Here is a 125,988-nt window from a genome sequence, read left to right as displayed (position 1 = left end):
CCTTTTAGTTGAATCATGCCACCTACATGCCTATACTGTTAATCCTACTGGTTTGGAAAAAAGTATGGTTTTCTTGTGCATAGAAATTTATAATAGCACAAAAGCAGGGACAGAAGGGGTATGTTTGGTCTTGGTTTCCTTTCTTTCTTTTTTTTTTCTGGGGGGGGGTGTGGTTTGTTTGTTTGGAGTTTTTTGCTGTTGATTGGGGATTTTTTGTTTGGTTGGTTGGTTGGTTGGTTGGGTTTTTTTGGTGTGTTTTTTTGAATGAAAAGTTGGATTATAAAAACAAAAGTGCACACAGCTTCTGATGAAAATTTAAACTAGGCTTATATCATAATGATGTCTTTCCAGATCTCTCACTTCACCCCCTCTCTCTTTCTCTGTATCCTCTCATCTCAGCAGCATTGTAGAGTAAACGTAATGACTTAGACACCATGTGGTGTTCTCAGCAGAACTGTGACATGTATGCTAATCCAAAATAACAGCAGGAAAAAAAGCATCCCTATAGACTGAGTTTAAGTTCCTTCCTCTCTTTTTTTTTTTAATCATCAAATCTTGATTGTTTTCATGTAGAGCAGCATTAGCTTTGGTTGGGTTTTTTAAATTTTTTTTTAGTCTCTGCAACAGAAAAATATACATGCAGCCTCTGGTTACCCTGAGAGTTACCCCCAGCAGGGGACTTTTTTTATTGATTGTTGAAGACTTTCAAAAATTTTTCAAGCTGTAGTTTTTCAAACACATCTTCTGCACATTACAGTAAGACACACGGTTCAATAAAGCATTTTCGAGACTGTTGTTCAGTTGATTTTCTTTGGTTTTAATGTATTTTCCTGACAGTTTTGTTCCAGAAATTTCTGCATCTGCCTTTAATTATAACTGTATTTTCCAACACAAAATCAGTTTGTGTACACGTCCTGGGTGCTTTATATATGTATTAAAATCATACGCTTTGGCAGGTGATGAAGTACATAATCCTAAAGTCTTCACAGGTAGGTGAATTGAAGGCTGCATAGACCAAGATGCATCTAAAACAGGCTCTTCTCAGTGTGGTGGTGTTTTGTATTGGTTAAAGCTGGTCTCTTACATTGCCCGAATTCCAGATGCCACCACACTCGCTTGGAAGGGGATGCAAGCTGTGTTTGTTTAGAGACTGAATGCCTGCTGGCTTGGATTTAAATGTGTCCCTGGATGTCATGTAACTTGTACAAATCATTGGTTTGGGAAGCTGTTTGACATTTTTATTTCTATTTTAAGTTTAAAAATGACATGAAATGGCTACTAGGACGGTATTCTGGTAGTCTGTCAAGTCCTATTTGCAAGGAAGTGTTTTTCCCTCTCAGAGTAAGCTTTGCCAAGGTAGCATTTTTGGGGTATTTCCAAAACATTTATTTTCAGGGTGCTGTGGGCTGCAGTGACTGCAGCCTCCATCAGCTTTGGAGGGGAATCCCACAGGGGGGAATATTGCCTTTTCCATGGGAGAGGGGAAAAAAAAATCACAAAACAACAAAAAAACCACCCCACACCACATCCCAGCATTCGATGTGGACAACCGCCTTCCAGGAACAGGAGCCTTAGTGCTCTGCCCTTGCACATTTCCTGGAGTGCAGGGACACCTGTATTGTGACTGGGTGGTCAAAGTCATGTAAAAAAGCACTTTCAAAGGTATCAACAAAAGCAATTTTATAACAAATTTTGAAAGCATGACTAAGTTCTCTGGCAAGAAGCAACTTGTTCTGTTACCACATAGATAAAGCCCACAAAGGAGAACTGGACTAGAATCAATCTGGAGTGACACACAACTGAGACTGGGGATGCAAAAGGGTGAGGACAGAGAATGTAAGGATGCAGAAGGGGAAGGGAGACCCTCCACAGAGTCACAAATTTCACAACGGACCCCTTGCCAAACCTACCCTTGGAATTGCTCAGTCCTTTATGTCTAAAGGATTTGGCAGCACTTAATCATTGACTGATTTAACTGATTCTGTAAGATTTACCATAACCACAACAGTAACTAAATTTTGAATCTAAGATGGCAGCATTGATGCTACACTTGCTATAAAGTGTTGAAGTCAGTTTTCACACCTGCACACAGACACAGGCATGTATACATTCAAATACTCCTCTGTGTGTGTGTGCATATTGCAAAGGCCCTGTTTAAAGCTCCCCCAGAGTTCAGTGAAATGCACACCTGGGATGCCTTTGCATCTCTCAGTGGGCAAAGGCTTCACCCTCGAGGAGGGGGTACCAGTCCAGGCCCATTGTCAGTTTTTGACGAAGCTCCTTTGAGTCCCAAACCTGTGGGTTGATGAGCACCAAGAGGCACATCCTGCTCCAAGGGACATGCTGGCACAGCCCCTGGGGGCATGGGACCTCAAAGGGCCGCCTGTGGGACCCCTGCTCATAGGGTTGTGAGATGTTCGGCTTTAGTCTTCCATCAGATTCCATCCTGGACTCAATCGAGGTCAGTAATTTTCCTCAAAAGTCCAGTAATGATTATTATTTCACTCCAGCTGTGATTCAGACAAAAACAAATTTCCAAGGCTATTCATTAGAAAACAAGTTTGTTGTGCAACGCATTCCAGGAACAGGGAGTGTTACTAATAGGCTGAAGGAGACCTTCATGGTGCATGTGCAGGGGAGGATGTGCCCCACCACAGGCGGGTTCCAGCTGCTGTGCCGGGTATGCTGCTCCCTTTGTGCTCTGTGTGTGCTGCGCTGTCCTGCCAGGCGGCTATCCCCTGCTGGGGGTTGGTATCCCGGGATCACTGATGGTTCTCCCGAGCCCTTTCCTGCGCGGTCAGCGCGGAGAGTGCCAGGTTCCGTTCTGCTGAGCGCTGCCAGAGCGCCGTTGTTAGGGGTGGGGCACTCAGAAAGGCATACAGCCTTCCAGTATTTGTATGTTAAAGTGGTAGGGAAAACGGTGGAACAGTGGAGTTGAAGTCCCTGGAAAGTTTTCAGATATCAGTGTGGTCTGTCTGTAACTTCTGATCCGCATTAATAAGAGGTCTGAGTTGGTTTTTTGGAACCTTTTTAATGTTTTTGTCAAAGACAAAGAAAGGCTCTTGCACATGGTGGTGTGATAAACATGGAAAATGCATCCATCATCCACAATGTTTTACTTGTGACTGCCTTAATTAATTCCCTGGCACTGGTGGTTGGGAGAGTTTCCATCCTCTGCCCTTTGCTCAGGTTGGGTTTCTATCTTGGCACAGAGTTGTGCTCCTGTTAAGTTTACAGTTAATAGTTTGGTGCAGAAACAAAACATCCAGATGTGTGCACAGCTGCAGCTTTGAGACACTTGTCTGCTGTGAGGGCTTAAAGGCCATTTCCTGCTACCAAGAGGCAGAGAGGCTCCACTGCCTCCCAGGCTTCAGACCTAAACCAGGGAGCAGTGTGTGCATATGTACAGTGTGTGAAGGCTTTCCAGTTGCATCACTTAATCTTCTTTTCCCTGGCAGAGCTGACCTTCACTCACTTCCAGTCAGCCTGCTTTGCTGCACGGGTACTTTGCTGTTTTGAGGCTGTTTAATTGTTTTAGCTCCTAAAGAAGATGAAAGAGTCTTGAGACAAGCAATGGGCACAAGGATTTATTTGCAATGTTTATTATACATCATGTGCACCGTATATAGGTGCTCAAAAGTTATTTGTAAACAAATGGAGTAGAAAAGGGGAACTGTGCAGCTTCTGGAGTGTGCTTCCATTACACTTTTCAACTCAGCCCTGGCTGTCACCTCCTGCAACATCTAATGCAACACTAACACCCTTGTGGGTAAAAGTAGGGCCCTGCAGCTGTGGGGTGTGAAGGAGAGCTAACATGGGCAAAGAACCTGCAGAGCTGCATCCTCCCTCCTGGGCCAGCACCTGAGGAGGGGCAGCGTGAAGTGTGGGGCCAGGGGCACAATTCCCCTCATACCATCTGGAGCATAAGTAAGTCATGGCCTTGAAGTTGTCACGGAGCAGAGCAGAGAGCGGGGCATGGAGGCCAGAATGAGGGATACCAATGCACACTGCAAGGGTGGGAGAGCTGGAAAAGGAAAAAGATGCATAGCAAAAGTTAGGAGTGAGGGAAACAAAAGGACAGGGAATGATGATCTGATGTTACAGAGGCAGAAAATGCTAGTTATGCCAAAGATGAGGAGTGACAGGTGGGACTGAGGAGGGCAAAGGACCACAGTGAATCACAAGCAGCTGGAAGTGAGGCTCTGGCAGCTTTCCTGCTTCCACCATTCACTGCCTGTGGTGCAAGAGGAAGCTGGCCAGCACCTCTGGTACTCTCCTGTCCTTCCCAGACAGCAAACACTGCACCCCAGCCTGCCCTCAGCCTCACAAGCTCTCCAGTCACTAAGGCTGGCAGTGCTGCCACGAGAGCACCCTCCCCTTTCTGATCCTGTTCCTTTTACAGAGCAGCCCCTGAAAGGCTGTGCCAGGGTCTCTGCACATCATTCTTAACCGCAGCAGCACACACCATGCTCATGGGCTCAGTATTTCTCACGGGCTGTTGCCTTCTCTTTCACAAAGATCAGGATTTGGTCTGAGACTGACCCAGGTCTCCTTCCCCAGATGCCAGAGCTGTTCATCAGTGCAGGATGGCAGGACAGTTGTTCCTGTCCACAATAGCAGTGTCTCTTTTTCCCACCTTTGGTGGTATCTGTTGTGAATCTTCCATTGGCAAGGGAAAATTTTCTTACTTCGGTCACCGAGCCTTGACCCTTGGAGAAGCAAAGCAGCAGCAGCATGCACCTCAGGTGGGTGTGTCCCAGCAGCAGTGAGGAAGTTGTGCTTTCTGATGCACCCTCCTTTGCAGAGCCCCAGGAAACACAGTTCACAATCAAGTACCAAATAAAGGAGAGACAAGCATTTACATTTTATATAAGCGTTTATTTACAACTTGTTTAACAACTGTACACTCTTCTATCACCTTGGAAGCATCAGTGTATTTGACTGGGAAAAATATTAAACTTTTTGATTCCAATTATCATTAATGAGGTTTTTTTTGTCTATATACAGGTATGTATATTAATATTGCTACCATAACAATCTGGTAGTTACACAATTTGTAGATGAACTGAAATGGGAAATTAATGTTTTGACACTCTAAGAATTCATTCTTTTACAGAAATTATATCACTGGCAACTTCACAAACAGTTATTACTTTGATAATTGATCAACATTTAATTCAGGACTGTCAAACAAGCTGCTATTAAGAAGGTATGAGAGTTTTCTATGCAGCACAAATGAAGTTAGTATATCAGAGACATGCTGGAGATCAGCTCTGAGTTGAGAGCTCACAACCACTTCATGACAGAGATGCCAGGCTAATCTAGTTAAAGTAGCCAGCTCCTTGACTGGCTCCACCTGGCATCTCTCTGTTGCATTAGTAAACTCTAACAACTTTTGTCAAGCTAAACACACTTACATATAAATGTCATCAAGGCTCAAGAACAACTGATACTTAGTCTCTAATCTGCACAGACCACTTGGAGAAATGAGGTACTGCTCGGCATCACTTTGGGACAGCTGTGGAGGCAGGTGCACAAAAAAAAGCAATCCCCTCCTGCCCAGCACAGTGCCCTGATTTCAGGGATCCTGCACCCAGCCTGGCTTGGGGTAGGGTGTGGTCCCAGCCGGAGCAGCACTAGCAAATGAAAAACATATCATGCCTTTAACACCCAACTAAAAGAAGTTTTACTAGTAACGCTTGCCCTGACACATAACAAGGGATCAATGGCTAGGACCTGGAAAGACACAAATCCTTCAGCTCTCTGCTGGACTCAGTCTGATGAAATGCTGCTGCCTCTGCTGCATGAGTACTTGACTCATTATCACTAAACCCCAGGTCCTGGCTGCAGGCCACGTAAGACTTCACTGTCCCTGGCCCTGGTGGACCAGGAAAGACATATATCCCCATCTGAAGCCTTTACGGACAGCTGTCAGCCAGAGCACCTGGTAGCCACAGCACCTGATACAGTATCCAGAAGGGAAAACACCACAGCTCTCACTGGGATCCTAGTTTTATCCTTCACTTTGCTGCTTGGCCTGCTTGGAGTCTGTTCCTACCTGCCCATCTCTTTGCCAGGCAGCACAGACCACCATGCTCTGGTGGGGCACACGTCCGTCCTTTCTCCACGTCATTCCGCACAAGGCCACGGAGTCTGTGGGATCAGGATCCCTGAGGACTGGACACAAGCGGGTGTCTCTGTGCCCGAGGTGTGGCTCTGTCAAAGCCCACCTGACGGGCCAGGGACGAGGCAGGCACTGTGTGTGTGACCAGAAGAGACTGCAGAGACAAGCGGACACAACGCTTCTTCAGCGTGGGCGTGCTCCCACCGCAAGCAGGGTTGGAGGTTCTCCTACTGCCCAAGTAAGTAAAACTATTCCTGGAGGCAGCACAGTTCATATCAGAATTTCTGCCAGGATTAAGATCCAGGTGAGCAAGAACGGGGTTTCTCTTTAACTGGATTTAAATCAAACCTCTTACAGGATGCAGCATTCAGACTTTTCAGTTTTTCCAGCAAATCCTATGGCTTGAAAGCCCCTTTCCCTGTTTGTTATGTACTAACTCCTATACAATAAACCTCTTAACTTACAACACTACAGCACTCCCTTGTCTTCTGAATCTTGCCAGTACTGGATGTCCAATACAAAACAAAGATACAGTAGTACAAATGTGCAGATATTTAGGAATATTAAATAAGCAGCTTTTTAAATTAATATAGGCAGTACAAAGCATTTTGAGTTACACTGTCTACATATGGCAAATCTTATATCTAAACTTGAAAATACAAAGAAACAGCCAAGCTAGTGCAATTGGAAATTAAATATCTAAGACTGTGACAAGAGAAAGAAAAAAAGAAAGGAAAAAAACAGTACAGGTGAAAGATAAATGATCCAAATTATAAACTGGCAAGGACAGTCTGCATAATACTGAAAGTGTAGATGACTTTCATACTTATCTCCATTCATGGTCTTTCCTCAGATTGTTTTAACAATTGTATACAGATTGGAAAAAAATGTTTCCGAAAGAAACCAACAACACAGCTTAAATGTAGAGAGAAAAATACAACAGCCACAAACTACTGTGTATATACATATTAAGGAAGCAGGCAGCGCCTGTGAACAAAATACCACCCGGTAGTTTGCCTGGCTCGGAGATTATCAGATGAAACTTGCCTGGTTTTCTAAGGAAGATGGGATCACCAAGCAGCAATTCATTAGTCATTTCTCCTGGTAAAACACCTCCTTCGCTTTACTTTATTTGTTTAAAGATTCAAAGTGGATCCTTTAAGGGTGCGGGTGCTTTGAAATTTTAACAGTAACCAAAAGGCCTTTTTTAGGAACTCATTAAGACTAGATTTTTATAGTTCAGTATATGAAAATGTTGCAGGAAGTCTGTGTGTTAATACTGTTAATCAGAATTAAATAAAGTGGACAGGCGGAAGTAAGATGGAGAGCTGACACTGCTCTGTCACTTTGCAGAACGCCTCCTGTTGAGTTGTGAATACAGGATTTCCTCTCTTCTAGCCTCATAGGAGACTTTTTGTGAAGAGAAAGAGTAAGTGGAAGTGGGAAATGGGAAAGCCACTCCCCAGGATGGTAAGCTTCTCTGCAAGTAGATCCCCCTTTGAAATCAGATGGCCATGAGTCTTAAGTGTAGAACTGGTTAAGTTTTGGTTATGCAGTCTGGACAGAAAAGCAAGTCATGCACTGAACAGTCCCTGTTATAATAATGCTGCAGGTCATGCAACCACATCACTGCAAATAAAAGAATAAAGAAGAAAGTTAAAAAGCAGATATTACTGTTGAAAAAAAAACCCAAAAACCAAAAAAAACCAAATCAGAGAACAGAACAGGTCTTTTTAAAAGCAATTTAGTAAAGCCACCTCTACTTACGAGTTGTGTAAATTCACAGGGAAAATACTTTGCCAAGCAACTGTTCAAATTAACAGGAAAGTTACAGGCCAATAATTGGAAAAACCAACAAAATAGCCTTGGTCAATATCTAAGTTTAGCTGTAATTAAACTTCACACACTTCTGAGTAAAATTCTTCAGGGCACCATTCTGAACTAATAAAGCTATGGAAAGTAAGTTCACACAGCAATGAGCAAGTCTCAGGCGTTCCTGCTGTCTGTGAGTGCAACTGTTAAAGCAAGATAAAGTGAAAGGTGCCCACCCAATTCTGCATGTGTTTACACGCTAAAAGACAATCAGAGTCACATCAACTGTCTTGAGCTCTGAGCACCACTGAAGGCATTTAAATTTCATCAGAGCTCATCCTGTGCATGAGGCTCAGTGCCCCACTGCACTGGCAAGTTCTATCCCGGGCCTGCAAATACAGGTTTGAATTGCCAGAAAACGACACACCTTCTTGCTAAAGTATGCTGAGTCAGAGTCACTGAGCAGTCAAGAGAGCACACCACAATACTGAGGAAGGGAATCTAAGTTTGGAAGAGAATCGGAGAGGTTGGCACAGTACTCCATGCTCACTGATGTACTTTTTCCTGTGCACATTTCCAGTGCACATTCCACTCCCATAACTGGAATGGGATGCTTTACTGACACAGCTACTTCCCCAGGTAACAGAGATATCCTTACACAGCACTGGCACAGCACTAAATGGGCATTTTTGTTTTCATATTGCAAAAGAGCAAACTGGCTTCACCAAACAGAAATTAGAGCCTGTTTCCCCACTTCTTTCTCCCCTGTATTGCACTAGTCAAAAATTATTCTAAGAATGCTTCTTGTGATGGGACAATCCAGATTAAAGAGATAAAAAAGAATATTTATGCTACAAGTCCTGTAGCTTGTGTATCCCTCTTTTTTCCCTTCTCATTCATCCACTCAGAATACTAACCATAATAGAAAAACAAATAGAAACACAGAGACACATATCAAATGGAATAAAAAAAATTTAACATATTCAACATATTCAAAGACCTTGAGGGGGTGTATTTTGAGCAATCATTGTCTTTTAAGTTTGCTTGGCACTGCTTGGTGCATAAAGTTACACAGTTCAAGATTAATATGAAGATCACTGCAGTTGTTCTACAAAAAATTAAAAGTTCAAGCTACATAAGCATGTACCTATTCTATTGTGTATAAATGAATATAATCTATCCCTTTAGTCTCTCCTCTGGCTATTATTTAGCTCAAACTTACTATTTAGTAGCACTTCAAGTGTCCTCCAAGTGCATTTTGCACATACACAGAAGTGACACTTCAGGCTTCTCTTTGAATCAACAGTACTTTTGAGAGGTCTTGTAAACTCGGGACACTGTACTAACTTTCAAGAATGTAAAAATTCATCTGTCAGTGCCCTTTCCTGACTAGAAATTCTTACCATGTTCTAAAAATAGTTGTCTGCCAATTTCTCTATTTTAAAGCCACCTGTTGAGGTAGCAAGACATAGAAGAAAACAGAAATGCAAGATGTGAGGGTAAATTCACTGAGCATAACCTGTCACTGCATCTGCAGCATCTTAGAGAGTGACACAGAGAATACAAAGCAGATTATAAATTTTAAAAATTGTGACCTTAATTTAATGCTTATAATAATTCTGAGACTTTACTGATAACTGCCAAACAAAAGCTTCAAAATCGCTCTCAAAACCACTGATGCCTCCAGGAAATAAGTTTACTCTCCAGCTTACTAACCTTTTGTGGCTGTGAACAATAACCTCTGCTTTACAATATTTTAAATTATATAGCTGATTTTACATTCAAATCCAAGTCAAAAGTCTGATGGTCTCATTACAACTATTTTATAACCCCATAAATATTACACCACTGGGGATTTTTTCTTAAAATTCCATCCACTTTCACGATCAGGTTAACAACATGAGCATGCTAGCAACTGGACTTTTATGTTAGCCCTTTTCTCTTCAAGTTATGTATAATCATTAGGAATTCAATTTCCATTTCTAGAATAAACTACTCTATATCTCTATACTGTAATCTATACCAAGTGGAAATACTTGCTTTTGTAATTTCAGATTTGTGCCATGCTACAGTAGTTAGCAGTTCTTCAGTGCTGACAAATGTCTGCTTTTTTAACAATTAAAACAACCACTGTTCCTCTTTCTGAAATCACCTCATCTGATTGTGAAGGACCTCTCTAATGCAAAGCAATTAATAAAGTCAGCACCGGAAAGGAAAGGCTGCCCAACTGACCTGTATCTCCCTCTACTAGCAGTATTTTTCACGTTTTATGGATCAGTCTCTGAGATCCATAGCAGCAAGACCGCCACAAGAACTTTTATCTGACAAATGGAATCTGTTTTCAGTCTGGAAATGACACCATATGCAAAGGAGACAGAAAGATATGCAATTTTCCAAACAACTTTACATGCACAGGAAACAGCAACAGAGCAAACTTCCGATTTGCCACCAAAGCCAACTAATGCAGAAATATCCTTCAGGGTAGTCCTGCACGACCTTGGCAAGGCCCAAAGCTGAAGATGGAATCTGGATCACAGTGAAGCTGACAGCAATACCATCCTCCAGCAGATGAGGACTCTACTTACAGCAGTCAGCACGAGCTCCTATTGATCCACTGACTACCATCTGACACCAGGACAATTTGTCTGGGAAGCTGTGTTGGCTACACCGTCAGGTGCTGTCTCAGTGCCCCACTGGACAGTGTGATTTGTCAAGTTTCCTAGAGCCCTCCAATCAACATTCAGTCACTGCCTAATTCAATGAGCTGACACATTTTAAAAATGAACTTTATATCCCAGTATCTTTATGAATACAAAAATAATCAAAGAAAAACAGGATGAAACCAGCTAAGTCCTCACTGTCTCCAAACAGTTCAATGGATCTGGTAGCAGAGTAAATCTTTACAGGGTTTCACTGTACCAGATGCAAGAAGTCTGAGGTTGTGGTGACTGATAATGACAGCTTCTGCCTTATAGATGGGTAAAATCTCTAACAGTTACTCAATTAAGATTAAAATTGAATTAAAAAGATAAAAATCTTCTTTCTAGCTCAAAAAGCTCAGGTTCTTCATCATTCATTTTGAAATGAAAACCAAATGCAAGATGCTGAAAGAATGCTCTTCTCATTTTTGTACTGACTAGTTGCTTGCATCTGTTTCCTCCACTTTCAAAGATCAAAGATCTCACACCTTATTGTTAGTCATAGCCTGCAGGATCACTGACAAACTTCTGCTACTTTTCCAGACTTCCAGAGGGAAGGAGGACCACAGGAGTAAGGAAATCCAATCAGCCATGACAGGATATGTTCTTGATTCCTCAAGAGTGACAAACTGGAGGCATGGCTAGGATCCTACCCAGAATATGACATTTGCTCCAAAAACCCTCACCACCTGGAAGTATATCCTGATAGATCCTTTTAGCTATTTATTTATGCAATGCCAGGTGAGGGAAATGCCTGCTAAATTTGGTTAGGAGATACTGAAGTTTATCAGTACAATCTTACTGCAAAACACAGAGTCCACATTCTACCTAAAGCACATGTGCAAAACCCCATAAGAAGTCAGTATTGCATAGCTGACTGAGTGCAAAAATACCTCCCTCATCAATCCTTGCAAAAAGTCAATATGTTGGGCAAGAACAAAAAAAATCTCTATCTAGTAAGTAAAACTGAAATACTGTTTTGCTTCATAAGAAAAAAGAAAGTTATCCACATTCAGGGTAGTCTCCCTCCAGATCACTAAGAAGAAGAAAATCAAGTGGTGACATTAAAATATCTTACAACTACCAAATCACAGAAAATGTCAACACATCGGAAAAATTAAACCCACTCAAAATCATTCAGGAAGCTGTTAACTGTATAGTCTCATATATTAGGGAACACAGGAAAAGCAAAAGCTATTTGCACAAGTCAAAATACCAAGGACTTTAAAATTGCAAAAAACCTTTTAAATTTTCTTGACAGCTTACACATACTACTTACTATTTGAGATCATAATAAAGCAGTAATAGGAATATTCACTGTTAATTCTTTCATACACATATAAAAGTGCCAGTGCTCCTTACAGAACAGAGAGCCACAAAAAACTTGTGGCTGTAGAAGCATTACTGCTAACACGAGTGACACTTCAACAGGACAACATTGCCATTTGATTATTTCAAAGCAAAATAAAAGGCATCATGTAGCCATTATATATTTCCTTCATTTTATATATGCAAAGTTGTATGTTCCAGATGTGTGTTTACCTTTTTTTGGGGGTTGGGTTTCTTTCTTTTTTTTTTTACTTATGGGATTTTTTCCCAGTAAGTTGCTAAGAAACTAACTACTGGGTACTTATGAATACTTAGGGGATGGGTACTTAACAAAGACAAAAGAAAGTGGCTGAAGTCGGGAGAGGAGTGTAGCATCTGGCTGCATTTCTTTTTTCTCGGGGAGTTGCACTGTGGATGGAACACACAACCTTTAAATTAAATTACTTCAGTTTTCACAGCACTTAGAAAATGCACGTTATGATCCAGGTGGTTATGTGTTGCTGTCAAGAAAAGAAGGAATTTGAATATTTTTTTCTCTAATGTCTGACTGGATATGCTAAAAACTCAACTCTCCACAGAAGTACATGAACTGGACTGCATATCTGAACCCATCATCCTTTTAGGTCAGGAACTAAGCTTCAGCTCTAAAAAGTGAAAATATTTATCCTAAAAAAAACACCATTTATCTGCTATCTTTTATTGTCATTTATTAAAATCTGTAAGAAAGATTATTCTGGGCAGATCCTCAGCACAGTGCCCAGAGAAGTACTCTCATGAACTCCTCAGCTGTTTTACCTCTGATCTGGAGAACCTTTTCTCTTTAAGCTCAGTTGTGGGGTCTTCTTTCTGTGGTGTGTCAGGACAGGATACAGCATTGGCTTAGTAATTACCACTACAATTTTGATGTAAATAGTCTTTCTCGCCTCAGGGGAAGAAAGTATTCCTAAAAACTTCTCAGAACTATCTAATGTACTGAAAGAATTCTGCTCCATAGGCTGGGGCTGGGGCTTTTGCTTATATTCTTTAATTACTCAAGGTAAGACAAATAGGGAACATACACTGGTAGCTCCCCTGTGTATGTATTTGACTCCCTGGAGTCACAGTCTGAGCTCCTTCTTTTTCTTAATACACACTGATTACAAAGATACATAACAAGCGAGCAAAATAATGAAGCTGAACCCTTTGAATAAAGAAGCTGTTCTTGTGAAAGAGAAGGTTTTATGATGTTCACCACCTGCATTCATCCACACACAAAGACTAAGAAGGGATGTATGCAGCAAATTAAAGAAGTAAAGCACTGAAGAAAAAAGGATTGAACTCCTCTTAACTACTACTAGAAGACATAACAAATGACTTACTAGAACCAGACAGCAACTGATATTTCTTAAAGAGTGCAGTACATTTTTAGGCTTTTATATTCAGCATGAATTCTGGGAAATACCAGAATTTCTGCATGTTTGTAAATTCTCAAAGACAAAATTATTATTCATTTGCCTAACAATTACTACGGGCAAAAATAAAGCTCAGATGCAATATGAGTTTTGTGTTGATCTTTGATGCTATATAATGATGCTATCTATTTTTGAAGAGAACCACAGAAAACACTTCAGTGTCTTATCTTCAAGGGAAAAGGAAAGACAGAATCACAAAGAGGAGAAAAGCCAACAACCACCAAGAAGCAAAAGAAGCTGTGAGAGACTGGAAAGTAAAAGCCTAAGACAAGGTTTCTAACTAGCATCCGCTCATCTCCTAACTCTCAGTGGCATTAACCTGCCATCAAAACTTTGGAGGCAAAACAGTGAAAAAAAAATTAACATAATAATTATAAAAGCAATTACTTTTATTCTAGTGTGCTGATTGTGTTCAAGTTCTTTTAGATCTGCACTTAAATAATAGCAATAAGTAATTAGATTACCAGACAAAATTGAGAGAAAAAACTTCCCATTAAGGTTCCATCCCTTTCTTTCACTAACAGCCCTTGGCAGTTTTGTAACAGAAAAATTAGCTAGATTAAAATTAAAAAATTAAAATAGAGCTTTAGGTATTCTTAGGTTCTTGCTCTGGGTGATATAAAATGCTGTAACCTCAAGCAGGCACATCAAATTCCCCTAGAGGACTTGTCTTGCTCCTGTTCACATACAGCATGTAGTAAAGAGTTCTTCAAGTTATTAAAATTGATTGCACAACAAAATCAGTATCGCACATCAACTGTAATAATCTAGATGAGTACAGAAAGCATTTTGTATAAAGAGCATTTTGTATCTCAGTAAGAGACAGCAGATTGAGCATATCACCTCACTGAACTACAGAAATTATCTGCAACTTCCTTTGCATTGTTATCTTCCTGCACACAAGAAACTTGCCAAGTCTCATCTCATTTTTGCAAGCCCATACCAGTTATATACTGCATAAGTACAGAAAAGTTTTAGAAAACCATTTTTTCCTAAATGCGAGGAATAAAATTTAAAACTATATGTAGAATTCAGCATCTGTTTTCTGGGTGGAGTGTGTGGGGGTGTGTATGGGGGCATAACTGGAACTGAAAATATCTTTCAAACACATACTAAATGCATTTCTCAGACCAGATTAAAACAGATGATGCACTTGAGGATAAACCAATAGTACCTAAAAATGTCATTCTTTTTATTACCTTTTAATCTAGGAGTGCTTGTTTTAATTATCCGTTGCTCATTCTACCCAAGTTTGAATTAAAACAGACAATCAGATGATTGATAAATGCTAGTATCTTTTCTCTAAAGGGATTTATGCAAAAAGAAACGTCTCAACTTAGAAGGGCATTAAAATCAGGTGAAAGAATAAATTTATAAACGGACTGCCCGTGCATTAGAGTCCAAAGAGTCTCTAAATAAAAACCTAAATTTAAAACCAGTCTCTAAATTTAAAACTGAATCACAACAAGATGTATAAATATGAAACTTCCAGCCAATGCTCATGTTCTCTGTGTCCATCAATTCTTTGACAAAAATGATAGGGAATGCACAGAATTGGTCAGGAAAAAAAGCACAACTTTGTAGGAACAGAACCTAAATAGGAGGAGCCTCCATCCATTGATCAACATGAAGGTGTTACAACAATTAATCAGCTATGCACTAAAAAGGCAGTACAACAAATCACAGCCAGTTTCCAACAAAGTCAGCAATAAACTCACCTGAAGGCACTGGTACCATTAGTAAGGCAACTGATACAATTATACCCTGAATCAATATATTAAAAGCAAGTCTTTTAGTAGGGGATGACAACTGGAATACATTAACAATATTAACTGGGGCCTTGATCCATTACATATTGTTCATCCATAATCATAAAATTTTAAAACAAATGTCCTTTTTAAATGGATGATGGAGTAGCAGATTAGCACATCCTAAGTATTTCTCCACCTTTTTAGAATATGTATTTAAACATATGCTCGACAAAGAGTGGAATAAACCATTTGAAAATATTCATCTCTACCAGCAAAAGAGGTAACACCAGTTGATAAAGAAAAACCTGGAAAAAATCATCCTGCTTCCCTAAACGCCAAGAATAAGAGCAAATTTTGAACTTCAGACATGAGAAAAATCCCCAATCTTTCTTTTTTGCATTGGTGAATTTTTAGCATGAAATATATTTCACAATATTATAATCCAACTTTGCATTTCTGTAATGCGATTTCAGCATTTTTCTGAAGCAACAGAATAGGAGATGAAATAAAAAGCAAATTCCGTTTGAACAAAAACAGTCTTATAAAGCATAACAACCCTTATAGGCACAGAAGTACCAACTGTGATAAGAAATCTACATTGTCATATGGTCCACATAAGTTTTTTGTAAGAGACCAGGCTTCATACAAATAAGACTGTTATTATACAGCACTCCTCTAGATGTTTTCAAAATTTTGGCACATTCAGAAAATGCAGAGAGAAATGAACTCCAAAAATTATAAGCAAGGGGCATAACAGAGCAATGAGAAAGCCTAATATAACCCTTTCCTGAATGGTAAATAATAGCAGTAACAAGGGAGAAAGAGAAAGGATGCTGGTTTATTTTCCTTGAATGTTGTCACTTGCAATAGAAGTGGCCTGGATCACAGGGCAGTTTTCTTTCTAAGGGCAAGGCTTCTCTACCTTGCTGTTGCTGGCTGGACATGACCAGGGTAAGATCTCCTTGTGCTCGTGGCTTGCCTTTGTCTAGCCAGGAAGGACTGTCCTGAGCCTGTACTAGCCAGTCTGTCTTCTGCTGCTTTTTTATGCAGAGTCATCCCCTATGGACAAAGAGAATTTCACAGTGAATACCAATACAAAACATCTTTATTAATTTACATTTTGTTCATTACTTGTCTTCACACTGACTAAACTAGTTTGAATTCCATACACAAAGCATCTTATTTTCAAGGACAAAGGTAAGATATTCTTCTTAATACTTTGGGTGGAACTCTTCTCCTTCCCTGCTGTCATTCTCCAGGTTTAGAGTAACCACCTAAGAACACAATATATGCTTCTCATGGCAACTGAACAATTTCAAATGGACTTTCCCCAATTCCTGGCTCCTTTCAGGATGTTGACCTAGAAAAGTACTTTTCTTCTGAAAAAAGTTTAGGTATTTTAATCATCTGTGGAAACACCAACTCCTATGTCAGAAGCACATCTTGGAAGAGAGTATGTTCTCATCAGGCAAAAACGCAATGAGGAAATTGAGAAAGCTGTGGTGGGTTGTGCAGCTGTGCATAAAAGCAGAGGCTAATGAAAGAATAATACAGACAAAGCTATCAGTGACCATCTTAGCGTTCATGACAGATCACTGAACTGTGAGTCTTACCTCAGGCTTGTCTTCTACTGGTCAGGAGAACTAATATTATAAAATTGGTCAAGGACAGTGGTCATTTGAAAGTACCTTCAATATGTAAACCATTCAAACATCTGCCTGAGTTTAGATTTGCTATTCATGAAGACAAGAAGGATGTAGAACAGCAAGAAGAAAACTCTTCCAAAGGAATACAGAGAGGAGGAATTTGAATTCTATGATTGAGCAGAATGAAACATTAAAGTTATAGATGTCTAGAGCAGATGTCAAGTTACAGATGAAGAACAGTTTCAATGCAACCAACCAGTCTGCCAAAGGGAAGTCTTGAACACATCTGATGTGGGTGACAACTCTCCTAGCACACAGGCCCAGCAAAAGCTGTATGGTTGCACAGACCCCATCTTCTATCCAAACTTTTCCTTGAATAATTTAAGTGAGGGTCTTGCTGATGTCCTCACTCTTTATATGGGGCTAAATTTGCACTCAAGTTAAAGGGGTCATTTCTCTGAGCACTCCAACTGAATTGCAAGTAAGATGAATTGCTTTGATTGTGCCCCTTCATTAGAAACAACTGGAAGACTGGAAGGTGGTGAATCAAAGTAAATTTGAGGACTATAATTTGTATAAGTGAAGGGCTGGGATTACAAAATAGTGACCTGAGCCATTTCCGATTTTCAAATTCTGAAAATTATGAACTTCTTTTTTTTATTTTCCAGAAGGTTATTATAGGAACAGACTCTTACATAGAGATAACTTAAGATTACTAAAAATTGCTTCTGTGTATGTATTGGAAAATGCTTATCAAACAAAAATACTGTTATAAACATGCCAGAAACAAATAGTATTAATAGTTTCTTTTTTTTATATTTTCAATTAAAAGGTTTGTGAGATTCTTACCATGTTGTACCAGGCACTAACAATATATTTCTCCTCCATTTCTCTTTGACTTTTTGTTTTCTCATACTCTTTCTATAAAACAAAAAAATCCATATATTTAAAGCCAAAGTATAATAGATGTATTAGTCTCTAACTAAAAACAATGAGTTTTTACCACAAAACCACAACAATTACTACCTCCAGCGAATGAAGCATTCTGTCCCGCTCCTGCAACTGATTTTTCAGTGCCTGAATCTCAGGAGCAGCACCCTGGTTCTGTTTAGGATCTAATGTGCGGATGACCTGTTAGAGAAAACCAGTTTGATTTTTATTAAATCCTGGAAAAGCAATCTTGTTAAGGAATTAAAACCTTTTAAGTCAGGTTAAAAAATAAAAAAAAAGTAACAAAATATGTCTACCTCTCTCATCAACTGTGACATATTAGAGCATCTAAACCTTCTTTTACAGGACTGGGAAACAAAACTACTGACAAGAAAAAGTGATAGGTAAAAGGTTTAGTATCCCAGACTCACATTTGCAGTTCCTAACTCCAGGCTACATTTCCTTGGGGCCATAGTGACACAAACAACTTCTATAAGGTTTCTCTTTTCATAGCTATGATTTTCCTGCCTGTCAATTTCTTCTGCTTGAAGAAGGACTGCTTCTGTCCTTATGGATATTTGCCATGCTTCACCTACCTGGGGTACCAGGTGCTGTAACTTCTAGTAGCTCTGTTAAGCCAAGCACTCTGTGGTACATGCATAATTGCTATGCTACTAAAAAGATGAAGGGACACATGCAGTTGTATGTGTCATCCAAGAGTGCTAGCAAACAGAACTAAACCAAGAACAAACCCAGCAAATTGCCTGAATTATTAAATCTTTAATAGAAAATTACTTGAAACCCTTTAGCAACCTCTGGCTATACAGAAACAGACTTCTCTTTTTTATCTTTCTACCTCTTTCAGAGTTGTGTCCAGATGCTGAAATAAAAGAATGCTTTAAATTTAAATGAGATATTTTTACTGTATGGTAAACATATAAATCCTATGAGGAGTGGGCTGAGGGAACTGGAGGTGTTTAGCCTGGAGAATAGATAACTCTGGGAGCCCTTACACTCTCTACTTGAAAGGAGGTTGTAGCCAGGTGGGAGCTGTGGCCTCTTCTCCCAAGCAACCAGTGACAGAATGAGACAACATGGCCATAAGTTTTGCCAGGGAAGGTTTAGGTTGAATTGTTAAACACAGGAATGGGTTGCCTAGGGAGGTAGTGTACACATCCTTGGAGATGTTCATGGAATTGGATGTGGCACCTAATGCCATGGTCTAGTTAACACAGTTATGATCAATCAAAAGCTGACTTGATGATCTTGGAGATCTTTTCCAACCTAAATGATTCTGTTTCTCTTCTATAAAAGCATGTTATTTTTCTAAGAAAATACTCATTAGGCCTGGATATACCTTCCATAGTGGAAGACTATATTGATTCTACAAAAAACCCCGTGCACCAAAACCCATCAATAACTACAAAAAGAAACAAAAAACCCCAGCCAACCCAAACACAAATAAAATGAAAGCTGATAAGAAGATTACAAAAAGTTAACCTAAGTAATTAATACTACTGTCCTATAAAACACTGTTTAGTAAAACTGTGCATACAAATATACAAATCTTACTGAAAAGGGAAATGCTGTCTTTCAGTGGAATGTACTCTAAGACAACAACAACCAATATAAAATGCAGGGGGGATTGAGGAGAAATTTTTTTAAGACTTTCTGAGACATTTCACAAGAAATCATTCAGGAAACTCCAAAGAAGTAAAGTAAAAAAGCATACAGTTTTGGCAAATTAGGAACCTACTTACAGATTCCAATGTAATGGAATGCATTTAAAGTCACTGATATACTTTTAAGATACTCAAAATAACAAAGTATAGTAAGAGAAGAAATCGGACTAGGAGTAAGACCACAGTATTGCCATTTCAAAGCTAGTAGTATACCCCTATCCCCAAAACTTAAATATTAGTCATCCTTCTTCACAGAAGCATATATTAAGCAATAAAGGCAAAAGAGAATGCTTAACATCATTAGAGAAATCTAACAACTACTGAAGGCAATTCAGTCAAAAAGATGACTTTACTGCAAAAAAGCATCAATAAAAGAGTCTCAAAAATGGGGTAATCTTTTGCAGAATTTATCCATATTAAATACTAAAACAATGACAATCAATGGAGCTTCCTTCTCTTTAACTTATTAGTGTGTATACAGATAACTCCTTCATTTTTATTCCCACTCAGTGGACACATAATACAGTCTCTGTCAGACAGGTGTGGAACACATCAACTTACACTTTTGGCCTTTTCCAAATACTTTTTGTATCGTTCTTCCATTTGTTTCATTTCCTCCTCCTTTTTCCGTAGAGCTTCTTGCAATTCCTCAATTTTAAGTGCTTTATGTCAGGAGATGCACACATTGGAAAATAACATCAGTTTATTATGCATATTTTTATATTTTACAACAGACACTTAAGACACAGCTAAAACATATTTCAGTTAAGAAAAGCTGACAAGAAATCTGATGTGGCAGGTATCATAGATTTAATTACTGTATAGCTCAAACACACTAAAAATATGTACTCCTATAAAATCTCATAAAATGGATTTTTTGGGATATAATTTTGCTTTCAAAAACTCTGACAAAAAGAAAAATGGAATCATAAAGCAATCACATCACTGAACACATTTAGAAAATGGGTTTACTGATGACTTACAGCTACTATAATATCTTAGCATGTATTACAGGCAAATATGATTTTTTTTTGTTTTATGGAAGCGGAATAATTCCTAAGAGGCACAACTCCTGCTTAAATCTACTAAACTGTAACATGGATATACTAAATTAAATTTTCTCCTCACATTTTCTTAAGCAGCAGTTGAGACCACTAGGACAATTTAATTGCACAGATTTTTTCTGTGTTGGTATAAGAATATGTCAAGCCACTATTACTTCTACATCTTCTATACAACTTCTCAGATCTCAGAAAACAACACAATATTTTTCTGTTTTTTGCTCCATCTCATTATGAATAAATTTTTTTGAACAAATAATGAATAAATAATTTTACCACAAACCAGAAAAGCTGCCATTGGTTACAATCTTTTGCCTTATTCAAGAATAACTAGTCTTTTGAAAAACCCAGACTACCTCCCTCATTACTGTTCTGAAAAAACATAGTAATAATGTGCTAAAAACCAGCTAGATGCTGGGTTCTGAATACCCTCTGAGCAATATGATACATATCTTACATTTCTTTGACCAGTAATGGAAAATTTGCTCTAATTACAACACATTTTTGAAAACACATTGGAGGAATATACATTGGAAGTAAAAGTCAGTCAGTGACAACAGCAAGGATCTTCTAAATTAGAGTCTTATGAGACATGACAATTCTGGACAGCTGGTATTTCTATGGCCAATGCCACTGGGGTTCGGGACTAGATGATCTTTAAGGTTCACTCTAACCTCTTTGAGGTTCATTCTAACCTCATTCTACAATTCTATGATTTCTTACTATAAGTGTTTCTAAAATGTGATTCCCATGCATTTCAAGTGTTAAAAGCATCTTTTTGGTCACCCTAGTTTCCAGAGAAATTTAACATGCCACCTCCATTAAAAACATACATTTTGCTTACCTGACACCTGCTTTAGGCATTATAATTAAAGATGTTGCACCTGAAATAATTTACAAAGAAAAGAAATGGACTGCACAGGTAACTCACAACTGTTGTTGCATCTTGGTTCCAAATCTTCAATGATAGCTCGTTTCTTCTGTAGCTCGTTGTTAGCTTCGTGGAGCTTCTCTCTGTTACAAACCACAGAAGCACATATTGTTTCCCCAGCAGTATTACTGTGCTTGAAATGAGCGCTAAGCAGAACAGAAAATCCTCAGCGAGAGATTATTTCTATGGACATGATTGATTTGGTTTTTCTACAGAGCATGAGGACAAGTGACAATATCACTGTAGAAATACTTGTTAGGATGAAAAACATTGTTCTGTATGGATAGCTGCAACAGCAAACAATTTCTTTGTCAATAAGTGTACTTAATATAGAACTTAGAGTTAATTGTACAATGAGGGCCTAAAATGAATACTCATAACTGATATTACATTGAGGCAAGAATGGCTAAACCCAAAAGAAACAGAAACTTCTTTTCGCAAGACCGTCAAAAAGCAAATATTCTTTTAGGGAAGTAAAAGATGTGCAAAAATAGCAATAAAATGGCAGCACTTCCTAAAGTATTACTTCTATGCCATATTGTATAATAAATAGTAAACAAACTAATTTTGTTCATATTAACATGCTTCCCTCAGAAAAAAATTACTTTGTTCTCTTGAGCACAGATTTGCACAATGTTAAGCAAAGTTTTCTACCCAACACAAAATGATGGTTCCCTTATTGCTCTTAATTTCGCAATGGTTTTCTATGGGAAAAATTAGAATCTGAACAGCAGATTCCCAAATATTCCCGTGTTACCTAATCTCTCTTAGCTGCATATTTTCCAGATCCATCACAAATGACTGTCTGCCTTCCTCACTATATAGAAAAACACATAATTTCAAACTGTAAACAAAATAGGGAAACAAAAATACTTACAGATGTTCTTCAAGTTTCTTTTTCAGAAGAACTGACTAAAATAGAAAGTTAAATGTTTTATTTTAATACACGGTGAAGCTTTAATATATTTTTAAAATTATTTTAAAACATGCAATTTTGACATTCCAACCAAAATCCAACTTTTTACTTCAGTTTTACTGAATCACAACTGTAAAGCATCTGTGGTACCTTTCTCTCCACAGCTGTGTGACTTTAGTAAAATTAGAACTCTTCAGAACTTTACAAGTATTTTCCCAGGAACTAGATCAATAAAAGTAAGATCCATAAATGACAGAATTCTAAGGCAGTTGTTATAATTTGTTCAGTACTTTGTATTGCAAAGTGCAGCAAAATTTGCAAGGAAAGCTGTTCTACCAATATTGCATTGCAACTTGCATGAAGTCATGTAGCAAATTAGTTGAAGTAAATTCCCATCCCCACAGAAACTAGAAGGAGTAGAGTATTTCTAACTGCAGTGTAGCAAAAATGTCACCTTTTTTTGTGTTTCTTATCTTTATTGATTACAGACACATAAAAATCACCATACAACTTACAGTGTTCCACCTCCCGGTTAAATCACATTTAGATAAGCTCCTTGAATAAAAACTTTGGAAATAACTTTTAAATTTTAAACTCACTTCATACATAGTAAGTATTTTTCAAAAGGAAATAAAAAAAAAACAAACTCATTAAATGTCTATGAACTGAAAGTAGTGTTAAGTAAATAGAAAGCCATACTCACAATAGCCTTGAGCAGAAGCCCATGCCAAGAAACAGAGATGACATTAGTATAAAGCAAAACAGCAGCCAACAGAAGAAACTATTTAGAAAGTCATGAACAGAAAAAGTTAAAGCTATGCATTTTTCACGCATGTGCAATTTCTTCCTCTGTTCTCATGAGTAATTTTCATCTTGTAACATTTTCTAAAACATGTCACTAAACCCAAAAATATAAAAAGAATAAAGAAGCATATTTACAAATCATTGTGTTTAAATCAGAATTCCAAAGGAAAGCAACTTCTATTTAGGAAAGTAATTTTAAAACAAAAATCATATAACTAAGAAAACCAAGGAAAATAGCCAGTCTGTTGGGCTACAACTAGAATTAAGAGATGGCGGGTGTTTTTGTGGTGTGATGCTGAATTGTGTTATTGCCACACTGATTGAATACAAAGCAAATGTAGAATATTTAAATCTGCAACTGCCTTTTTAATTTGTGTTTATACACTATTAATCACATAGGAGGGTTAGGACATGACTGATGGTCCACAACACCATCAAAATACAAGATAAAATAATCAACAAAATTACTTCATTGTTTTTTCTCCAATGTTCTTTCTACAAATATTTAGTGACCTTGCTAACAGAAAAAATTACTATGTGCACTCAAAAAACTTTTTACTTTGGTTATACTTCAAAATATTGTCTTTGATCACATTCCTGGGGCACGTTTTTACATTATTACAAAAGAGATTTTCTTATTGCATGACAAGAAAGGTGGGGAGCCATAAAAACAAGTCAACACAGCTCTACTGATCTCACAGTCAGAAATTTGCAGCAGCTAAGGATCTGCAGGTTTCGACCATTGCCTTCTTTCTTTTTTGCAGTCCTCTGAACAGCTGCAGCAACACTACCCTTTATGTAATCAAAAATATTTGTATGCTTCTTTATCAGTCACAAATAATTTGAACTGTCCCCATCACTTGTACCTGATCATTTAGGGGACTACCGGCTGACTGGGAAGGGGAAAAACCTGGAAGCAGTGCCCATTTCCCTAAGATAACAAAATCAAAATTGAACTCAGCTTTTTTTTTTTGCATCCTTTTATTGCACTTGGGTTTATCTTGAAACAGACACAACTAGTACTCAACACTGATTCCACTGGTGTATTATTTACCTAGTATCTGCACTGTTGAGGGGGTAACCTCTCTCCCAGCTAGACAGATCATATTTTCATACTCAAGAAACTAATTGTGATAAACAGTCTAAACAATTAAAAGAAGTAGAAATGAGTTTACCCACATTAACTGACCCAAGACACATGATTAAGAAAGAGACTAAAACACTCAATGTGCCATTCTAGGTACCCAAAGATCCTGTATATACTTGGCAGATAAAGTCATAGATCATTCTAAAAATGGGCAAAGACTACTTCTGGGATTTTTGCAGTATCAAAAGTAAGCTTTAAAGACTGATAAAAATCTAAAGGATAATTGCTATAATTGTTGCTCTCTCCTAGGAAGACAAGTCTCCTAAACACTACAGAAAGAAAAGTCTTTTTGCTTGAAGTTCCCTTAATGTTTAAACAAACCAAAGGAACAAGTCTGTCCTATTTTTCAGGGCAAAATTTGGTTTAATTTTAGATGTTAAAGTTAGGGGCAGATGGTTAGGTTCTGGCCTGAGGTTAAGCTTAGCAGGGTGTGGGTCATCATGTCAGAAGACTACTGGATGAGATCAGTAACACTATGAGGTGATGAAAGTCACAAAACAACACCATGATGGATGGTCAGATTTTCAAGAATGCTGAGAGTAATGACAGAATGGTTTGGGTTGGAATGGACTTTTAAGGGCCACACAGTCCAACCCCTTCAACAAGCAGGGACTCCTTCAACTAGATCAGGTTGCTCAATGCCCTGTCCAACCTCGCCTTGAATATTCCATGGATGGGGCATACACAGCTTCCCTGGGTAACTTGTTACAGTGTCTCACCAAATGAAAAAGTGACTGAACTTCATGGCTAACTGAAGAGGTAACAGAATTCTGGGGACCTTTTAGGGAGGTGGTAATCAGTAACAGCATGTAAGGCCAAGACTGCATATGTTACATCATAAAAAACATTAGGTGTGGGACGGATTTAACAAGTGGTTCAGAAGTAACTAAAGGCAGGGTGTGTATATAGGAAGGGATTAGGGCAGAGAACAGGAGAACGAGGATGATAAAAGACAGTGATAAGACATGCAAATTACGTAGTCAAAGCTGTTGAGATAACTGTTGAGTAGCCCCATATGACTACTGCATTCTGGGGGACAATAAATCAAACCTATTCTGAGCACACCAGACACATCTGAGTTGATTCTATAGTCTAAAAGATGGGCGTAAGGAGGCCTTTGCCTGGCTGGCAGGGTAACATAACACTCCAAATGAACTAATCATGCATCCCAACAGAATGTGCCAGCGCCCATTACTGTGCAGGCTCAATGGCACACAGCTGCCTTCCACTGCACTTCAGTACAAAATCAAAGCTGTCTGCCCTTGTGGACCTTGGCACAGAGCATGTAACACTACAAGGACACTTGCCTAGGTTACGACACTACTTCTACCCCTTCTTGGGCATGCCTAAAAATAACTTCAGCTTTAAAATAAAACAAAACTTAAAAAAACCAAACCAAATCAACCAATCAACCAAACAAAAAAACCCAACAAAACTGAGCTCTCACCATACATTTCAGGACTGAATTAAAAAGAATTTTCTGGATTGAGCACATTTCCAGTATAAGTACATAAAAATATGAACCTCAGTGCAATTTTGCATAAAAATAGCAAAAAACAGAGGAAATGAGCTGAAAATTATGTACTGGTAAATTGTATGCTATGTCTCTCCTATTGCTTTTTCTTATTTTTCTGAAGAATCATTCTTTTTGTATGGCTATCCTACAGATAACTCAGGTAGTCTCAGCCCAAATTCAACCCACTTGAGCAGCTGGGTTTAACTTCTGAGGTTTGCTCTGCTTTACAAGGGAGATTGCATGAGGAGACCACAATGGTTCTTGCATCTTCAATATTTCCCTGAGTCTACACTTACTCTTTTACTTCCTTAAGAGTAAAATAAATTCTACAGATTTAACTCAGCAAAACAGGCCATGGGATCAGTGCCTATAAACTACCACTGCTATGGTCAGAAGACATGAGTGCAGACACACCCTAAATTACTGACCCAACCAGAGCCTCAAAAGGGACACAATTGAAATTGCAGCAAATAAAGCTGAATACAATTTGACAGAGAACATTTACAAAACTCAGTATCTGAGAATAATTCTTTCATATTCTTGTTCACCCTGAAAAGACTGTGGCCAATAATCAAGACAACAAAGAACACCTCAGAATAGACCTATTTTAATTTGCATTCTAAAACACATTGTAAGTTACTCAGGAAAATAATCTTGATGTAAATCAACTAGGTTTGATTTTTAGCATTCATATAGTTTATTCTGAAAATTTAAAGGGTAAACTAAATTTAATATACTCTTAAATTTAAATTTACATAAGCATCTAATAAAAAAAAACTTTCACTATTTTATATAAATTAGTTAAAACAAACTCACAAAAACAGAAAACAGCACATTACAGTTTGTTGCCAGTTAGCAACATGATACACTGAGATTGTGAGCATACCCTATGCATGTACAGTCTAACAAATCACTGCTTTCAATAAAGTTCTAGAGCTTCTTTTTTGAAATACAGGAGATAAACAACTTTTTAGTGGAAGACTGAAAGTTGTTTTCCACGCTAATTCAGCTACAATGTGTATTCTTACATTTAAAATAAAGTTAATCCTGTATACAGAAACAGGAAAAACTGCATTGTGTTGAGGGCCTAATTATTTGACTTCTTTTTTAGTTTTGGACTTCCTGGCTTTCTTCATTCTGAGATTACATTTACATGAAAAATTACAGACCTTTCAGTGGCTGGAAAGGCCTTTCATTAAGAAAACTAAATCCAAAACAACTTCAGATGCTTTATTCATGGAGAATCAACATTTTCTCAATTCCCTGCAAAGCTCTCTATTCTAATTAAATAATTTAAATGCTGAGTTTTCTATTGCAACAGACACAATTATTCAAATTAAACATGTATGACACCTTCTCTACATAGGATTTTTTTTATTCTAGACAATTGTCTTACATCCTAGTTAGAGAAGCACAATTTATTGGTAAGACCATGCAAGTAAATATGCAAAACTACTAGAAATCTCAGTTTGTATAATTCTTTTACTTTTTTTTTTTTACAAAAAGGTGAGAGTTTCAAATATGGTAACTAATCGAATGTAAGTTTGATGTACATTTCTACTTACATCTTCAGCTTTTGAACCTTGATCCTGTAAAGATTTTTGTAGTTCTTCAACCTGGGACTGTACTTCCAGAAGCCTCTGATTTACCAATCTAGGAAAGAGACAATTTCTTTTTCAGAAAAAAAACCAAACTGTAAGAGGCAGTCTCAGATTTCTATCAATTTTTAGTGTCCAGTTTTTCTAGATCATCTACACAAAAAAATGCAATACTATAAATTACTCACAAGAAAATTACAGCAGTAGTTAAGAGCTTACAGCAGTTCCAGAGATTATAACATCCAGATGTTCATCCAGAACATTCTCATATTCCTCAAGGACAACATAAATGCGTGCAGAAATCAGTTCTATATACATGAAAGAAGACCTTTAAACAGTCAGTTTTATACTGTGAGAGAGTTACTAGCTTATGCTTCTACACGGTCAAAGAACCCTATAAACCTGTAGGTTGGAAGATATGTCCACAGGTTGCCTAGATCCAACCTCCTCCTTAAAACAGGTGCATTTACAGCAGATTGCTGGGAATCATATCCAGTACCAGGTTCGGGCACTTGTAAGGACAGAGGTCAAACAGTCTCTCTGGGCTTCTCTACTAGAGCTTGGACCCATACTCTGTATTTTGTCTGTTGCCTCTTGTCCTCCCACTAATAATCTCTTGAGAATAGACCAAATCTGTCTTCTTTCTACCTTCCTATCAGGCAGATGCAGTGCACAGTACTCTCATCTATGTCACCTTTCCTTTGGCCTGGACAAACCCAGTTCTCAGTTTTATCCCACCTATCACACATTACAGTATCTCTCACCTTACCAGTATTCTGCTGCACTTCTATACATCCACATCTCTCTGGTACTGTGGAATCCAAAACTACATGCTCTGTCCAGATGTGATAAGTACTGATCATCATTGTAAGTACTGATGAGGTGAACAATCATTTTCACAGATTGACGGCCTGCGCCTCAGTGAGGACTGTCCAGATCACAGTCAACTGCAAGGTGCTCAGATAACACATCCTCCTTTGCCACTCACTAGGACCCCAGGGCTTTTGCAGCAGAGCTGCTCCACTGCCAGGGACAGGGGTCTCATCAGTTCATTTCTCTAGACTGTTGAGCTCCTCTGAATAACAGTTTTCCCTTTCAAAACAACATCCCAAAGTGGTATCATTCTCAAACTTGTAAGAGTACCCCTTTCATCAGTGAAGTTATCAATAAAAGTAACGAACAGTGCTGGTACTGATGACTGAGGAACTGGTTACCAGCTGGGTTTCATTTCACTGACAATACTACTTTAGGCTCAGCTGTCTGTTCACTGTCCAATCAATTTTTTTTTGCTCACCATTTAACTGTCCACTTATTTAGTTTATATCCAGGCATTCTGAACATAAGGATAACATGGGACATTTTATCAAAGGCTTTGCTAAAGCTAAGTATTGTCCTCTCACCCTTCTTCACATATGCAGTCATTTCATTGTCAAGGATTAGTTAGGCATGATTTGCTCTGAATAAATTCATGTTGACATTTGCTAATTACTTTCCTGTCCCTCATGCAGCTGAAAATAAATTCCAGATGGACTTGCTTTGCAGAATTTCCAGAAAGCGAGCTGTGGCTGACCAATCTCAATAGCTCCTCATGCTCTTTTTCTTGTTCTTCTTGAAGGTGAGTGCAGTATTTACCTTTTCTCAGGCTTCAGGCACCTCCCCCAGTTGAAGGGGAAGATTGGGGAAGATTAGATAAGTAACAGATTCAGATTCAAAGCTTAGATACAAAGCAGCTTCACATCATTATCAGCCAAATACTGTGGCATCCTCTGATGCACTCTGGTCTCACAGATGTCTCTATGCTGATTGGTCCAATCAGCAGGGTCAGCTAGACAAGGCTGCCAAAGGAACATGTCCTGTTGAGTTTTAAATATCTGCAAGGATGGAGACAACCTCTCTGGGCAACATACTCCAGTGTTCAGCAGCCCTCACAGCAAAAAAGGTATATTCTCACATTCAGATGACATATAATGTGTTTTAAGCTCTGCTCACACCCTCTTGCCATGTTACTGAGTATTACTGACAAGAGTCTATCTCCACCTTCTTTAGACCTTCCCATCATACACTTTGATAAGATACATTGGTAAGATGTAACCTAAGCTTTCTCTTTTCCAGGCTACATAGTCTCTATCCCTCAGATTTTACTCAAACAAAAGACTCTACAGTCCTATGATAACATCCTTGGGGCCTTTCACAGGACTGATTCCATTAAATCCATGTCTTTCTTCTGCAGATGCCTGTAGGAAGGTCAACTGAAGCAGAGGACAAAATTTCTCACCTGTTTTCTGTCTCCAGTTCATTCTTCCGTAAGTTTGCATCATCAAGAAGGCTCTGCAATAAGGCAATCTTCTCATTGTCAGAACCTTCTTGGTTCAATTTTAACATCTTGTTCTCATGCTGAAGGCGGATGAGTTTCTCCCTAAACACATACAACACAATTTTTTTTTTAAAAAAGGAATATCAATATCTACAACAAAGAAAACAGTTTACCATAGGAAGTAAAGTAACAACATAAATATCTTTTTAAAGCAGATGCTGCAACAACAATCATATCTTCAAACACCCAAATACAAACCCAACTTAAATTGTAATTGCAGAATACAGAACACAAAGAAATTACCTCAGTGCTCCCATCAGATCTCAGAGTACAGCTCAACAAATATATAGGGAGAACAGAGAATGCAAAACTTAATACCAAATGTGAAGAAAGACTAATCTCAGCTGCGACTAAACTACTGCATTATCCTGAGCAAGTAATTTCAACCCTTAGTCTTTTTACACAGAATCACAGAAACATTTGGGTTGAAAAGACTCTAAGGTCATCAAGATCCAACATAAACCCAGCACTGCCAAGGCCACCACAGAATCATGTCCCTTAAGCACCATGTCTACAGACCTTTTAAATACCAGGGATGATGACTCAATCACTTGCCTGGGTTCAATGCTTGATAGCCCCACCTGGTGAAGAAATGATTCCTAATATCCAATCTAAACCTCCCTGGCACAGCATCAGGAAAAAAGACCAACCCCCACCTCATTACACCTCCTTTCAGGTAGTTGTAGAGAATTATAAGCTCACCCCTGAGCCTCCTTTCTCCAGGATAAATAACCTCCTGCTCCTCATAGGACTTAAAGCTCTAGACCCTTCTCTAGCTCTATTGTCCTTCTCTGGACATGCTCCAGCCCCTCAACGTCCTTCTTGTAGTGAGAGGGTGCAAAACTGGACATGGGATTTGAGGGGTGCCCTCACCAATGCCAATTACAGGGGGACAATCCCTGCCCTGGTCCTGCTGGCCAATCTATTGCTGATACAGGCCAGGATGTCACTGGCCTTCTTGACCACCTGGGCACTCAATGGCTCATGTTCAGCTGCTGTCACCCAACACCACCAAATCCACACCAGAACAACAGGTGCCATCCACAGGGACCTGGACAAACTGAAGAAGTCGGGCATGAAAACCTCATGAGGTTCAACAAGGCCAAGTGTAATGTCCTGCACTTAGCCTATGGCAATCCCTGCTATCAGCACAGGCTGGGGATGAGCAGATGGAGAGCAGCCCTTTGAGAAGGATTTGGGGGTGCTGGCGGGTGAGAGGCTGGACATGACCCAGCCATGGGCACTCCCAGCCCAGAGAGCCAAACGTGTCCTGGACTGCATCCAAAGCAGCGTGGGCAGCAGGGGAGGGAGGGGATTCTGCCCCTCTGCTCTGCTCTGCTGAGAGCCCACCTGGAACCCTGCATCCAGCTCTGGGGTCCCAGCACAGGAAGTATGTCAGCTAATTCAAGTGAGTCCAGAGGAAGCTGCTAAGGTGATCAGAGAGATGGAGCACCTCTATTAAAACAGGCTGAGAGAGCTGAGGTTGCAGTTGTAGATCAGACTCCAGGGATACCTTACAGCAGCTTTACAGTGCCTGAAAGGAGCCAACAACAGAGCTGGAGAGAGATTTTTTACAAGAGCGTGGAGAGACAAGACAAAGGAGAGTAGTGTTAAACTGGAAAAGGGTGGTTTAGATTAGATATGAAATAGAAATTCTTTACTTTGAGGGTTTGGAGGCAATGGCAAAGGGAGTTCTGGATACCCCATACCTGGCAGTATTCCAGGCTAGGTTGGATGGAAATCTGAGCAACCTGGTCTACTGGAAGGTGTCCTTGCCCATGGCACAGTAGGTGGAACAAGATGATCTTTAAGGTCCCGCCTAACCCAAGCTGTTCTATGACTCTACAATTACTTCCCACTGTGCATCTTTTCAGCCACTCTTCTCCAAGCCTGCAGCACTGTACACACTATTGTGATCCAAGGGCAGGACCTTGGCCATGCTAAACTTCATACAACTGTCCTCTGTCCACTGATACAACCTGTTCAGATTCCTCTGCAGTGCCTTTCGACCCTCCAGCAGATCAACACTGTCCTGAGTAACCCAAAATGTTATTGTATTCCATATCTATCTGTGACCAAAATTGTTACTCTCCTGCAGCTGGAAAACAGAATGGTGGGGCAGGGGCTGGGGGGTTGCCCCGGGCTCTTTAAAAGTTGAAGCACTCAGGCAGAACCATTCTCCGCCCACTCTGGCGGACTCTTAGTTCTTTCTTGCCCCTACTTGCTACAGTAGCAAGTCGAGATGCTATCTTTCACAATCAAAAACTGTTTCAGAGTGCATTTTGCAACACCCATAGGCAGCCACTCCCTCACTACCCTTCCGTGGATGCCACCCAGGCCCATGGACTTGCAGGTGCCTTAGTGGCACAGCAGGTAGCATAGCTGTAAGTAGGCATAGCATAGCGGTTTCCTCCTGTATTGCGGCAGCTTTATTCAGTTTCTTGCATTTCTCTTCCAGATCAGTGGTGTTAATATCAAAGACTGTGGCAATGAAGGCTTTAAGTAGATCAACTTTCTCCTTATCCTTTACTGGTATGGTTCTTCTTGCAATCAATAAGGGATTGAGATTCTCCTTAACCCTCATTTAATTAAGTGAATGTATTTATAGAAACATTTTTTAATTGTGTTATCGGCAGTAGCTAGAATAAGATCTAGTTGGGCTCTGGCTCATCTAATTTTCTCCCTGCATAACAGCACAACATCTTGGTATACCTCCTGAGTGGCTTTGCCCCTTCTTCCAAACACAATACAATCTTTTTTATTCCGAGTTCCAGCCAAAGCTCTCTGTGCAGCCAGGCCAGTCTTCCCGGGTCACCATTTGGCACATGGAGACAGCCTGCTGCTCCTGCACCTTAACCAGTTCCTTCCTGCCTCCCAGATTCCTTTGACCTTCAGGACTGTCTTCCAAGCAACTCTGTAAACCAGACCCTGCTTGGTAAACGGGTCACAGTCTGCCCTACAGAATTCCAAAGTGGAGGTTCTGCTGGCCTCTCTCCTTAATTCTCTGTGAATCAAAAACTCTATCATTCAGTGGTTGCTGTGCCCAAGAAGGCCTCTGATTATCATATCATCTACAGTCCTTTCCTGTTCACAGTGAGTCCACATCTTCCCTAGTTGGCTTGCTCAGCAGCTGTATCATCTTCCACACAGAACCTTCTAGACTGATCCCCCTCTGCTGTGCTGCATTTGCAGTAGCCATCTGGTAAGCTGAAGTCCTCCATAAAAAGAAGGGCCAGCAATCTCAAGACCACTCCCAGCTGCTTATAGCATAGTATCCTAGACAAGTGGTCTATAACACACCCACCAGAATATCTGCTTTGTGGCCTTCCCCTTAATTCTTACTCAAAAATACTCAAATCTTTCAGTACCATCATCAAGCTACAGGCAATCAGAACAGGGCAACAACAAGTAGCTTTTTCAAATATCCAACATAAACCTTTCCTCGACACAAATTCAGACCATTCCCTCTTGGGTCCTGTCCCAAGATAAACAGAGAAGAGATGAGTGTTCGCCCTTCCTCTTCGTCTCAAGAGGGAGGATAAAATCTCTGCTAAGTCTCCTCCTCTCCAGGCTGAACAGATCAAGTAATCTCAGCTGCTCATCACAGAGCTTCCCCTCAAGGCCCTTCACCATGCTTTTGGCCCTCCTTAGGATGCTAACAGCTTTTTGTCTTTTTCATATTGTGGCACCCAAAACGGCACACAGGATTCTGCTCCAGTGCAGAGCAGAGCAGGACAATCCCCTCCCTTGCCTGGCTGGTGATGCTGTGCCTGATGCCCCCAAGGACAAAGTTGGGCCTCCTGGCTGCCAGGCCATTGCTGACTAATGTTCAACTTGCCCATGACCATTGCAGAGGTTAGTAAAACAAAGCATGCATTAGCTTACTTTATCTCAGGAGTAATGATTTCTGCTGCTAAACTGTCTGAAGGCTCTTGTCTTCCCAGAGGCATCAATCCTGAGTAAGGAAAAGCATACCACTGACTTTTTCACATGACAAGAAGTAGACATTGTTCTAGAAGCTTCACACTACTGCTAGACAATGTAAAATGACACAAAGTCAGGCTACAGGAAGACTGACAGACAAACACCATTTCATTTGGTGAACCATTATGTCTGATTTCACCCATTCTGAAGAAATAATGTTACAGTTTATTTCCTGCTTATTATCTAAGAACTATAAAGGTACGCAAGATTACACATACAAATTAACTATAACACATGAAACATCATGAGAAAATTTGTCTCTAAAGAAAACTATGTAACTACATAGAAATCAGATACACATTATAAAAATATCCCACTGGAGAGGAGACTAAAATTCTGATTGATGCAAATAACATTCAAAGTTTTTGCTTGCTTATGAAGCTATGAATAGTTGAAGTTTTTCACTGCTGATTTTAGAAGAGCTTAAATTTATTCTGTGCTAAACAAAAGCACATTCAATACTCTACAGAAAACTCATGTACACTTTAGAAAAGAGGCATTTAATCTCCTTATTTGTCCTTTACCTGTAGTGGTGAGTTGACCCTCCTGAGCTTGTACACATCTAAGTTCTTCAATAGTTTCTTTCAAAGAATCCCTTTCTGTTCTTAATCTCTGAATAATTGGAAAGAAAATGAATATCAGTCTTGGCAGTCCAAATCCATCTCTAACAGCCTTCAAAATTTTAAAAATCATTCAATGTAACTCTAGAAATTACTTTCAAATCAAGGTATCTCAATCTATTCCATAACGGAATAAATGTAAGTATTATATATTCCACAGGAACAGTGGTTTGGGGTTTTTTTGGGAGAAGGGTTGCTGATCTTATTGGACTAAAAATAGCAGGGGTATAAGCTTACAAAAACAAGGTATTAGTAACACAAAGTTCTGGTACTGGGTAGTAAACAGTATCCATAGGGCCACTCAGCTGTTTTCCTTCATTGGGGTTGATTCCAAGAGAAATGAAAGACAGTTGAGAGACCATAGATTTTTCCCTCACCATGAATCAAATATTCAGCCAGGAGTGAAATAACGAGCAGGTAAGTACAGAGTCAACATAACAAACTGCTTTTACTTCACTTTGTTTGTCTTTCACCACTGAAAGTGTGAGCAACATTTTCATATCACATTTCTCCTGTGTGTCTGCTGTTCTTGTCATTCACCAGCACCTTGGCTATAAAAGAAAACTTGTTGCTTAAGATTTGGTCCAAAGAGAACTGAAGAAAAGGACTGGATCACCTTGGGATCCAGACAGATGAGCTATTCAGTAGCATCAGGCAAATACTCTTTCAATTTGGGACAACTACCCTTTTGGCAAAAAAATGAGACTCTACAGATAACACCAAGTTTTTGTCCAGAAGGTTGCCAAGAGTCAAAAAAGGAAAGAAATTTGCTACTATGTAATGATCCAAAATGTAGTTTGCTCCAAAATCAGACATGTGCAATATTACTAAATGGTCCAAGATATACATTGCCACTGTATAGGCTGGAGTTGTGTTGGCTGACAGCATTTCATTTTACTAACAGTTGATTGCCAAATGACAGAATATTTTAGTGACTAGAAAAAGCTCTAGGGCTTCACTGGTACAAGCAGCTCAATAATTATAGTACTTATAACACACCACAGAGGTAAAATTCAAGCTACTTTGATGAAGATATCAAACACTATCATGCTTTGCCAGAACATAAGGAAAATAACATAATCAATTTCAGTAATTATTTCCAAAATATAGCTGACAAGATACGACTACCTAGTTTGTGACCTGTGGTGGGCTACTTTACTGATACATATTGACAACAGACAACAGAAAGAGCAGGTAATACAGTGAATCACTAAACTCACACGATGAGGGAATTATAGCTGTAATTTACTTCTCACAGGCACATATCCATTCAAAAGAATGTACTTAAGAACAACATCCGGCTCAAAAAAAAAGCTGTTTGCCAGGGGGTAAATCAGAAAACTATATGACAATGGCCTGCAATTCAGATCCTTTGTGCAAGATGAAATGGTCCACTGAGCCATGGATAAGCCACAGAAACAACTTTACCATTGTTCAACATAAAAGAATTAAAAAAAACCCCCAATTTAAAAATAAAAAGCAGGAAAGAAAGCCAAAGCACAATACCAACACAGTTATTTATGAGCATTCCAGCCTGATTTGAAGGGCAGATGGAAGTGATGTGAAGGTCAAGTGTCCATCAGAGCTTGAAAATTTAATAAAAAATGGGAATCAATGGCCTATGAACCTAAAGTAACTGATAACTTTCAGTTCAAATTATATTTAAGTGCTGGGCTTGGAAATCTTGGAAATAACTGGACATGAAACCACGACTATTGAGGAAAAAGCCTGCAGAGTTTCTGATAATTTGCTCAATGGACTTATAATTAAAACATGCCTAAGAAACTGCTAGCTGAAATTGCTGACATTGATTTTAGTAGTTTGAACCCCCTGCATATACATTCATAAGAAACAAGCTGAAATTAACTGTTGAGAAATGACAGTGTGTAAGAGAAGTCTGAAGGATCAGTCTTGGGAAGAGAGTACAAAGCAATTAATCACAGAATCACTAGCAGCAAATGACACAAGAGGAAGGGGATAAATTCGTATCTACCCTGTGTGTTCCACATTGGCAGTACAAGACAGGTCAACAAGGAGCTGTCATAAATGCTGAGATTGCCACAAAGGACATTTCCCTCCACACAACTACTAAGCCTCTTCCTATGCTAGTGATGATTCCACTAAGAGAAGCATGCTGATGGTACCTCAAAGAATGCCTTAGGGAAAAAAAGCAACAGGAATTTAGTTCTAGGACGATACTGCAGAAACCCTGTTGTAAATAGCTTTTCAGAATACATAATAATTACCCTGGGTATTTATTAACTTTCTCGTGGTAAATGGTCAGGAAACAACTTCAGATGCCAAATATGAAGGCTTTTCCTCTTTAAAAATGGATTGCATATGATTTTGTACAGTCACTTTATTCCATGCTGTACAACTCTTAGGTTTAAAAACTATCTTGTATACAAACATTAGAAAATTTTGGAGGAAAAAATACTTCCTAATTTAAAAAGACTGCTAACTATAATTACCATATCTCTGTGTTATAAGTGATACAAAGTTGCTATTGTTACTAAAAAAAATAACACCTTGGCACTTACATCTTTTTCTTTTTGGAGGCTGTCTACTTTTTCTTTCAGTCGTTTGCATTCATAATCTAATTTATCAGCTTTCTTGGATTCTTCAGATAACCTGTTTTGTAGTTCAACTGCCTGTGAGAACAAGAATCAATAATGTGTCTGCAAATGTTAAAACAAAATACACAAGACAAAGTAGCCAATTACAATGCACCACAATTCATGTTGTCAAACAATTGAAATAGTTACTTATAGGATATACGAAAAACTTCTTTCATCAGTTGTTCTGTGTTTCAGCAAAATAAATAAAAAGCATTCAAATATTAGGTCTTAGTGCAAGCAAAAGAAGAAAAAAATGTGAAGTATTTTCACTACATCTAAAACAAGAATTTAAACTCAAGGTTTACAGAAAAAAAAACGATGTAGTTCTACAAATCAAGATTAGGAACAGCAGAAAACTTTTTCTGCATTCTGAAAAGCCTAGTAAAAAGAACAAACTCTGAAGAAAGCCAATTATCTACATCTTTTGTTAACTTTACTTCATAAGCCTCACTCAGAATTCAGCTACTAGTTTAAGCAGCCAGGTAACATTCCTAACATTCCCTAACCTGAGATGTCCTAATAATTTTTAATACACTAACATAAAGATTCAGCCACAGGCTCCAAACAGGTTTTTTTTATTTCAGTGAGAAACACTGCCACATGTATGCTTTCAACTACAGATCAGTAAAGAACTCTTAAAATTAAGTGACCAGAAATGTGAAAGCCAAGGACAACAGAAGGTAAACCAGTGAAGTCTTGCCTTTTCAAAACTTTCAGCTTTTACTAACAAAGATTCATTCCCAGAGCACTAGTAAAGCTCACAATGGAGAGAGCATGAGAGCAAATAAGCTAAATAAAGACTGACCTGCAAATACAAAAGCTGAATGAAGACTCAGCTAAAGACCTACAGCTTCTTCTGAATCAGTTTATAAGAAGGTTTTTTCATGGCTTTTAGATTATAAAGTAAGTGATTAAAGCAGTAGCCATATCTACATCAAGATCCCCTAGTGGTTCTAATGGCCTTTTATTTTCAATGTGTACAACTATAGCAAAATAACTACAAGGCCTAAAATATGCATGGTCCTAAGACTTAGAGAAGGACTTTGCTGCTGTTTTTCCTAAATTAAAGGCTTCAAAATCAGCACAGACCTGCATTTTCTGAGATTAAAGAAATGAACATGTTAGATATGAAAATATTTCATTTTTCAGATGTGACATTTATCACTGAGGCCATCAGAATATCTGCAGGTATAACAAAACAACTGCAGACCTTCACCAGTGACAGTGCCACCACTTGGAAAATATTAGTATTTTCACCTCAAATGGAAAGAAATACATTTATATTTGTAACCAATCATGCTAAGGTAATGGTATGCATAAAAACACTGCAGGAAATAAATTTGTCTTTAAGTAAGACTTGTGAGTGTATAGAAAAACATACAGTTTCATGGTAATGCAGAAGATTAAAAAAAAATAAACTGCCATCACATTCACTAAGCATTATCTGTGTATGGAATGAGTAAAGCAGGAATCTTGCAACAAAGAAAAGCAAGACATACTGTTAACTATGTATCAGAAAGCACATGCACAAAGGCGCTGAATTAAAATTACAAAAAAAAAAAAAATCCTGCAGTCTTTACATTTCAATTCTTTATTCCAAAATAAAGTTTCTTAGAAAAGGCTTGCATGCTCTCAGAAGAGTGAAAACAAAACCCTACCACTCAATCTCACCTCAGAGAGACTGCTCTATGCGGTGAAGATGCGATTTCCTAGCAGATTACTAGAGGAATTTGAATGACCCACTTTCATCTGCCTAGCACAATGATTCTAAGCCAAAGAAATAACTCTCTAATGGTGTCCTCATGAGTCAGGTTGGATCCTTCAAGCACCAGACAAGACATATTCCATTACAGGAACACACTAGTACTCAGCAGTGACATAACATCACAAGCCTTATATCCAACTTACTTCTGATAGCACAATTTAGGATTCCCAGAAAAATAATTTTGTGGCTTATGAATCACAGGCAGGTTTCAAAAGGAGCCCAGTCTTACAGACACTGAAGACAAACACAGAGTGCTCATTTTGAGACACCATAGTTAGGTGAAGAAAAACACATCTGCCACAGAACACCTGAGGCTTATTCCAGTCTCAGTTAGTAAGCGATTTTGCAGCAAACAACAGCTCCTCATACAGGAAACCCTACGTATAAAACACACCAAAGAAAAGGAGTACTTTAGCAGCACAACTGATGGGACTGGCCCTTCCAAAATCCTTTTGGTTGGTGAAATAAGAAGAATCAAATGCAGATGTTGAGGCTACACAACAATATCACATGCTCAGCTGTTTAACGGAGTGAAATATTGGGTTGCCAGTAAACTTGATACTACTCATTGGTAGGAATGGAAGGGCATTCCTTTCTACATTGCATTTCTCTTTACCCCCTTGGACAATTTTTCTTCTCCAACTTTTTTTTTTCTGGTAAAATCATTTGGGCTGTATTTAAAATTAGCCCACATAGGCTGAAACCATTTGTTTTAAACACTGAGATCACCAACTGCAGGTAAAAAGTCTATCAAGTCTTAGGGAGACACAACGCTCCTGGGCTTTCAGTATTGTTTAGTGTTTGTTTCTATACTTTATTCTATGGTAAACTGACATACAGGGACCCCTCTGCTGTGATTGTTCAATCAGGCAGAAATACAGAGCACACACTACTGCTTTAATAAACCATGCTCTGTCTAGCCCCGTAACAAGAATACCAGAACAACATTGTGTCCCTGAAGTAAAGAAGCAGAAAGAAGATTAAGCACATGTTGCACCTTTACACAAACAGCATCACATGGCACTTGAATAAGCAGGAGGATAAACAGGTGCCTTTCACTCCATAGAGAGTGCTGCTGACACATTTTGTATTCCACTAAGTGCATATAAACAACAAGGATGACATGTGTCCTTCTCTCTTCTTAAGTGGAAAAATTCATATGTATCAGAGAAACTAGAACCTTAAAAAAAGAAGTTATTTAACCACAGGAACAACTTACCTCAGCTGTGGTGTGTTCCTCACTGCTGGAAAATTTTAGTGAAAAGTGGATACTTTTTCTGAAAGGACAGCCTCTAATTCAAGCCCCACTATTGAATATGAATTTGGAATCATTTTAGGAGAAAAAAGCTTTACATCTGTTAAGTTTTTAAATGCAAGAAATACTGCTTTTTGACAAAGTAACAAACTTGTAGTAATGATGAGCTGCAGGAAAGAAGGACAAAAGGTAGCAAGTACCTATAAAACATGGAAGTCTTTTAAACAGGAGTTGTTTTTTCCATAGCTTTTTTTTACTTTGAAGCATTAGCCATGTTATGAAGACAAAGTGCTGAACAATACAGAGTACTATAGCACTGATGTCCTCACCTGTCTCTTGTATGTTTCCAGCTGACTGCGAGCTGCGTTGGCCTTCCTTAGTTCTTCCTCCAGGCTCACGGTATTTTGCATGTACATTGTATTCTTCTCTTCTAAAAGCTTCACTTGCCGCCGCAAATCACCCAGGTCCTCCAATTTCTTTTTGTATGACTCTACCTGGCTTTCTAACTTGGCTACTTTATCAGAAGAATGCCTGAAGGGACAGATTTGTATCAAATTTGAACTCCGAAAACTAACAAAACTAACAGAATTTAAAATGCTTCTTCACATTTTTTTTTAGTGCAGAAGACATTCATGGGAAGAACAATAAAGCAATCATATCCTCCTATTACTGATGTTTTCATTTTTAATTGTCTGTTTTCTTCCTATAACTATTTGGCAACTCTAAAAGTTGCTGCTGAAGTTTCTCTTAGACCCTCTATCCCTCTTCCTAACACAACTTTCTTATCTGCTTCCAGCCTTAAAATAATAGCTAAAACAACCTCACTCCCACTCATTACCTTTCAATTCTAGATTATGTTCTGTCCTAAATTTTTCAAGGGTAAAGAAGAAAAGTTTCTGCCATTCAGTTTGTTTTAATCATAACCAGGACTAAAATCATAAAAGATCTCTCTGCTAGACAAATTGTACTTGGTGACACAGAAGAACAGTAACAGTTTTGAAACTTGACTCCTTCTAAAAAAAATAAAGCACAAAAGAAAAAGAAACACCAGGCTTCAGCTTTTCAGAGTTTTACCAATCTACCTGCTGCACTTCCAAGATTACAAAATGGACCTCACCTCCCCCAAAGACCTCTGCTACTATTACTGTTCCCAGTTTCATTTTAGAATCAACCAGTTTACAGACCCAATTCCCTGTGACACCCAGGGAACCGAATTAATGTGTCGGTTTATGGGACATAAACTGAATTAATGTGTCGGTTTATGGGACATCGAGGGAAGCCAGCTCTGTTTAATCTTCAGTGAGGTGCAGGGCCTCTCTCTTGGGACAAGAAATGGCTCTTTGAACCCCTGCCACCCAGACAGTTTATGCAGCCTGATGGGTTCATTTCTTATATTAATGACAGAAGGGATAAAGACAGATAGCTTTGGTAGAAGGCTGCCAGTGAATCAGGAATAGCAGCATTAAATATGTCTTGCTGGAGAGAATGAGTAATCTCTCTGCTCTGAATAATCCATGGAAATAGATGCCAATACTGAAGGAATATGCTCCATAGTAAAAGTGGTTGTCCCACTCTACAAGCCCCTAGTATCATCAAATCATGACAACTTTCATTGCTAAAATGCAGTGGGAATAAGAGCTGCAACAGATGTTGTTCACACTAAGATTACACGGTAAACCAAAAGTACCACTCAAAGTCCAAACAATGCAAACCCAGGACAGGAAAGAGCCTAGTCTTCTGATGAGAAGGCATGATGAAGGTGAATACTGCATACTCAAAGAGACCACTGGGTGCCCTGTTATAACCATTAATTGGCATAGAATGATTAAGTTTAATAATAGTTATTGACTGACAATAGTTGTTGATGAATTATAGTTATTGATTGACAAAATAAGCAACTATTTTACTCAAGCCAAATTGTGTGTCAGTCAGTGTACCTAAACTGGAGGATCCAAAGAATCTTGGCATTGAAAGTGTTTAATTTTAAATTACTTAAACAAAAGATAATGCAGACTAAGTACACAAATTATACAGATTAAAAGGTAGTAGTTAAAAGAGTTAACGGAACAAAATTTACCTGAGTACATCTATCTCATCCTTCAAAGACTGAGCCTCCTCTGCCAGCGTAGTAAGCTCTTCTGTTTGTTGTCTCAATTCCACAATTTCCTTTTCTAGTTCCTCACAGCGTATTCGATAGTCATCTTTTGCAGCTTCTAATCTGTAAGAATGGAAAGAAACCCAGGAAATATTTTCTCATCCTGAGCCAGTTATCTTTCCTCATCATCCCATCTAAGACCACATGAAATGGCCTCCTGCTGCAATGAAGAAAAACAACACCACAATGTGCTTATTCAAAATGTAAAAGCAGACTGACTTTATCAATGCTCCCAATTTAATACCAGTTTCCTATTTGAAAATTCACAAGGTAAAATATGTTCCTGTAAAAACAAAACCTGAGGTTTCCTTCTAGAATTATAGTTTAACACAAGGGAAGCTTAAGGAAAAATTTCAATCTTTTTTCGTCTTCGGACACCCAGAGTTTGAACATAACATCTTTATTCTATTCTGTTCAGCTGTCCAACTCAGCTACCTCCAACAATACTGACCTGATTGTAAGATGTTATAAGTGCCATAGACCACTCACTGAAGTGGTTTTATTTATTTACTCATAAAGAACCTGTTCATGCCAGTACATCTGGAGAACCAGGCTATCTAGTTAGCAAGTAAAGAACTCTGACCAAAGTTGCTGAGCTGCTTGCATACACTATGCATAGCCAAAGCTCTATTAACCTGGCAGTGAACAAAGGGAGTAAGTAATAGAAACTTTTTCAATGTATTTTGAATGAACAGAAGACAACGCAACCTGAAACAGAAAGTCCTACTGTGATTTTGCTCAGAAATTAAAACAAAAACAATCCAGGATAGGAGATAAGGGCATGAGGAAAAAACAAAGTCAAGGAGTCCAAAAACCATCTACAAGAATGGAGACAAGAGAAAATCTTTGAGTCATCCAAAGCAGAAACAATGAAGATTTAGATCATGACAGACCATGACAGTCAAAGCACAAAGAGGCAAGACTAGGAGGAAAAGTGGTGTACTGCACAAGCACCACTTAAGCTGTGCAGACGTCCTGCTTGATCAGGTAGAGCTGGAAGCAACACATACAAATTGCCATTAGAAGCCACATAATATGAAGACAGGGGAAGGAGGTAAAGAGACCAAGAATGAGTCTCACATATGAAAACAGTTTAGAATGACCTTCAGAACCTGAAACTACAGTAACAGACAGTGCAAATATTGAACACAGGGACAAAATCTGTTTGAACAGTAACTGATACCAGACTCAAGTAGAAATCACTGCAGAGCATGGAGATGAATCAGAAGAGATAAAAGGGGACATCACAATTACTTTATTCCTTTACATGGTAGACATATAAAAAGAAAAAATCCAGGCACTAGTTGTTGTGAGAGAGAAACACAGAATGTTTTTCAAGGAACTGATAGGAGATAATATGTCAGAACAAGCAGGAAAGGAGGCTTAGCAAGAAGAATTGGAAAACAGAAAAAAGAAGTCAAGTAACATGGCATATATTGTAATAATTGGAAAAAGGCAATGAGAAGAAGACAGCAAAAGAAAAGCTGGCAGTGTAAAGAAAGAAATAGTATAATTTCACTCACAAAGGAGAAGGAAAGTATGGGAAAGAGAATGAAAAGGTTATGGTTAAGTGAACCAGCTTTCTTCAGCAGAACAGACCATGAAAGACCTGTGACCTGACACGGCCTGAAAGCAACAGTCAAGAGGATCAGTAAGGATGTTTAAAGAGGAACTGTATTTTAACATACTGGGTAAATGTAAATAAAGTGCAGAACTCATAGATGGATAATCTCTATCTTTCATCATCTCTGAAATTTGTTTTCAGAAATGACATTTTCCTATGTTGATAATGCCATCAGCAGTACAGCCTTTAGCAAACTTCATCTAGGAATTACTAGACCTTAAAAATACAATCAGATTAATTTGCAAAAAGGAAAGCATGTTACTCTTCATTCTCACTGACTTTGTAAAACATGGGTGAAATGACTGCATACAAACAATTCAAAGTAACTCACAGTAGAGCGACATATAAAACACTTCAGCGCTAAGAAACTGTGCTTTTTTAAATGCTAGATCTTGTAAAGAGTGAAATTATAATGTATACATCACTTTAAAAACTGTACTACTGTGGCTGTACACCATCCATTATACTAATTCACATTTGCAGCAGAACCAGAAATATTTAAATCACCTCTATTGCCAGCTACAAACAAACACCTTAACCAAGTGTAGCTTTTCTACCTAAATGTTTCCTCTTGGAGCTGTTCTAGTTGTGTCTGCAGCTGCAGGTGTCTACGACCTGCAGGACTGTTGGGATCTTCAATGGAATCAGACTGATTTAAACGTTCCATCAAAATCTGGTTCTCGGCAAGCAGGCTGCTCTTCTCCTCTTGGAGGGCTGCAACCTGTTGTAATAAAAGTATGAAGAGGAAAAATTAACCTACCCAGGTACAGAGAGAAGTATTTTTTCATGTTCATAATGAAATATCAACAGATGCCACAAACAGAAGCATGCAGGCTTCACTAATCACATTTCACAAGAATACGTTGTATAATTTAATAGGTATTCAATTGCTATGTGATGTAGCCAACATATTGCAACATTAGGGGCAGAGTTACAACTCAGGAAACACAATTATTATTTTATGCATTTCACACAAGCATTTAAAGAAAAAGTCTATTCTGACAGCAGGCACTTCATTATAATAAAATCTGCATCCTTTCCCTAGAAACAAATAAAACTAGCTCCTCACAGTAAAGGCCATCTGCAAGCAGGCCTGAACAGGAACACAGTCCTGAAGAGAGCGCCACTCTCCACTAACACTGTGAAAACAGGCAGTAGTGGAAAGAACCCAAAGTGCTCCAAGACCCGAAACATGGGTTCATATATTAACCACAACAAACAAAGATCACCTTTATTAATTCCAACAGTTACTGAACTACAAAAAACCTGAATTAATATTTCAAAGAAGGGTTGCAATAGCAATGCCTTTCAGGGCTCCCCCTTTACACTCCTCATGTCTTCCAGATGAGTATTGATTTACTTACACTAAGACTTAGTCTAAACCCATACACATTTAATGGTCTACAGCAACTTCTGACTGGGATTTAACTATTAGCTGGACCTGTTACAGCAGCAGAACTTGTATTAGTTCTCTATGGCAAAAGTTTTACCACAAAGCTCAGACCCTTCCTAACTGAATGAAAAGAACTTTTGCTAGTATGAGTCATAATACTGACAACACAGCAACAAGATAAGAAAACAATGATATTCATTCTGCTCGCGCAAGTGAAAACAAAACAATTACTATGACATTTTCATCCCCCTGCTATAAATTGTGTTTCAATTCGCTAGTACTTATTTTCAGCCACTGCAAAGTTCACAAAACTTTTCTCCACTTCAACATTGATACAGACTCTATAGCAAACTTACCTGCATATCTAACTCATGACATCTCTGGGCAATTTCTTCTTTTGTTGCAAGTGCTTCATTTAATTCTTCTGTAGTTTTCTTCAGCTACCATAAACAAGAAATGTTTAAATTTTCATCACTCTCTGTGATCCATTTAAAAATATTCTGAACTACAGCCTGTAAAATTATTTTTACATTGAGGTAATACATTAAATTTTTAAAAACTGAGCAATTCTACTCATGTAAAGAAAAAAAAAAGGAGCAGACATGAATAATGTTTCGTTTGTGTATCAGTAAAAAGAAAATATACCTAAAAGTAACGTTTCCTTTTACATTAGAATTATCACATCTACTCTACAAATTGAGTTAAAAACTCCAGGAGAAATTTGGTCTGAAGAACTCACCAGATGTCTACACCAAAAAAAACTGTCAATACCACTTTTCTTTACAGATGCAAAGAGTGTGTAATTTCAATTTTCAATCTACATTTGAAATACAGAAGGGACTGGAAGGTGGAATACAGGGAATGGACAATTAGGGTAAAATCCTTCTAGTCTCTGGAAGCTACTTCTAGTGCACAATAGGAATAAAACTAGATTGTGACAAAGAAGCCTACCCTTTAAAAAAGGGCACTGAACCTTATAAGCAGTGGGAAATATTCTGATACTTCCCTTCAAAGGCTGAGTGTTTAAAGATACGTGTCTCACTGGCCTGCAAATGAATGCAATTAAGATAACATAGAAAACATAGCTACAAGAAAACTGGTCTGATAAAACAGGTGCATGCATGTTATGTATTTAGGTACAAATATATATGTACTATTATATAGGATGAAGTTTAAATGAGCTTTCTCAACCAGCATCATCGTACCTTGCATTTGCAAGTTAATTTCTTATGGGCCTGTTTACATACAAAGAACTAATTTAATCTGCAAGAATTTACATTTTTCTGCAAAGAAAGCATAATGGATGAATACAATGAGCACCACTGTACTATTCTTCTCACTTAGAAAAAAATCTGAGGAAGGAGGGCAGTGTTAGCATGAGGATAAACTCGTAAAAAAATTTTGCTTTGTAAATTTTTTAAATATATCTGACCAGGAATGATTGTATTTGAAAATTTCTATTTTGCAGCAGTTCCAGGATTCCCCTAGAAGCAGTTGTTTTGCTGTCTTTTTTTTTTTTTTAACTGACCTTGGAAATAAGAACTCAGATAAAAACATTTATTCAAATAGTACATCTTTTTTATCTTTCTTTCTTTCTTTCTCCATGCCTAAAGATTTGCACCAATCTGCAGTTTTGTAGTATTATGTCATACAGCTAGACTGGTTTCTCAAATCAACTTTTCTATATCCTTTAAATACACAATAGAATCAAACTCAATTTACAAAGCTAAAGGACTTGAAATACTGAGATTTAATTTTTCGCTTCTTATTTTACTTTTCCATAACACCCTTTAATGATTAAAGAAAAAAGATGCAGTTATTATGGCCACTGACGTACTATGATCAAAAGAAAAGAAACATCTAAGAGTAGATACCTGCCGATCAAGGTCAAGGTAAGCATCATTTCCAACAGAGACTGGAGACTCTTTACTCATCAACTGCAATTAGATTACACTGGATTAGAAAAAGCAAAGATTTACTTTTATATTAAAACCTATGTTTCAATGAAATACCAAGCTGATTTTTACTTTTGGAAGCTTTAATGTGAATTAATTTGAAAGTTTTTAACTTCATTTTTATATATGACATATTCAGAAACAAGAACAAGGAAAAAAACTTCATCATTTGTAATATTTAGAGTGCTATAAAAGAAACCTTACATTATCTCTTTTTCTTTTGACAATGCACATTCTTTGTCTATGATAAGCCTACAGAACATCCCACTAAAGATTTTACTGCAGTGGCATTGGAATGATAGTAGATATCAACACAGCACACAAGACCTGGCTTTAATTTTTCTCTGCTAGTGAGTAGCTTTTACATGTGTCCATTACCTGGATATTAACATCAATTAATTTATTTATTTCACTTAACTCCAGGATATATTTATCTCAACTACTACTGCAAAACAAAGGTGACAAAAATTCTGTCCTGGACCTGCCTGTAATTTTCAACATTAAAAAGTAATTCAGTAGAGTGCATTCCTGAAATGAGTATTACAATTCCTTGTGTACTACTTCAGTGCAGGAATAGCTGATAGTGGTTTTGGCCTAGATTATTAAAAAAACCAAAGTAACAAAACAAAACAAAAAACAACCCCAGCCAAACCTTCAATACAAACCCTCAAATTAGTCCTACAAAACTGACTGATGTACTGATCAAAATGAAGAAAAAAGCTGTTTTCTTATAGTAACCTAACAATCAGCTGCACCAGTTGGTAAAAGTGAAATCAAACCTAACAAAAGTTGTAGCTCAGCAACCTCTTCCCACACAGATCAAGTAAACATAACAAAGTAATGTTCTTACTAAAAGTTGTAAGAAAAAAACAGGAACAGTCTTGCAAATGAGAAATACACTGTAGCTAATTCAAAAGGCATCATTACAGAATGGCACTGATGGTTTCTGTCCAAAAGCATAATGTTCTAAGAGCTCTCCAATGACGCGATCCATGAAAGTTACAATTAAAAGGCCCTATCCTTACCAAAATCAGGACAAGTTTTCTTCCCTGGAATCTCTTGTCTAGCCTGGTAACTCTCTCCAGAGACAGTACTTCCTTTATTCCTTCTAGAAATCAGTGCTTTTGCACTGTTTTCCTTAGCAAGATTTTTTGGGATACACAGAGCCTTCACTTCTCAATCCTGTCTATTATGAAAAATCTGTTTGACATTTACATCATTCAAATCATACACTCACATTTCTCTCACTATCCCCATTTCCTTAACTAGGATTTAGCTGCATTATTTAGATAAATTTATCTCCCCTCAGCAGTCCTCCTCACACCTTGACAACATTTGCCAAATTTCTTCCATTTTCTTCTACATCTTTACAATGACAAACTACTCCATGAAGAAGCATTACATCAAGCCTGCACTCTGCAACAATAAATACAAAGTCCCTAGCCTCAGAGCTGTCCCCTGAAAAATGAAGTCTTGTCTTTTTCATTACCATATATAATGGCATTACAAACTTATCTTCAATTTAGGAGCCTATTTTCTAAGTTGATTATCATTTAAACAAAACCTCCCAATCCCTCCCTGCTTCTGTGATGTTCATGCACATTTTGAATACTGGATTTCACCAGCTTTTCCAGCTGACTAACAGGGATATCCCATATTAGCCAAATACTGAACTCCTCTCATTATTTTATATTCCATAATGCTGTTCACAAACACACTTTGGACTCACACACATACAAACAAGTTCTGCCTGCAAAGTCAGCACTTTCCAACAGGCAGGTCTCATGCTGCATGCAGCCTGCAAGGGTGTACAACAAGATGTCCCTAACAGCCACCACCCCTTTCTGGCCCTAACACAACTTCCTCTTTGAAAAACCAGCTCAACAGGCCTGTGCAAGACTTAGAGTAGACGGAATACAAGTGACCACACAACCCACTAGAGGCCACTGTGGTGTCACTGCTTTCTGGGACTTGCCATAAGGCAAGCCATGGCTAATAATATAATCCCTATTTTCTTCAACGAGTTTTCCCAAAACATCCTGTCCTTGACAATCCTTAGCAAAAATGTCCAGAAAAGAGGTCATTATCTGGAGTAGGATTAGGTACTGGAGATATATATTCTGGGTGTACCATGAATGCACATTACAGGTGCGAATTTCACTCCATGAGGTACATTAAGAATGTGATGAGGAAAAGTGAATGAGGCACCAAGGGCAAAAGCCACAGATACATGTGCAGATGTATCTCACATGACTCAGTGCAATAGAAAGCACCTTGCAATTGGACGGTCTGTGGTATGTATAGTGGAAAAGCTAAAGACGAAATTTAAGGGATCATTTTTTGTCCAGTACCACAATGAGACAAAGAACGAGATCGTTAGATAACTCAAAAGGAACACAGGAATCCAACTTATCATCAGTTAACAATAAAACAACTGTAAGAAGTGGGATGTAAAGGCAGAACTATCATGGCAAAGGAGTGCTTTCATCTTTTCCCTACACACCTCCCCACATACCATAAATATGTAAATGGTTTATGCAAGAAAATGTCATGACCATGCTCTGCTTCAGGATTCCTGTACACAACTTCTCCCCACTGAGAAGTAAAAGCTCTACCATAAATAGAACAGCTAATAGAGCACACAACTCCACTCACCTACCCAAACTCCTCTCTCAGATTTTTTGAAAATTTCAAGAAAACTTCTACTGAATGCAATGTTTTAAGATTTCATACAGATAGGCCAGCTTTCATACAGATAGGTATATCAACTTGAAACACATTACACCTTCCACCCACCTAAAAAATGCAAGAGGCTCGCCTAATTTTCCCTATTCTTGACTTTGTTTCTGGTCAATCAGCATTCTCTGGTATTACTGAAATTTAGAGTTGCAAAATGCTCATTTAATCAGTTACCTGCTCAATAGAATATCGGCTTTTTCTGCATTATTTATTACTAATCTTACAATACTTTTAATAATTTTGAAAGCAAATTTCCATACTGTTTTCTTCTATATATTTCCTTTATTTAAAAGCTCAGTCAGAAAAAATTCATGAAAAGCTGATGTCATTTCAGACCTTCACATGCAACCTGCAAGTATGATACTAGAGTACATGGTCTTGAGAGGTACGGATCAATGGTAATACTTTTGAGTTTAGAGGAGCAAACTTTATCTCACTTGTATTTCAAATCAATCAAGAGAATAAAAACCAGGAGGAAGTGTCCTTCTTATTTTCCCTTCACATCTGTAAGTTTTCTTCAGGACCAGACTACAAAAATAAAGGTTTACCTCCACAATTTTGCAGCACTTGAACTGGCTTTCATTTCCAAATATATCATTTAGTGTAAATATAGTATAGTCACCTATTTTCACACATAACTTTAATGGAGGATGATGTGCAGATATTATAAAAAGGGAAACATTAAAAATGTGCTTGCAAAATCAAGCTATTGCATTATGTCTCTACAGGAGAAAGAAAATCCTGCTTAAGAGCTTCCCAGAGTGAAATAAAGTAGCAACTAGCATTTGCAGTCTTGCTCTTTTTCTGGTTTTTTTTGCATAGTGGTTAGTATGGATTTTAAATGGTGCAAATTACCTGCAACATGACAATTCTTACAGTTATTTGTGTAGTTTTATAAGAAGCAGCTGTCATTCCCTGTTAATCCTTTACATCTATATTTTTTCATGCTCAAAGCTTCGGTATAATATCTTATATAATACATGTAGGTCTTCTAATCCTATATTATGAAAACCTTCACTTTTTAACTGCTTTCACTGTAAAATATGAACAAGCTGTGTTGTCATGGATACATGAAGATTAGGGAAAGGGTAGAACTATCACAAAACCTGCATGCATGAATAACATGAATTATGAAAGCTTTTTTTCCCCCCCACACATGATTTTGCAAACACAGTTGCTCTATTTAGTTGATGATTTTAAAATCCAAAACACTTTCTTTATCTGAAATGCTTTTTCTACAGTTTATAATACTGTATAAGCTCACTTAAGTGTCCACAAAGCAATGTCAAAACCTAGCTTCTGTACTCACGTTCTTTTTCTTTCTTAGAACATCTTTATGTTAGTTTTTAAGAGTCATGGCTATGTTTGACACTGTATATCCTTTAAAGCAGCTGGACTTTCTTCTTCCTCCAGTTGATACCCAGTCTACCTCCAGTCTATCTGTTGATAGACCCAATAAAATACTTTTATATCATTTCCTAACTATTCAAAAAATAATTTTACTTCAGACAAGATAAATCTTTAAACAGCTAGGAAAAAATAGAGGAGGGAAAAACAGCACAAAACCAAAAAGTGGAACTAACACCATTGGTGTTATCCTGAACAGTATGCACCTTTTCCTACTCCCCCCTTGGCAAGTTTTGACGCTACTCTTGACACTATTCTGACTCTCAACTTGACCTGCTAAGTGATCAAATTTAGAGATGTTCTAAACAGCAAGGCAAACAATTTGTTTACTTATTACTACCTTCATCAATAATGAACTTGGCTACTCCAGGAAGAGACTTGGAAAAAATGACAGAAGGGGAAGGGAGAAAGGGAAATATATAATGGGCAAAATAATTTCTCTAAAAAATACTTTCGGCCTTTAAAAAATCTGAAAATAAAGAAATAAAAAAACCCTGTTATATTACACTTAGGAATGTATTCATCTTGTATTTTGTGCACAACTTGCATTTCGATATCTACATCTACAGATTAGCACCTCAGATTCTAAGTGGTGATAACACACCAGACCAAACTGACTACACTGAAAAACTAACAGAAAACTTGTTCTACTGTGCCTTGTGGAATACTTTGATGAGTAAAACGATTTATGATAACCCAAGAGGCATCAAAAAAATTTGTACGTGCTCAGCTGAAACAGAAAAATTAATTACATAATACATCATTAAAGCCTAGAGATCTTCTGACATACCAAATTTTGAAGAGTACCCACAATGTCAAATGCTTTAAAATGTTTGGATTAGATGATATACCAACTTTTCAAATATTCATATATAGCTAATTTCTTACATATTGCTTTTTCTAAGTCACTTGAATTCTAGGAGCTGCTATGAGTCTAAGAAATAGAAAAACCTCCTTACAAAATCCCATGAAGTCTCGCCCCTTTAAACTCTTCCCGTACCAATCTGTGCTGGCTATGATCTAACTCCCAGAGTAACCTTCTCCATAATTTTGCCAGGCACTGAAGTGAGACAGACCTGTAACTGACAGCATTTTTCTTCTTTCTCTTCTTGAAAACTGGAATAATATTTGCTAGCTACCAGCTGACTGGGACCTCTCCAAACTCCAAGCCCATTGAAAAATAACAGAGAGAGGCCTTGCTCTCCAAGTACCTCAAAGTCTGAGACACTTTCTCACCTCTTCATTAAGCACTTGAGAGTTGGTCCTGAAATGCCTTAGATTTCTAAGCTTGCAAAGTAGCATTAAAATCACTCAGAACTGTGTCAGTAGCTGCATACTAAAATTTTTGATTCACTGCATTTTAAAAATCTGTTCCAGAAGAACATACCCTTACCCTGTGATGACTTCCTACTTCTACTCATCATGTCAGCAAAAGGGCACACACACTGAACAAGTTTATTCATTAAGTGTTGAGAACTGTGGGCTGCTTCAATGGGATATTTTATTAAATAACGGAGACTTCTATAAAAATTTAATAGATTTTCAACATAAAGAAGGAAGATAAAAGAAGTTTTTTCCATTTCAAGATGGTGCAGAAGACAGTGATGCTGCAATTTGGGTTTAATAAAAACACTAGAAAAACCCACCAGAATACTGTACATTACATTTAATAAACTTACAAAAAGGTAAAATACGCCAAACTCCAGCAAACTGGTGCTTGGCAGCACTGACTAGAAGATGATTTAGATAACAATTCTTTTGATGCTCATTTCCAAAGTCTTCTCGGTTGTGTTACAGCCAGCAGTCTGCACACAGACAACTGAATGTATGACTGCATGGATACAGCACTGGTCAAAGTGATGACTGTGGAGAGATTTCCTTGTAGGCTCACTTATATTTCTTTCTCTATTCAGACATTACAGAGATGACAAATTGCTCTAAAGCTCAATGTGGAATTGAGTTTCTCTTCTTCTGGTTCAGAAGAAATGGGATTACTAGTGGTTTCCTGCCTTCCCTTGCTAGTGGCCTGCCCTAAACATCTAAAGACTGTTAGGCATTTCTATTATAAACACTTCAGACTTCTTCTAAGTCACAGAAGGACTTCAGTGGCTAACACTGTGGTTTTAATTTACCACAGAAGAGCACATCTACAAAATGGACTGCAGTACACTCACTGACTTGTAAAAACATACCAGCCTACTGTATTATTCATATATGTTCATCTTACATATCATTACCAAAGTCATAACACTACAGCTGACAAAACAATACTAATAACCCAATTCTCTTTCTTTTCATCTGTCTAATAAATTAAAAAAAAAAGTTTATGAAATTTTGCCAAAATTCTACAGTAATTGGTTTCCACAGAAAATCAATCTAGTACACTTCAGGATTCACAGGGTGGGAAAAGAAAAGGAAAGGGAATCCAGTATCAAAAATATCTAGAAGTTTCAGTCTTCTAGATTTAAAGAAAAGTGGGACATTCAACCAGAATTCTTTGACATAAAGCAAGATTTTCCTAAGGAGAAATAAGAAATTTTTCACTGTTAAAAGGCAAAATCTATGCCCTTTATTTTCTTCACTTTCAACTAAGTTATTCCTAAGTGGGAAAAAGCATACTACTGTAAAATAAGACTGAACTTTCACACACTGTGGGCATCCCAGCATACCTCCTGAATGGCTGTCATGACAACATGTTGAACTGATTCTTCCATCATCATTATGGTCTGGATGTACTCTGAAAATAAAAGCATTCTGAAATGTCAATGTTGAAACTCAACTCATAGAAGGTAAGATCAGAAGCTGCATCCTTCCTACAAAATGACTAGATGCCATGGATGACACTGAAATGTATAAGCACCAGTCAAGTTCCACTCCAACATATTCAACAAGATTTTATCACAAGCCTGTTCAGATACAAATCCAGGCTTATTTGAACTCTACAACAATGAAAAAAGTCATGATTACCTTTTTTCCTCTCCTGGCATCTCACACTTCTGAAATAACTACTTTTATCCTTTTCTCACTTTGTTCCCAAACTGTTCAGGCTCTTGAAGTACATGATCCATGCATAGGTTGTCCTTTTCTGTAAGTGTAACAGTAACAACTTGCCTTCCTACAGCATCCTCATTTTAAAGCATTTTCATGTTCATTTTTGGTGTCTGTTCTTATTTCTCTAGTACATCACAAATTAAGTCCCCTCCACTTTTTAAGTTCTCAGCTCTGTGTACGTGAGCTACGCAAGAGGTACCTTGTAAGATGATACAATAACCAGAACAACAAATTCTGACATTTAGACTAACTCAAGGAGTAAACGACTTGCCCAGTATAATACAGTTTCTAGTCAAATATCATCTCCTTTATTCTTTTAATGATGCGATTAAGAGAAAGACACTGGGGATAAAGCCACCTTCAACTGGGTAATTTGCTCATGCTGAATTTGCTCAAAGTACAGATTATTCTGGTATTTCAAATCTGCATTTTTAATGCCCAGACTGAAAAATTAAGGGGACACAAAATCAAGATATGCTTGCCACTTGAAAATGAAAAATAGTCACCAAAAGGAAGATAATTTTATATAAAACAGAGATGACAGGAGGTTTAATAAACCAGAGTTATTTATGCACTTGTGGAAGAACATTACTCCTATTTTGATTAATAGGAGACAACCTCCTGGTTAAGAGAACAGAAGTAATTTCAGAAGGAGAAACTAAAGTGATTTAGTCACCTAGGACAACTGAAAAAGGGAAACTAGCTGTAAAGGTAAGATGCACCAAGCATGGGGAAGACAACAGGCCTAAAATCCTGGCAGCCATCAAACACAAAATGAGCTATAACTGTCACACAATTACAGTAAAAAAAGCCTTATTTTCCAACACATGACTATGTTTCCTGTTTAAAGTATTTAGGATAAATGTTTGCATTTGCCATTACATTACCTTCATCTGGCTTGAATGAAGTGTAATTTAAGGTAACTCGGTAACAATCTACAGCCTACACCTAAGGCAAGTTTAGAACATGAGATGTAGCACACTTTAACAAACATCTCCATTGTTCATCACATCCTCTGTGGCACCCTCAAGAAAGATGAATAGGTCTCTACTGTATTTGTGCAAGTCTGAATTACAGTCAGTGCCACTTGGGTAGAGAGACAGAAGTCTCCTTCAGGGACTGCTAAAGTGGGATTCAATTGTCTGGCAACTGGCCTGAAGTGACTTTTTGGATGACCTTATTGTGCTCCATCTTCAGCTGTTGCCCAAAAGAGCATGGTTGCCAGCATTACTTGTTCCTATTTGCAAACCCCATAGACACATCTTAGAAACTACAGAAAACCAGTTCACACCAGACATTTCATCAGACCAAGCACCAATAATAATGATGGCTTTTAGCCATGTAGTAAAATAATGCCTGGAATGCATCTCTGCAATCAATAGTTATGCTGAATAATGCAATCATCACATTTTTCCATTCTTGACTATCCTGATCTACCTCGTAAATGGTTAAAAGGTGTACCCAAGAATTTTTTTTCTTTGTAGACTGATTTTTCAACTTAGCAAACCAAAACTGAAAATATGTATCTTGGAAGTAAATTCAATTCCAGTCTGAGTCTCCAAAAGCAGTGAAGCTTACACCAAAAAACAGTCACTATCTGTACTACAAAAAAATGTCATCATTATTATTTAAAAAAAGAAACTGTTTCTGACAGAAACCCAAGAAATATAATTTTTCTCCTTAATAGTTGCACAATAACCAAGAAAACATGTTTCCAAAATGTATTACCTTGCTTCTGTTCACAATTCACAGCACATCCCAAAATAAGTTGAAGCATTCTCCCAAGCTCCGCAGCATCAGCATGTTCTCCAATCAGGTTAACATCAGGAAGGGTGAAGTCATTTATCTGTTGCCCTAGAATCTGCACAAAGACAAGGTACATACATGGCTGTATCGCTGCACATATACAAATCAATTTATTTCATACAAAGATGATTCATAATCAACAACAGCAATTCATTCTTACTTTAGTATAGTTTTGAATACACCTTCAAAACAAACCAAATTGCTTAACATAACATCTCACTATAAAATCATATTGTTTGATACAAACAATATTAGGGAAAAGATAAACATGACTGTCTCAACTCACAAGCAACTACTAGATAAACACTTAGCAAGATTCTTTCTTAAAGGATTAGATGTTGAAACATTCAATGCTTCACCTATACAATACATATATCTAACACTAACAGGAGACAAATACAAGATAGCAAAAAACTCAGATCACTAGACCTCACACTTCTAGTAAATTTAAGGATATCTGGCAAGTCTTACAGCTAAGAAAGCTGCTCCATGGAAGAGAATCTGAGGTAGTAGTACAATGATATGTAATTAAACAGCCCACATGCAGAAAGAAAGAAAAAACCCTGCAAAACAAAAGCCCGTGTGACTCGCTATTAGTGTTATCTGATTTATCATTAAAGATCATTATGGATTAATGATTGGCAGTAGAAGGAACTAGACTATTCTGCTAAATTGCTCTTTACTGAACAGAGGGTTGAAAATATGAATATGAAATTTGGAATTAAACACATCACTGACACATTAATTGCAGATAAAAAGAAACTGTAACTTCTTAAACAGGGTGCAATAAGGAAACAATGACTATATAGAGGGAATCAGTCATGTGTTTGCTGCATGCTCTTTTTTTGTGCAATACCCAAGAAAAACAGAAATCAGGTTAAGGCACTTATAAAAAACATAGCACACAAGAAGAATACAAAAAAATAAGCTATTGTAAAGTTTAGTAGTGTTGGGTTTTGTTGAAGTGTTGCGGTTTTGTTCTGATTATGTACCGTTTGTTTTGTGTTGTGGAACAGTAGGATTTTTAAGCAGTTTTCTCAAAGAATTAACACTACTAAAAATCTCCGCATGCTTTAAAGGACACAGATTCACTATTATTGGAAAAGACTTTCTTTAGGTCAAAAGAATTCTGTCAATACATCAATCACAATGGAAAATATTACCACCATACACAGACTGCATTAACAGAAAATACAATGTGTTTTGATTCTGGTATGCATTTATATATTGATCTCTAGTTCCTGAATTTCTTTCAAATGCAATGCTGGGTTTAAGTTAACAAGACTACAGTGACTTCACAGTCACTGACAACAGAACTCCTGTTGAGGAAAGCTGAAGGGAACAGGTAAATTGGCAAGCACTAGGAAGAAGCCAAGGATGTGAAGGTGTGAACAGAGTTTGAAATAAAAAAGAGAAAAAAAAATAATTTAAAGAAAAAGAACCAAAAATATCCATCAAAAGCCCCGAAAGAAATATGAAAATGAAGGATAGACCCTATAATAACTATCTTGAGATGAAAAAGAGCATTTAACCCATTTTCAAAAGACAAAAGATTTATACATTTACAAAAAAAAATTAAAAGTTGTAGTTCCAGAGCAGCAGAGGCTTGAAGCAAGATTAACTGAGCCAGAACAAAGCATGAAAGCTACAGTCAGTTACTCAGGCTTCTTGTCCTTCTATACTTTAAGTGACAATGACCGCAAACGTAGCAGTTTGACTGACTGTTCTTCTGAATGCAATAAAAATTTCTGAATTTTTGAGGGTGAACAGTATTAGTATTATACACATTTTTCAAATGCTTTTAACTACATCAGGTAAAATGCATATACATATCTATATTTTTGTAGTGGGGGAGGGAATAATGTTGAGAAAAACATAAGCAGAATTCATTAGTAGAATCCAGATTACCCCTACTATCAGCTCCAGCATTGCCTCAGCAGGAAAAATATCAACCTAAACCAAAATCCAGTGCGATTTATAAACATGCACTACCTTTACAGAAATTAATCAGCTTGAATCCGCTCAGAACTTGCCTAATAGCAAAGTTTTGACACCAGACACTTGATCATCATACATACTAATCAACCAAAAAGAAGCTTGCATCACTTTGTCTTAGTAATAATAATTTTCCATAACAAAAACCTGATCTGTTTCTTTTTAGTATTCCCAGTCATGACCAGCTTGCTTAATAATCACTTTTCAACATTTATTTAAACATGGATACCTAATCATTTACTGAAGACAACCTCCTAAGACTTAAATTTTTCTTTCTTGAAGTACTTAAATTTATTAACTTAAATTTATTTTCTTGAAGTACATCAAGTTATTAACAAATAACCTAATCTCTGTAGTATTTATGAGAAGACAGTATTTTGAAACAAGCAATGTCTAGAACATGCATATTATGGATTTTTTGCTGCCACCTGTATGGATCAATTTGTCTCAAACATCACTGAAAGCATATTTCAGCTGAAGATTCACCACTGAAAGAAAAAATATTGTCTCGTCTGGAGTAATTAAGTGCTGAGTTTGCTCAAAATAAGAGAGAAGGACAAAGACTGAGTCCAGTACACCTGAATTAAAATATTTAATTAAAATTTTAATGTAGGGAGGGGCTAGAAATGCTCTTCCTTCACTCTCCTCAAGAGAAAAATAAAGAAAAGAGCAGACTTCAGCTGCAGAGAAGGAAGGAAAAAAACATCAGACTCAGGTACATTAAAGTACATCAGACACAAAGTCCATCATTAGAACATAGTCAGTAAAGCCATCTATTCTTCACATGAAAAAATTTGCATATCAGGCTTCACTGGTACTCCCGAGTATTCAATAAAGTAGGTGAGAAGGTTTAAAGAAGGCCAAGACTAGGGAACAGGCCATGAATCACTATATATGCCAAAAGGCTTGCAAGAAAACGTCAGAACTTAACTTGCAGAAAACAATTTATCTTCCACAGGTTAACTAAAATACATAATTCAAAAGGCAAGCAGATGAAGATTAGTTCAAATGGTTCTTACCTCATGGTTGTAATCCAGTATTCCTTTTAAAATTTTCTTCAGGTTGCTTACCTATTTGACAAGAAAGAGGAAATACAATAAATACAGGGAGTATTTTACAGAGAAATGATCATAAAGTGGGCAATCATGGAAGAATCACACAAAAGAAGGATATAATTACATCAATTTATGCACAGTTAAATTTAGAATCATGAAAGTTATGCAAGAGGCCCTTATGACCAGACTTCCAGATGTGATTACAAATCTTTATGAATTCAAAGAACCCATTTAAATTTATGAAAAATATAACATTGTCTTGGATAGGCTTTATATCAGATCCTATGGCATGAATGTTTTTATATACTTGTTTATCTTAGGATTATCTTTACATCCAGAAGTTGAAACATTATTTCCCTCCTTTCTTCTCTTGAAGTATCCTAGTAATCTACTTTCTGCAGAGATAAACCTCTTCTTTCAAACCAAAACCAGCTACTGCTCAATATCATCCTTTATTCTCAACCCATAAGTTCAACTTGTTGTTCTTATCATTAATTATTCCTCCTAGCTCTTTTATTTTTGTTCTTGTCAGTCTCTGTCCCTCCTCCCAGTTTTTACAAATGACTGTCTGCCTTAAAGTATCTGGCAAAATTTACATTTCTCCAAGATGACTTCACTGCTATACAAAGGTAGCTTCTGTTCACTCGCATAACCAATGGCATGAGTTAAGTACCTCCTGCTCTACAGAATGGGTGTCACATTCCTCTAGTACTGTGTATTGCCCCCTTTCCAGCAAAAATCCATTTGCATCAAGTCTCTGGAAACAGTGTATTTAAAATTATAAAAATGCCCGTGGGTCAGCTGAAATTCAGAGAAAAAATAAGGAATCTTTGCTGAAAGTAACTGCTAGAGACTATCAAAAATTACTGTTCAAGTATTTAGGAAATTTGGATAATAGAAGCAGCACACTGTTTCCAGGGACAGAGAAGAGGCTGAGGGAGCTAGGGTTGTTTAGCTTGGAGAAAAGGAGGCTCAGGGGTGACCTTATTACTCTATACAACTCCCTGAAAGGAGGCTGTAGCCAGGTGGGGGTCAGCCTCTTCTCCCAAGTAACAAGAGACGGGACAAGAGGAAAAGGCTTCAAGTTTTGCCAGGAAGTGTTGTTTGCCAGGAAGAGTATCAGGAAACATCTCTTTATCAGAAAGGGTTATCAAGCATTGTAACAGGCTACCCAGGACATGACTGAGTCACCATCCTTGTGGTGTGCAAAGAGCTGTGTAGATGTGGTACACTGGGACATTACTTATTGGTGGACTTGGCAGTTTATGGTTGGATTCTGTGATCTTAAGGATCTTTACCAACCTCAATGATTGTATGACTGAAGTTTAAACAGAATCTGCAAAGACTAAAACTGATATAAACAGGATTCACAAAGTTCTCTCACTGACAGCAGCAGTCACAGCAGCAAACTGTGGAACTGCAATGAAGGGAGAGCAAAACCTCTCAAGTTTTATTGCCTTTGAAGCCCACCATAAATTTTATGTTCTTGACTGCATTCCAGAAATATCCAGTTAGGAGACTCTGTCCACTGACAGAAATTATTTACCTTTCAAACGACCTGACGGCGGTTAAGAAACATGATACTGAAATTCAGGGACAAACACAACACTTCAATATGGTCTACAAACAAAATGAGGTGATGAAAGTAAATTCCAGACTCAAAAAAGAAACAGGATACACACACTAGAAGATTTTTGCCAAGAAAACCAAAATGATAATAATCTGACTACCTGACTCCTATTAATCTACTCTCTTTTGGAAAGAAGTGCCAGAAGTTGATTCCTTATTAAGATATAGGAACATTCTGTCTGAATAATCACTGAATTTTAAGTCATACAAGAAACAAAAACTCATTTGGACCTGAAAAGTGACACATCAAATACCTTGACAACCTAGAACAAGAACTGGAGATGCTACATTATAGCATGTATATGAGAACATTTATTGTCACTCCCAAAATGGCATAACAGGCAGTTTATACCTTCTACACCAAAGCACATACTTTTCCTGTACTATTACACACAACATGGTTCTGTAAGAGCTGCAACTATTTCCTAGGTGTCAGCAACCAAGACCACCACTCAAAGGCAATGCATAATCATAACTGAAGTCTGCAACAGATTTAAGAATTTAAAGAAATTAAGAAATTTTACTTTTATATCAAATAATCACAAAGAATACTGCATTGATTGGAATATTATTTTCAAACTTGATTAACTAAAATCTTCTGGTTTATAATTTACCTGAGTCTGCTGCAGAAAGAGCCACGGAAACACAAGGGCCATGTTGCAGAATTTAAGTCCAGTTTACCGATGAGAACATTTGTGAGGAACCTTGAACTTGAACATAATCCCAAAAAATTGAGAAACCAAATGGAAACCTGTGAAATACTTCTTTCCCCCTCTCCTTGTAAGCATTTTTGAATTAAAATTCCTTAAACACAAAGAGCCACCTTCCTCTATGTAACTTTCATAGTGCTTGGAGTTGAGATACTGAAACAAAGTCAATATTGATCAAAATTCATCATGAAAAAGAGCTTATAGGGCAGAATCCTTGAAACAAGAGAACAGCACATAAACTGAAAAAGAAATCTTTGCCATCCTATTTCACCCCACTGTAAATCAACAGTACCAGGGTAGCTTGCTTTTAAGAATTAACTGTACCATCTTTGTATTTGGCACACAATCAGACAATTGTAAGGTTAAAGCAGCTTCTTTATAGACTTCTTTTAAGACTAAGACTGACTTAACCATGATCTTCAGTATTACTCAGACAGCTCTCAATTTTTTTTCTAACTTGCTTGCAGTCAATAAACTTAGATGGTTTTACTGCCCCTGGCAGAGAGAGGATCATCACAGGGAAACTACCACTAATATTTTGTACTTGGAAATTGAACTGAGTAGTTCCAGCAACATTTATGATGTCCAAGCACATGAAACAAAGACCTCAAGCAGCTAAATGAAAACCAACAATAGCCTAAGAAAGTGTTAAAAGAAAACCAATTAAATCAGAATTCTAAGTCACAGAAGTGACAGTTGTTCAGAATTACTTTTCACTTTCTTAAGCACATAGGAAAACCTAACTGTAGTTAACAATGACCATTAAATTACATAATGTCAGACCACAACAGGCAGAATTGCCAATACAGATTATGACTATAAAGTATTAAACCATTGTTCAGATGTCAGCCCATGACCACATGGGAAGCCTATTTGCTTGCATCAGCAACCTGAGTTCTTGCTTTTCCATAAAAATATACATGCTACCCTCCCAACACCTTTAACATTCATTCCCTGCAGCCATACTTCTGCTGGAAAAGATGTGAAGTTTACAGGGGTAAAAAAAGTGACAACTATGCTTTATTTCACCTAGAAATTTGTTGCTTTGTTTCACCTCAGAAATCTGTTGCATCTAATTCACAATAGATGGATCAATAAGTATTTCTAGACAAACCTCTATCCATTTTCCATCTCTTTACCATCTGAGAATATTGATGAAACCTCAATATTCTCAGTCTTTTGAACACCTAAATTTCACTAATACCCACACCAGATCTGTGTGGGTGTTCCCTACGTTAAAATATCATTACCCTCCCTGCTAGCAGCCAGCTTGGCTTAGTATAGCACCACATGTGCTCAGTATGACACTGACCATTATGACACAGAATTAACTTAATAAACTGACTGGTATGAAAGCAGAGATCATGTGATCTGCCAACACCATAAGACTTAATGGTCGCTTGGTTTTTCTCCTGTTTTTCTTTTATTCTCACTTGTCATATAAAATCTTTTATTAATTACAACTTGCTTACTGTTTCCCATCTCAGGTTTATAAGAGCAGTCTGTCTAGATTTCTCTCTTTACTAACATAGTTGAGTAACAAAGGGAAAGGTAGTGATGTGGGCAATAGAAAATGCCCTTAAGCTTGTGATTGTTGACAAAAAGAGAGCATGGGTTATCTAACTTCCTGTTTTTTCCCCAACATTATGGCAGCCAGTCTCCACTTTTGCATTACCCTTATATCACATGTATGACTGAAACCCTGTTTGTGCTGGAGGCTCTGTGTAAATTGGCTTTTCTTTTTTTAATTTCAAATCTTGAACAACCTCTGGAAATGTTGCTAGCACACACTTTCAAGTGGTTTGGGAATTCTTAACCAATAAGCTTTGGATATCTCATTATGGTACATTTTTATCCATTTGCAGTTAACAGGTGGGGTGGGGGGTAAGTAGGTGGGCAGGGGGCACGTGGGGCTGTGTGTGTGCACACACCAAGAAGGAGAGGGAGCACCTGCATTCACTGTTTGTACCCCTCTCACAGGCATATGGTTTTTGAGTTAAACTGCTTTTTGCAGCAATGTCTCTCATCACTGATGAGAGGTGTAACCCAGAGAAAGACTAGGTAGTGAAGGTTCACAAGACTAACACAGCTTGCTACTATAAACACTAATAAAACTGTACTTCAAATTGATGCTGTCTGAATGCCAAAATGAAAAGTTCAGAAGAAAATCAAGCTGAACAATGTGTTTCCTTTCCTTCCTAAGCTTTCCACACTGAATGAAAAAGGATAGGAGGGAAAGGGGGACTTTTATGCCATCCCTCAAATAGCCAACAGTTTATTCTGTAATTGCCCAAAACTGATGTACATGAATAAATCAGTAATTTTTTTCTTGATTAGGGAATTTTATCCCTGAAAAATTTTGGCAATCAAATTATTTTCTAAGCTGCTTTTCATTTTCCGTATAGGTTTTATGTTCCAGATGTCATCTTCCTCAGCCATGAAATACTATGTTGTACACAATTTAAATCTGAACTACATAGAAGTGTTCATTGTACATGAGGAAATAGTTAATGGCTTTGCTTTTTTATGTTTGTAAACCAGCATAAAATTGCAAAGACAGCAGTGAAAAATCTTTTTGTTGCCCAAGGGAAAACACAAACTACTGTGTATATTGATGTATGCTATGAGCATGAAATTTTAACTCTGAAGAAATAACATTTCTCTATTAAATACAGTAGACAAAGATATGGTTAACTCTAAGAACCATAATGCTTGCTGAATGGTTTCTATTTTGTAAGCTCCCCAAGTTTTAGCATTTCCCTTTTTCCCTCCCATGCACTGCTCAATTTCTCAAGTCTGGCAACTTGCCCTGTAACCAAGAATTTAAAAACATCCCTGTGGTTTTGTTTAAATGGTATAGCAACAGCAAAAACACTGCAGTTATCAGAAAGCAAAACACTAAAAAAACCAAACTAACCAAACCCATGCATCTCCCTCCTGCCCCCTCCCAAAAAAAATCTCAGCCTTATGTTCTTGTTTCTTCTCCAAAGAGGACAACACACAATTCAAAATTAACAATCACATCATTAATTACCTTCTCCCTTGTTCTCAGGTAACAAGTAACAGGACAAGAAGAAACTGTCTGAAGTGGCATCAGATAAGTTTTAGGTAAATGTTAGGTAAAAGATTTTCACAGAAAGTGTTGTACAACATTGGAACAGACTGCCTAGCAAAATAATAGAGTCATTGCCAATGGAAGTGTTAAAAAAATGTGCAGATATGACACTTGGTGACATAATGGGTTGCGGTGAACACAGTGGTGGTGCCAGATTGATAGCTGGACTCAATCTTAAAGGTGTTTCCCAAACTTAACAACTCTGTGATTCTATCATTTTCTGAGTACTTCCATGAACAGTGGTTAGGCAGGCTGTACAAGACCTACACTAATCTCTACCAGCTCCCACTGTTTCACAAACTTCCTACACATTACATTTATATTGTCTTTCTGTATTTCCCCTACTAGACCAGCTCCTTTACGTGGTTCACGATACCAAGAGTTTGTACAAGTGGTGACTGTTACACCAGATGGTTCTGATAGCATCAGAGACAATGAGCGACCATGTTTAGCAACAAGAAAATAATGTAGCTCATTACCACAACACATGAGATAATTCAATTATCACTTCTCATGGCACTTCTTAAAGTACAAAGGGAAAGCTATATTCTAGAGTCATGCAACTATAATGCCCACATCTTAAATCCAGTAATGGATATATTTCTAAAAGAAGGTTCTAGTGAGGTGGGGGTCAGTCTCTTCTCCCAGTAAGGAAGTGACAGGACAAGAGGAAATGGCCCATGGGGAGTTAAAATTGGGTATTATGAAAAATTTCTTCACCAAAGGCATTGTCAAGCATTGGAAAAGGTTGCCCAGGGAAGTAGCTGAGTTACTATCCCTGAAGGCATTTAAAAGAAGTGTAAATGTGGAGCTTAGCACACGGTTTAGTGTGGACCTGGTAGAGTTAACTTGATCTTAAAGTCTTTTCCAAGCTGAACAATTCTATTAATAGAAATGCACAGATTGAAGTGTTCCTACAAGCCAGACTTTAAATGAAGGACTGGATGATAGACATTTGGAAAACTAGACTACTAATAATGTTTACTCACATATAAAGAACAGTTGGCAAGGTATAAGATTACTTCCAGATTAAAAAACAAGAGTTAAAGTATCACACATGTGCCTTTTAGAATCTTCATGAAAAGGGAAGTGGTCTATAAAAATGTATACAAAAAGCTGAATTATATGTATTTCTTAAACAAAACAAAAAAATCAGTCTTTAGTTCTTCTTTACATGGACACTTGAAAAACAAGATGGAATGACATCAGCAAGAAACTGAAATTTGACCTGATGCTTTGCCAACCTAAGTCACATAAGGAAGTTACTAGATTGCTCAGGTTTTTTTTTCTTTTTCACACCTGCTAAGCTTTTACATCTGCCAAATTAGTGCAAGACATAAAAATAAAATATTTATTCTTCAAACTCCAAATGATAGTTATAGAAGCTGCTGCTCCACATTCAATCAGCTGAAATGCTACTATAACCAACAGTTCTCAGTTTGTTATCCTCCACATTTAACAGCCAAGATTTCAATATTCCTTTGGGGAAAAACCCAAAAAATATTTTTCAGAAAAGTAAGACCTTGTATCCAGCTGTTCGCTTGCAATTCCATACAATTTTTTGAGAAGTTAATTTATATTAAGTGCTCTACATTCAGCAGATGCCAAAGGAGTCCTAAATGTTTTTTAGGGATGATGTCTCTTATTCAGCAGTCACTCAATATAGCCTCATCAATGTACCCTCACTTTTTGCTGGCAGCCTTAGTAGACAAAACACTCTAAAACATTCCAGACTTCACACAGCTGGTCAGACAGCAGAAACTATGCTGATACATGTTTCCTGGCCAAGTCAAGACATAAACAGCAGTGGTGTGCTCCATCTTTGTCTCAGGCAGCATTCTGTCTCTGAGTGTCCCTGCAATTCAGGAAGTGATGTAGAGAAGCCTGGAAGTACTAAAGCATTTCACAGTTTTAGTCCTTCCCCAGATGCTCAGAATGAGTTTTGGTGGCTGGAACAAAATGGTTTTACAGAAAACAAAAACTAACAGTAAATTCTTAACTATTTTTCTTCCCCCAAATCAGTCAGGCTGAAAATGGAAATTTAAAAAAGCACATTGATCATTCGCTGAAGAAAACCAGTCAAAAACTACACTAACATCTGCATGTGAGACTGTGTTCTTCAGATTCTAAAGCAAAATATTCCTCATTCATAGTTCTTGCAAATTCCGTTTCCTTCAGGTTTGCAGAGAAGTGCTAGAATGCCAAGTGATACAAACAACCCAGCAAAGAGACTGTGATTAAAAGTCATGCTGAGTAGAAACACAGAAAAAACATGACTTCCTCCCTTAAAACTCAGTAGCTCTGCAGAGCTGACAAAGTAAAAGGAAGCAACATGTTGCCATTTTTCTTTAAATATATTGCTTTTTATGTTCCTATTTTTATGCAGTTGCTTCTCAAAAAAGCTGCTTTTTTAAAAGCCGCTTTCACACTGTACATTAAAAAAAAATCTCTCATTCAATATTTGAAAAACAAGAGGTAATTAGTGTATAACATTTACTTGAATATTTTCCTTTTAAATCATAAAAACCTGTTCACAAATTCAAAACGTCTTTGCTAAAACTGTGCAGGATAATACAATATTAAAAAAAGGAAGTGTAATTAAAATGGTCTAAAATTCAAAATGCTATCTATAAAGCAAGATCCTAATCCAGAAATGTGAGAATATTTAGACACAATATTGTATTAAGTACTGAAATACAGATTCACAGACAAGCAAAGTAAGTCAAATACCTTTAGCCTCCAATTATCTCCCACTTCTGTTTTGATTCTGTTCAGCCAATTTTCATCAAAATAAGCTGGATCTCTGAAAAATAAAAAGTGCATTTATTAAAAACACATTATAGAAATTTTGAGTATACATTCATCATTAGGCTCCCATCTCAGGTTTGAGTTAATTTAAATGACTACCTCTTGCATCTGACACATGGCCTCAATATAGTAGTTCAGAATCCTGGTACTACTTACTTTTCCAAGAACTTTCACCCTGTTGACAGCACAGGTTCATCTGTGTGCCATGAGGAGCTTATGCTTTTGAGGAAGCATCTTTGTATTTTGAATGCATTTTCCCTCCATAAGTCCTACCTCTTAATTTCTTGTCTGGTGTTGCAGCAATATTTACTTGCATTTCTTAAAATTATTAAAAATTATTCTTTTTCCACACATTATGGATCCCTACCATTGCACACTGCTTACAACTATTCAGCTGCTAAAATAAAAACCTGAAACTGAACAATACACATGCAGTCTTGATAGAGTGAGAAGAGCTACAAAGAGTCACTGAAGTTTTTATGCCTAAGAAGATACTTCACTATTTCATCTACCAAACACTATTGGTTTTTTAAATCCTCTTTTCACAGTAACCCTACACAAATCTTTTTGTGAACACCCTTCCTTAGAAGCTTTTCTATTCTCTGCACTTTTGACAAGGCAATTAAGAAAAAGAACAGAGAACTATTTCTATGCATAAGTTCTTTCTATTCATTTTTCTCAAAGCATCTTCTACAAGCTGCTTCTTCAAGACACCTCCTGACACTCTATCTTCTGCTACCAAACTCAAAGATCATCTAAAAAGCTAACATTTTCTACTGCTCAATTCAAATTCTCCCTTTATCACAGAGAATTTTGAAAATGCTATTAACAGAATTAAGGAGAAATAATGTACTATATATAACTGGTTTTAAAGGAGTAGGAAAACATAAGGAAAGGTTTCTATTTTTCTATTTCATCCAACATATGAAGTCAATACAGCCAGAATGAAAAAAACACCTTTCTATTGTTAGCAAAATGCTCTTAAGAGTTTGTGTTACAGTTTCAGGTGAAGTACTCTGTTTTCTGGACTGCTGCATTTGCCACTGATTACTATTAGATTTACTGCTGCACCTTCTACACATAGAAGTGTTGTGGACTGAGACCTTTTTTTGAAGGGCAAGGCGCCATGAGATCTTTTGGCAAAATTTCAAGAGAACTCTGAATATGCCTGGAGAGTCATATAACATCCATTTCATATATACTGTAAACCAGCAACTACATCAGAACTTTTATTAGAGCACAAACTTTGCAGCCACACTTTGCATCTGATGCACAGTACATGCTGTGTTCCATCTTCTCCACAGTGTCTTCACAACGCAACAAGGTCTGCAAGCTGTACTGCAACCACAATACACAGCAATGGAGGAAGACCACAAATAGCAATGTTTCTCTACTGACACATTTTCATTGCTATTTTTTCACACTTTGTTACAGACTCTGGTGAAGATTACAGCATATTTCATTTCCTTGTCATGGCACCTGCAAACATATATCTGGAAGAACAGCTTTAATTACTAGTTAAGTTGATGACTCCAAATTACTTCCATTCAAAAACAGTACAGTTCTAGCACAGATGACAGAATCTTAAATTGCAAAATAGAAAAAGTAATGTCTTATCCAGACTATCACTGGTTTTGAAATATATGTTTTCAAATAGCTTTCAAATGGCCTCTCTGTCACAAGAAGACAGGTAAACTTAAGAATGATATTGATTCAAGTACATGTAATATCTCTGACACATGAAAAAAGTTTACATTCAGCTTTTACATGAAACAAATAGCTCTCCTTACAAAAAGCCTTAATTAAAAAGCCTTCATTTGCCTAATTTCTGCTCAATCACAACAAAATCATCTGGACACTAATGATTAGAATGACAGTTCAAATCCATTTTAGGTGTGGGGTTCAAAAATACCCCAATGACTGTCAAATGGTCTTCTGAGAATTGCTGATACACAAATAAGCTAGCTTAACAAGAGACTCACAATTATAAAATATTTATGCAGCTGAGAGATAAAGCAGGTATGACCTATGCTTCCTCATCAAAAAAACCCAACAGCGATTCCTTAAGGAATCTTATCATTTTAAGGGTTGCACTTGGCCACTAACATCTTTAGCTGCTTCAAGGCTGTGGTGTCATAAATATATCAATCCTTAACCTACCATTTTCATGGTTCTAGGAAACAACATGAGCAGGTATAAACAACATCCCATAAGCAAAATTATATTTGGACTGACTGGGTAGCTGATATTGCACATCCAGTTTTGAACAATAACAGCACCAGTAAGGGAATCAGCTGAGGAACGCTAACAAGACTTCAGTTAGGTCCATCTTACTTCACTCTGAAAGCCTGAAATTCAGCAGAAACTAAGCAGCTTTCCTCAGCTACTACTCTAATAAAAGGAACACAGGGACCAGCAATTGTCTTTTACAGTTCTGATGAAAGTCATAGGCTACCTAAACCCTGATATACGTCATCAGACATACTTAAGGAAGGTCCCTGAGAAATACATCTAAACTCAGTGTGGTAGTCCTCTTCCACAGATCCATTTGTTTTTTCATTTTGTATGTATACAAACCTCATGGAAGCATCCAAGGGTCCAGCAGCTGATAAGCAATCCAGTTGAAATCAATATCATGTAACAATGGTCAAAGTAGCACCAACAGTTCTTTTTAGAGAAGCTTCATACAGCTTACACAATAATTAATAGCACACTGCAAAAACACTTTGACAGGAGCACAATAAGCAGAGAAGCAAAAGATGGGGTATCAACACCAATCAAATCTAGAATGATCATCCTTTCCTCAACCTCATCACCATTATAATTTTCTTTCTCTTCAAAAGTCTCACTGAAGTTCATTGCTAGTAACAACTGCCATGCTCTCTCTATATAACAAACTGTTGGAAATCAAACCTGAAATAACTTCTCCACAGTAACTTCTAAACATACTTTTAAAAAGGGGCTTCCAGAATGTTAGATCATTCACAGCCCTTGCTGCAAAAAAGCCTCTTTTTGCTATATTTCTGGGAACCATAATTCAATCAAATTCAGGTCATCTTAGGCCATTTCATTTGGCAGCAACAGCATTCTTCTTACAGTGTTTGAAAAAGCACTACCTAAGCAAATACAAAAACGTGGGGCTGAGAAGTGAGCAGCTATACTATCAAAAAATTAACTGGAGCATCTTCATTGCCATGAGACGACTCATACATGAACTAAGTATTTTGAATTCACTAAGTTCCTGAGCCTAGACCCAAACTGGCTAACTTTCAGGATTATAAAAGTATTTGTGTATCAGTTGATTGCTGCCTACTATCTCAGTAGTACTGCAGATAACTGGGACTTTTCTTCAGAGCAGAAGATACTTATGCTGTTGCTAATGCTCTATCACTTCATGTGATGTTTTCAGCAGTGCTCATTTATACCATCTCCATCTTATTTTGTATGTAAATTTTCCTTTATTTAAGCAATCATGTCTCTCCATCACAGATGCCAAGAGACAGAAATACTCTTCTAAAGAAAACCAACCCACAGAGCATGTAGTATAACTCATGATTATTACTCATTATAACAGTGGTACAGTAAGCTGCATCAAAAAATGTGTTTACAAAAAATTTCCCTCCCCCAGTGATATACAAAAGCATGGCTTTTGTGTTTTGCATGTGTCAAAATGCATACATCGTGTTGCAATGTATAATAGAACAAATGAATAATTCATTCAGAGAGGCGCGATGCACAGATGACAGAAGAAAATACATACAAATTCTTACATCTACCAAGGCCAGTATGACAGAGGAAGAAAGAATCAAAACAAGAGGGACACCTGGCACTAAAGTCTCCAGAGTGGGATGAAAGGAAAATTTTAAAACTGGAAATCCTGCTATTCTAGGGATATCAGTGGACAGTGAAAACATAAGTAAAATCATTGCAAGCTACACAAAAAAAAAAAAGGATGTGATTCAGAAGCAAGCTATGGCACTTGTACCAGCACAAGCGACACAACTTTAGGCCAACAGTCTACTCATAAAAAAATCAAACATTTTCGTTTGCTTCCACTCTTTACTCCTGCAGTACAAGATTCTTTAAAATAATCATCAACACTGAAAGTATACAGGCATTTCTTCTTACTGTATTTCACATCAATGCTAGTCAGAGGGATTACCACATCTAAATAGAAACAATGAATCCTACAGAACAATACACAAAAGTTAAACTAAAACATAGGCTGAGTTTCTTCCTCCAAGATAATACAGTTAGCACTAGAGAATTACATTCAATGGTATTTTAAGCTGAAAGTCAAACATAAAGTTTTAATGATATAAAGGAAGAAAATGTCCTTCAGGAATTTAACAACACTAGTTTTTTAACAGCTGAGACTGCAAGCAAAATTTTCATGCTTGGTTACATAGAGCACAGTTCTGGTATTTGCTATCGCACACTACATCAATAGCAAAAACCTTCTGGAGGTGTCAGTAATTTCCTCTGTAACCTCTTCTTCTCACAGCTTATTCCAGCAGTTTTGTTAAATAAAATTCTGCTGCATTCGTTGTGATGTCTGGCACTCACCTACAAATGGGCTGCTACTGTGAGTGTAAAAAATATTGAGGATGCTGTATGAAAAATTAAGAACCATAGAAGAAACTGTCAGCCCCCTCCACTTGGTACAAGGCACAGCCGGCTTTTATCAGCTGATGAGCAAGCAATGTTCTTCCTCTTCTCTTTCCTCTTTTCTTCCTTTTTCTGACTAAATCCTACAGTTCTGTTTTGTGCAAATTTTATGTATGTCTAAAACAACTAATTCCCTAAGCCAGTGATCTCTTAAAAACTGCTCCTCATCATGACCTACTATCTCCCACCCTCATAAGTACCAGTGGACTTTTCCTAAGAAGGCAGATGTAAGGAAAAAAAATAGAAATAATAGAATTCACTATTAAACCTTTCAGTTTTTTGGAAGAAATACTATCCTCACTCCCCTATCTGGAAATATATCCAGAACACTAGTCCACTCCAACACCTTTAAATTTTCATCAATGCTCTTCTTTTCTGGATATATTAATTTGCTCTTTAATATTTTAAAACATTAATTAATTTACTATAGTAAAATCCTGATTCACACAAAGTTGCCAGAACATTCCCCTCCCTACCTTTACCTAATCAGGTAAAGGCTCAAAGAACACACACTTAAAAAGAACCTTTAACAGGAAGCACCTAGACTAAGAAACACCTGTTTTTCCTTTTTCCTTGGAAAATTACAAAAATAGTAGTTTATCCTTCTCAATAGAATAAGAGTAATGGCATTTAAGTTGTGTCTGCAGTCAAAACAACACAATTTTCCTTTGAAGATTAACTTTTGGAGAGATTTTCATGTCAAATACAACTATTCAGGTTTTCACTGCAGATGATATGTTTGCAGTGACCTGATGCTTTCAGGCTTGCTCCTTGCTATTTAACATCACTGCATGACTTTTCCAAGTAACCTTAAGCATACAGCTGTCTTCCTGCAAAAATTGTATTCTATATTACTATCTTTCTTGGGGCAGAGGGGGAACCTGTGTTACTAATATAAAAAGGCAAAAAAAGCCTGCTCTAGACTTGCTTCACATTGTTGAACATGCCCTAACTCCCAGTGAAGTAGTCTTCCTGTTGTCTTTATTCAAAGGACCAACAGGAAGATTTCACTGCTAGTATTGATAGTTTTCAAGAAAGAATATTTAAAACGGCTTTGTCAACATGCTCCTGATCAGCTTTCTAGTCAGCTACAAAAATGCTGATCCCTATATTTGACCTATATTCCACTATCATGTCCAGAGAAAGAGAAAATATTTGGCTATTCTACAATCCCTGGTTTCTACTTCAAAAATCCATTACACTAATCTTCTGTTACACCTCTTATCTTATACTACTTACCTTCTGTTTATTATGTTTTTAAGAAAAAAACAAAAAAAGCAGTATTTTCTCTCAAAGATTGTTCATGTTATCGTTCCTGTTGTACAATCCAAGATCAGATTGCTGCTGCTCTTCGAAGTTTATCTCAACAGGAATGCAGTCAAGATTTAGCAATACTGTTGCTAAATTTCAGGATAAGAATATGTCTGTTCGTTACATAAGTATGCAAAATGTTAAACCTGAAGCACAACTACCATAAAGTACGATAGTTGAATACTAATTTTGGCATGTTCAAATTATTATATAGGACATAAAGAAAGAATGATAAATTGTCTAGGGGATCTTTACATATTTTAAAATCATGCTACAGAAATGCGATATTTGTATTGTATATTTATTTTTAAACTTCAGTTCATCAGCTGAAAACAGTATCTCAGAACCACATGCTAAAAAGTCTTGCTTTGAAATATTTGACTACATTGAGATTTCCCTTTTCCCCTCTCGTTCTTCCTGTGAACTGGCAGTTCCTTCTCTCACTAGGAGGAAGGCTCCTGCTCCTGAGAATCTGCAACTAAAGAAGAGACTCAGTTTGAGTCTGAAGAGACTGATTTGTTTGTCTGTCAAACAAATCAGCTGTGTTCAGTAAACCTGAGCCACACAGCAGCACAAGAAGTGCTAAACACTCGAACAGGATGGAGGACCCTCATCTTCTGACTGATATCAAGAAAGGCTGTTGCTTGCTCAGGGTTTCAATTCCGGGCATTGTTGAAAGACTACTGAAGCTTGTCCAGTCCTCACATTATTATTTCTTCAGCTCTTACACCTGGGCATGAGCTGTACAGGAAGGGAAACCTGCAAAGTACCAAACGTGATTATGCAGCTTTGGAAGGTATGGTCAAGGCTCAAGTGGTGTTCTCCCCTGTTGCAACAGTTAGTGAGGTGGAGGTTTGAGCAGCAGACAAACCCTGCAAGTCAACAACCAGCTGTGATACAGTGTTGGCAATAAAGTTTTAGTTTTGATAACTATTAAACCCTTTTGAGAATAAGGACTGCTTGGAAGAGATGGGATCCACCAGGCTATGGTGGACAGATGCATCTTCACGAACAGGCTGGTCAAGGTGGTAAGAACAGTTTTATACAAAAAAAAAGTGAATATTAAGTTACAAAGTAGTGAACTCTGCTGAAGAACTAGGGGTGAGGAATGATATGAACAAAAGACACCTCATAGTCAACAAAACAGGTATGGGTAAAGCGGGATCACCTCAAGCATATGCACATAAATATACAAAGGCCTAAAGAAGAACACTCTGAAAAAAGCTTCATTCTTGGGAATCAGAAAGACTGGATGTGGTGTTGTTAACAGGGGTCTCAGGAAGAGGGAAGAGATGAGGATCTGACTCCATGTTTCAGAAGGCTTGATTAATTATTTTATGATACATATTATATTAAAACTATACTAAAAGAATAGAAGGAAGGATTTCATCAGAAGGCTAGCAAAGAAAGCAGAGAATGGAATGATAACAAAATCCTGTGTCTGACCAGAGAGTCTGATACAGCTGGACTGTGACTGGCCATTAATTAGAAACAACCACATAAGACCAATCAAAAATCCACCTGTTGCATTCCACAGCAGCAGATAATTATTGTTTTGTTTTGTTCCTGAGGCCTCTCAGCTTCTCAGGAGAAAAATCCTAGCAAAGGGATTTTTCAGAAAATATCACGGCTACAACTGGATGCATATGTGGAGTGCTTGTGCACTAATGCAGGCAGCATGGAGAACAAATAGGAAGAAACAGAGTTCTGTATGTAGTTGCAAGGTCACAGATGCACTGGGATCATGAAGTCATGGTAGGATAGCTCACATGCCAAGGTTGCTGACATGAACATATACAGGCTCCTTAGGAAGAACAAGCTAAGAAGGCAGTGACAGAAAGATGCCCTTTCTGTGACAGACCAAAGGGAACGCATGAGCCCTGCCTTAGGACGGATTTGAGCCAGCTGAGAGATTACTAGTCAGAATGACTAAGCAGATCAACATGAGTGACACTGTTACAGATTCCTGCTATAGACTGCCTGATCAGGATGACATCTTCATATAAGAACTGATGAAGCATTACAGGGGTAACTGGAGAGAAAGATGGGCTGGAAAATGGCTGAAATGCTAGGCTCAAAGGTTTCAGAAGCATGAAATCCATCTGGATTCACTAGCAGCATATCCAAGGGGTTAAGAGTATTAAATGTCTTTAGGGACCTAGATGATGAGACAGAGAGCAATTTTTCATATAATATAAAAATGGAAGGCATGTTTGACACACCTGATAGTTGCATTGCCATATAGGAGAAATTTGACAAGCCGGAAAAACAAGCTGAGAGTAACCTTACACATTTCAGAAAAGTTAAATGCAAACAAACCCTATTCACCAGTATATAGGGAGGGTAAGCTGGTTGGAAAACAGCTTTGCAGACAAGAAACCAGGCAGAAACCAAGTGGAACACACTCCAGCAATGTGTCCTTGCAGCAGAGAAAGCAAACAAAAACCTGGGCTGTGTTGGGAAGACTGCTGCTGGCAGGCCAAGGGAGGTACTGCTCAGATCTGTTAAAACCGTGTCTGAGCTGCTGCATCCAGGCCTCCTCAGTAAGAGAGACACCTGGACATACACGTAAGTTCAGCAAAGGGCAATTAAGATGATTTAACAGACTGTAGTTCCTGTCAAATGAGGTGAGATTGAGTGAGCTGTGTTTGTTTAGCCACAAGAAGAAAAGGCTCAGTAAGATCTTATCAATCCTGTGTATAAATAACCCGATGGCTTATTCTTCTTTATACCCTCACATAATCTCAATGGTGTCTGGTTAACAGACAAGGGGTAGTGAAAACAAACTGAAAAATACTTCCAACTGCAAAAAACTAAATTGACAGTTCCATTCAGTTCATCACTGAAGCTTTATTGCATTAAACTACTTCTAACACTACTGACTATAGTTTCAAACAACAATCAGGGCCAATTACCTTACCTTGCACTGATTTCAATTTAAAGTGTGAACCTGTATGTCTAGTTTTAATTCAGGTTACTTTCCAGTAAGTTCACACTTGAATGAACTCTTCTCTAAAACAATTGTTTTTTTTTCATTTAAGATAGTTATCTGTAAACTACAGAGGAAAAAATCATTAGTCATGTTCCACTTAAACGTACTGACTAAGCCACATCCTTAGGGAATACCAGCCAAGGTAAAACTCATGTAAAAACACAAAAATGTACAGATAAAAAAAACCCTATGTATTTAATTCATTAAATAAACAATTACTTACATTTTCTGAAGAACCTGGGCCATCACAACCCCACTCGTTAAATCTTCCACGGTCTGGCATGGTGCCTCAACATTAAATGTTTGGATCTATGTGAGAAAGGAAAAAGTTATTCTTATTTCCCTCAATGTAAAGGAATTTTCAAAGGTTTGAAAAAAAATACTACCAAATAGCAAAAATAATAAACTCCACATTTTTAGCATACATGTTCGGTTTAAAAAGCTTTATATTTAATAGTCAAAGACACAAACATCTTGTTTTCTTATCCCTGTTTTCTCAATAAACTGCTACAAAAACCAGTATTACATTCTCCAAAAGGCAAACTTTCTACTGCATTTTCTACTTACTGAAAGTCATCAGTGCATTCAAGTACTTCCATATAATCTTGTGTATATATTCAAGTACACGCTCTCAATCAACAAAATAAACTCAATTTTTAGAAGGAACAGTGATCTCACAGAACACTCATCAGCTCCCCACAATGAGAAGATGAAATGTAGATTGACATACATATTCCAAACTTGATTAATCCCTACTATCAGATGGAAGAGAAGAACACAATATTGCTAAACCATGATTGGTCTATACACTACTAGAATTCTGAATATTTCATGCTAATGTACTAACACAGTGACATGCACCACAGTCCGCACAAAGCTCTTTTCTTCCTTGCTCTCTTGATGAGAAGAATCAGTCCACTTCAGGGCAAGCTTTTTAACTGGTTTAAGTTACTTGATAATTTACTTTAAAATGACATTATTTTTAAATGATGTGGATGAGTTCGCAACAATTTTTATGGTATTATTTGGAGGGTATCTGTCTAGTGCTCTCTGCTACTATCCTCCTCCTACAGGAAATTTGGGCTTATTTGTAGAAAGCAAATTTTTTCATACACACAAGGGATAAAGCAGTCTACAAAAGCGCTCGCAGTTTCAGAGTACATAAATGTTAGATACATCAATCATTTTTTTCTGAACATAATGTGCAACCATTCATGCTTTAGCAGCATTTGGAAGAGTAATAGTTGTTAGACATTTCTCAATAAATACCCTTTATATGTGTGTATTACAATAAAAGACAATTCATGTTTCAGTGGGAAATTTTGGAGGTCTTCCTCTGAGAAGGCTCTCAGAAAGTCAAGTGCACAACAGCCAGATTCTCCTTATACCTTTGGAATAGTATATCATTATACCTTTGGTATAAGGACTCTAGGCCACTGTAAGGTACAATTAGTAATGTAGACATTCTAGCAATGCCATTTAACATTAATTTGGAGTACAGGCACCTAGATGAATTTTCCTTTTTTCCCTGTATTCTGGAGAAAAAAAACTAACACTCAAGTAGGAAAATAAAAGCCATTATATCCATGAAGAGTCAAAAATTGAGCTCTCAGAGCATGTTTCCTGGTCAACTCTGACCAGTCAGTAATAATGAATGATGTCCATGTTCCAAAAGCACATGAATAAATTACTGAGTGGCATATAAGACAGACAAGAGTGACTTCTGCACTTCTGATTCAGATTTTCTTACAGCATGGTCTGAACTACCTGAAAAAACCCCACAGCTGCCTCTCCAGAAATCAAGAAGCCATCATAGGTTGTCAGGACACTAGATGAAAATCAGAGTGGGTGGGTGAGGAAAAAAACCCACGCATGAAAGCACAACCTAACAGGATACAACACTGAATTACTATTTTGCCAGAAAACTGAATTTACCAGTAGTTTCTGATTTGTGGCAACAATGTTGAAGAAATACAGAGACAACTCTGAGTCCCCAAGTCAGCAAAATATTTAACAATATTAATAGTTTACAGCTACAACAATAAGATCTGCAAAAACATTGTGGATACTTATGCTTGAAGAAGTTTAAGATGCTAAAAAGATAAAATTATCAAGCACAGACAATGAAAACCTTTCTTCTAATTTTGTGTATTATACATTTAAATAATGAAAATTGAAATAATTTTGCTGCACAAGACCCAAATCAAAAAATCCCTTAAGAACTACTACTGTTACAGTTTTCCAGAAGTAGACAAGGTTAAATGTTCTTTTCAAATAAGCAACAGCAACATAATTACAGTTTACAGAGTGCAAATTAACCAGAGTGTTTTAGATTTATTTTGTAACTTGATATACAAAACACTTCCTTGACTAAATAAAAGTGTATGTAAATGATACCACTACACTGAAAGATGAGCAAGTCAAAGAAAGATAAGCAAGTCTATTTCCAAAACACAGAGGAAAAGGATGCACATTCTCTGTTATTTTGTGTATAATTTTATCATCATACTTCCCTAACACTTTACATAGAAGAAAGGTCTAAAGTATTGTTAAGGTTCAGTTAACCTATCTGAACTCTTTCTTCCTGCCATAGACACACATGCAAAATTGCCATTGAGGAAAATAATGTTTCTCATAGTTAGACATCAAAGAAAAGAAAGAAACTAGTGGGTATTTTATCTGTATACACATTTAAATTTCATAATAAATGAAATTTAATTTTACATTTAGTTTATATATTTTTTATATTTAGTTTTAGTGTAAAAAATTATAAATTTTGTTTTCATATTTCAATTGTGCCAAATTTATACTGCAAAACATTTACACAAATCTTAAAAATAAAGAACTATAGGCTTTTCATATCCTTCAGAGATATGAAAGTTACAAATTTTCTTCAAGAAACTTTACACAAAATAGCTTTTCAAATTTACATCAAAGTCAAACTCCTATACCATTGCCAGTTCTACAATATGCTAAACTTAAGTAAGGCATAGAAGGGAGAAGATTATAAGAATGTGGAAAATGATAAGAATGTGGCAAGACACAGAGATCCAGCTATTGAGACAAGCAAATTTTTGTGTGTGTGCCTCAGTAAACAGTAAACAGCTATTCAGTAACAGCTGTTAAAACAGTGCTTTTCCTGTGCATTGAGATGTATCTCCTCCTGGAAGACTACTCTCCCTTCCTGCACCAACTGCTCCTCTGCTCCTACTTCTTCAGTGCTTGCAAAGCAGTTCTCATCGTTACTTCCACAACACTGAAAAATAATTTCTGTTTGCTGTTATGATTACTGGGGCTATTTCCCCATTTCTTGAACTGCTGTACAGAGCCTGTATGTCATGTCTGTGGGCACACATGAATCTCATAAAGATCAAGGCCAAGTGCTGCATCTGAGCTGGGGCAACCTCCCCTACCAACACAGGCTGGGGGAAGAACAGATTGAGAGCAGCCCTGCCAAGAAGGATTTGGGGGTGTTGGTGGGTGAGGCTGAACATTAGTCAAAAATATGCATAGTCAGCAGGTTAAAGGTGATTTCTCCCCTCTACTATTCTCTCATGAGACTCTCTACTACTCTCTCCCTAGAGAGAGTAGACTAGATCTCTCATGACTCTTAGTACTACAGCGAGCTCTAGGGTCCTTCGTACAAGGAAGACACAGACAAGTTTGAGCAGGTGCTGAGCAGGACTTTCTTCCTATGATGAAAGGCTGGGAGAGTTGGGGTTGTTCAGCCTGGAGAAGAGAAGGCTTCAGTGAAACCTCACTGTGGCCTTTCAGTACTTTAAGGGAAGATGGGGGCATACTTTTAAATAGGCCCTGTAGCAACCAGAAAAGCAGTAACTGTTTTAAGTTGAAAAATCATAGATTCAGAGTAGATAAGGAAGAATTATTCTATGATGAGGGTGGTGAAACACTGGATCAGAGAAGTGGTAGATGCCCTATCCCCAGTAAGGCTGGGCTAGGCTCTGCACAACCTGATCTAGTTGAAGACATTCCTGCTCAAAGCCGGGGGAAGGTTGGACTACCTGACATTTAAAGGTCCCTTACAACACAAACTATACTATGATCCTACCACATAAGACTCTGAGGAAAAGAAAGGGGTAAAGTGAAAAACCTCAGCACTTGACTTAATCACTAGGTCTAACAGGCCTTCATACCTTCCATCAACTATCCTTCAATGAGCAAAAAGGGTTCTTTAATTTTACTGAATATTAATCCAGATCTCTGATCTACATGGACACAGAGAGTCAAATTTTATAAAAACCTTAGAATAAGAATTAATGGGTTACTGTTACAATGCAAAGGAGGTTATCACTGGAGACTGAATAATTGCTTCAGGAAGACAATATCTTAGAAAATTTGAGTTAAGAATTCCTGGTTACATATATGACTAGTTAGGATTTGTTAGCTGCTAGGGATAGGATGCAAAAATGTATTTTATGAAAATACTTTTGATATGAAGGTCAGTGAACTGGACAAACACTCAGTTGTCATAGACATTAGGTGAAAACCAGGATAAAAATGTAATGGGGAATCCAGCATCCCATGAAACTTGATGAGAAAAAGAGTAAGAAACCAAACAAAGCAAACCAATTCCACCTCAAAGACAAAAAAATTCTCAATGACCTTTTCCTTCTCAAGATTAAGGGATAATGAAAGACTTGCTCTTTGCACAGTGATTATATACACGGCTTGGTTTCTATTAATGATAGAGTTACATAACAAACCTCTCAAATATTCTTTTGGAACAGTACCTGAAATTGTTATTAGTGGTTCTTAGCAGATAAAACTCTGTGTGACTGGTTACCTTAAGTGCGAGCACAACAAACAGTAACACCCAGTTTCCAATTTATCCAAGCAAAGCACTCCCCAGTCACTGGTGGGGGACAAACTGAGCACAGGTCCACAGATTCTGACCAACCTGCTTGTTTCTGTCAGGTTTTGCCACTCTCTTTCCCTCTCCTTAGCATTACAACTATTATTAACAATTATTATTACTGTTGTTGTTGTTATTAGCATATTTAGTACTATGTTATATTAATTATTGGTACTATTCTATACTTATGTTATGTCTAGCCTATTATTATTGCTGTTGTTGTGTTGTTTTGTTTAAATGATTAAATTTTTCTCACGTCAACCTGCAAGGTTTACCTTTTCTTTTCCATTCTTCTTCTTCCACAGGGGAATCAGTGGGGGAATGAGTTGCATGATCCTTAATTCCCAAAAAGGATTTAGCCATGGCACCACCAATTTAGAATTATTCATCCACTATTTCACTATATCTGTGGAACTGACCATGCAAGCTTACAGGTGGTTGCTATGCAGAGTCGAGAACAATGCCATGCCAGCACAGAAGAAACAAATCACAGAGACAAGACAGGGAGAAGTGGCTGTGCAGGATGCAATGAGCGCATTGGCAGAGACGAATAAGGTGACACTTCTGTCCTTGCACATTAATCCTGTATTACCCACAAGATCTGCAAGAATCTCACTAAAACAACATTTACTCAGCTTCATTGCCTGGAGGAAACCAGAATAATTCTTCGCACAACAGGGAGATAATTAACTGATACACAGAGTTGTTTTTCCTCAGATGTAAAATTCTTGTATTGAGACAGTCCTTTCAAATTAGAAATGGATTCTCATCCTAAAAGCATATCTTGTCCTTTTGGATAACTTTAGGATTTCTTTGCCCATTTTTCTCCTCACAGTTCGTAACACTGCAATCTTCTGCCTGCATGGTCATGGCATAAGCTGTTTTTTCATGCTTTCCAAGGTAACAGCAGACTGCGTGAAACAAACAATGGGGAAACAGATTCTCTAACAAGCAGCAGCTTTATTCCAAGATCTGAATTTGTGAATGTTTCCACTGATTTTTAGATTGTCAGACTTTCATTACTAAAATCTCAAAAGTTACTTGTGATCCAGCTGTAATGTTAGCTACTCAATTAGCCCAACAAGGAAATGACAAGATTTTTACATTACTGGTCAGGGTGGGGATTCTTCTAGGGAAGAATTTGAATATTATTTTTTTATTAATTTGCCTCTTATTTTATGTATATTGTGTTTAAACCCAAATATCTGAATAGGCCAAAGCCATGAAATATCTCAATCAAAGTATTTATTCAAAGTGATGTTTTTTCAGTTATTAAATATTTCCTTTGCCGAAACACAGTGCAGAAAGCAGAAGACACACCTTGACTAAAGCTTACTTACCAAAGGATTTAAGAGATAAGAGAGCCAGAGAGCCATGAGAGCAAAAACCAGCTACTACCGCACTGTCTTGGCCTTGCCATCAAATTGCTGCTAACTGACGTGTTCAAGTATGACAAATTATTAAGATACATTGAACAGAGTCTCAAGTCTGAATGGTTTTTGGTTTAACCACTTCAGAAACATTAATGAAAACACAATCTGACCTACCCACTCCTGTGGTAAAAATTAATGTATTCCTGTTTTCAGGAATACATACTTTCAGCTGAAAGCCAGATGAGCCAACTGATGAAAAAGAATTCTAAACAGCATTTGTAATGAAGATAAAATGAAGATATATAATACATAAAAGAAGGCCTAAAACAGCAACATAAACCAACAGTTCTTTCCAAGCCTTCATCTATTAAATCACGTTTTATTTAAAAGTAGTATGTATCAGTCAATGCTTTATCTTTTCAAAATAAAAGCCACTAATAAAGTGCCAAATTGCCAAGCATTAAATCAATGGATCCACATTTATGGGATACATACATTCACACTGCACCAAGCACCAATGAATTTTAGAAAGCTTCAAAAGTGCCTTTTAAGACTAGAAGTATCTTCTTTCCTTTTTTGGAAAAAAAACAAACCAACCCAATCCAAACACAAATGGTAGGCTTTCCAGGAACCAGTAGCTTCCTTTGCTAATCGAAGTACAAAATTTTCCATCTCTACTGCCCAGAAGAGACAAAATAACACACAATGATGTCATATTAAACACAGAATAGAATATCTTCTGCCTTCAGCACTCTGACTCACAGAAGCCCAGATAGTAATCCAGCTCACAGAACTGGGACACCTGAAGTCTCACCAAAGGATAATGAAACTTTTCTGTAAAAGTGTGTGTTCAATAAAAATAGCATAACAGCGCTCAATGAACGAAAGAGTGAAAATCTTTCTATTCTGAATTAAGATGGCTAAGCTAGTAAAATCTGAACAACATCAGGCAAACGTGCCCAAACAGATCCATACTAAAATAAGTATCAGGCAGCAAGATATAGCATTTATGTAAGGGCACAGGGCCAAGAAAACTCAATTTACTTCTTGGCTAGTGGCTAGCTAGAAAAACTGTAGAAATTTATACATATTTCTAACATTACATAAAGAAAAAAAAAACAAACAAAAACAAACAAAAACTCACAAAAACTACAACACAATAAGAAAACAAACCAAAAAAACCACCAGAACAAATCAACCCAACAAACAAAAGAACAAAAAATAAATAAACAAAACCAAAACAACAAATAATAAAAAATAGCCTTCCCCTTGCAAAATACAGAAGAAGAACAACTATTTAAAGCCCATAGTTCCAACCTTTGCACCTATAATTCAGATGTGAAACAGTCTCTATTGACAGGTGAAAGAAATACCTCTCTTCTCTGACAAGCACAGAAGATGAATCCGAGAACACTAAGTTCTACTGAAATACCATCTGCATAAACTTTCTGACCCATGGGGAAACACAGGCTTTCACAAGATCACATGAGTAAGAAAGATTTAGCAGCTAAAAGATAGGATTAAGAGAAAGCTGGCACTAAATTTTCAGCAGGTTAAGAAATTTCAGACTTAACAGATTCTAGGACTGGTAACAGATGTATCTGTAATCTGTAAAATTAGGATATCTTGCCTAGTTTAAGTCTTCTCCTTTTCTTTATTTATATTTCAACAAACAATTACCTGAACTTCATGGAATTTTGTGCAGAATACGATTTTTCAGAGGCTGACCAAATTCCGTAAAAAAAGGCAGTAGCTACCATGTGACAGGCAGCCATCTTCTGACACTGACCATAAAATTAAATCATTACCCCTGCCAGAGGGATCAAGTCATGCTGGGCTTTTTTTCTAGCCACAAATGGGGCAGTAGAATTCATAAAGTCAAAATCAAACATGCAGACAAAAAGCACACAAAAATAAATCAAACCAAAAAACCCACGCATAAATTCTGTTGCAGTTAATCACACACTTATTTCTACTTAGTCCTACACTGAAGTGAAACTATGGATACATTGCTGCCATAGCAAACAAGTTCAGTCAAAGATTTATCTTACGTAATCCTGAAATGTAGTAAGGTTGTAATTCATTTAATACTTTGCAAAACTGCACTGAATAAATTACAGATGCTCATTTTCCTGACCTGTTGTCCCCAAAACATAAATCATGTGGTTAAATACACATTTCTTGTTTAATATTTTAACTTAGCTACCTTGAGAGACAGCTTACATGGGAAGTCCACAAGGGATACAAAGCAATACAACACTTACAGCATGACACACTTTTGCAAAGAAACTTGCAGCTTAATGGCATGAAAGAGCCCTAGGAAAAAAATCTCAGGGCTAAAGCACATTATCATCAGATTTACAATGCATCTTCTTGTGCAATACTTGCTCCAATACCTGTACCACTTCAAAAACACTTCCTGTGTGCTCCCTTTGAAAAGATCCCATCCCTTTGTGGCCCCAGCTAGTCCACTGAAACACAACTCCAGCTTTGTATCCATTCAGAAGCTTCTGCCTGACACAGGCAGGAGCAAAGCACTGGCTGGACTCCCCCACCCTTAACCTTAGAGAGCTTTTCCCTTCACTGAAACCCTTCTCCTTTCCATGCTGTCTCTTTGTTCTCTGCTCTGAATGAGCAGTACTAGGGAATTCACACGAGGGAATGGTCTAAGTCACGTATGGCAAATGCAGACAGAAAAACAATACAAGCATACTCTGCAGTGCAGGAAACCACTACTAGTGGTTAAAGAAAGAGTTAATCCTTCTCCCTTTCCTGTATGGCAGGACCTGCCAGGCTGTTGGCAAGAAAAGCCACAAGGACACTACTACTCTCTTCCCCTCACTTTCAACCATGCATTCCTGATGTAGCCTTGTGCTAGTGTTGGTTGCCACGTGACAGATAACCTCGCTGTTGTTTGGGGTTTTTTTCTAATTAATCACTAGGACTTGCAAATTAAATTGATTTTAAAACCCCCAGACTTAGGTTCTGAAGCTGGGGCACTTAATAAACCGAATTTAGGCAAAGACCTTTCTAAATGACCACGCAAAAGAGTCAGCCAAAACGAGAAAGCAGCGAGTGCAATTGTGTAGCAGGGGAGAGAGGAGAAACCCAAGGCTCAACTTGAATGTCTACACATTGTAGCAAAGATTTCTAATGGTCCAGGAAGAACAGAAGGACAGAATATGATCTCAACGTTTACAAGCCCCAAAATATCACAATTAAGACAGACAGTTGTGCAAAATTCACAGTTTGACTTAATCTCTTCGAAACATCTGTGTTTAAGTATTTCAGAGAAGACAGAAACGGATTTCTCTCCACACCTCCCACTTTGAGATTAACGAGCTAACAGAAAACTTGTTTCCTTTACACTCTCTAAGGTTCATAGTTCCCAGTAGCAAAGTCTGTTTCTTTTCCACACAACAACTCAAAAGCCTTCACCAAAAGATGAGGGGGCAGAATTGGAAGCTGAAATTGAGCACATACTAAATCCTATGGAAATGTCTTTTTTCTTCAGAGAACTTACTGTAAATGTACACTGTACAGAACAGCTCTACAGGAAGGAGAAAACGGGAAAAAAAGCAGAATGTAGGACAAGGCCCCAAAGAATGAAAATCTAACAGTGTCAAAATGCATGCATGATGAATGATGCCAGCACCTCCAGATTCTTTGTTTAGTCAGACTGACTTCAAAACTGGGGGGACGATGGCAGGGAACAAATACAAACCATATCCTATTACCTTTATTTATTATATTCCTATGTCATCAGCCTTCTGTCACTTGCTCTTCAATATAATCTTGAAGAGAAATTCCTGTTTCTGCCTGACTTCTCAGCAATATGTTAAAAAATCCCTCTTATCTAATAATGGTGCTAGACACTCCAGCTCCTTCAAACATGGTGAATGTTACACTCAGAATATTACAGTCATAGACAACTATCCCTTTAAAAGCTGAAGCAATAGATTCTTTACTATCTTAGTGAGAGGTCATAAAATATAAAAAAAAGGTTGTTCAGCTGACTGGTCTTTCATATTAGTTGCAAGGGCTGTGATCTGCCATGTTCCTCAAGCCATATTCCACGACTGCAGACAAGTTCAAGTGGTTTTGCCCTCTGAACAACAACACATTGTATTCAAAAGAATAGTTTTCTTGATTCCCTGTCATCATCAGCACAATCAACCTCTCCTAAAAAATATTTTTTTTCAAGAGGTAAGACAGGCTGATGCAATTATATTATCAGAAGTAAATGAAACTCTACAACCTTGTGGTCAGTGGCCAAGGAGTGGAAGAGAAACAATTTAAACAGGCACAGCAAGTAGTCTACAATCTTGGCATCTACAAGAAACCAGAAGATTATTTAAAAGCGCAAATGCACAAGGGTCAAGAACAGCATAATAGTGTAATCTAAAAAGAATATAACTGGATGATGAGGAAAAACAGCCTTCCCAGTAGATTCCCCTAGTAACTCCTCTTTGAATAGAGTGCCTATCAAGCATTTGCAAGCAGCCGTCCTGAGGAATCTGTTTCAGTAGTTGGTCACCTGTAGTTGGTCTCTACACTTCATACTACTACAGATAAATCCTTACAGTTGGGGATAGGCCATGACACAGAAGACAGAGATACACTGTACTGAGGAAATTTTTCAGCCAAAAAGGGGGAAAGGTCAGTATAAATAACCAAAGTGCTTAAAAGGTGGAGGATGCTGGAACAGGAGACATGCAGTGTTCAGAAAGTTCTCACTTATTACAAAAGTTTTAACAGAAACTCTATTTGGCCTTGAGGGTTGGAAAAGAAAGCAGGCAAGATGCAGTTTGGTGGAGGCAGCACATATTAAAATAAGCAATATTTATCACAATGAAAGAAAGTTTATGACATCTCCACACCAACTTACTACTTACAACCACTTAGCAGCAGCCTGTTTGAGGAATCCTCCTGTTTACATACTAATGCTAAGCAATCTTTTCAGTATCATATCTTAGTTCTACACTAGAAAAGAAAACTTCTCAGGTTACACAGCAAAAGCCTGTAGCTATCAGAATGATTTCATACACATTAAAGTGTAATTGGCACAGCCATGTTTGGCAGCTCTCCACATTTTATGAAATGCCTCAGCTATGTATCGAAGTTGAGAGAGCTCCTGACACTACACACACACAAAAACAACCCAAACCAAACACCAAAACCCAATGTGTTCATATATAAACCAGTCTTAACTTTTAAACAGAAAAAGAAGTTGTCAATCTCTGTTAGATACGTTGAAACAACTTTAGTATTATTGCAGTTTACCTCGTAGCTGCATTTTTCTAAACTACCTTGGCTGAACTGCATCTTGGATAACAATCCCATAGTGCGTAGGGTAGTCTCAAAAGGGAGTTTTGTGGGAGACTTTTGGTAGAGCAACAATTCTACAATTACAGTAAGTTGCTAACACTGCCAAAGTGCAATTATCATTTTTGAGAGGCCAGTACTTGGCCTCCAGTCCTTCGTTCAGTTTTCCTCAAGTTGCCACTACTGTGGCTGTCACAAAACAATATCATGGTCACCTGCTAAAGTGGTATTAAGTCAAAACTCATCCAGGTGTTCAAAATCCTGAACAAAAATTATTTAGGAAGCCATTTGATGGCGTTGTCAGAGAGGTGAAAAATAAACAAGAAGCTAGCTAGAGCCAAAGCCTAACAACAAAAATGGGTATTGGCAGAATATTAAAAAATAAACCAAAACATATTCAGAGGTAGGCAGCTTGCTCCAGCTTAAATGCAGCAGAAGAGAAATCACAGGCATGTAGGATAAAAAGCCTAAGTTATATGCTCCTTAATTAAAATCATGAGGTGGTAGAGGGAGGAACACTTTCTTCTCACTCTATCTGAGCAAACATTCATTTTAGGCCAAACAGCTTCTCAGACTTGCAGAAATCCTTATCTATTCAAAACACAGACAAACCAGTTTAAGTACTTCTGTATGAATTAAGCAAGCAACCTGGGAGGCTAAACCAGTTCTAAAGAGCAGCCAGCTTCTCTGGCATAATGGGAAATGACTGGCCTTCCCAGATGTGCATACACTGTTATTAAGACAGCTCTACCCTCCTATCTAAATGAACGGTTTCTCAAGAATCATTAGGGGACTTGAGAGAAAGCCAAACAAAAAAAGCATCTTCTTTATACACAGTCAGTTTCACTGAGGAGCAAAAAACTTCACTGCCTCTTCTGCAAGTTTCATGTATGCTGGAATAAACTAAAGTCACCTTTCTTCATTTTTTTATTACTGAGTCTGTTTCAAAGCCACATTCCCACATAAATGATGAAACTGTAAAATAATCCATAACTTCATACATTAATCTCAGAATAAAGCTGATCCATTCAAATGCTGTTTAAAATGATTTATTTCTGCTAGCCAAAAGAGATGCAGGTAGTCTCCTCATTAGTTCAGTATTTGAGAAGTATAAAGGCACCTGTGTGGACCATTTCTACAGACAGGACCAGGCTGCACGGGATACGTACAGCTTCAGGACTGCAGATTATAAAGACTGAGCCTCTCACTCAACTTTTCTTTGCCAGTATTAACATGTGTCAACTTCCTCATATTGGGACTTTTTATTCCCCACACCTGAAAGAGAAAGCATGGAAAGAGAAAGCAAAATAAGTGTCCAACACTTGTCCATAACAAATATGGAAAAGCTGGCAGGAATGTGAAGGAAAGTGAAACTCAGTGACTTATTGCAGACCTACATGAAGCACTTCTCCGAAAACCTCTTCCCCAAAATTGTCACCTTCTATACTTTCCAGGCCATGTGCTCACTCCTAACAATAAACTATTTCCCTTGCTCATCCTTTCCGACTTTCATTGAGAAATCTAACCTGTTATTCCCCAGGAACTCACTCATCACCATCAGAGCTTCAGTCAGCTCCGGCTTCTCATAGAAAAAAAATCTGAAAATTTCTCTTTCTAGTTAACAATCAGTTGTATTGCAGCGTTTCATATTCTAGGTATTTACTTGGCAATTTTGAGTATAGAAGGGAAAAAATCCAAACCAGCCTCAAACCAAAATCCAGAGGTTTTAAACAACTGACCAATTACTCAGCTACTACAGAAAGTTAAATTCCACGTCTATGTTATGGTCATTGCTCAGACTACAGGTAGCTGCAAAGCCAGGTTTAATGTCCACCATATTTTGGCTGCTCTTTGAGTGACAGCATAACCTAAAGACATTTATGGGAAAAACTACCAATATTAAAGTAGTATAGAGTAATTTTTATCATAAAATCATAGAACCATAGAAGGGTTTGGCCTGGAAAAGCACCTTGAAAATCATCTGGTTCCAATGCCCCTGCCATGAGCAGGGACACCTTCAGCTAGATCAGGTTACTTAGAGCCCCATCCAACCTGGCCTTGAACACCTCCAGGAATAAATATATCACCTCTTAGGCTGATACTGTAAAATCCTCGACCTCATCGATGAATTCTGTCTCTCGAGACTTAACCACTGCTTAAAAATCAGAGAAAAATAAACAGGCGGAAATGCAAGTTTCCGGTCAGAAAGGCGGCCTTGCTGGTCAGAGGGAGACGGGCAGGTACGAACAGCGGAGTACTGACATACAACGGCATAGGAGGGACCCGAGCCCCGGCCTGCAGCTCGCCAGCCCAGCCCGGGCGCACCTGGGGGCGCTCCCGCGCCGGCCCCCCGGGCCTTTGTTCCCCCGCTGCAGGGGCAGCGTTGAGGCGGAGCATGGCCCTGCCCAGGCACCCCCGATGCGCCAAGATAAGACATAAACAAAGCAAGGCCGGGCCGCCGGGGCTCCGCCGACCCGACGCGGCCCGGCCGGGGTGCGGGCCGCGGGGCCTCCATCACCGGAGCGGAGCCGCGGCAGGGCGAGAGGCGCCCGGCGCCGCGGCCCTGAGGCGCGACCCAACTCGGTGCGGGCGGGCAGCGCGCACTCACCCAGGTGAGCAGGCTCTCGCCGAGCTCGGCGCGCTCCAGGCTCTCCACGTTGAACATGGCGGGACTGCGGGGCCGCGGCCGGGTCGGTACCGCCGGTCCCGCCCCGCCCCGTCCCGGGCCGGGCGGTGGCGCCGACACGTCACCGCGCCCTGACGGACCGGCCGCGTGCGCCTGCGCCCGGCGGCCGCGGGGCGGGGCGGGGTGGGGGACGCGGCGCGACCCGGCGGCGTCGGGGGGACGGGGCGGGGCCGCGAGGCCGGCGGCGAGCGGTGGCTGAGGTACCGCGGGGGCACGGGCGGGGCCGCCGCGCACCGGGCTGGGCTGTCCGTCCCTCACAGCCGGCCAGGGGGGACTGGGGAGGGTCAGGGAGACGCGAGTCCCTCCGTTGCATGCCCGCCGAGGCACCTCGTACGCCGCCGGGCCCTCGGGTAGGAGGCGTGTGCAGTGCTTCCCCCGGCTCCGTTTGTGTTTGTGTTTGTGTTTGTGTTTGTGTGTGTGTGTGTGTGTGTGTGTGTGTGTGTGTGTTCTTGCCGCGGAGGAGCTGCTCAGGAGAGTGTCCGGCGGGGCTGGCAGCGTGGGTTTGTGAGGATGGTATACCACAGGCGTTATCCATGTTGGTGTGGAATGTGGCTTGGCTTCTGGGTGGAGCAGCCCCTACAAAGTTTTCCTCCTTTTGGAGTGGGAAATGACCCTGCAGTCACAGACATATCATAGTCTTAGTATCTCGTGTGGCTTGGCTTGTGTATGGAGCAGCCTTGACGACGTTCTCATCTGTTTTTGGACAAGACGACGACGTTAGCTTCCTTTCAACAGAGCTCTGCTGTAGTGAATTTAATGAACAGGCAACGTACTAGTATCTAAAGGGGGTCTGCAGGGAAGTCAGAGAGAGACTCTTTGTTAGGGACTGTAGTGACAAGGAGTAATGGGTTTAAACTTAAAGAAGGGAAATTTAGGCTAGGTAGCAGGAAGGAATTTTTTACTGTCAGGGGTGTTGAGATACTGGAACAAGTTGTCCAAGGAGGTTGTGGATGCCCCACCCCTGGCCCTGTTCAAAACCAGTTTGGATAAGACTTGAGCAACCTGGTCTAGTGAGAGGTGTCCCTGTCTGTGGCATGGGGATGTTGGAACTGGATGTTCTTTCAGGTTCTTTCCAATCTCTTAACATTCTACAATTCTATGAGTTACTTGCTTAGAACTAGTAGCAAGTGGTGACTAGGAAGAAGGATAATTAGATATTGAAATGGGCTGCCTAGGGAGGTGGTGGAGTTGCCATCTCAATGGGTGTTCAAGAAAAGACTGGACATGACACTTGCTGTCATGGTGTGGTTAACAGGGAGGTGTTCAGTCTTAGATTGGACTTGATGATCTCAGTGGTTTTTCCAGCCTAGTTGGTTCTGTGTGATTCTTCAGGTGATTTAATTAATTTTTTATCTCAAAAACAAGGAGTCTGTCTGTGGCCAGGGTGCCCCTGCATCCTTGCTGTGCCCCAGCCAGAGGAGCTCTCCATCATGCTGCAAATGGGTCACCTGAGGAGTTCAAGCATCTCTTTTTCTCTCACACAGTAGTGTGTTGGATTTTGGACTATTTGAAGTTTGCAATGAGAGTGTGTGGCATCGTGATAAGTTCTGCAGTTCCCTATCAGTTAACAATGAGCCTGGCATGCAGTGACATGGAGGAGCAGGCACAAAGCTCTGATAACGGTGGAGGGTTGTATAAACAAGAAGGGTCACAGATGTGGAAACTGCCGCTATTTTCCCTCTTTTCTCACACTTTTTCCATTTAATGAATTAGTAACATGGAGAAAAACTAAATGCTCCCTTTATGTGAGCTTCTTTTGAACTGTAGAGTATTGTAGGAGCTATGAAAATTTTCAAGTTTTCCCAGGAAAGTTACTTTCTTATTGATCTCAATCTGCTCTATAAGTTATAAATAAAATTTGTCTTCATTTAAAGGTAACTTTCAGTTTCAGGATGAATTTAAAGTTTTAGAAAACTGCACAACTACCAACTTTCCATTCCAAGTTTTAATGCGTGCTTTAAGCAACATGTTTGGTACTTTTGACAGCTTTCACAGGTACATTGCATGGTTTAAGGTTGTCTATCATATCTTCCTCTGTGTCTCATTTCCCACTCTGCTTTGCCCATTGCCACGAGGTGTAGCTTGTATTTTGTTGACGCAAACAAATACTGTATTGCTTTTTTGCCTTGCTATCTGTTTTAGATATGAGGTTGTATAGGGAGGTAGCGCTTTCTACAACAAGGTATTACTGGGCACCTTTCCTAAGAGAGATCTGAAACCTCCTCATGCTTAGGTGAAGTACTACCATATTCCAGTAAACATTATTATAAAGAAGTGACAATATTTTCTTTTTCTTCCGACCTGACCAGGAAGGTGAGGTATCCAAGCTGAAGGCATACGCGGGCTCTTTCTCATGCTCCTATCTGCATATTAATTCAGTTCCACCCTCTGGTTTGTTTAGAACTCTGTACCTTTCAGTATGGTTTTGCCTTACAAAGTGGTGGAAAACTTTGTTAGGGATTGTTTTACACAAGCCATACATCACCCAGGCAGATATTCAGAATAGTGATGCTAAACAGGGCATTGCATGTCTTCTTGCTTCAAGTCATCCATGTGGTTTTCGACTCAGGATAAAAATTATTTGAGATATTTTGTTTTCCCAGTAGAATGGTATATTAATTTTGGATTATTTTCCCTCACAGCCTTGCACCTGTAGTTTACAGCTGCATTACTTTTAATTTGCAAAACATGATTCCATCAGCAAAAGTAGAATATCTACTTTCTTTCTTCTTCTTTTGTTTTTTTTTTTTCTCTTTAGGAAAAAATGTGCCTCAGAGACTGCTGACCTCAGACCCTGCAGAAACCTGCTTTATCAGGCAAGTGCCTCAGTTGGTCAGTTCGTAATGTATACTCAACAAAATCATTGTTTGCCTACTGAAATTGCCCTCTCCTCTCTCTTAGCAAGACTGTTCAGACCTTTTCCATTCTCTTTTGCAAAGGGTATGCATACACTTGAATGTAGTCAGCACAGTCCTGAAAGCAAAGGTGGTAAGCATATAACTGAATATTATACAGCTGAGTTTGGCTGTATTTCTTGTACCAGCTGAACTTATTTGTAAACCCAAAGTTGATGCAAACTCATAATAATGATGCATTAGCAGACTGCATGAAATTCTAATAGGATAATCTCAAGTCAGTTTTGACAACCTTGTCACAGAATATATATCTCATCAATTTATATGTTGCTATATTATAGATTTTTTTTTTTAATTTCTGTTAGCAAATGTGCCCTTTGGATTTTTTCCCACTGTGTAGTGAGAGGGGATACTTACAGTGCAGGGGGATACTTAGTACTAGAGATTGGTGCTTTATTCAAGTAAGACTGTGCTCAAAAAAATGAAAGGCTAATAAATCCTGTTTCCTCAAGAAACACTTTTTCTAAGTATACCATCAATCATTTCCATTATTTCTGTTCTATAAATTATATTTGTCTACACTGCTTCTTCAAAGCCTGACTTTAGTACACTAAGGAACCTGGATAAAAATCTATCACCTCAGGATTTGGCTGATACAGGATTTAGGCTAGTAAACTCAGAGAGTCTTCAACACTTCCACTGTTCATGATGTGTAGTTCATGCCTGCTGTTGTTAATTGCTTCTGAATGCAGTCTGGGCATATCTTTGGACTCTTAAAGATATGCCCAGATAACTGGATAAAGATATACACAAATAACTGTAGGATTCAGTTCACTGAGTCAAGTCCATTCCCAAAGTCCCATTGTCAATGACAGAGAGGGACCATGACCTGGTACTACACTAGAGCAGGAAGTAATTAGATAGCTTCTGATGAGACAGGTCTCAACTTTTGCCCTACATTTAAGAGTTTGTCTTTATTTTGGGAATTTTTGCCTGCTTTTCTCTTAAATAAAATGTGCTAAATTTATCCCTATAGATATTTCAGCTAATATGTGTTCAGGGATTAGATTACAGAATAAGCATGCTCTATTTTAATATGCTAAATTCCTAAAAGTTGGTTTTTTTTGTCTGAAACAGGCCAATCTTATTAGAAACTTTTTATACAAACCAATTTTTTGTTTGTTTCTCTTACATAGAAGAAAATTTTGAGGGGTTAAAGCCTTTTTGTTCTTAAGAAAGTGTGACTTGTGGTATTTGACTAGTTGGAGATGAATTAGCTTATCCTGGAAAACACACAACCTCTACAAATTAAGCAACTTTTTCAAAGGGTGGGAGCGATGCTTTTGCTAATAAAAGGCAACTGGCAAAAGGAATTGCAGGTTCTGGCTTGCACCCTTGCCCACCATCACTTTATAATTAACTTATAGTTTTTTGAAGAACCAATGGTGGCTGTACTGCATCAAGAGAAAAACACTCAAAATAAAACTGAAATAAATGAAAATCCAAAGCTCCATTTTTCTCATCCAGTTCACTCCCAGCCCATCCCATAAAGGACACATTGTTATCCAAATTACCTTTCAGATGTGAAGCAAATTGTACCATGCTCATAAAGTCAGTACAGTAAAGTTAATAACTTGTATCTCACATCAGTATTGCTTGTGTGTTACCTCATTTTTTACTTCTCAGACATCAAGAGAGCCTCTTATTTCTTTTTCACTGTGCTTGCACATTCCTTTAGTAGTGTGTCCTAAAAATCTCTGTGGTTTTAAGAGTATATTATCATATGGCACTTCCCTGATAAACTCAAAAAAGTTAAAATACTTCAGAAAACGATGGGAAAAGTTCTGACTTTGGATAGCTGACAGCTGTTTAACATATCATGGTAAAGACTGGATTGTTTTTATGAGTCATGGCATAGGGTATTGTTATAGCAGTGCTTTATGTTGAACATTGAAAGTCCTAATAATACTTTTCAGTTCTGAAAAATTAAGAAATAATACATCCCCACTAGTATATATCTTTATTCCCTCACATTTCAATGTGTTCTGTATGAATTTCCAAGAATAAAAGCCATTGTACTTGCAGTATTGCTCATTATAGTTCTCTTTTTTTTTTTTTTGCTTAAATCTGCATGCATTGTTCATACATAACCACAGAGGGGAAAATGTAACTTTAAAAAGGTCTGTAGACTCTTGAAATATAAAAAAAAAAATTAGTGTTACCTTCTGTCAGTGATCACTCTGAGAAAAACTTGTAATAAACAAGGTGATTTTCTGTACAGATGATTAATTACTGACAGATTTACAAATAAAACTTTATGATTTTACAAACAGTAAATTACATTCCTTTCTATTGCAAAACCTTTTGTGGACAATTTACTCTGAGGTTGTTTATACTCTCTAGCCATCAAGAGCTCTCATGGAAATTAATCAGTTCCCAGTGTACTGGGATGCAATGTCAAGCTGTAACTTAGCTAGCCCAAATGGATGGAGGAGTAACTCCTTGTCTTTGTCCCCCTTTTCTGTGTTGTTTTACTTGAAGCAAGTGCCAGTAGTCTGAAGAATAAATAAACCTGGAATTTAAGATTTGGGCTTTGCCAGTGTTGTTTTTGAAAAGGAAAAACTTTTAGGAAAAAGGCCCAGCATTTTTGTCAGTTTTTAAGTTTGCGATTGATATTTTTAAAATTCTGAAGTTGGTTGTACAAATCCAGTTTTGATGTGAGTATTATTAGATGTTGCTTGGTTTTCATCCTCTCATAGGCTGGAGTTATGCTTGCATTTAAGGAAGCCATCTTAATGAAATGGCTAAAAAGAGAAAAAGTCATAAGTATAACCAGAAATCATTTATCCGAATTTAATATATTTTCAATTACTGCCTTTTTTCCACTGAAGTAATCTCACACAGTTGGTACTTTTCTCAGAGCTAGCATAGACAGGAATTAATTTATTGTATTAAAGAATAGAAACGGAGCAATGAAAATAATTCAAACCTTCTTTGCAATTTTAGAAAGAAACAAGGTAACCTACAGAAAAGAAAGAAAGAAAACCTTTAAAATAATTTAATATCTGAAATGCCTGTGATGTAGAACCCAGATCTGAAAATAATTATATGAGGAAAAGGTTGATGAAATGCTGTCATTTTTTCATAACTGGAAAAATGTAATGAATCAATGGATGGAATTTAGTATGAGACATACTAACTCACTCTTGAATTGCGTCAAATTATTAACAGTGACTATTTTAGGGGTGGTTAGATATATGTAATAAAATATGGTTCTGGAAGGTTTCTCTGACACACACTTGGTCTTTATCAAGGCTGGCTGTCTCCAAAGACTGAGTCTTCATTACATTATTTAAATGTCCTATAGCTTGCTTCTTAGTTGCACCAGCTGAAAGAGCAACAATTGCTGAACACAAGCACTGTGAGGCAAGATTTCTTAGAAGCTATTTTTATTCAAACCACTGCAGATCACTCTTTGGCTGCTGTAGTTGCACTTGAAGAAACATGAACTGCAAGCCTCCAGTTCTGGGTATTTTGTTTGAAAACATTCAAGATAGCCTTGAAATCACAAAATTCCTTCCTCCTTTTTTCTATTAGTGTATTTTAACATTTTCTTTGTAGACATTGCTTTTTTAACATGCTATCTTAGAGATAGGATGAGGAGGAGATTGTTACTATCTCTACTGAGGCATGAATTCTGAGAAAATGTGTATTGGTTCTTTTGAAGTGATACCCTCTGTTTTGTAGTACCTAGTCTACACAAGTCTTGTCAGCTCTCCTGTGCAATGATCTTATTGAGAGAAAGTGTTGGAAGTAATAAGAAAAATATACAGAGCACTTGTTGGCTGTCCAGAAACAGCAAGTAAATTAAAATATGAACAACATGGGCATTAAGCATTGATAATTTGTCTTCTCTAGAATTTAGTGATAGAAGCAGCTGGGAATGAAGCTGAGGCAGATTCCACTCCCCCTCTACATAGTCTTTGCAGTATTGATACATAAGTAAAGACAAAGTGTCTCAGGGCGTTTGTGCAGAGAGAAAAACTGTGCAATAATTTTTCTTGTACACTATGCTTATTTCAAAACGTTATTGGGAAAGTCATATATGTTTCAAAATGAAGGGCTGAAGTAGATATAAGTAACTGGTATTATGTGCAAGAAGGAAGAGAAAGTGAGGATCTGTGTATTTTGTTTTCATGTTCTGATGCTAACTTTGGCACCTTAGTTTGGTATTTCAAGAAAGATGAGTGAGCAGAAATTAAGGCAAGCAGATGCAGTGAATGCTATTGATGGTAGGCAGATAAGAATTTGGAGTGTTGTTGCAAGGAACACACAGAAAGGGAAGAGCTGGAGTAGATGTCTTGAAGGCTGTTGAGGGAAACTGATTTAAATTGGTGTGATATTGATAATCTTAGTGTTGTTTTCAAAGTGCATCAAGCAAGCAGTGACAGAGGAAGTTCAGGTGTTAATATAAGAAGTGCTTGCCTCCCAAAGGTACAGTTAAATTGTCTGTATGTCTCTGGCACAATAGGCATTTCTGAAAAAAAACCCAAACCCAAAACGATGGGTAGTACTTAATGGGATGTAGTTGTCATTGGCATGTTGGTGTATTCTAACAGAACTGGTGTGGAGCAAGGGAGGAATTATACCAGTTCCTTGGCATTTATGTCTGATTTTGTTCTGAGTGGTCAACCCAGAAAAAAACAGTGGAACAGAGTAAAAAATTAGTCAGCTGATAATGATACTTAAGGAGGAAAAACATAGAAATGGAAGATATTAGCATGCACCGTTGTGGAAAATGGCTGTCTCAGAATGATGCAGTGTAAGAAAGACAAGCTTCTTCAGGCCAGGATATGCAAAGAACTTAAGTATATAGGCAGGTAATGTTGGGTTAGGGAGGCATCACAGCACACTTGCCAGTCCAGATCCTCAGCACCAGGGAACCACTGCTCAGAAAAATTTCACAACATCTTAACCTCATGGCTTTAGCTATAGGAATGTAATTGTGTAACTAGCTATGCAGAGAAATGCTCTAACTCCTTGTGTAGCCCCAAGTTCCTATGTAAGACCTTTCCACAAAGATCTGGTCTTTCATTTGTTAGTATATATGAAACGTGTGTAAACACTGACCTACTTTAAGCATGCCTTTCTATGAGTCACTGGTGTTCCACCTTTGAAAGAAGTTACTCTTTCCAAATACTGTGACACAGTTGCTTGTTGAAAGCTGTAATTAGCAAAAAATTGACTATACTTACAGAAATAATAGTCTCAGTTCAGATTGGCACACTTAGGATAACTTAGTTTATTGTTTCATTTCATATATGCTTCGTTATTCCATTTTAGCTTTCACAGGGAAAGCCCCAAAATACAACAATTAATGAAACCTCCCCTTGTTCTCCATGAGTTTGCTCTGCTCTTACATACTTACTTATACCACTTACACTTCTTAACACTACTCTGAGAATGTATCAACTTCTCTTGTATTCCTGCTACAGAAGGCCGCTGCCAAAAATGTAAGGAAGCTTGAAAAAAGCTCCACTGCTTATACTAGAAAAAATGTGGAGGGTGAGAGTAGCTGTCTTAGGGAAAAAATACGCTTTTTTATTAGCAATAGACTGACATGCTGAAATTTTGTCAGGGTATTACAGGTATCCACTAAAATCCTGATGACTTTTACTCCATTTCAGTTTTGCAATTAATTCAGGGCCAGAGGGTGTTTGGTAATATTTTCTAGACAGCGAGGTTTAAATTAAAAATGACACATGAGCTGTGGAGTGTAGTAAAACACTGATGAAAGCTTGCAGGCTGGACTAGGAAACAGAAAAAGATACCAGTCTTGATGCCTTCAGAAACCAACACTGGGATTTTATGACAGCTTCATGGAAAATACTTCAATTGTGCATGGACAGAGCTTCAATATGACTTCTTATGTCATTTGACAGAGTTAGCTTCACTGTTCTGATTTTGTAATATTCATAGCCATAGTTCATTTCACTTCCTGATTGCAACAGCAATGATTCAGCAGTGGGTTGGAAACTATTTTATGTCACGTATCCAGCTGTAGGTTAGTGCTGTGGGTTAAAAATGTTAACCTTAGTCACTGATGGCTACAAATGTGAAACAAATATAAAACAAGTGAGTCTAACTAAGGATAATACTATTTTTCTTTCAAGTTTTCCCCGTGTTTCCAGCTAAAGGCTGGTAATGCACAGAAAACGGAAATGAAGTTTAAAATTTATTGGGTGATCCCTGTGTATCGCAATGAGCATTTAACATTAAAACCAAAATGTCCTTGTTTCTTCATTCATGTAAGTGGTGAAAGTTAAGTTTCTGTGTTGGCTTAGCCTACCAGGAATGATGTGGTGTGTAATAACTAAAATTCTTGATAATGCAGTCTTTTAAACTTTCTTTCAATAGACAGTCCTTAGAATATGGCCAGTTCAGTAATGACCTATTCCTATGCAATTTATCTTATAAAGATTTCAAGGTAAACTATCTGACTATTTTTTTTTATGTTTAAATCATAACACATAACACATTTAAGATTTGTTTGCTACTGCATAAGACCTCTACAGCAAACTCAGTGTTCGTTAAAAATGGATATATTCCTTCTTTTTGTACCACTCTTTTCTCCCAACAATGACTATTCTGTTTACATATTGTTTGTAACTGTGTTTAAAATGTCTGTGCACATAACAAGACATGACACATACATTTTAATATATGTATATATATCTATTTTTTTTGCATTTTAGAGCTGTGATGGCCAGTCACCAAGCAGAAGTTCAGAGTTTGAAGCTAGATAATGATTCAGTTATAGAAGGAGTAAGTGACCAGGTACTGGTGGCAGTTGTGCTCAGTTTCACTTTCATTGCTGCTCTGGTATATACGCTTTTAAGGTGAGAATGTGTTGAGAGGAATTATTCATTTTTTATAAAAATCCTAACTTTCTTCACAATTGCGTGCATTGGTACATAAAAACTGTGATTTTGTGACAGTAAGGAAGGGGTTGTTTGATTGCTTACTATGTTTAACTAATTGCTTGGTACACCTAAAATCAAAAGTGGAGTTTAACGCTTCCATATCTTTAGATAAACAAGCTTAGTAGTGTTCATCATTCATTAAGATGGAAAATGGTTAAATTCACAGTCTGTATGGCAGCTGTGTTGTGTTTGTTTAAAAAGTACAGATTTGTCAACGACTCCAAGATTAAAATTGGATATATTCCTCCAATGTACGTTCTAGCTGAGGTCTCCTTCCAAGAAAGCAAACAAACAACAACCCAAATCCAAATAAATTGATTTTTTTTTTCAAATGAGTATGCTGTACAACAGTGGACTGCAATGTGCATTCCATACAGGAAAATGTTAAGTTCAGAATTCAGTAACTTTAATGATGAAGTCATCAAAGCTTATTTTTGTTTCAGAGTTTTTCTTTGCATCCTAACAAACATCTTAGCCTATGTGTTTTGGGAAAATGAGCTTCAGATTGGCTTATTTTATTTTATTTTATATTATTTTATTTTATCTTATTGATGTGTGTAAACCTCTGAACAGAGAACAGTTTTCAAAACCAAGGGAACTCAGTTTTAGTGACGCAGTGGCATCATGGAACTTGAAGAAGAAATGTCCACATGAGAAATATTGCTAAGGTAGGGTTACTTGAGAGCAAGCTACTAAATAAGCTATAGGTAGAAAAACTTGGTTGGACTGCAAGGCAGTGCTACTGTTAAGGATCAGGATATCACAAAAGAATCTAAGAAAGGCATTCGCTTCACCTTGCCTTTTTTTTTTTCCCAAAGCTGTTTCAGTTACTCAGATTGCTTTAATAATGCCTCTTTTTTATCTGCTCTGTTATGATTTTTCTATCCTTCATACTGACATTTTTGGCATTTGTGACTTGAATTTTAAGTGTTTAGTTTAAAAGTTAACACTTTATTTTTGAACTCTAGAAAGGCAAGTAAGAAATACTAAAAAAAAAGTGAGTGGAACAAGGGTCAGCAGTTGACAAGAGTAGCAGGAGTTCAGTCAGAATTAAGTTCAGGGAGATGATGCATCAATTATGAAGAGTTACTTAGGGAGGCAGATAAGGCTAATTATCGACTGCCTCTGCAGAGTAATGAGGTAGGTAAAAAGTTTGACTGTGAATCCTGTTACATGCCTTGATGGTTTATTTTCTGGAGGGGCAAACAAACTGAAAACACAAAGCTTCCAGACTTTGGAGATCTGCATTGTATGATTTGTGGCCAGTGACAGGACTTGAGGAAACACGTGAAGCTGAGTCAGAGGAGATTTAGGTTAAGATACCAGAAAAAGGTTTTTCACCCAGAAGGTTGAGCAGCTCCCCAGGGAAGTCACAGCACCAGCCTGATAGAATTCAAGATGTGTTTGTGCAATACTCTTGTGCATATGTGTCTTGAGATGTTCATGTAGGACCAGGAGTTGAACTAAGTGATCCTGAGGGGTCCCTTCCAACTCAGCATATTCTGTGCCTGTGATTCTGTGACTGACAACTGCAAGTCTTACCTGTATCCTCTCAGCTCCCTGCTCTGCCTTCTGGTACCTTTTGAAATTGTCTGTATTCAGCAGCACTCTTCATCTATCTTCTTTGTATTGTTGCCCTCAAAATCTGCATAGTATGATAGAAAATCTGTACAGTACAAAAATTATAGTACTTTTAATTTATTTAGCAGAGAGGGGGAAGTGAGGAAGAAAAAGAGTATTTTCTTTTTCTTCTCTAGTTACCTTAGACAGTACAGTGGTCTTTGTGTTGCTTATATGGTGTTCATTACCCCAGTTTTTTTCTTTGCCTTTCATGCTTCTGTATCAACAGAACTGAAATACTTAAGTTGGGTAGGAACAGGTCATGGGTAAGTATACAGGAAGGAAAGCTTACAAGGTGATGAGTAGCTGCAGGAGCTGAATCAAAATGGAAATGAGCAGCAAGGAGTATGTGTTGCAGTAGATTTTAGGGGGCAGAAGCAGAATATGGAGAGAACTGTTAAGGGATATAATTGTTGTACTTGTTTCCAGGTGAAAGAACTCAATGAAGCATCACATCAAGGCTTCATTCATGCTTCTGGCGGAGAAACTTACAAGCCATAATTAACATTTTTAACAAGTTGCAGCTGTGTAGTTCAGGCACTATATGATACTTTTGTGAAGCCTGTATGCTTTTGAGTTATAAATTTTGATAAAATGAAGCCAGATTTTTTCCATCATCTTTTAAACTGGTGAGTAGGTTGTCACATTACAAATGAGATTGTGAAAATTCAGTGTATTCAGCAAATTAAAGGAAGCTTGATCCTTTAATTCCCTACAAGGGATTTGTCCTAGATGACTTAACTGTTCCATATTTATGGGTCTACATGTTTAGATTTTTTTAATCTAATTTTTTTATCCATCATATGGTTTGATTATAGGATCAAGTACTATTTTCAGCAGAAGTGAGATCTTAGTCCTTGGAAATTAACAGTGTCCATCACTGCACAGTGATGCACCAGTCCCCTTAAGTACTATCCCTCTATTTCCTTGCATGAGACTGCACACTGAATGAGTCTTCTTCCTTCCAATAATAGTTTGGTGGGGCCCTCTGTGGTACATAATACAATCTTTCCACATCATGGGACTTTTCCCTCAAGTTTTGGCGTGCTAGCAGTCAGAAATAGGGAAATAAAAGGCCTTTGCATCTAACTTTATTTCTTTCTGGCTTGTGTTTGATAATGCCTCTAATGACATGGCACCATATTGGTTTTTATTTATTCAGTTATCTTCTCACACTAATTGCATGACAGAAGTTATAAATTTGATATGCCTTGAGCTCTGCCTGTCCCTTCCTGAACATTGCATAGTTTTCAGCTACATCACTGTCTTATGCATAAGTGACTGTACATGCTGTACCCCTGCAGCTCTGCAAATGCTCTCATGATTTCGGCATAGTATGTTATACCAGGGTAAGGTCATATAAATGAACACTTGCAGTAGCAAATTTGCTACTGCTAATTTAGTTGTTTATGGAGAAATCAGAATAAACTGTCTTACAATTCATGCCTTGCGCTTGTGTGTGAATCAAATTGGACTTCAATATATATCAGACATTCTGGAAAACTGAAGATGTGAAATACATTTATTTTGTAGCATCTAAACAGAAAAATACTTCTATACATATAACATGTATAGCAGACAGCATCCACAAAATCTGATTCATGGAGACCAAAGGTGCATAAGAAGGGTTTTAATACAGGCTTTCTATCATCCAGCTTTCATATGTCACCCATATTAGTATTAAATAAATTTTCTTTTTACAGATGGTCATGTAAATATTAGCATGAAAAATATGGGACTTGTCTATTTTTCTTTGAAAAAAGAATGAGGCAGAAAAAATTTTAAACATTTTAGCAATAACACAATAAACATTTGAGCAATAATGCAATATTATGATTGCCCACATTAACTGAAGGAAAATATTGCAGAAGCTTCTAGAGCCATTGAGGAAATTATATAATATAACTGCAACCAGAAAATATCCTGAAAGTTCAGCCGGTCCAGCCCTCATCTCTGACAGATGATCAGCTTACCTCAATATCCCTGGAAGTATTGCAACCTGTTTTTTTTGATTTAACTTTTAGTCAGGGATAGACCAAAGTAGCCTGAGGTAATCTTGTCTGATTTTGTACATTATGTAGTTAGAAATGTGTTTCCACAAGCCTTAGATAACTGTGGGAAATAATTGCTCATATTTTTAGACTGAAAGACTTTTCCTGTCCCCTTTTCACTCCATGAACGGTCTTCTATATAAACTGACATTTCTTAAGTCTTTCTCTAATGTATAAAAATTGTGGGCAGTAGTTCCTATTATCTTCTGAACTTTCTCCAACTTCTCTATGTGTTTCTATGCATTTAGCCCAAAATGGTGAACAGAATCCAGCTGAGACCTCAAGAGTACTGAGCAGAATGTATCATCATTCAAATCCATATGAATTAATAAAGCATAAAAATTCATATGCTATTGACTCATATTTATTGTAACTCAACACCTCTGATTGCTGTCAGCACATTTTTAATTTCAAATCTGTCCCATTATGCTTTTGAATTTCAAATTTGAAATATATCCATCCTTCTTTCTTCAGTATGGCCCTTCCCAATGATTCCTCTTGGTGTATCTAACCTGTAGTTTGCCTGCCTGTAGAATCTTTCTTTTTTTAAAAAAGAGTGATTTTAAAAGAGTGGTTTCTTTTCATATCCAGTCTGCTGATAGTTACATAAATTCAATATTCTAAATGCAAGTTTGTCTACTCTTTCTTATGCAACTATCATGTAGCAGATAAAATTGAAGTAATTAGGAGGTTCCAACTCTGTGACTTGGGCAGTGAGTGAAAAACTAGTAATTTATTGACTAATTTCTTGAGTAGACCAACAAATAAGAAACTAGCAATGGAGACAAAAACATGTCTTTAATCAAAAAGCTTTCAAGCAACTTCATTTTTTTTTTTTTAGGTTCAAGGCTTAATTTTTTCTCAGATTAAAATCTAATTTTAACATGATTTAATGATTGGTTGTGGAGTCTCTGAAAAATCCTGCCGCTGTACAGCTTTAAGTGTCCAAAGTAACTTTAGGATCCAGAATAAATTCCTGTTTCCTTAATTATTTGTGTACTTCCTTTAAAATCCTTTATAGCAGGAAATAATTTTTTTTTGCCCTTTGTTCAGGTTTCATATTTGTTTCAGTGAGTTATTTTTCAATGTTGGATCACAGGGCTTTTTATTGCTTGTATTTCCTTTCACAGAAATGAACATCAGAACATACATCCAGAAAATCAAGAGCTAGTGCGAGCTCTTCGTCAGCAGCTTCAAACTGATCAGGTGCTGTACCAAGTGTCGGCATCATTCAGCTCTCTGATGTGGGGTACTGCAGGCTTCTCTGAGGTTATGGAAGAAGATGATCTTGAAAGTTACGGGAGCTTACTTACTGTACAGAGGCATCCTTAAAGTCCATCAAGTAATGGGATAATGTACCCTTTTTAATGGATGCATCAAGTAATTAAAACTAAATTTTGGCTGGTTCTTTTTTCAAATAAGTTTTTGCCACAAGGTGGAGTATGTTAGGTTATGCTGTGTGCTTCCTGGAATGTTCCTGGGAACTTTAGGGTAAAGGAAAGGAAATCTGGAGTACAGTTTGCTGAGAGAGGACAGGGGTAGATGTTTAGACTGATAAGCAGTGTGTAGCAGAACAATGGCACAGCAACAGAAGCCAGGCACAGACAGACAGAGAGGAACTTTTTAGCAAAGCCTTTAGTCACAGGACAGAGTAGTGGTTTTAAACTGAAAGAAGCTAGGTTGAGATGGGATGCAAGGAAGAAATTCTTTTCTGTGAAGCACTGGGGACAGGCTGCCCAGAGAAGTTATGAATGTCCCATCCCTGGAAATGTTCCAGGCAGGGTTGGATGGGGCTCTGAGCAGCCTGGTCTTAGTGGAAGGTATCCCTACCTATGGCTGGACAGTTGGAACTTAGTGATCTTTAAAGGCCTTTCCAGCTCAGACCATTCAATGATTCTATGACTGCATCTAGTTAAACTGGTAGAGTCTATGCCATACTTTTGGAGAATATTGAAAAGTCTTTTATCATTATATTTCTTGAAATAACGACTGTGCATATTTATGTGGAAGACAAATACGGCAAAATGGGGAGAAAAACAGTTTCATGACAGTGACATACACAAGTTAATATCTTTGTGTGGGCTTGGAAACACTAAATGCTGCAACTGGTAAGCAACGCAGTTTGGTTACCTGGCTCTGGACAGAACCACTCAGGATAATGAAGTAACAATATAGATCCAAGTTTGTTATTCATGCTCTAGCATGTCTAACCTGACTCATTGTGAAGGACCAAGGAGGTTCTTTCTTTGTGGTCTTTAACTGGTTTGAAGCACACACTTACTTAACAGATGAAGGGAAAATAATGGTCCTGTCAGAAGAATGTGCTTATTGAATCAATACATTTAACTATGTTTAATTTTTACATTTAAATATATTTCTCATTTCACATAGTTCTGTGTTTGACAGTTTGACTTATAGTGAATGAACACCAATTTATTATTTTTTAGAACTCAGTAGACTTATATAACATAGTATCTCCAACACTTTGTGTTTTCCTGCTGTTCCAGCAGGATGCTTCTGCTGGTGATCGGCATCGCTTCTATACAGATATGTCGTGTCCAGTCTGTTTGCAACAGGCTACGTTTCCTATAGAAACAAACTGTGGACATCTCTTCTGTGGTAAGCAAGGAAAGCTCCTAGCACCAAAGTTAAAAACAGAACAGAAATACAAACTTTTGGCACTAGCTCAGGCATCCTAATTCAAAACTTTGTTTGCTTTTAACTGTTTATCATTGCATCTGCAAAATAAATAATTTTTTATAAATAGTTGAGAAAATACATTTAGGAATAAACAGTTACTTTAAGAGTGTGCTGCATTGTTTTCTATGCTATCAGGAATGAAACTGTTTAATTTTAAAATGTCAAAGAGTATAATTTGTTTCCAGTTTAGTAAAAAACTCAAGATGTTGAAGAACATTTGGGAATGTACCATTTTTTTAAAAAAATGTTTTAGAAATAATAAAATATTCTTTATTTCACAAAATATTTTTTCTTGGAAGTTCTGCAGAATTATAAGTAAGTGCAAAATTGATTAAAGTGTTTGGTTTTGTGTTTTTTTGAGGCTATATTTATATACTGACACCCTATGTAGCATTTTGCTTCTTCTCCTTCATTTTCCCAGTAGAATTCTTCCATCTCTTTTTTTTTTTTTTTAAGTATATAGCATATACCATGCCCAGTTGTTTAAATGAAAAACAAGCAAGTTTGGAAAACAGATAAAATACTTACATTTTAATATTTGTCTTCATCTGTTGAAACTGATGATGATAAAGCCAAGTTTTTAGGATAAATTTTACATCTCTTGACATTTTTGTGACTTCTACATTTTAAACTGGCAACAATTTTTATTATTTGCTTCTTCACTTAATGAATAAAAATTTGTTGTGTTTCCCGGAAATAATGCCTTAAAATTATTGATTCAGTTGAACCTATTCAGGAGTTTTCTCATTAATAGCATTGAATTTGAAGATGTTAGTTCTTGGTCTTGATCTTCAGTGAATGCTGTACACAAAATTACATCAGAAACTGTAGATTTAACCTAACTGCTTATATACACTTTTTGTTGTTTCCTTTGCCATGAAATGTATTATTTCAGGCGATGCATTTCTCATCTGAGGTGTTTAAATGTGTGTGTACCTTACCTCCACCAGGTTCCTGCATTATTGCCTACTGGAGGTATGGCTCATGGCTGGGTGCCATCCGCTGTCCAATCTGCAGACAGACGGTAATATTTTAAATCATCGTCGACCTGTCAGTTTGGCTGTCTAGAATAGCCTGCCAAAAGGCACTTACATGTGAGCTGCAATAGTGAGGCTGGCAGATAAAGAAGTCTGAGAAACTGAAAAAGTACAGAGGGATATGTGAGACAGGAATGGTGGACATTCAGTTTTTCCGAACTTCTTGCTTTGACAAGTGGCTCCAAAAATTCAGATTGTTCTGCAATAGTTGATAACTCAGCTATTTTTCTGTAAAGACTATATGAAAACAGAAAATTGTGAGATTTAAACTATGATCCTTTCATGCTTTCTGTTGAAGATGTTATTAACTTCTTTTACCAGAATTTGCATCTGAAAGGCTTGGCTGCACACTACTGGCTCCTGAGAAATACGCTCTCTCTTCCCTCTGTCCCTACCAAAAGACCTATCCATGTCAATTTCTTATTTTGGTCTTATTTTTAACTTGTACGTGTTATTAATTTAATCTTTGTAGAGAAAGCACTAACTTACTTCCTACGCAACTTACTTACATTGTCAGTTTGAAATATGTTCCTGCAACTCATTAAGGCTTAGGATCTCTGAGTCTGATAGTGTATGTTTTAACAAAAGTACATCTTTATTTTAATAGTGCACAAACTACAGAGCTAGTAACTTCTGATGAATTATGTAATTCATGTCCTTGTCCCTCCATTGTATCCTATTTTGATTGTGTGTATCAGCAGGACAAATGACTGTAAGAAGACAGTTGAAGGAAGAAAAAATAGATATGACTGGAAGAAGAATGAGTAGGTTTAGAGTGTAGCCAGTGAAGAAAAAGACACAAATAATAGGTGGGGAAGGTGTGGAAAAGGGGAAAATAAGTGATTTTCTTTATTGTCTTTCCTTATGTATGTTTTCATTTATGTTTCTCTGAGTAACAGGTATATTAGGTGGCACAGTTTGCATGGTTATGTATTCATTCTAACCCTGATTTATAAATGGTGAAGGGAAAGATGTATACATGAACATGAGTCATACAACAGGTTTGTGGCAGGACCAGAAGTTGAATGTAGATCTTCTTATGCTCTCGTTTCTGAATGTGACTGCCACACAGATTTATATTTAGTTGCCAGTTACAGAGGAAGCTTCGGAAGACTATAATAATTTAAAGTACTATGCCTTCCCTGTTTCCCATGATAATCTGCATTTTTTACCTGTACATTGCTTCCAAATAGAAGTCTCAGCAACTCCTATGCAGAAAGATAACAGATGTAAGGTCATACTCACATATATCTTATTTCTCTATGTTTGCATGAAAGTTAACCCAAGAACAGAGCAAAGTTCTCAAAGTCCATACAAAATAGTTGAAGGTTAATATCTTTTTCTTAATTCATCTCGGTATGAAGATCCATATGCAAAACCATGAGTTTTGCTGCATGTTTGTTGTTATGCAAGGCAATCCTAAAAATAGGAAAAGAAAGGCCTCATTGATTGCTTTATTCTATTTTCAATTTAGAAAAGAAAAGTAGATTAATTTGGTAAATTAGTTTTGTTCTCCAAATCATTTATCCCACTTATGAAACAAAAAGCATTTAGGTGTTTAGGAAGCCTCTCTTAAAAGGAAAATTATTTTGTGCTTTTTTTAAAAATCTCTTTAAAAATTAATATTCTGTAAGGAGCTGTAAGGAATTAATTAGTTAAAATTTAATTGCAGTACCCATGCTAGTAAATTTCAGGTTATTCTCCTATTAACTATTCAACTAAACCAAAGGTTTTTTAGTTTATATAGTTAACTAAAGATGACTGTTTTACATTTGCATGTGTAGCATAATCTCCCTGCTGTGCCTAGGTAACACTATTCTTACCACTCTTTGGTGAAGATCAGCAGGGTGCAGCCCAAGTGTTTCAAGATGTTAATGATTACAATCGAAGATTTTCAGGACAGCCCAGATCGGTAAGTTTTGGGTAAATTTAGGTGGAAGTCAATGGTGTCAGGAGAGTTTGAGAGCAATTTTTGTGTTTTTTCCCCCCTTCTTTTTTTTTTCTTTCCCTGGGATATGGATTTTCTCTTCCTGATGCTTAGGGCCTAGGCAACTTTTCTTTAGGAAATTCACGTTGAAATGGTTAGGCCAACCCCAAAATTATTTATTTGTCATTTATGAAAATGTAGGCAAACTTACTTTTTTCTTGTAAGTGAGAATCTAATAAGTCTTGAGTTTTCTCAAGTGTTCATGTGTTAAGTTTGTTTTTAGATATGAGTCATTATTTTGAAAGGATCAATAATTAGTCAGTAAAAATACTTAATGAAATAAATGACGTGCAAGGAAGAATATTCACTTCATTGGTCTTTTTACTCTGATTATAAAGAAGAATATGAAGTTCTGCTCTGTGCCTTTCTCCTCAGACAGCTGTACGTTGTCTTGATTTTTTATTTCCCCTAGTTTATATTACAGTCTTTTTTCTCCTTTCTGAGTAAAGAAGAAAAAGAATTTTTCTTCTGTAAATAGCTAAGAGGGGTGGTCAAAGTTCTACAAATGTTAGAAAGTCAGCCTTGTGAGCCCATCTCCTGTGTGCGTGTCCTGTTTTGCAAGGTGAAATGGACACACATGCATACTAGTAACCTCCCTCCTTGTCTTCATTTGTAATGGGATTTGGATATAGCAAAAAGACATTAAAAGAAAAATGTACAGTACAAAGAGACAAAAGAGGGAGGAGTATTTTTCTAAACCACAAAATGTATGGGTTTTGTCCAGAAGAGGTTGAAACTGCCTTTCAGGCTCCATTAGACCTCTCTGCGAGCTGTGTCTAGTCCCCAGTAACCTGTCTGAGGTCATGCCAGAAATCTGCACTAAAGCCCTAATTGGACTAGATAAATTGTCTTTGATTTATACACAGTGTTACCACGTACAAAATTTCTTTCTCAAAAGCTTTTTCGGCTATGGCACTAAGTCATTCTGTGTGTAGAAACTGTGTACCATAGAAGGGAGCCAGTATAAAAAAAGTTTTAAAGTTCACCCCTCCCTGCTCGTCACAACAAAAACCTGAATATTTTCTTTTGAGCAGTCTCTTGCTAAGCTGGCAGATTCATAGTAGCAAAATGGAAAGGAGGCAGGAATGGATTCACTTAAAGGTTCTTTAGTTTACTTTGAAGCTTCATCCATCCTTTGGAAACTTGTGTGAATCGCTGGTTATACACCAGGAGAGGGGGTATTGTGTTTCTGAAAAACTGTAACCTATTCTACTTTACCCATTAGGTTTTTTCTCACAATCCTGGTTTGTCTTGCGTTCTGATAAATATTTTACTCCAGTTAACCTGTTTGCTGTTTCTTACTTTCCCAGTCATTTGTTTTCCTCTATTAGTCATTGATTTTCCTTCATAATAGATGCCAGTATATTTTCTCGTGATATATATTAAGTATATGCTTTTCATTGTAGAATAACAAAGTTTAACTGTTTCTTGAAAACATATATATTCTAATGCCTTTCTACCTGGTAAAACTAAACTCATTAACTCTTCCCAGATTTTGTTTTAATTCCTATAAACTAACAGAATCAAAGATATAATGTAGTAGTAGAAACTTCAGTTTAGCATGGATGAGTTGCTAAAGCAAAATACTAACTTTTAAATTTTTTCTTTATAGATTATGGAAAGAATTATGGATCTCCCCACTTTATTGCGACATGCTTTCAGGGAGATGTTTTCTGTAGGGGGCCTCTTCTGGATGTTTCGCATCAGGATATTCCTCTGCTTGATTGGAGCCTTGCTGTACCTGGCTTCACCTCTGGATTTTCTTCCTGAAGCTCTGTTTGGAATTCTGGGGTTCTTGGATGATTTCTTTGTCATTTTTCTGCTGCTGATATATATCTCTATCATGTACAGAGAAGTGGTAACACAGCGTCTAAATAGATGAAATGGACAAAAGTGACCTAAAAGCCAAGTCAGTTGTGGAATGTTTTAAAAAGAAAACTATAACGTAAGTATGATATAGCAAGGTGCCTGTGTATGATTTCAGTAGTAACAATTTCTTAGCTGGTTATGTTATACAAACATAAAGGGTTAGTATATGGTGATGCTTAACTGGAATCTTTAATTTGTGCATTACATATGCTTCATAAGGAAGGAGGTTAGTTTTATAATGCTGTAATAAACCACCTTAATCTACTTCCACCTGATGAACAACTGTGTGTAATGAAAGCAGGAAACGCTTTCTTTGGTGTGTTGTGGTTTGTAAAAAAGGAGTTCTAGCAAAGTACTTCAAACAATAAGCCCTTTGCATTATCTAGATGTATAAGAAAAATCAGAAATTCTTCACAGTACAGTTATCATGGTTAAATTGTTTGATGTCTCCCTGTTGTGGACTAGATTTTTTTGAAATAAAAATTTTTTGTCTCTGTGGAAGAAGAAACCCAAGGACCGCATTACAATTATCACCTTGCAGTTTGCTGTTGTCCACATGCTTCAGAAGAATAAGGATAATTCCTTGGTATTGCTTGAACTGCACTATGTACAGTTGCATGCAATTTGTACCATTTTATTTTTATATTTGGGAATATATACATAGTATCTGCTCTACACTGAGAAACCAGTATTATGCACATCACACTCATTAGTGCTCTATTTTTTAAGCAAGAGCATGGTTTTTCTCTTCAGACTTTTTCATTTGGCAAGTATATATCTTAGAAGCAGAGGTTTTGTGTTGCTTTGGGTCAATGCAATATGGCTGAAATGCAACTTTGCATTTCCATATATGCATTAAAATATTCTGCCAATTAGAGAGAACACTCAAATTCCAAATAGTGGTTGAAAAAAAGAAGTCAGAACTGGATGTTTACAGTACATGTACTTGTATGTGTACAGTGTAGATGTTTACCCAAATGTACATTCTGCAATATACATGTACTAAACAACATAGATATTGGGGTGATTTTCAGTTGGAGTTTTCTTGTTTGGTTGGTTGTTTGATTTGGACGTTGATAGAAGAGGTTCTGAATTACCTTGAAAAATAGTGATAAAGGACTATAAAAAAATATTGAAAGTGTTTTCAAAAATACCAGGGTATTAATTATCCTTAAAGCTAATTTTTTTTATGTTGCATTTGAGCGTAGGCTACCATAGCTGTTCAAGTAATTTGAAAATGCTTTCATTTTGAGCAATGATTGTGACTATAAAGATCCAGAATATGACAGATCATTGTACTTTTTAGCTAGAGGACTGATAATTGCAATTTAACTTCCTGAGTACTTGAAAGACAGTGAATTAATAGGTGATTCTTTGTGTGTTTACATATATAGCTGAGACTTAAAACGAAAGGGACCTTTTCACTGCTTCTGTGTTTTCCCCTTGCAGGTGTCTTTCTACAGCTTCTAGAACTTAAGCATGTGCAGGAAGATGATAGAGCTGAAACCTCAGGTGTCAGTCATTGAGGGTACAGATTGTCCTTCAGTGTCAGTGTTCTAAATGACATTAATTTAAAACTAAATTCACCAAATCTTCATTTGAAAATTTAGTTTTGGAAATCCAAGGACATTTTACAAATGAACTGGAAAGCTAAATTTTTCTTTGTTGCTGTTTGTTAGAGATGGGCAAGAAGAGAAAAGGGAAGTAAAGTAAGATTTGGAATAAAAGAGCAAGAGAGAAAATTACATTTTTGGAAGCAATGCTAGCTGACTTTTCTTGAGCATCTTGGTTGAGCTTTTCACCATGTGTTGGCATTGCTAATGTATGGTGATGTTTTAGTTTTAGTGGCTACCTCAGTTAAAGCTCTTTAAGGTGTTATTGAGTAAGGGTGAGAAATTCATAAGCTGTTAGGTGCATTTACAAAGCAAGACAGTGGTTTAGGATATTACATAAGACAGGATTTCAGTTTTACTATAAGTGTTGTTTTTAGTTTTGGGGTTTTCTTTCTCAAGAAATCTAGCTGAAAACAAACCCCAAAAATTCTTTATTGATTGAGTAAATTTAACACCCTCTTTTCTCCTGGAGTTTAAATTGTAGGTCTCCTTTGAGAAGAGTGTGAACTGCTCTTGTAATTAGAGTTTCTTCATGGAATTTGTTGATCTACTGCTTCATCCATACTTTTACCCTATGATTATAATTTTCCCATGACTCTCTAAATCCAGAGTGGATATAGATGCACATGAAGCTGCTTACTGATTGGTTGTCTTTGAATTTCCTAATTCCATGCACTACTGTGAAGTTCATGTGGAAATTTCCTATCCCATCTAAGGGGATCCTGTGTATCTGAAATCATACACAAACCACATCTGAAAGACTATATGAAGTTTCCCCATGTTCTTTTTCTTCAGTAAAAGAAGAAAAAGATAGCCAGAAGGGTTTCACTCAGAGGCTTCTGCTTACTTTTGAGTATTGAGTAACATTGTAGTCTTAAATCCAGCACATTAAATGCTTGATAGAATTATAACTGTTCTTTTCAGTGATATGTGTGCTTGCCTGTGGCTATTCTTTTTTGGTCCTGCAAGCCAATGATAAACAGTATTATGACTTGTTCAGGCCTTTTTGTGTAATGCAAAGATGCATCTGTCCTGCAATGTCTGGCCACTGCTCCTTTCCACAAATCTGAAATAGCTAAAGGCTAGCTGTCTTGGGTGCTTAGCTTAAGCTTAACCTAAGAACTCCCAAGAAGCTGGAGATTAAAATATGACCATGTAGTATTCCTGAACTGTGTGCTGCCAAGTTGTTCAGGCAGCAGTGTGAAAGGTAAGGGTTAGGGCTGAACACTGGCTTCAGAATGTGAAGGAAGGAAACAGGTGATGCTGTGTGCAGAGTGACTGCAAACATTGCTGTGGTTTTGTCTCCTGAGGTGGGGGAGGCGTGTCACTAAGGGGGGGAAATTTTAAAAAGGAAAACTATAGCATGAAGATGTATGGGAATAAAACACAGTTCTTGAAAGACCACATGGGCACCAAAAGCTATGTGAAATATTTGATTGTTCTAGCAATATTAACAGAGAGGAAAACAAAAATTATACTTAATAGCTCTTACAAAATAACTTGTAGCATCTTGAGGCCTAATGATCATCGCTGTATAGAGCGATCCATTTCTGTGCTATTTGTGTGCCACACCATTGATGTCTGTGAGGATCAGGCACAGCAGTGTGGTTTGGGGATACAATTTTGCCGTAAGTTTCATAGAACTGTAGCAGTATGTTACACTAGATTTTTAAGACAAAAGAATTTAAAACTACTTATTGTTACTTTTAATGATAATAAATTACTGTTAAAGAGATTCTTTTGAATTATTTTATTTTATTGACTATCTGGATGCAATATTGTTTTATTTCCCCTTTTTCCACTTCCATGCATTAAAGTTGTAAGTGTGGCGTCCCACCCTTGAGGGGAGGGGAGTACTCAAGATTTGTAGGTGCCCATGGTCAAAAGGAATGACAAAAGTCAGAGGATCCATGAAAACTTACTAAGTTCTATTAGTAAATTGCATACTTGGCGTGGAAATTGGTATAAGTTAGGACCTTATCTCCTCTATGAACACATGGCAGTGGGTTTTGAACAGAGGGGTAAGGTGAAAGGGGACAGAGAAAGAGAGAAATTAATTAAAGAGGGGGAAAGAGAAGAAAGGAGAGGGGGAAAGAGAGATGACCAGTCCTAGCTCCAGCATTGAATCCATCTGGGGTGTCCTGGGGATGTCCACACATGTGGGCTTGGTTGGAATACCTTTTATAAATCTCCCCATCTTGGAGATAAGTTTGTCACTTTCTATGCAAATTAGTAACCCTGTGCAGTCCATTCCTCTAGACATTTCTGGAAATGGGTTGGGGATGGCTTTGGGCATCTTTGGTGGTCTCAATCCCCTCTTACAGTCCATGCCCACTTCTCAGCCTCATCCCTGCATTTGTGCTGTGTTGTGTTCATCTCCAGGAGCCAAAACTAGGATGTTTGTCCCAGAAATGTGCTGCCCTACCTCCTTATGGCCTCTTCTCCAGCCACATCCTGTTCTTTCTCAGTGTATTATTACCAATAATTCCTGGCTGTTATCACCAACAATCCATGGTTGGCTCCATCTGGCTATCAGTTTTTGAGACATACACATTAGCCCTGTTGTCTCCTAGGATTCTACAGGCAGTAACTTTTCTGCAGTTGTGATCTGTTTTTATTGTAGTGTCTGTGGTCAGGATGTTTAGAGTTACCTCAGTGGTTTTCATCTTTATGATTGCCAAAATAAAGATTACAAAGTTTCTAAGAACTTAGTAGAAGTGTATTATACATCAGATGTCCTTCCCTAGCAGTCCTACTCATTCCATCAGATCCATGAGCACTAAGGTTTCAGGCTGATAAACCAGTACAGATGATCAGTTAGCCCTTCACAAAACAATCCTCAAGCAAACAAAAGCATAAAGCCAGGTGTATGAGAATGTAAGCAAACAGAAAATAGTCTCTGTAAGTTTACAGGAAGGATGAAGATTGGGCTTGGAAGAACTGGATGTGCCTTCTCTGTGCTGCAGTCCTGAGCTTTTCTTAATTGATGTCATGAGATGCAAAAGCATTAAGGGGTTGACTGGAAGGGATATTTAGGGGTAAGGTGGGAACTCTGTTGCAGTATGTAAGCAAGCGATTCATCAAAATTTGTTTTGTGATCTTCATTTTGGTCCTTACAGAGAACAGTAAGAAAGTAGGAGGGGAATGAACAAAACAGCCAAATCCTACAAGGAAAAGAGAAATTAAACTAGAGCAGCTTCAGGTCGCATTGGTCAGATGCTGAAGACCATAGACATAAACTGTCATAAGCTAGCAAACTGATGAGGTATATTTTGGGTCAACCTGCATTAAACTCATTACCATGACCCTCCTTAGAGCCCACACATAATAGCAACCACATCAGACAGCACCAAGTCCTGGCAACTAGATGGTGAAGAAGGCTGGAAGATAAAAATGTGACCTTCTGCTCTGGAGAGTAAGGACACATCCCATTCAATGATGGGAAGCCTATGCCTGAAAAAGGTGGTTTACCAAGTAGTACTTGACTGCCCTGGATAAAGTGTGGATTATTTTCAGGTTTTGCTTTATCCCCATCTTGGTAAAAGAAGAAATGAGTTTCCAGAATGAAGGCATCAGGAAGACATGATCCATTCTGCTAAGAAATGTCTTAACAAATCATACCTGGGAAGTCCAGTGCCAAGTTGGGCCAAGTCTTTTGTTAACTTTGTAGCCTGCTTTGGTACACAATTCCAGTGTTTACAGAAAAATGTGTAATTGAATAACCGGTAAGATGCTAACTGATGTTAAATCAGGTTGAATGTTTGATGAATATGTGCTACACTTGTCCTGACACCTGATGCCTATGTGCTTGCAAAAGTTCATCTTAACACTTGAAAGTTCCTCAGCCAAGGCTGCCAAAGGACATGGATTTTTTAGGAGGTCTGTTGTATTGTTGCAGTTTTGGGTAGGTTTTGTGCTTCCAGCTGTCAGCCAAACAGAAAACTGCCTGTTAGTCACCCATACTGAAAGCTACATGGGCATTTGTTCCATGGAGACAGAGCATTAAGTCTTATTATCCCTATTTCTTTGAGATGATGTGTCCTAGTAGATTGCCTTCTCCCCTTTTGTGTGTGCTGTATTTTTAAACTAGGGAAGAAGCTGCTGAATTTCAGTCTTATTCATCTTAGGGATTTATAGAGGATTAGAGCAGCCATAGGTCTTGAGGTCCTGCTCCTATATGGACAGCACATCATTAGACACCGGTAAGTAGAGGTGCTTTCTGTAATGTGAGAATTTTTTTCATTCAGGGCATGAGAAGCTTATCCAACTAATAAGTAATTAATACTGCAAAAGCAGGGAAAAAGAGAAGGAGTTTAGAACTCAATTTCATCTTCTACAGCTTGGATTCAGCCTCTTAGTATGCCCCACTCTGTACCATGCTGCCTTATCTGTTTGTCACCTTGGCATCCACATAAAAGGATACAAGTAATCTGAGATCTTGCCATGGGATTTCTATCACAACCTTCATGTCTAATGCTAGGGCTGCTCTACTGAACAGGTGAAATGAAAGGGTGTGGCAGGTTGGGGAGTCCTCCTAAAGTAAATTTCTAACTGTGTAATATACTCTCATTGGTATGTATGGCCTCTCATGGTACTGTATGACCTCATATGAGGACATCTGTATATCTTGTCTCTCTTTGTTTATGCTAATGCTTGATGGAAGGCGCAAGAATTATGACAAGACTATAAAATAAATCCAGAAATAAAGGTTGAAGAAACTGGTATTTTGACTACTGGATAGACTGATGAAGATATGGGTCTTTATTTATGTTAAAGCAGGATAGTATTTTCTGTGTTAGGTAGGACTGGAGAAACCCATATGGCTGGAGTTTGAATGATAGCAAATGAGACTTTGACTAGAACAAATTTGCCAAAGTGATTGGGGAGGGGATTTTGTGTTGTGGAACCTCTCCTGGGAGGCCTCTGAAGGCAGGCTGACACCTGTAGGGACTGTTTTTTGCACAGCTAGTCCTGCCTGGGGAAAGGGCAGGACAATGAAAAGGTGGCTGCTTTCAAGCCAGCTAGTCTGGGCCTTAATAGATGTGAGACCAAAGAAGCTTGATCTCACCATTTATTGCTCATGGTGTTTCTGACACACATTACCTGTATGCATCAGCTGGCAGACCTGACCAGCTTACCTTTTCCCAGGAACTTTACTTAATAGCAGTGTTTAAAATCTATGGCATAACAATATGGCTACACCTTATTTCAGGACACCTTAAAGATTATTTACTATAATATTCCGTTTTATTGGCAAAACTCCTTGTTTGTCTGATATTTTCCAAGTAGAGGACTGTTTCTCATGATTAACAGATGATTAATTGGTGGGAGAGAAGGAGAGGGGAAAGAAACATAATTGATAATATTGAGTCCATTGCTCACTGCTGGCAGGCAACTAATGGGGGACCATGGGTGTATCAGGTGTTAGTAATAGCTTGGCTAGGATATGTTTCATGGAAAGCTGTTCAGCTTCACACTAGCATATGCTGTGCTTCACAGTCAAAAATTGTTTTCTACCCCTTCCCCCTTTTGCCTTCATTCTGGAAACTCATTTCTTCTTTTACCAAGATGGGGATAAAGCAAAACCTGAAAATAATCCACACTTTATCCAGGGCAGTCAAGTACTACTTGGTAAACCACCTTTTTCAGGCATAGGCTTCCCATCATTGAATGGGATGTGTCCTTACTCTCCAGAGCAGAAGGTCACATTTTTATCTTCCAGCCTTCTTCACCATCTAGTTGCCAGGACTTGGTGCTGTCTGATGTGGTTGCTATTATGTGTGGGCTCTAAGGAGGGTCATGGTAATGAGTTTAATGCAGGTTGACCCAAAATATACCTCATCAGTTTGCTAGCTTATGACAGTTTATGTCTATGGTCTTCAGCATCTGACCAATGCGACCTGAAGCTGCTCTAGTTTAATTTCTCTTTTCCTTGTAGGATTTGGCTGTTTTGTTCATTCCCCTCCTACTTTCTTACTGTTCTCTGTAAGGACCAAAATGAAGATCACAAAACAAATTTTGATGAATCGCTTGCTTACATACTGCAACAGAGTTCCCACCTTACCCCTAAATATCCCTTCCAGTCAACCCCTTAATGCTTTTGCATCTCACAGGCCATGGATCAGGAAGGAAGCTAGATGTGTCTGTTGTTAAAGGGCGAAATTCCTCATGCAGCAACCTGAAGATAGTTTACTACAGCTCTGTGGTTCTGCCTCCTGTCCGTGCAAGCAGCTAGGCATTCTGGGTCTGGTGCCTTTTCCAAAAAAAGGTGCAGGATCTGAAGTCCAGCAGACTTTTTCCTTACACCAATAACTTCCCTGGTTTGGTAGCTGCAAGTGGAGAATGAAGCACCAGAAGAAACAAGGCATCAGAGAGACCTCCTATTTAAGCAGGCTGTGTTTGCACCTGGGAGGCTGGAGAAGAGCCCACAAACTAAGGAGCAGTTGCATTCAGTTTCAGTCACATCTGGAGAGACTGGTTTTCTCTATCGTTGAGGTTGTCAGGTACAAGTCTTTTCTTGATGAAAAACAAAGCATTGCTTTGAAAATAATCTCTGTGGTGTTAACCTTTATTTACGTATAGGTATTTTGGGCCTCTGGGCTCTAGTTCTCATGATTTCTTTCACAGCTCCCACAAGTAAAGATTGCCTCAATATGAAAAGAAGAAGAGAAAACTCAGTAATCATACTGCAACTGCAAGAACCCTAGGAAAGAAACCAACCGCGTAAGATACTTGATTAAAATCATAAGGACTGGCAACATGGTGCCAACAAAGCCGCTTCTCTGGAAATCCCATGAATTTCCCATTCTGAGCTGCTGGGCAAACCCTTCACTGAATTCAGATTTTCATTTTTGATTCACTTTGCTTGGAAGAAACAGGTTATTGATAATAATTTTTTAGAGATGTTAGATCAGCAGCAGAATTAGCCACGCTGCCCCAGCCCTGGCAGAACTTCCGTCCTACCTCCTGTTCTCCCGTTCACTGTGGGCTGCTGCCCTCAGTGAAGGCCTCAGTGACTCACAGGGGCACTGCAGCTGCTGTGGTAGATCTGGGGCAAAGGGGTGTAGGGGATAGCTGAAACATCCCATAATCCCCAATTGCTGATGTTTCATTGCCAGGAATGGAAGAAGAAAGCAGGGAGATCTTTACCCTTTGAAAGAGAGAGGGAGTCAGGGGACCACTAGCTAGCCAGGAAATCCCTAAACAAAAGCCCCCAGCAAGGTATGAGGGGTAGTGAGATCAGATCCTAACAGAGGCCCATGGTCATCTCATGAGGAGTGTGAGGCAGACAAAAAGCAAGGCCAGGATGAAGCTGCAGGCTGGGCATTGGCCCTCAGCATTGGTGAGCCAATGGAGGGGTGCTGCAGCAAAGCAAGGCGTGCCCCACTGCTCCCTCAGCACTGCAGAGCAGCTTCACTGTACACTGCAGAGGAAAGCCATTCCCCAGGGACAGGGCTGAGCTAGAGGTGGCAGCTGGCCCTCCACCCCTATGAGTTGTTGGGGTTGTCCTCACACTGTGCTCCTTTATCTTGCAGCAGGGCTTTCCAACCTTTTTGGGCACCACCTGGCTTCTCAGGGTATCTGTTTCATCTTTGAGCTGCTGCAGATACAGTGTCCAGAGCCCAGCAGGAATGAATTGGTTGCACAACGCTTTTCAGAGAAGCTTAACATGAGCTTGCTTCTGTCCTTCTGCTCTGTTTGCTTCAGCCAGTCACTACCCAGTGACACCTGTGTGTGTCAATCTTGATAAAGATGAGGGCAGGTAAGTAGAGACTGCATCGCTCAAGCTGTCCCTGACATCATGGGAAGATTCAGGAACAGACATGGGACAGGTGGGCTCCTCTGGAAAGTACACCTATACCCAGATACCTCACCTGACTCCTTGTAGGTATCTGCCATAGTTTCTTTTTCAATCTGCACTTTCTGTACATTTTTGTTGGGTACTTATGCTTTCCTGGAAGGGATGTGTCCTTTAATCTCCATTGGGGTACTGCTTTAGAGCAAACCACTTCTCCATATAGCATTTGAAAAATCAAAACAAGAAGACCCTAAAGGGTTAAATTTTATCAAGTACTGAAATTTAGCAAAAATAAAATAGTCCGAATGGGAAAGGGGAATCAGCTTGGGGATTAGTCATTACTGAGTAGGATTTACAGAGGAGTAAAAGTAGTGTAAAAATGTAAACTAGGTTTGCATCCACCCACCATACCATGTTTGCTTGCTGAGAAACACCAAGCAAGAACCAGTAGGCACATCATCTGATACACTGCAGCAAAGGTGCACGGGTCAAAATAATCTGGCAAAAGAATGGCATCTCAGCAGGTGTGCATGCCTGAGCTGGAAAGATCTACTTACAAACACATAGCCCGCTGGTCACCAAGGGGTACCACAGCCTTTGCCCAGAGCTCTGTCTGCAGATCTTGGTACTGCCCATGGGCCATTGCCTGAGAGATGTTTCCACCCAGAGCTGTACTCTAATTCTTCCTGTTGGAACCAGAAAGATCATGTACTTGCCTATGGACAGTACTGTGGCAATGATGAGGTTGTGGACAGATGTGCTCCCCTGTGGATGTCTCCTTTCCCTCTGATACAGCCCTTTACAGTAAAGAATGCAGATTAAACCTGCTATGTCCCAGTTGCATTCTCCTGCCCTTCTCTGAAGGCCCACTCCCACTAAACCCCAGTCCCTTCCCAACAAAAGGCAGCAGTTTGAGCATTGCCAGGTGTTCAAGGTTTGACATTGTGCACAAGGATGATGATTCATTTGGCAATGTTGAAGATGTATTTCACTCCTCGTTGTTCAAGGACCTTTTACTTTCCAGGCAAATGTGGTCTGATAAAGAGATTTCAGTATCTTGACTGCTCATGGTCTATGCTGTATCTCTTCCCATAATCTTAACAAGTGCCTCTTCTTTTATTATAACAGCATCAGCACTGCTAAACCAAACCAGCCCTGCTTACAGCCCCAGCTTTGAGAGTCACATGAGCATAGAAAAGTCCTGGTTTACATTAACCCTTCTTCACAACAAGTCTCATATTTCCTGAGAAAAATTCAGTATCAGAGACCCCATGCTTACAGCCTTATATGCCAAAAAAGGGAACGTGAAGAAACCAGCTGCTGAACTCATGTTTTGCTGGGTTTTATATTTTTGAAGCAAGGTTATGCTTTTGCAGGGCTTGAGTTCAATTAGCTTTTGAAGGTATATTTTGTCAGTCCTGGTGCTTCTCTTTCTCCCCTTCCCTTACTGCCCATAAGTCTGTTTCTTCTCCCTTTTGTGTTGCTTCCTTCCAAGCTGCCTTTTCCTCTCCCTTTGTAGGACTAGGGGAGTTTCTGCTTGCTTACTGCTATACTGTATCTACCTGCCTGTTTAGTGTGACACCTCTTCACAGAAGGTGATGGAAGGATAAGGGAGGTCCTTCCTTAAGACCTCAGTGCTGTTGCTGCAAAAGTAAAAAGGAATAGTAAAATAGGCTCTAGAAAATGTGTGAAGTTTTAGATACATATTCTCCCTAATTTAAAAAATATAATTATGCCAAGCCATCTGTTGCTAATGTAAAAAAAGATGTAAATAGATGATACATAGTGTACGAAGTGTCACATGAGCACTCCATCTGCTATGGGGAAAGTCACCACTCCCCAGCAACAACACTGGGTGCTGAAGTGCAATCCAGCATTTGGAGCAGCCTTAGGCTTTCCAAAGGCATAACCAAATCCAGAGGCTGACCCAAAAGAAAAACAACTCAAACAAGAGTGGATTGGTAGATCTCTATATATCAATCTTTGATCTCTGTTTTTCTGACAAGTAGCAATAGTGGCTAATGGAGGACAGGGTAAGTTATACCTTTACACTCTTATTTCAGATGCTTTGCAAGCTCAGGGATCCTGTTCTCCTTACTCATATTCCCAAGGTTTACCTGGCAGACAGGAGTCTAACAAGCTCTGTCTCTTTACTTAACAACATCAGAATGTGCCCACAATGTCAGAATAACTGGGCGATAAATTAGCAGATGAAATGCAGCTCTGATGAACACAAAGTAGTGGGCACGGGGCAAAAGCAATCCTTTCTGTGGTGCTGACTGATGAACTCCATGTCAGCTGTTGCCACTCAGGAAGACACCCAAGAGCTGCTATGAATATTTTGGTGTGCTCAGCAGTGGTTAGAAAAGGAAATAAAAGGCTGAGAATTATGAGAGAGGTAATAATTTAATCCTCTGGTGCATATGACCAGAGAATTCTTACTCTTCTTCACTGTGAGTCCTCCACCTAGTTCTGGTCTCCCCATTTCAAGATGGGTCCAGTAGCAGGAGAGGGCAGACTCTGGGAAGCTGGAAGTAAGGCACAGTTCTCTGCCTGGACACAGCAAAGGTACTAGAACGCTTCACCTGCTAAACAGAGAAGGTACAGCAGAGATCTTAAACCAGGACTCTGAAGGGAGATGTGACAGGAAAACCACTATTCACCTCTTCTGATACAACCAGGTGTGGGTGACACCAGAGGGAGTTAGCAGAGAACAGTTTCTAAATTCAGCAAAAGGATGAGCTGCTCCACAAGACGCACAGTTACCCTCTGCTGACAGAACTGGTGGTCTTAAGAGTTTCTACAGGTCCCCAAAGCTTCTAAACAAACCTGTGGCATTAGTTCCATAAGAACTGATAAACATGGAGGCCCCAGAAGAATCTTTCCCTCCAAAAGTTCCCAAATGCTTATCAGCAGTAGATGAAGGAAGGTCTTTTATCATGCCGTACTCTTTTCCGAAGTGTCTGCTGCTGTCAGCTGTGTCAAATAGCTCCACAGTCTCACTGTCCCTGAGCAAGCAGTTTTGCAGAACCTGGTACCATGTTTCCAGCTTACAACAGTTTTGGGACAAAAAGGGAGTGCAAAAAAACCCAAATCAGTTGAGAAAATAATCATAATTCCCACAGTACCATCAGCTTTCTTTTCCAGGTTTCTCTTGGATGGGTGTGAGGTAGATGTCTTTGAAGGGCAGGCTTTTCCCCTGGGGGCACAGCCCCTACATGAAGCCCAGAGATAGGGAGAAATGCAACGACACAGACAGCAGGGCAGGTTCTGGTGGCTGGCCCCTTCACCAGGGCTAACTACCTCTGCCCATAACAGTTACTGAAGGAAGGAAACGTTGTCCAGTCCAGGGATGGAAGATTAACCATTCCTCAGAGACATAATTGATTATTCCTCAGGGACATAACTCTTTATTTTCAGGTGTTGGAGTGTATCATCCAGCATCTCTTCATTTCCAAAGAGGCCAGGAGGATTCACTTGAAGGGTAGAGCAGTACATGAGCAGTTTTTCACCTCTGAACATGAAGGTGATGTCTGACTCAACAAGGATTTTCATAGCAAAAAGTGGAAGAAACCTGAAAAGAAACCATCCAAAGTGCTCTGGGAGAGGGGCAGTGGGGTGAAAGGAGATGCCCTTGTCATCTCTGCCTTGCCAGGAGCCAGGACTTCTTGCTCCAGTGGTGTTGGGGAAGACACAGTTACATCAAAACTCCCACTTCTGGGGCCAAGGCAGCTGTCACCACTGGGATGAAGCCTTCCCTGTGCTACTAAATCTGTCTGAGAAAGCAGGATACACATGAAATTTGTTAACAGCAAAACCAGGTACAAAAAAAATTATGTCACCAACTTGGCACCAACCCAAACATCTGTCTGGTCCAGACAGAGCCTGAGTTTTGCTACTACTCAGAATAAAGCATCACAAAAAATATTTTCTGCCTTTTAAAATCTGATTCCTTGAACATAAGGGGCTCTAATTCTGCCTTGGTGGTAAGGACATGATCTATTCTTGCATCCTGCTCCTGCATCCTTATCAGGTAACAAAGATTCCTAATTGAGTGGATCATGAAAAACCTAATGCCACAGATCCAGCAGGAGGTAGATGCAGTTTGTTTGACCAATCAAACTGTGAGGTTTGAAAGTTCAAGATGGGATCAGGAGCTGGTGCCAGCTGTGTTCACCCCCCACCCCCATCTTCCTAGGCAAAGCTCAGCTCCTTCTGCAGGTGTGGAGCAAGAGAGACAGCACAGGAAAAGCCTTTAACCTTCCTGTCCCTGCCTGGAAAGCTGCTTCTCAGAGGTACAAGCCAGCAGATGAGAGGCAGGTGAGCTACCAGGGCTCAGAGGGCATTTAGGCACGTGCAGACGGGCTGTAACAGGCTCCCTCTTGTTTTTCACCTTTTACAGCTTCTTGAGAGGCCCAAATGGCCCTGATTTTGCATTTATGTCCTTTGCACTGCTGGGCAAACAAGCAGGGCCTTGTCTCCACCAGACTCCTCCACCCTTTGTTGGCTGCCTTTCAGTTATCTCCCTTAATGCATTGCAGGCAAATATTTGCTCTGTGGTCTCAGACACTACCTCACTCCTGCTTGCCCAGGTTCCCACTTCAGTGCCTTGAACATTGTGCTTACTCCACCTGCACCCTGGAGTGTCCAAGTTACAAGGACACAGCTTTGTGTGCACTGCTGCCCTTTGTGCCCTCCTTCCCCAGCACTGGCAAACATGCAGAGATGTCCAGGCTGCCAAACCCACCTGCAGTCTTTCCAAAGCGTGTCCTTGCTGGGGGGTGTGCCAGCT

At 38.2% G+C, this 125,988-nt stretch overlaps 2 protein-coding genes across 14 annotated transcripts; one reads left to right on the top strand and one right to left on the bottom strand.

The window, feature by feature from the left end:
• Window positions 1-4,857: 4,857 nt before the first annotated feature.
• Window positions 4,858-90,715, bottom strand: HOOK3 (hook microtubule tethering protein 3). Of its 5 annotated transcripts, none has more exons than XM_066568623.1 (24): window positions 90,606-90,715; window positions 76,650-76,735; window positions 67,378-67,450; window positions 59,158-59,208; window positions 56,066-56,198; window positions 53,956-54,023; window positions 47,060-47,122; window positions 45,542-45,625; window positions 44,350-44,513; window positions 42,091-42,231; window positions 40,343-40,544; window positions 36,916-37,026; window positions 34,280-34,367; window positions 33,657-33,726; window positions 29,673-29,813; window positions 27,365-27,452; window positions 23,036-23,113; window positions 22,294-22,328; window positions 21,417-21,499; window positions 19,986-20,086; window positions 17,839-17,943; window positions 17,662-17,733; window positions 16,089-16,225; window positions 4,858-7,753 (listed from the first exon to the last, which is right to left on the bottom strand). In XM_066568623.1, the coding sequence occupies exons 1-24, from the start codon at window positions 90,660-90,662 to the stop codon at window positions 7,738-7,740; spliced, it is 2,247 nt and encodes a 748-aa protein (XP_066424720.1). In that variant the 5' UTR covers window positions 90,663-90,715; the 3' UTR covers window positions 4,858-7,737. The 5 variants fall into 5 exon arrangements, with proteins under 5 accessions (XP_066424720.1, XP_066424721.1, XP_066424722.1 ...); XM_066568624.1 differs by having other exon boundaries at window positions 16,146-16,225; XM_066568625.1 differs by lacking the exon at window positions 23,036-23,113.
• Window positions 90,716-90,835: 120 nt separating this feature from the next.
• On the top strand, window positions 90,836-115,133 carry RNF170 (ring finger protein 170). Of its 9 annotated transcripts, none has more exons than XM_066569374.1 (8): window positions 90,845-90,883; window positions 93,442-93,499; window positions 100,294-100,437; window positions 105,323-105,398; window positions 106,703-106,811; window positions 107,843-107,916; window positions 109,737-109,841; window positions 111,529-115,133. In XM_066569374.1, the coding sequence occupies exons 3-8, from the start codon at window positions 100,301-100,303 to the stop codon at window positions 111,796-111,798; spliced, it is 771 nt and encodes a 256-aa protein (XP_066425471.1). In that variant the 5' UTR covers window positions 90,845-90,883; window positions 93,442-93,499; window positions 100,294-100,300; the 3' UTR covers window positions 111,799-115,133. The 9 variants fall into 9 exon arrangements, with proteins under 9 accessions (XP_066425474.1, XP_066425477.1, XP_066425471.1 ...); XM_066569372.1 differs by having other exon boundaries at window positions 106,700-106,811; XM_066569375.1 differs by having other exon boundaries at window positions 90,863-90,883; window positions 100,294-100,375.
• The last annotated feature ends 10,855 nt before the right edge of the window (window positions 115,134-125,988 follow it).

Source organism: Molothrus aeneus, chromosome Z, assembly GCF_037042795.1.
Source record: "Molothrus aeneus isolate 106 chromosome Z, BPBGC_Maene_1.0, whole genome shotgun sequence".
NCBI lineage: Eukaryota > Metazoa > Chordata > Aves > Passeriformes > Icteridae > Molothrus > Molothrus aeneus.
This window is presented reverse-complemented; position numbering and strand designations above follow the sequence as displayed.

What these genes read in the sequence shown, in the direction of transcription:
- HOOK3 (XM_066568623.1), bottom strand. Translation starts at nt 90,662, where the DNA reads ATGTTCAACGTGGAGAGCCTGGAGCGCGCCGAGCTCGGCGAGAGCCTG. An exon ending in CTCCAAGAGGAAACATTTAG is followed by an intron (nt 42,232 to 44,349) that starts GTAGAAAAGCTA and finishes CCATTCTTACAG; the next exon opens with ATTAGAAGCTGCAAAAGATG. An exon ending in GCCTCCAAAAAGAAAAAGAT is followed by an intron (nt 34,368 to 36,915) that starts GTAAGTGCCAAG and finishes CCAATTATTCAG; the next exon opens with AGATTAAGAACAGAAAGGGA.
- RNF170 (XM_066569372.1), top strand. Translation starts at nt 100,301, where the DNA reads ATGGCCAGTCACCAAGCAGAAGTTCAGAGTTTGAAGCTAGATAATGAT. An exon ending in AGCAGCTTCAAACTGATCAG is followed by an intron (nt 105,399 to 106,699) that starts GTGCTGTACCAA and finishes CTGCTGTTCCAG; the next exon opens with CAGGATGCTTCTGCTGGTGA. An exon ending in CTGTGGACATCTCTTCTGTG is followed by an intron (nt 106,812 to 107,842) that starts GTAAGCAAGGAA and finishes TACCTCCACCAG; the next exon opens with GTTCCTGCATTATTGCCTAC.